Source organism: Astyanax mexicanus, chromosome 23 (genome assembly GCF_023375975.1).
Source record: "Astyanax mexicanus isolate ESR-SI-001 chromosome 23, AstMex3_surface, whole genome shotgun sequence".
Classification (NCBI taxonomy): Eukaryota; Metazoa; Chordata; class Actinopteri; order Characiformes; family Acestrorhamphidae; genus Astyanax; species Astyanax mexicanus.
Window position 1 is genome coordinate 21,597,307 of NC_064430.1, and position 144,179 is coordinate 21,741,485.

The following is a 144,179-nucleotide window of genomic DNA, read 5'->3' on the forward strand; positions in this document are numbered from 1 at the left end:
TTTCCAGCTACATTCAGATCTAACCGGCAGTTTCTGATAAAACTGAGCAGAGATGGCCAGCGGGAGACACAAACCTGCTCCATACTTGTGGGTGTGATGCAGAAAAACATCCGCAAACAGAAGAAACTTGGACGCAAATTAAGCAACATATGCTTTGCCATCTATCGTGTAAGATATGATGTTAATTCTTCCTAAATCATATGACTATGTTACTAAGTGATAATATTTTTATCTATAAACAGTGTTCTCTGTTTTTTATATGTATTTCAGGTCCCAAAAGAGGTGAGTACAATCCAGTCCAAAGATTGGATCTTCTGTAATGTTTCCTGTGATGTATTCTAACTGTGCTGATTTTCAGTTTCATACTCAGATAGGTTTGCACCATTTATACCCTCATGCAGAATGAGCACACTGTAAGGAACTTCACTGTAAATAAACAGTCAAATGCTGGACGCAGAGATGGGGAAATAGCAGTTAATGCTAACTCTTCTCCAGCCCTTGTGCTGGAGAACTAAACTGAAACTCCTGTATAATGCTGCACTTCAGCACTGGTAAAATCCATACATGAGACTAAGACTAAGGATAAAACGGTGCACTGACTATTTTTTGAAAAATTAAAAGGATTCTAAATGCGCCTTATAGTGTAAAAAATAACAGTACACGTGTGGCATGAATGTTTACCTGACTCAAAATAGTTGGGTATTGTTTGGACAGTATTGTGTATATGTATATTTGACTTAATTCATTTGGGTTCAAACTAATTTGGGTTTAAAGTGTTTACTCAAATACATTTTGCTATACGCATTATCAATTTAATCACTTACTACTGGTGCTCTTGACAATGCTAAAACTCTTGACAATGCTAAAACTAACCTAAATTATGCTGGTGAAGAATATCCCTAAATTCTGAAATTCTATAGATCAGTAACTGTAAGACTAAAGGCACTGTGGAGTTCTGCATTGATTTATACTCCTGTGCGTCTCCTCAGTTCACAGGTCGCAAGAGTGTCCGCTTGAGTCCTACAGCACTGTCCGACATGAGCCCGCTCATCAGATCTGAACAACACTCGATGCGTGAAGTCTGCCAGCGCTTCCAGCTGCCGCCTGGGGAGTACATTATCATTCCCTCCACCTGTGAGCCCAATCAGGAGGGCAGTTTCCTGCTCAGGGTGTTCCATGAGAAGTAGGCTCCCCACTCTAGGTCTCAGATTCACGTTTCTAAATATGATGTAATAAAATAAATCCTGTCTTTTTAAAGTGAGTGTGTTTATCTCTTTAAAGGCATTAAAACTAGTTGTTATCACCTATGGGGAGGTTTGCATCTTTCCTGGTGTTTTCTGAACTGTTTTCTGGAACGGCTCTATCTATTCAATCTTGCTTCCATTTAACAGGTAGACAGATAAGTAGGTAGATATTAAACTTCCATCTCTTCAACCATCCTTCCATATATCTATAAAAAATAATAACAATAATAATTACATAATTACATATTTAAAAAACATACTTGGTATTGAGCGTCGTATTTGTGTATGTAAATGTCCATGCTTTGTCAAATAAATCAACCATAACACATTACAATGTCTCCTGTACAGGACCAGGTTTAGCACTAATGAATCATCTCCATTCTGCTCCCAGCCAGACCCAGAGGAAACCCTCTGAAATATAAGGGCTGTTGGCAGTGAAAGGGCTGTTGTGATTTTATTCAAATGTAACTGCTGCCATCTGCCAGGCAGTGCAGTGTACTACAAGCTTAAAAGAAGCATCTCTTAATAATCTCACCCAAGGTCATACGATTTATCGTTTAGTGGGAAAACACTGTGTTCAACATTACAAGACTATCGTGTCAACTGTGAAGCATGAGGGTGGATGTATCATGCTGTAGAGTTGTGCTGCCAGTGGCAATGACAAAATTTCAAGATACCAAAAATCCTGGGTGCAAATGTGGAACCAGCAGTTAAAAGGCTGTTATGAGAATGGCTTCTACAACAGAACAATAATACAAATTGTACATAGAAATCACAAAAACACTGCACCACTGCAGTCTACAAAACCATGCATCTAACACAGCCAGTGGTGTTTTTATAATCCAATTTTTGTTCCTAAAATAACAAAACAATTAGGATCTATTTACTCTAATTATTGATTTGACTAATTTGACATGAATTAAATACAAGAAAAGTTCATGCTCACTTACTAATAAAGTATAACTAATCCGCAAAGGGATAGTAAGGATAGTCTTTATATTTTTTGGGGGCAAAACCAACTGGCACAATCTGTTTAAACCGGGTGTGTCCGACAATTCTGACACTCACAGTGTAATTCAAAATAGTTGAATAGTAGTGGAAATATGCGTTGTTATTAAATGACTATGTTTTAGGAGAAGGAACATGCCTAAAGCACCTTCCCTTCCCAAGGTAACATCCTATACATACCCTGGATTCTCTTAGGTGTCATAATGGGTTTTTGAAACCCTCCACCTCCCAATTTCCTCCCTCTAAATCTAACTAAATGTTATGTTCTTTACTTGACGCTGACCTTTTTAATGTAATACTGACCCAATTTATTTTAGTTTAAACTAATTGTGGGTTTATCAGCGGCAGGTGTATCCAGTTTTGCTTACAACAGAGTTTACAATGTGGGTTAATGGACCATTAATGTATCTTTAGCTCAGACAGGAAAATACCAGTAAACAGAACATGATTAACACTGGAACTATGACTATAATAATAGTCAGGAGTATTTAGTTTTACTCACACTATTGTTGAGTTTACAGTGTGAGGTTAGACTAAACCATTAGCGTATTTTTACCTAGGAAAATTTTAGGAAAATACTAGTAGTATGGCTATAATGATTAAAATAACTCCAAATAGTGGAGCAATGTTTGGAAATATCCTTTTTTACTGGCTCAAATTATTGTTGTAGTTTACAGCATATGGTTAGTCTGGACCATTATTATATCTTTACCCAGTGTACTCAAGTTTCACGCTTTGAGCGTGTGACACACGCACTTCAGCTAGTTCACACGCTCACACGCCACACATGGTCTCACGCTTGTCAATCCATCGGCTGTAAATTATAATACTACCAGTAAGAGTAAGAGTACTCTCCTTGAGCCAATCAGAATATAGTTCGCTCTGTTGTTAGGCAGACCTAGTCAAAGAGGGTGGAGTTTCAGCCAGAGTGTCAGGCCCCACCCCATACATTTTGTATGTAAAAAAAAAACATGGTAATTAATAATTAGCGTTTACTAATGTTCAAATGTTCAAAAGTAGTTGAGTAAAGCCAGGCGGACACTGTGCGATTTTAGCCCGATTTTAAGCCTGATCTGGTCGGATGCGACTGAATTTCATGATCGGGCGAATTTTAGCTTGATCGTGCGTGTTTGTCATGCAGTGTGAGAGGGGAAGCGATGTCCGATTAATTGCCCATACAAGCTGCTAATGGGCAGTCGGACATGACCAGGGATTTCTGACATGCCAGAAATTTTGGTCGCTTGTCTCACAGTGTGAGCTGTTTTGCAGCGATTTCTTAATGTCACGACCTGTTTTCCCAAAAATCTGCACAGTAACTATAAATTATTATTAGTCATATTTATTTCTGTCAGTTATAAGGATTTATATTTATGTTCGGTACACAGACTTATAGCTTAATATAGCAGACACAGGCATTCTGCTGTTTAAGAATTTCAACAGATGCTTATTCTCAGTCAATAGCTGGAGTTTTTGAAAAGAAAAGCTAAAAGAGAAAATAACTTTGACAAACATAAATTTATTTTATTTCACTTTGCTATTATATCTGAAAAATAAAGCACATTGTCAACATCTGGTGCTGCCTGTCAATTATATAAAACTTAAAACATGCACAGAAATTAGGGGTGTCACGATTCTCTAAATCCTCGATTCGATTTCATTTTCGATTTGAGGGTCACGATTCGATTCTCGATTTTCTTGTTTTATTTTCTTGTTATTATTTTATGCCTCATAAAATTTAAATAATATATTTATTATTATTATTATTATTATTATTATTATTATTATAAATATTATTATTATTATTTATTAAGATATATATGGTAATGCCATCTAGTGACTTTTTTTGGTAGCAACAGTGTGCACTATTAAAACAAGCAGTTTATCAGAGCTGTGTGTGGATGGCTGGTGAAACTGCTCATTACATGAAGCTGCAGTTCTTCATCCAACCACTAGCAGCAGCAGCACAAGCCCCGCTCTCTTCACTCAGTCACTACTTCAGTACAGCCCAGCCACGGGCTACAGAGCTCAGCCAGTCCGTTTTTACTGTTTCTGTAAACAAATAAAGGTTTTAACCCCACTAACCGGATAATACAGCTCACTACAGTTCATCTTTCAGCCCAAGCAGCTAACAGCAGCAGGTTAGAACAGCCGACACGGAGGCACTGCTCGGATTACATTATAAACAGGTCAGTTAGCGCGCTGCTAACCTCAGGATGTTTATAACTACGGAGTTTAGTGGACACACCACGGCCGCCAGGTAAGTCTTTTAAAGGCTACTGAAGACTATTAAAGGCTATTAGAGTGTAACCCCTGGCTCCCAGGGGTTACAAGAGGTTATTGAAAGCATTATTGGGGGGCAGAAATCAGTACAGGCTGGTTAGATAAGTGATGTGGGTATTGTCTTATAAATATTTACACATAACTTATATCTCTCCTGAAAAGCTTTTATTTTAGTCAGAAACACGCTTGTGTTTACTTTATCTGAGAGAAAGATGTTTTTTTAATTCAATGGAAAGCAACAGGTGTAGTCAATTATAAGTTTAAGATTTTTAATCCACCTCACTGTGATCTATAGTCAGTGTTCTCAAGTCACACTGACACACGCATTTCAGCGAGTTCACACGCTCTCACCTGCGCGCACCCACCCCTCCGTTAGATACAGATACAAAACCTGCGTGCCCAACCCCCGCCCCCCCTCCCCCGTTGGACAGATAAAAACAGTGATCACACTCCCGCCGACTGCGCTCATGCAGTGGCTATCTCTATTTAAATGAATAGGATGCGCTGTGTTGGTGCCGCGCCATTTGCGTAGCGCGCTGCGCTATTTGCGTAGCGCGCGCGGGAGGGATCGTCGATCCTCTTTTTGACTTCGATACTCGAGATCGTGACCTCATTTCGATTCGATTTCGATAAAATATCGAGATCGTGACACCCCTAACAGAAATATAAAGCTATATTTTATAATTCGTTTCTTTTCGCCAGTGCAAATTTATTAAAATTATAAATATATTAATTTATTAATTAAAATCTCCTCCAGTGCTCCAGAATATTAGCCACGCAAAGCCAACTTAGCGCAGCGCGTGGCATTGCGCGCGGCATTGCGCGCAGAATAACCTCTGTCTTCTAAAATAAACGTTTAATAAATAAGGTCGGAGAAGTGTAGTAAAATGAATGCTATTAAACTTACTAAAGCTAATAAATGTACTGATAATTAATAAAGATAAATCGGACAAAATGCGCTGCGCCTCTCTCTCGCTCTCTTTTGCAGCGCGGAGCTGAATTCAGCGCGAGGCTACAGATAATATGAAACTCAGTTCAGTTGAATAAAAATAAGTAAGGGCCTGTAAGTACAAGCAAAGGACCTGTAAGTATATTGTCAAATATAAAGAATAGTTTGAGGTTTTGGTGAGCTGTTTTCATGATTTGAAACTGAAACTAACTGAAACTTTGAATATTCTGCAGAAAGCCTGGGTTATTTTAAACGAATTTTTAATGAGTTTATATTTTATATTTATTCATTTTATTTTTTTCTTCTTTTATTAATCAAATCATTAAATATATATATATTCATAAGATATAATTTTTTTACCTTTTATGTCAATTTTTATGATCTTTTTAAAAGGTCCTATTTTTCCTTTTTTACGTATATATTTTATTCGTCTATAATAAATGTCAGTTTTTATTTCTATTTTTTATATATATTTTCTAATCCCTTTTAAACTGTTAATGCTCAGCGGCACTGTAAATGAGGGTCCCTATCCAGTGTGAATAACCGATTGCTTGTTTAATATTCAGTGTTGCAAAACCAGTTTTTACATAAACAATAAACAGAATAAAAAATAAAATCATTTTATTTTATTTAAGCTGCTGGTGTTTCTTTCGCAGCCTGACGCGCAGTCATTTTTCTATGCGCTCTCCTTCTGTAAAACGGACCACGTAGAGTCCACGTCGCCTCAGCCACCTGCGAGTCCATGTACGTCTCTTCCGTGGACTTTCAGCGCACAACAGGGCACAAATAAGCGCTTTCTTTTGCAAGGCGACATGTTGTGTTGAAGCGAGAGTTTGTACGCAAAGAAAGCTCCGCCTACGGGCTGCGTTTAGACGTGCAGTGCTCCCCCGTCGCAGCAGGTCAGTCGGACCGTACAGTGTGTGCAGATGAATCGCAGGCGTTGTTCATACACGACAAACGATTCAAACGTGCAGCGTGAGCTGTCCAGAACGCATCCGATTAAAAAAATCGCAGTGTCCACCTGGCTTAACGTTTGGAAATATCCTTTTTATGTAAAACAGACTTAAACTACTGTTGAGTTCACAGTGTTGGGTTAGATGGAACCATTAGCAAGTTTTTACCTCAGACAAACTACTACAAATATTAAAACACTCAAAATAGTTGAGTAATACACAGACTTAACCATTATTATATCTTTACCTCAGACACACTCCCACAAACGTACATAAAATACTTAAGTAATGTTTGGAAATACCCATTTTTCATGTAAAACCCACTCAAACTTTATTTGAGCTAAAACCATGGTTGAGTTTAAAGTGTGGGGTTTGACTGAAGCGCGTCTTTACCTCAGACAAACTCAGTACAGTGTTTGGAGGAAAATACAGCAGCTCACTGGGTGACAGATCACAGCAGTGAAGCTCAGACTGTGGTGGTGAACACATCCTGAGTCTGTCGCTTCCTCCAGCCTCTTCCTGCCTCTGAGAGAGAGAGAGAGAGAGAGAGAGAGAGAGACTCTGAGGGGCGGAGAGATTTAAACTCACTTCTGAAAGTCTGAGGAGCAGTGTGTGTGTGTATTTGTGTGTGTGAGTGTTTCAGTGTTTTTAGAGTTTTGAAGAGTTGTGAGGAGAAACATGGCGGGGGTGGCTTTAACTCTGGCTAAGAAGCGAGCCATGGCCGCGGGGTTCGGTACCAACGCCAAGGCCAACAAGTACCTGAACCAGGACTTCGAGGTGCTGCGCAGTCAGTGCCTGGGCTCCGGCCAGCTGTTCTGCGACCCCATGTTCCCCGCCGCCCCCGAGTCTCTGGGCTTTAAGGAGCTCGGACCTGGATCCTACAAAACCAGGGGAGTGCAGTGGAAAAGACCCGGGGTAAGAGCTGCTCCACACGGCCTGAACTCGCCGCACATTTACCCTTAAATCAAGTTTAAAACACTGTTTAATGCGTTAGATTCTGGCTTATAACCGGTTAGTTTAGCTGGAGACTGGGTGTGACCTGTGGTTAATCTGCAGCTCAGTAAATGGGCCACAGAGATGTTGTGACTTGTTTAGTTGAATAAAACTGCATTTCTGAGCAATAACGTGTGGAGGATTTCCTCCTCAGAAACTGCTCTGAGTCACATGAGACCAAAATAGTGCTATTTTTACTTTTTTTAAAAGAAGTAGCTTGAGAGTCATATGTATTCATGTTTACACAAACGCTACATTGAGTCAGCTGAGATCTTTAAAAAAAAAAGTTTTCCAGCATAATTGAGAACAACCTGGGTTTGAACAACTTTAACATTTTTATTTTATAGTCCTTTACATGTTTTTTCAGCATAAAAAGTCCAAGTCCACATTCTAGTACTCCAAATGTACTGAATTGATCATGTGTAAAACTAGATTTAGCCCTGAATTGGTTTAGGGCACAATAGTAAGCACTTTTTAGACGAGTTTGATTTTGACATTTGAGTTATATAGGCGGTAACAAGGGTTTACAGCATAATTAAGGACAGTCTTCAGAATAGGATTAGAATTCAATCCTCATTATAACCAAAATGTTCTAAAACGATCATGTATAAGACTGTATATAGCTCAAAATTGATTTAGTGCAGATTTACTGAGGATATAATGATGATAATAAGGCCATTTTGGACAACTTTGACTTTTGGCATTTGGATTTTATAGTCCCTAACAAGGTTTTGCAGTATAATTAGGAACAGCATTTGAAATGAGTATCCAGAACAAGTTTCCTCATTCTAAACAGTATGTGCTGAAATAACCATGCTTAAGGCTCGGTTTTTGAATTTACTTAAGGCACAGTAAAAGCACTTTTGTGACAACTTTGAAATTCGGATTTTATAGCTCTTAACAAGGTTTTGCAGTGTATTTAAGAACAGTCTTTGAATTTAGTCTGCAAAACAAGTTAAATTTGGCTGAGATAGTCATGTTTAAGACTAGATTTGGCCCAGAATTGGTTTAATTTGTTTATTGCAGCATTATTGAGGATATAATAATAAGGCCCTTTTTTAAACAACTTTGATTTAAATGCTTGGACTTGGACAACTGTCTTAGAACAAGTTTAGGTCACACCTAGTCCTCCTCATTGTAATCCAAACGTAACGAGTTAAATGTAACTGAAACGATCTTTGGAAAGACTAGATTTTAGATTTATAGATAACTAGATTTTAACTTGTTGAAGCCACATTTATCAATGTTATAATTATAATAATAATAAGCCACTTTTTTTGTAAAACTTTGATTTTTTGGTCCTCAGCAACAAAGTGTTACAGGATAATTGAGGACTGTATTTAGAACAAGTTTAGGTTTAGTTAAGACTAGATTTAGCCCAGAATTGGTATATGGTAGCTTTATTGAGGATGTTACAATTATAAGGCCCTGTTTTGTCGATATATTTTTAGAATTTGCTGGGATTTTATAGTCCTCAACAACAAGTTGTACACATAATTAAGAACAGTCTCCAGAATAAGTTTAAAATCCAATCCTTGTAACCAAAATGTGCTGAAAGGTGGGGTAGATCACTATCTAAGGTAGTGATAATAAGGAAAGTTTGCTGTGTTAAGCTTGGAGCTCAGCTGTCTGTGTTCTGTGTTGTGCAGGAGCTGTGTTCCAAACCCCAGTTCATTGTTGGTGGTGCCACAAGGACCGACATCTGCCAAGGAGCCCTGGGTAAGTGGAGGAAAAGCTGAATCCATTTGATCCGTGTTGGTTGGACCTCAGTTAGCCTCTGGTAAAGTCAGGAAGTGGAATATCCCTCCAACCCCCCACCTCACACACCCACTGCTAACACTGAGACTGTAAGACACTGGTCAGGTTGTTGCCGCCCTGTTTAAGCTGCTCATAGAAACAGCCAGAACCTGTTGAACAGCCTGTTTTGTGAGGCCTGCAGGTAATTAGTCGGGCGTAACAGAAAGTCTGAGTGTTTATTCCCTCTGTAGGTGTTTTGTTATTTGCGTCTGTTTGTGGTATCCAGGTTGCTTTTCGCACTCTAACAAGAAGACTGATTGTTGGTTTCAGGTGACGCAGGAAAAGACCATAAGATCAGGGGTCTACCATGTAAGCCAGTATAACTGAGCATATAAAAAATACCTTATTGGAGCCTTATTGATTTTGCCAGCTGGTTGTTGTCTGCACCAAGGGGTTGCAGTATAACTGAGGGTATTCTAATGGTGCTTTTTCACTGCATAGTACCTATACTTGGTATATGGACATATCATATTGTAAGGAATAATATTGCAGAAACTTTTAACACAATAAAAAAACTTGTGAAATATCATGATAATAGCGCTAATCTTGATAGCGGCCTATTTTGTATTTGTTTTGGAATTTATTGTATTTACTTTTTTGTATTTAATTGTTTGTTTGCAGTTTATACTGTATTCATGCAGCAAATATGCATATACAGGTGCTGGTCAACGAATTAGAATAATTTGAAATAGTGCAATCATGAAATTCTTTGAATGCATTTTTTGTGCAGAAAGCAAATCAGGTGTTCACCGCACCTGTCCTACTCGTTAGACTACCACACACTATCACAGAACTCGTTACCTGGAAAAAAATTTGCTCAGCTGAGCTTTACAAAAGGCCCATTTAGGCCATTTAACTGTGACACTGTTGTTTTATTGAATTAGAATAATGGAGAAACCGTTTCATTGAATTAGAATAATTTTTATTATAATTACCATCATCACTTTCTCAGTATGTTGTGGCTGCCCCCTTGGCTTGTATGACTGCCTGAAGTCTCCGCGGCATCGATTTGACCAGCTTGTCGCAAGTTTCCGCACTCACAGCTTCCCAGGCAGTGGCGATGTTCTGCTTCAGTTGGTCCAGCGTAGTAGGCTTTCTGTCGCGAATTTTCCGCTTGACGATGGCCCAAAGGTTTTCAATGACATTGAGGTCAGGCGAGTTGGCCGGCCATGCCAAAACTTCAAGCTGTTTTTTAGTGAACCAATCTTTGGTCGACTTTGCCGCATGAGCCGGTGCAAGATCCTGTTGAAATATGAAGTCTTCTTCGCCGAACTGTTCCTCAACAGTCGGAATCAGGAACGTTTCCAGAACATCTTGATATATGGCAGCATTGACAGTCTTCTTGAGGAACCAGAGTTTCCCTACACCTCGAGCGGACATGCATCCCCAGACCATAACGCTCTGGGGAAACTTGACGGATCTTTTCACCCACTCGTGGTTGTAGGTTTCACCACCACGACACCAGACACGAGGACCTTGGTCACCGAAGGAGATGCAGAAGCGTGATTCGTCACTGAAGACCACTTTCTGCCAGTCTTCAGCAGTCCACTCGCCGTGTTCTTTGGCCCAACCGTTTCTCCATTTGTTTCTTGTTCAGCATCGGTTTTACTGCTGGAACGCGAGATTTGAAGCCGACTTCGCGCAGACGACGGTAAGTGGTTGATCTGGAGATGTCAGCGCCGGTCTGCTTGTTCCACAAGTCGGTGAGCTCGGAAGTGGACTTGAACCGGTTGCTGACTGCGATCTTTCTCAGCTGCTTGTTGTCGCGAGCAGAAGTTTTTCGGACGCCGGAACAGTTGGTGCGCTTGCTGCAGTTTTTCTTGAGAGCTTTGCAGACGGAAGACTGGCTGATGCCGAGCTGTTCAGCAATTTTAGTTTGGGTCAAGCCTTGTTGGCGAAGGGCTTGAATTTGAGCCACTATTCCGGTTGAGAGGTCGCGCTGCTTACCCATGATTGATTTTACAACTTAGAAATTCTACTCAACCCTGACTTTATACTGCACAGTGAACACTCTTCACAGAAAACAAAAATTCGAGCATTTATTCTAATTCAATGAAACAGTTTCTCCATTATTCTAATTCAATAAAACAACAGTGTCACAGTTAAATGGCCTAAATGGGCCTTTTGGAAAGCTCAGCTGAGCAAATTTTTTTCCAGGTAACGAGTTCTGTGATTAGTCTAACGAGTAGGACCGGTGCGGTGAACACCTGATTTGCTTTCTGCACAAAAAATGCATTCAAAGAATTTCATGATTGCACTATTTCAAATTATTCTAATTCGTTGACCAGCACCTGTACACTAGTTCTGTAGTGAATTTGCAGCTCTAGAGGCTGCATAATAAAAAACAGCCTGCCGAGTGACCTAGTAAGCCCTTAGCAATACCATATAAACCACTAGCAACCACGAAATAACTTGGTTGCAACTACCATAGCAACACCATAGCATCTACTTAGAAACATAGCAACTACTAAGCAACACCATAGCAACCACCTAGCAAAAACACTCCCCCTAGAGACTGCATAGCAAAAACAGTCACCCTAGTGACTACATAGCAACACCATATCAACCACTATACAACTACTTAGCAAACAGCAGCCATTGCTTCATGGATACATCTTGAAGTATTGCACTGTTCCAGGTTTTAGCCACATCATCCACCCCTATATACAAGCACCAGCATGCAGCGTGTCCGTGTGGGAGGTGGTGAATTATCAGTCGGCATGTTTATGCTGCAGTACCAGTTCCAGAGAGGTGTAGGGAGAACTCCTCTGAACATATTTTGCATGGTAATCTGGAGCTCCTCCTCCTCTTAGCCAACACCAGATAGTGGTTTTACAGATGGAACTAAATTGTACACACATATACACCCACATTAAAATCAAGCTCATGCATCACGGTTAGTTCAGGCTCACCCTGAAATTTGTCAGGTTTTGTCTTTCTCTGTTTTCAGCGCAAATACAGCAGAAGAATAAGGGAGATTAGCTGCAGGGCTGGGCGTGTGTGCAGTGTGTACAGTGTGTCATAGGTAAAGCATTAAGGTTTGTCACACTGGGGACACTGACCTGTCTCATAGTAAAGACTTGCTGCATGTTGAGATGTGTTTTTATCTAGCCACCACAGTGTTTTAGATGCTTAAAGGAGAATCTGGTGTGAAATGGTCTTTGGGTGTAGTAAACCATGATAAAACGTACTTACCTTTGTTGAATAGCCCACCTCCGCTTTCCTACAGCTTTCTGAGATTCGGTAATTTTGTGCTTTTTGCCACTGTTTACATTCCGTGCCGCTAGCTTCCAGCTCTGTGTGCCGCCATCATTGTACTGATAATGACAGACCTATACATACATGCATAGAATCCGCATAGCCGGCCTCCTGGCGCCGGCTGCTACGCTATGCAGAGTCTATGTATATATGTCTGTCATTGTCAGTACAGTGATGGCGGCGCACAAAGCTTACGATCATTGTATTGTGCTGGGCAAATGTACAAAATTACTGGATCTCAGAAAGCTGCATGAGAGCCAAGGTGGGCTATTCAACAAAGTTAGGTACTTTTTATTATGTTTACTACACCCAAAGTCAATTGTACACCAGAGTTTTTGATGCCATCTTTCCTGTTTTAACATGTTGCTCAAAGTATTAACTTACCTATTTGAACAATTGAACGCAGGTTAAAATCACTTCCATGGAAACAGATGTATGAAACCAAGCACCTAGGCATGCAGACTACTTTCACAAACAATAGTGAAAGAATGGTTCTCTCTCAGGAGTGAATTCCAGCATGGTAGCATGATAGGATGCAGCACCTGTGCAACAAGTCCAGTCTAAAATTTCCTCATTACTAAATATTCCACAGTCAACTGTCAGTGATCAGTCTATCAACGTAAAAAAAATAATGGAGCAGGGTCAACGGATGCCAAGGTCAACCATGGTCATAGGGGCGAGTCCTGCCATACATGCAATAGTAACGCCTGTATTGTGTGTCGTATCGTATCATTACATCCTTACAAACACACAGCCCTAGATGCAATGATTTGGAAACTTCATAGATTCATATTTTGTTCACAGTAGGACACAGGTCTTGAAAAACATGAGCTCATTTAGAACTTGATGGCAGCAACATCTCAAAAAAACGTTTTATATTTTTTCTTTATTTAGTTAAGTATTTCTTGCCATAATATGGATTAGATCATTACTCAAATAGCTATTCACTGTATACCTGTAAATCTACCTCTTCACTACTTTACAACTGATGCTTTCAAACACATTAAGAGGCAAGAAATTCAAGTAATTAACTCTTGACAAGTTCTGTACAGCTGTTAACTGAAAGCCATTCCAAGTGACTCTACCTCATAAAACTGCCTGAGAAAACCTACAATACATAACATGTTAAAATAATGAAGCAGCATTCAATTTAAAGCTCCACTGGGTAGGATTGAGATTTTGTGTTCGTGGGCTCCCCCTACAGTTGTAGAGTGTAATAAATGTTTCAGGCAGATTAGTTTCTCTTTCTCGTTTTCTGGCTTTCTCAGACATATTCGGTCTCTTTCCAGCTTCTGCCAGAGTGTCTGAATGTTAGTTTGTAAAGAATAAACCAGTAGTCCTTGTAGAACTGTTAGAACTAAAGGTTGGAAAGCAGGTCGCAGTTCTCGCGAGCGTTGGCCGAAGCCGCCTCAGAAAACTTACAGAGTCTGGTTTGAGCTCAGAGGAGCTCCGGCACAGACACGAGAGCACCGCTATTCCTCCTATTACACCTCAATGCAGCGCTGCAGTGAGTTTCAAGCTATAATTTTACTTATTTAAAAAATTAAAAATGAAGGAAATCCTACCTAGTGCTGCTTTAAGGTGTGTTCAAACTTTTTGACTGGTAGTGTATGTGGCCAGTGTTGACACATGTTTATGATGTGGTAGTGTCCAAATTCACTTGTCATTACCACTCCTTATAAACTAAGTCTCTGCCTCTAAAGCACAAAGCTAAAGTGGGAGTAGGGAGCCATTTAAGTTACAGTCCTGGAAATTCCACTTTTTAGTTGAAATAAAAAAACAGCAAAAGACCAGGACTTCTAGAACTCTGGATGTGACCTATAGAATCTTATACTGATGTGTTTTTTAATCGTGAAATCTCTTTTTCAGAAACACAGGGACACTCCCTTTTTCACTCTCATGGATGGCTTTAGTTTAGCAGAGATGTGGCCACTGGGTGTGTCCCTAACCAGATCAGCCCTATTCAATGCAAATACACAGCAGGTACAGAGAGAAAGCGAGAAGAGGAGAGAGAGAATGAAAGAGAGAGAGAAAAAGAGAGAGAGAGAGAGAGAGAGAGAGGGTAGAGCGTCACTGAGCGCTCACTCACAGCAGACCTCTAACAAAGCTGAACTGTGGCTGAGATCGTCTTTTATAATCTGCCGTTCGCACGAACATCCCCCTAAAGCACTGCTGAAATCTGATCCGTGTGGCAGACAAAAGGAGGAGGACCCTTTCACTGTTTTAATACAAAACACACACACACACACATACACACACACAAACAAACAGCTCCTATAGCTACAAGGAAGAGGAACTGCAGCTCTGAGCTTGTGTGACTTTGTGACCACAGACTGGCTGAGCAGACGATTTGCATGTATAGCCCTGTTCCTGCATACTTGTGTGTGATGTTATGTTGTTTATTAAGCAATACTGGCATTGCATTATATATTTATTTACTAGATTTTGGAGCATTTCTTTAAGTATGGTATAGTATTCAGTGACATGAGCATTAGGAAGGTTAGGATGTTTCCTGGAGCTTGTCCACTGCTCAGTATTGGGGGAGTTAGAATTTTACATGGTGCCAATAGGTTTATGTGTGTCTGCTCCTAAAAGACCCTAATAAAGAAACCTGCATAGCACCACCCTTGCCCCACCCCACCCCTCACTTTTTCACCCCTATCAGAGCTCCAACCTCTAGTTGAAAAAAAATGCCATTTTGGTTGAGAACCTCAGTACGCAGCAGGATTAGCCAGCAGACTTTGTTTAAAGGAGGGATCTGTGGCAAGTTAGGAAGGATCTGTGGCAAGTCAGCAGATGAGGGAGATTTATTGGGAGTTTTATTGTAATTCTTTTGCCTAATATGTTTCTTTAAAAGGGCCTTTTTTCATCTGTGTATTTCTGCGTATTTAGTATATTTGAAGAGTAATAACCTAAGTCTTATCACAAGCATTTCAATGCACTAATGTCTAAACATGTTGTGTAAATAACAAACATTGAAACTTAAAACATGATGTAGGGACCAAAGATGTTTTTTCTGTGGAGGGTATAAAACAGTGCCCACGTGCTGTCTGATGCCAAAATCTGCTTTTGCCCATTACAATAGTAGTAAACTGCTGGATGTCCAAGTGATGTGCAGATAAACATGTTAGATTTATAGATAAATGGTTCGTGTTTGAGGGCAACCCTGGTCTTTAGAGTAGTGATGGTGTAACCAAGCATCGTGATGGAAAAATCTGATGATGTGCATTGTGGGAACAGATGAATCCACATTCTGATTATTATGTCAGTTTATATCATTTATATCAGACAGCTGCATTGTTTGAACACCAGTGGACATAAGCAAAGGGAGGAGGAATTTGCTTTTTGATGTCAGTCACTTTATATTAAGCTAATTAGCATCCACATTTACACAATTAACCATAATCAACTCTCAGGTGTGGGTAGTTGGTCCTCTCTCTATAACACTCTTAATACAGGCATTTGTTGGTATCACTATATTGCCAAAGAGCACTGAGAGAGCGCTAAATACAAAAAGGGGCAGTTTCCATGTTGTTGCTGCAATACAATTATTCAAAATCTCTTGGTATGCTGAAGCTAAGGGCCAAGTCAAACTCCTGAAACACAAGCCCACACCATAATCCCCCCTCCACCAAACTTTTTCTTGTTTTGTTGGCGTAGCAACAAAAGATGGTGCAGTGACACATTCAACCAACAGATGCCACTCTTCTTTTTAGCAGTAGTTAAGGCGTGGTCATTTCTTACCAAGGTGGCCACCCTTAACTGCAAAGCACTGTGGGAAACCCTGGTGGCATGCTCTGCATGATTAAGTGTGGGAGTTGGGTACATGTTTAAACATGCAGTAATTGCACATACCACAACACCTATCTCCCTCTCTCAGCAATAAATTCACATCCTGATGTTTCTGTGACACTGAGGCATTTTGGCAACCGTAGCTTAATTACCTCCCAAAGTCTCTGCAGGCCGGTAGATAAAACTGAGGCTCTAGTGGTTTCAGGGCAAGGTGCAATAATATTGATTGCTTTTTGACCACAATTGCCATCCCAAATCTGTGTGCAAATATATGCTAGATACTATGCAAAAATAGCCCTAAAAAGCTTATATGATAGCACAAGATCATTGGGGGGGGGGCTAGCACCTCATATATTAGATAAACAAATGTAGATAAATTACATAAACAAACTAGTTCCACTGTTCTTTAATGCTCCTTACTAAACCTGAGCGCACTCTGTTCGAACACAGAGGTAAAAACAAAGGATTATCAGTAGATAAAGCAAATAATAGCTGATACCTCTGAAGGATATCATCCAAAATTAGAGCTAGGCAGTGTTTTGTCATCTTAAATTGGGATTCTTATAGTTTAAGATATTTCTTAATTCACTTCTTAGCCTTAGAAACATATACATGATTAAAAACAGAATTTACAAAACTAATAGTGAAAATTGGGTTCTGAAGATTTTTCTGTTTTAAAATGTACACAAAACAGCAATAGAACGCTTTATAATTTAACACTTAATAATTGAACACTTTTTATAATTGAACATTTTATAATTTAATGATTCCTAAAGAGGCAAGCGTAACAGCCTAAATTGACCCAAATACAGACATGAGCAATACAGGCATTTACCTATCGTTTTGGCTGCTCAAACCTTAGCTGGAAAGCTATTACGAATCCATTAGATGAACACTGTTAGCAGTTCAGTTATGGAGGGGTGATAATGCAACACCCATCACTTAAATTTGAGCAACAAAATGCAGTGGTGTGATCTTAGGTTTTTGGATGCAAGACTGTGACTAGATTGGTACTTCCAGTGTGCACGTTGTACAGTAGGGGTGGGCGATATTTCATATGGTATTTTCACGATAACTATACTTTTGCCGATATGACAAAACGCTGAATTAGAAAAAATATTTAGAATTTTATTGTTGCATGCAATATGATATGGCTAACTGAGATATTAAAAAAAAAGAATTTTATTAGATTTGTAACAGAAGTCAATGATCCAGAATGTCATAATACTAATAATGCACTCCAAATATCTCCATATATCCAGGATTAAAGTAAAATAAATGATTCTGGACAGATATAATCTGTATCTAGTAGATATATAATGGGTATTTAGAACAGTGTGAATTTTTCTTTTTCTAAAAGCTGCAAAAAAAGTAGAACCCTGATGTGATAATTTGGTAATTAGGGGTGGGTGATATGGCACGATATTTCAGGATATAATATTGTTCACGATATTCTAAATTTTTGGCAGAATTATCACGAACGATACGATATGGCACACCCCTATTGTACAGTATCTAGAAACTGGTTCTAAAGTTCATTAATAATTACTTTTTTCAATCCTTCTTATCACTGCTCTTGACTTTTAGCAGACACTGGACTTGGCTTTCTTCATTCTAAAGAGAAAGACTTAGTTTAGGGGTTTTCTTCTGCTGCAGTAGAAGTGTAGAAGACTAAATGCCTGCATTGAGAATATCTTTCTCTGTTTGTGTTTAGGGGACTGCTGGCTCCTGGCAGCCATTGCATCTCTTACTCTGAATGAGGATGTGATGGCCAGGGTGGTCCCGAGTGGCCAGGATTTCGGTTCCAGCTACGCCGGCATCTTCCACTTTCAGGTACTGGTCTTTAGTGGTAAATGCTTTCTCTTAAATTTCAAAATTGTGTTTGTTTCAGTTTCAGATTAGACGTGGGCAGTATGACCAGTTTAGTGTTTTCATGGATAAACTGCAGCAAATGTTTTATAGTAAATGTCTACTTCAGGTCAATCAATTGGGGTAATGAGCTTTCCAAATTAATTTAAATTAAATGTTAAAGATGTTGTTTAACCACAATAATCGGATCATCCTGAATAGTATATGCATTATTATGGGATATCTATAGTAATGTATCATTTATTTTTAGTTTTTTATATCTTTTTAGTTTTTAATATCTTAATAAAGTTAAGATTTTGTATTTTACATTGATCCTAAAAAAGTGAAAAAAGTGAAAAATGAATAAGAAAAAAAAAGGAAGGCTTATGATGATCATGTCCTGAGGGGACATAAGCCCTATTAGTTTCTCAGGGGGATGTCTTTGAAAAATATTTTATACTTACACTACTCAGTGATAAAACTCTTGCAACTGGACTGTTTTTTGGCTTTCTCGGACACATGACATCGCATTTAGTAACTCCTCCATTTCCACTTGCTGTTGTTCTTATGTGGATCTCCGCACCCAAAACGCGCACCCAAAGTGTAATTGCGGTGCGTGGGGGTGGACAAATAGATATTATATTAAACAAGAGTAGAAGAAACTCAGAGATGTGGATCCGGACTGGACTAAAATTACTGGAGGACCACAGAGTTCGGTGAAAAACAGTAGATAATTCAACCTGTACGTCTTAGAAGAACAAATACATGGTTGTTCTGGATGGGAATAAAATCACAGAGGACCCCTATAAAGGAGAAAAATACCCCAGGACCCCCGAGAAACTTATTCCGTCCGGATAGGGTTAATGACTCCTCTGGGCATAAAGGCATCTTGGATGGGCCACCACAGAGTAGAAATGTATTGTGGTCAGAAGAATCAATATTCCAGGAGTTTTTACATAGCATTTTAAGGAAACTGTGTACTCCAAATCAAAAATAAAAAGGACCATCCAGACTGGTATCAGTAACAAATCCAAACCTAAAAAAATATCACCAAAAATACATTCAACATATGCTTCCTTCAAGACAACACCTTTTTCTGGGTTGTCCATGAGCTGTTGTGTGTTTTTATAAAGATCACATGCTGCACACCATACTACATTATAAAGTCATGACTGTGACAGAAGAGAGTGTGAATACAGGCCTGTCTGCACTCCTGACCTGTCCCCAGGAGAACATTTTTAAACCACGACTATCCTGTAATGTTACACACCTCAAGACATGTTTGCAGGAAGAATATATAGCACAACATAACACCTGAAAACATCATCGTTCTGTATCTTTAGTAAGACATCTTTTACATGCCATGAAAAAAAAATGGAAAAGCTTCACTTTTATAACTATTGTGGAATATGTCCTAGGGCTGAAATACACAAATGTGTGTATATTAATACATGAAATTAAGCAGTAAAATTAAGCAGAACTTTTAAGCAGTAAATAACTGACAGTTAAATAAGTATTTTGAATGTTTGGCTTCAGGGTTATATAATATTTTTAGATGTTTTATTCAAAAGTTAACAGTAGTTTTGTAATTTTAAGTTATTGCTGTTTTGAATGTAACAAAAATGCTATTAGGTCAGCAAGTAAGAGCTCAGATTACGATGATTTAAGGTTATGATTGATGATGACGCTTTTTTTGCCTTTGCTCTTTTTAGTTCTGGCAGTTTGGCGAGTGGGTGGACGTCGTCATTGATGATCGGCTGCCGGTGAAGGATGGAAAGCTGCTGTTTGTTCACTCAGAGGAGGGTAACGAGTTCTGGAGTGCCCTGATAGAGAAGGCCTACGCCAAGTAAGAACTGTGTCCTCTTTACAGATCAGCCTCGGGGACATTCCTGACCACAGACAGCTCTTTATAGCTTAATGAAACTGGTTTAAGGAGGCTGGGTTAGAACCTCTCTGTTTGAAGTTTAGTCATGTTATGGTCTTTTGCCAAAGTGCGTGTGCAAAGTGTGCAGTAGGACTGGGATTAAGGATTTCTGAAGGTCCAGCATTCATGTTAGGGTTAGTGAGTCCAGCAAAAAGTAATAATTTCCCTGTTTAAACGGTCCTACAGTTAACTGATGAGGTGAGCAGGTGTGTTTAATTAGTAAAATTAATTGTGGTTTGTAGGGTAGAATGTATAAAGCAACTACAGGGCACCATCAAAGTACTGAAGTGGCTCATGGTTATTTTATATTGTTGGGTTTCACAGAGGGGCGTCTCTGCCCTGGGCTTCCAATGCTGTAACTTTGGACAAGCTCATCCGATAATGTATACAGTTTCTCTATCCACCTGCTCACTCAGTGCTCTTAACCCAGTGCTCAGCGCTGTAGGGTTGAGAGCCTTACAGTATTGGGCTTTGGTTTAAACAGGCACAGTTTTTGGGACACTACCCGTTTCTCCACCTCTAGCACACGATGCACTGCCTGCTGCCAGTACCAATATGGAGAAAATTAAACATTTTGGGGAAAATGTCAGCCACAGTACTTTAGTATTTATAGTAATAAAGCTGAAGATGTGAATATTATGCTGTTATTGAGTTACTATTTTAGACTAATCTTAGCTTGTTAGCCAGCTAGCAGTTCAGCTATTTAACTAAAAAATAATGTTACTGCCAAAATCGTGGTCCATCGTGTTGGTAAATAGTCAGCAATTCTGTACATCAGAATATCAGTAGGATATTCTTTCTCGTCTGTATAAAGGGGATGTATATGGGACTTGAAATTTTAAGTTTGAAGTGAATCTGGAATCACTGACTAATAACTGGACCTGTGTTATGTTCTGTCAGAGGAGGTTCTTTCAGTCAATTGTTTAAAATAGCAATAAATTACATTGTTACTAAAAAGGCTGAGGAAACTAAGGGTCGTGCCCATGGTGAAAGCTAGTGATGAATGTTTTTTAATGTTTCTGTTAAAAAATTGTTTCCAGGGCGCTGAGTGAGGGAGCAAAATTGGCCCTCAGCAGCAGCTCGAAAAGAAGCGGTGGCTGGCTTCACATGTATCGGAGGAGGCATGTGTTAGCCTTCACCCTCCTGGTGTGCTGGGGCATTACTAGTGTTTTCTAGTTATTGTTTTCGATGTTTTTTTAATCAAACTGCAACAATTAACAATGCTGAATTCCAACACCCCTTTAAATCCCATCAAAAAAACTATACAGTACAGGACAAAAAAATTTACACACCTTCTCTTTTTCAATGTGTTTCCTTTATTTAAGCTAAGCTAATAAAAAAGCCCTAAACCAAGCCGTTTAATAAAATGTTTGTCATTTTTAAGCTTTATGTATAATTCTCCACTGATGGAAAGGGCACTAATGTGTTAACTAGGTAGCTAGCTAGGACATTCTGTAAAATTGTGTTGATTGTAAGTTGCACCAGAGAAAACATAACTATCACGAAAAACACATAAATACATTAAAAAATATAAACTGGGTGTGTGAATGCATAGAGCCACCAAGTAGCACACATCATAGAATTTGACAGAGCATCCTGTCTAGGCTAATTTAAACTAAAGCTAACGATAAACTAAGCTTTAGTTAGTGCAAGGTAAATATGAGGCTTTTTGATTAGTCAGAATGATGATATTTAGAATATCTACAAACACAAGGTGTCTATGGACATTTATTTCATAGATTTTTCACTGTCGACCATCAAAGATGCCAAAATGTAGGTCCCACATACAGAAACAAAAATCTGTAGTATCTGGCTCAGTCACAGTAATAGAGCATCAGCATTCCTGTGCTCTGCTGAGCGTCCTCTGCTGTCTCTCTCAGGGTGAACGGCTGCTACGAGGCTCTGTCTGGAGGCTCCACCACTGAGGGTTTTGAGGACTTCACTGGAGGCATCGCTGAGAGCTACGAGCTGAGGAAAGCTCCGCCTGACCTGTTCCAGATCATCCAGAAAGCCCTGGAGGCAGGAGCTCTGCTGGGCTGCTCTATAGATGTGAGACGTCCTGTTGAATCTGCTGGTTACCGACAGTCTTTAAACTGGCCTGATCCATCTGCTCACATGCCACGTTTCTGTTTCAGATCACCAGTGCTGCTGATTCAGAGGCGATCACCAGTCAGAAGCTGGTGAAGGGACACGCCTACTCTCTCACTGGGGCTACCGAGGTATTAACAGAAATCACAGCTTCTGACACTGAAGGGCAAAGATCTGAATAAAAATATAAAATCTGCCCATTATAAGGACCAAGAGACAGAGTTTGGGATGGAACGGATCCTACCTTGAGTACTATTTTCATTTTGACTTGATACTTTCTTATACCATACCAGAAGAATATTGTCGATGGGCTTAACTGCTGGTTTCAAGATTTCACAAAATTGGGGTGAATACAGTTCAAAATCAGCATCAGAAATTCAACCAGTCCAGAACTTTACAAAAATATTCTTGATTTCAAAATTTCTCCACTTGTCTTGATTAGAAGAAAAGGAGTCCAAAAAGGTGCGGCGTGCACCTTCACTGTTAAAGCACATCTCATATTACTTTTTGTTGGGTAATCCGCTGTGAGTCCAGTATCATTTCTCCCACCATGATCCAATCTGGAGGGTTGTCTTGGCCAATGTATTTAATTTTGACCCAGTACTTGGTAGTAATTATGTGCAGAAATGTGATTCACAAGAAAGATGATCATAAAAAGTTAAGATAGAAAATCATCTGCAGATTGTTTTTCTGTATTTACTTGAATTTACTCATATTTTCTAAGGGAAAAGGAACAGATAAAAAAAAACTGCACTAGATGTATGGTTGGCAATATGGTAAATTTAACACCTGAACTGTACACTAGGGGTGGGCGATACGGCTCTAAAATAATATCACGATATTTCAGGGTATTTTTGCGATAACGATATTCTTGGAAATCAGAAAAATAATTTATTAATTTCAGGAATATAGTATAATAGTATAACAGTATAATCATAATGTGGCAAAATAAATAATATAGCATAAAATAATATAATGCAGCAAAAAATATTGCAGAATATTTCCATGAATATAAACTGCAAACTGCAAACTATAAACTGAAACAATTATACAGTAAATACACGTAAAGCTTCACAGTAAATAATGGACTACTTTTAAGACAAACCATCCCCATTATCACGATATGGATTTTTGATATCATGATTTTTCACGATATATTGTATACAATATAATATTGCACACCCATACTGTAAACTTTTCACTTTTACATTCAAATTAAAGATGAAGTAAATATAGGATAATGTCAATTACATTTGTACAATTTTACGTAATCATAGGTATTCTTTATATAATTATATTTATATGATAATCAGTTTTATAATACAATAAATACAAAATGTATCATATACACTGTGTGAGTTAGAGTGTTTTTATGTTTTTAGACTCTACCTTGTGTTGCTTGTAAAGTTAATTCTTGTAAGGATACGCTGTGTTTTGCCTGTTTCAGGTGCATTATCGTGGTGGGCTGGAAAAGCTGGTGCGGATGCGGAACCCCTGGGGCCAGGTGGAGTGGACTGGAGCATGGAGTGACAAGTACAGTACAACATTATCCTGCTAATTCACCAACACAATATACCAAGATATACCTTTACTGAAAAAAATAGGCAATAAATAATGAACTGTTTAACAGGGGTGTCCAGTCTAAACTGCTGCAGGTTGTGTAGTGTAGCCAAGGCTTTAGATTCCAATTCTGCCGTTTCCAAAATATACAGTAGCCAACCTAAATTAACAAAGACAGTGTGTTCTTAATAATAACAGAGAAAGTTTATCCACAAATAGATCTATTGTAGGAACTTTTATAGCGCAGTTAAATATCACAATTAAGATTCTTCCCCCTTTTTTCCATTTATTTCAAATTCAGTTGTCCCACCCGTTCAGATGCTAGTCATCTTTATCTCTAGTGATGCCGCAACACAAGGAGCACGAGGCCACATATGTTGGCCTCCTCCAACACATATGAAGTCAGCCACCGTCTCTCTTCAAACTGCTGCTGATGCAGCATTACCGAGTAGCATCACAGCGCACTCGGAGGAAAGCGCAGCGACTCGGTTCTGATACATCAGCTCACAGATGCTGACTGACATTACCCTAAGAGTGATGAGGGGGAAAACAGCGCCATCCACCCACCCAGAGAGAACACAGCCAATTGTGCTCTCTCGGGCTCCAGCAGCTGATGGCGAGCTAGCCCACACTGCCCGCTAGCCTGCCAATTCTGTGATACTCCTCAAACTATTAAACATATCTTAGTAGACTGCCCTGCACTTTTAACCATCAGAAATGACTTTTATAGGGTAACAAACGTGAAAGAACTGTTTGAAAAGATTCCACCAGCTAAAATACATAATTTTCTGGAAGTCCTTCATATGAAGACACTGATTTAAGTCTGTGATGCTCAAGATATGAACATTGTTGATGCCATAAAATAGCCAACATGTTGCTGATATGGCGCAAAACCCAAACAAACAAACAAACACTGCCCGCTTTAATAAAGGAGCTGTATTATCTCTGAGATTTCTAGAAATAATAAAACATTTCTTCCCCTATCTTTGCAGCTCGTCTGAGTGGAAATCTGTGGATCCTTCAGAACGGCCGAACGCTAGTGCAGAAGATGGAGAATTCTGGTAATTTAATTTTGTCACACACGCACATACATATATACACACACATACACAGTGGTGTGGAAGTAGTATTGTGTCCAGGCCTGTTGCAGTAAGGCAAGCAAACTAACAAACTGTGTGAGTGACACTTTAAATTCTGTAACTCTTAATGCAGGAAGGTACAAAGACACTTATTAAAATCCTTCTCAAGTGATCCCTTTGCTCTAGTCACTGACAGTAGCCAGCCAGCCAGTCAGGTTCGTGATTCCTGCAGCCGGCAAAATATGAAAATTCTGCAATCATGAAGCCAGAAAAGAAGGGAGAGAAAAGGAACAGAAAGAAAATTTTAAAATAAGACCGCAGTAAGTGATAATTTACACTGAAAAAAATTAGACCTACATGTCTTGTACAAATGGTGTAATATAGGAGCAGGTAGTTTAGCAGCAATATCTATAGGAAATGTTTATGTTCGCTAGTAGTTACTTGCCTGGCAGTCAATGCTAGTAACAAACTACAACAGTTAGGTAGTGCATGGGGGGCCGTTTTGCTTGGGGCACCCAAACGACTTGAAACAGCACTGATTATGTGACATGACTGGCCATGGCCATGGAAGCTAAGGAGCGATGCACTGACCTGTGGGATATGCATGTGGTGTTTCCTACATAGAATGTGGATGTAATTTCCCACCGAAAATTCTATCTAGACACCACCATTACAACCTAGTGCTCTGTCTCCACTGTGGGTGCTAATGCTTTCAGTGACAGGTTTCCGATATGACACTGATGTCGGATGTTGTTGTCACACAAAATACACAATGTATTTATTGTATTAAATGTATTATACTATTTTTTAAAATATTTTGATTGTGTGTTTGTGTGTGTGTTTGTGTGTGTGTTTGTTTGTGTGTGTGCATTTGTGTGCATGTGTTTGTGTGTGTTTGTGTGCGTTTGTGTATGTTTGTTTGTGTGTGCGTGTGTTTATGCATGCGTGTGTGTGTGTGTGTTTGTGCGTGTGTTTGTGCATGCGTGTGTTTGTGTGTGCGTTTGTGTGTTTGTGCGTGCGTTTGTGCGTTTGTGTGTTTGTGCGTGTGTGTTTGTGCGTGTGTGTTTGTGCGTGTGTGTTTGTGCGTGTGTGTTTGTGCGTGTGTGTTTGTTTGTGTGTGTGTTTGTTTGTGTGTGTGTTTGTTTGTGTGTTCTTTTGTGTGTGTGTGTGTGTGTGTGTGTGTGATTAGGATGTCGTTTCAGGAGTTTATGCGGCAGTACTGCCGTATAGAAATCTGCACGCTGACCCCAGACGCTATCACTAGTGGTGCAGTCAAGCCCTGGAGTGTGAGCAACTACAACGGCAACTGGAGGAGAGGCTCCACTGCAGGAGGCTGCAGAAACAATCCTCGTAAGAGTGCTAATTTTATCATTCATTATTTAGAACTTAGGCTACATCCGCATAGTTTATTTTTCTGTTGGATATGTAGAACCACAAACAGTATAAAGGTGGATCTGATTTGAAAAGATTGCAGTTTTGTGTCTAAGCATCTCTAAAAGAATCAGATCTTTTCTCTCAAAATTTGATTTGTGCCACTTCAGGAAAGTAATGTGAATATATCTGTCTGTCTATGTATTTCTACATGTTGTCTATCTGTCTTATTTATATTTACATGCAGTATCCAAACAAAAGTGAGAACACTGCACATTTCAGCAAATATTTTATTACTGTATTTTTTTTTTGCACTTAAAATTGTTAAATTTTTGCCAAAAATCGTCAGTGCACATTATAATCCAGAGCGCCTTATGTATGAATTTTACCAGACAGGTTGTAAGGAGCAGTAAAGCTACTCTGCAGAAGTACAGCGTTATACAGGAGTTTTAGTTTAGTTTTATTTCAGCACTAAGCAGTATTAGCATTAGCCGCTAACCACAGCGGTAGTTCTTTCAGCGTTCAGTGGCAAGTATATTGTAGTGTAGCCTGTGTGTTTACAGTGTTGAAACAAGCTACATGGGATGAACTACTGCTAGCTAACGATTTAGCGGCATTTACTAGCGCTAAGGGCTGCTAACCGTGGCTAGCGCTGCTGCTAACTGTGGCTAGTGCTGCTGCTAACTGCACTGTTAAAAATATTGGAAATCTAAGCTTACTGTAAATAACTGGAAGCGCTTTACTCACCCAAATAAACAGTTTTTAAGGAGAGAAATCTGTGTAGATTAACAAGATGGCGACACCCTTGTTCCTTACTATTGTCACTTAAAATACACCTTATGCAGGAAAACAGGCCAGAAAATAGATGTTCATTGATAGTGCACCTTATAAAAACAGTCGGTAACACGTTATATCTTTTTTTTTTATGGAACACCACTATAGAAATGATACTTGGATATAACATAAAGCTTAAAGTATAGCAGTATAGATTTTTACTGTCTGCTGAAAACAGTAAACATATCCAAATTGTGCCCCAAGTGACAATTCACTTATATCCAAGTTATCTCCAATGAATATTAAAATATTCTGAGAAATGTGAAGGAGTACCAGACTTTAAAATGCTGTAAAGGTTCTTTTGGAAAGTGTACTTTGTTGGCAAGACTACCCTGAATGTGACTACTGACAACAGACTGCACTTGTCTAGAACCAGACAAGTTACAATCAGTCAACTGACTTCTGAATACATATTTGCCAACATCTTCCCAAAGGTTAACAGAAACTGTAACACATCCTAGTGCTGCCTCTTTACACACGACAGCCATTAAACTTTATTCATTACGTTGCTTTCTTAGCTTGTTGCTGCAGTAAAAAAAGCAGTTCTTCCAGATTAGCCGGTTCTCCTGCCAACATTTCATGCTGGCGTCTGGCAAGTGGAAGCTAGAGCAAATAAAGCACCAGTGATGGCTGTTATAGATGTTGTAGGCCTGCTTTTCTAGAGAATATGTTTAATGCTGGTTCTTCTGGAAAAAACATAAAAGTACAGTGCATGATAAAAGAAAACGTGTCTGTACAGACTTATCTCAGTCTGGATCAGGGATGGGCACCTTCCATGATGGAGAGGGCCACATTTTTTTCAGCATGACCATTGGAGGGCCACATGACCTCGCACTTCAAATAATTGAATATGAAAAACGCTACAAATGATTTTCAATAAGAACAAATTTTATATGAATTTATATCTGTATGTTTACAGCACCAACATTTATCAACAACTATTTTCTGCATATTAATGCATTTTAATACGGCAAAAGACAAACCGTTTGCTTAAAAAAAGTGCAAAAAGGAAGTCCTTCATATCAAAGAACAAAAAGTTTGCTTAAAAAACTGATTGCAAATACAGTAGTTCCTCTGTGTAAAATAAGTTCATTATAACAAGTCCTTCATAAGCAACAAGGACAAAACATTTGCTTATAAAAGTGCAAAAGGCATTTGAACTCATTTATAACAAAGAACAAAAAAGATTTAAAAACTGATTGCAAATAGCTCATTCAATAATAGCAGAAAACTAGACCACAGAGGCCCAACATTTATTGAAGCTAATGAGAGAGCTGTGGTTTGGCCTGCTGGCTCACAATGGACTGGATGTCAATGTCAATTTTCGTGGTTGTTTGGCAGCGCCCTCTAGCGGTCAAAAGTAGAATTACGTTTTTTTTTTTTTTTTTTTTTAATTATGAAATTATGAAATTATTTTTGATCTATTCGCGGGCCGCACTGAGTGATGACGAGGGCCGTGTGCGGCCCCCGGGCCGCCAGTTGCCCATCCCTGGTCTGGATGCTCCAGCAGTTTAAAACTGATTTCAGTACAGCACTGTGAGTGTCTAGACAGATGAGACTTGGCCCTAAAAGGCCAGAGTCTGTCAAATGTTCACCTTTATGTTCTTAGATTGGCACGCCACCTATCATCATCAAAGGTCTTAAAGACAAGACAACAAGACAAGACTAGACTTAAGCAATAGAACACGAGAGGGAGTGTGTTATCACGAATAACGCCACGGCTGTGATGTTATTTGTGATAACACACGACCTCGAGTGTTCTATTGATTTTATACAACAGTTTTTTTTTTTTTTTACAAAATGAATGAAGAAAATAAATCGAAGAACAGTTCTTCAGTTCAGTTTAAATATGCTTTAATATGGACTTTGCCTTCCGCCAAAAAGTAGTTCCACAACAACTGTCACAGAACTGAAACTTAACTACAAAACGGTGTATGGTTCAGGCAGACTAACACCACAAACGTTCGAACGCTTGAAATCAAAATTGGGAGTAAACGAAGATGGTAACGTTAGGATCGTGAAATAACGCTAATACTCTCCTCTCCTGCTCCGTGGAGTTGTCTTCAGGTGAATGCTGCGCATTTTTTGAGTATTTCTGCTTGTTTTGCTGGGTGGTGTTGGTTTTAGCTAGCCGGCTGGACTGTGGTTAGGTTAGCGTAGCTTGCTTTAGCTCAGCATTAGCTTAGCGTAGCTTAGTCTAGCCTAGCTGGTTAGCACTCTGTCTGTCAGACGGCAGTAACCGAGCGATTTTCCTTCCCTTTTTTCCACAAAGACGGAGTGATACAAGTTTAGTGTGAGAAGGCCGTGATGTTATCACATATATCAGCACGGCTAGAACACTTCTCAACCAATCAGATTGTGAGGTCGGAACTAACTGTTGTAAAAAAAACGTATACACCATACACGTGTTGAGCTTCCACTTTTAACCCATGTGCAGTGAAAACAAACACACACACATCAGTTAGCACACACACAGGGAAATTGTAAGCTCAATTGCCTGAAATGGTTTGGCACTAGGGGTGTAACGGTACATGTATTGTTGACAAGAGTGTTTCACCCGGAAAGTGTAGCTGTAGCATTGTTGCTATTAGCAACTCGCTTTTGACTTAACTCCCATTTGGAGGCATCATTCAGATCTACCAATAACCAGAACTAATAAAAAAATAACTTCTACCTAACTCCTTATCCCCACTGCTTTTAGATGTAAATTAGGACAGGTCCCAGACCATTACTGAAGTATTTTCAAAGCACATTGTTTTTTCAGTTTGGAGCCTACTGTTAACTTTTAGAAACTTACAGAGGAGTGTAAAACAAAACATGTTATATTGAAGATTTATTGTTATTATGAAGTTAATAAAGGTGAGGCTTTACAGAATTCCCAGCCTCTTTATTTTTTCCACCAACCGCTGTAAAACATACCGAAAAAGTACTGAACCATGGGTTTATCCTGGAAGTGTGAACCAAACCGTCAATATTCTGTACTGTTACACCCCAATGTGGCACCCAGGGAGCAATAAGGGTTAAGGGTGCCTTGTTTAAGGACCCAAAATGGCACCCACAACCTTGTCATCAAATACCCTCAATAGCCCTGAGCTATAACCACTGAGCCTATCTGTCTATACAGTGCCTATACAGTGCCCCCCCCCCCCCAGGTTTTTTTATTTTTATATCATACTTACATTTTTCAGATTATCAATACATATTAATATCAAAGATAATAAAAAGTAAATATAAATAGTAAATAATATAAATAGCAGTTTTTAACCTGTGTGAAAAAGAATTTGCTCCCTAAAGCTAATAACTTGGTTTTTCCACCCTTGTTGGCACCAACTACAATCAAGCGTTTGTGAAAAAAAAAAAAAAAAAAACCTTACTAAAATTACCAAAACATATTTCAATTTCACAAACATAATTTAACATTTAAAACACAAAAATAAATCTCTCTTTTATTTCGCATTAAAATAAACTAAGAAAATGAATCTATAATATATAGAAACTCCATGAAATACAGAAATTCTGTGTTTAGACATAATTTACTCTACTTCATGCCTAATAATGAATTCACTCTCGATTTACAGAAACGTTCTGGATGAACCCTCAGTTTGTGATAAAGCTGGAAGAACAGGATGATGACCCCAATGACAACCAGACCGGCTGCAGCATGGTGGTGGGCTTGATTCAGAAAAACCGGCGGCGGCTGAGGAAAGAGGGGGAGGACATGCACACCATTGGCTATGCCATCTATGAGGTCAGAGAGCAGAAAAAGCCTCTTTCACTTGCTATTAGCTAAATTAGCTACTTTACACTAGCCTCGTAGTTCCAGGGCTAAAAACTAGGGGGGACAAATTAACATCATACACATATCATATCAGATAACAGAACTTACTCTATCTAACCCACACAGTGGCATTATGCTAATATCATGCCCAACTGTCAGCATCAGAGCAAACACACTCCAATCTTTACTGCTTAGTTCAGCAGTTAAAGTTACTTAACTTTGAGCCGCTGCTTTCTGGTGTTCTGAGGTTTTATACTAAAACAAATAAAAACCTTATTCAGTAAATTTTTGATTAAAATTTGGTCAAAAGGGTGCCGAGTGGTCCAGCGGTCTAAGGCGCTGCCACTATGAGCAGGAGGTCGCAGGTTCGAACCCCCGCTCATGCAGCTTTGCCATTATTATTGCAGAGCAACATATTTCAGCTGCTAATGTAAAATGTTATATTCTGGCAAAGCTCAGACTAACTCAGATGTGAAATATAAACTTCAATAAATAAAGGAGTGATACAATGAGTAGTAACCTGGAGCATTAGGGGTGTCATGATTCTCTACATCCTCAATTCGATTTTATTTCCGGTTTTAGGGTCACGATTCGCTTCGAATCGATTCTCGATTTTCTTTCTTTTTTTTTTTTTACAGCAGAGAGGCCTATGCCAATTTTAGATTAATCTATGGTCAGTCATTGGTTTGATTTATCAAATTTACAATGTCTTATTTTAAAAGGGGGGCTTGATATTAGTGATGCAAAGTGATACAAGTGATCTGTAATGCCATCTAGTGGCTTTGTTTAGGTAGCAGCAGTGTGCACTATTAAAACAGCAATGTGCAACATAATAAAATAAATAATAAAAGATGTAAAATATAATTTAAAAAAATACAGGAACTGTCATGTACAAAATAATAGAACAGTTAGAGCCTTAACAAACTGAACTCTATCCTACTATAACAGTTTAACATAAAAAATAAGACTTTAAGACTTTTTCGATCCCTGAGAATGACACGTTTTTTTCTTTAACAAAGATATATTATTAACTTTATCTGAGAGAAAGATGCTCCTTAAGGTACCAAAACTATGAACATATTTGAGGCTAGACTAAACAACTGTTATTTTTATATTTTCTTTAAGTTTTTCTTTAAGAAGACGAGAATAATCCACTTTCTCTGGAGAAAGGGCTGCTCTTACAGCAGTCACAATGTCCGCGGCGTCAGCTACAGTGTGCTGCCCTATTTGCGTAGCGCGCGGGTGCTGTCGTAGTTTAGAGGGAGGGATCATCAATCCTCTTTTTGACTTCAAGGCTCAAGACCTCGAGACATAATTTTGATCGATTTCGATTAAATATCGAAATTGTGACACCCCTATGGATCATCCAGGGGTAAACACGCACACCAGGGTCGAATAAACTGTCCAGAGGTCAGTACATCAGTACTCAGACGAGCAACTTCCTGAAGGCATCACTGAGTGGTGCGTTCTGGGTAGTGTAGTCTTGTGTCTGAAAATTGCCAGTAGAGCTGTAGGCTTGTTTTCAGTGCCAGGTGTAACAATGTCTTAGAGTGTAGTTACTCATTAAGACATATTTGTGTAGTCTACATCCTCATAATCTCAAAATAACCTCTGGCATGTGAGACTGTCTACTACAATTGTTTTGGAATTTTGCGTCTATATAAACTGGTGTAGTGTTGTAATTATTTACAGCATCTGGCGCTGAATGATGTTCATTACAGGGAGCTTTAAGCCTATATCAGTTATTCATTCATTTATTTATTTGTACCTCAGCTAAAATTAATTTAAATTGTACAGTATAAAATCCTTTCTTAGCTAAATGTGATGAATTTGATTCATTTAGATTAGGTTAATGACTAATCTAGTTTAGATTAACTAATTTAAATCTAAAACTAAAGCTAAATAATTTAGATTAATCACAGCATTTCATTAATTAGATATTTTTAGAGAACTTAATACACACATTTTTATTGAGTACATTACAGCTCAGTGGGTTGTTTGTAGCTTTTTTGTGCTGAACTGCTCCTTTAAACTGCAGTGTCAGGCAGGGTAGCCTCAGGGTAGAATCTGAGAACCTCTGGTTATAAGAACTGAGAGAAGAGGAGGAGGAGAGAGGGAGGGAGGGAGCAGAGGAGAAGAAGAGGAAAAATACCATGTGGAAAGTTTTGCTCTGGAATCCTCCTGTGTTTGTTTTTACTCTCCTGTGTAAGGTACATTCATAAGTTTGGACCTACCTTACTGAATGCACATTTTCTTGGCTTTAATTTGACAGTGAACCAGTGAGGCATGTAGATTTTCATGTAGAAATTATCTGAGATTTTTCTTGTTCGGCCTTAACTAGAACTGTGCCTATAGTCCTTTACTTCTTCACTGTTCCTCACAGTGGAAACAGACAGCTGAATTATTGCACACTTTCTGTAAACCCTATGAACTTAATTTCACTTCTTAAATATCACTGTGTTCTTTTGCTGTATGAGATTTAACTGAAAATGCTGATCCTAACAACCAATGATTTATAAAGGAATAACCTGAAAATTGTCAAATGTACTTTTTCATACCACTGTATGTGCGGCTGTGTTGGTCTATCACTCAATAAAATACAATTAAGTTGCAAAATGTGAATATGTTCAAGGGGTATTAATATTTTTGCAATCCACTGTATGAATAGCTATGGTATGGTACCTAGGGTACTTGTACCATCATATTCTTAAGTAGGGTGCACAAACATTTGCACAATGTTAATTACTATGCAACAAAATCCTGTAAACACTTTTTTTTATGTCTGTGAAATTGACACTTCTGCATTGTTTCTGCTCCCACAGGTGCCTCCACAGGTAAGATCTCATGCAACGTTCATCCTCTTTTGAGTTTATCATATTAGATCACTTCAGTTTTTTTCTTTTCTGCTGTCTTAATGTCTGCTGTTTTCCAGTTTAAAGGACAGAGGGATGTTCATCTGGATAAGAATTACTTCCTGACGCACGCTCAGAAAGCTCGCTCAGAGACCTTCATCAACCTGAGGGAGGTCAGCACCAGGTTCACGCTGCCTCCTGGAGAGTACCTGGTCGTGCCCTCCACCTTTGAACCCAACAAGGATGGAGACTTCTGTCTGCGCGTGTTCTCAGAGAAGCAGACCGAGACACAGTAACTGCTCTAAATCTCTAATGAAAACATAAAGGCTACGTCCACACAACGGGCAAAAGTGTCTTAAATCTGATTTTCTGACCAAATCCAATGTTTATTTTAGGCTTTTTACATCTTTTTAACCCATATCTATTACATCTTTCTGAGCGGTTCATGCAGTGTAACTGATGTGCTTGCTCAAAAACTACATCGCTTCATGTTAAGTTTCGGTTTCATCCTTGCCAAAATCTCAGGATCTATGAGGAGATGGCGTTTGACCTCATGCACTTGAACACAGCCACGGTTTTAGATTGTAATTTGTCTGTGACACTGAAGCCAAAATCTGCCAGTTAATTAGAAACAATTAAAAAATTCCTTCAAAAACAATCCAATCAAATACGTTCTTAAATATTTTTAGTATATGATATTCACTAATATTTTCTTATCTGGAATTTGTTCTTAACTAAAAAATCTAGGAACACTCCAGAACAGTCATACGTACACTAAAACCATCAGTAATAGCAGTTTTCTTCATTAAAGTCAATAAAAGGAGAGTATTTTGAATGTAATGTATTGTATAATTTACAAATCATTCATGGTTGATAAAATCCAGCTTTGTATAGTGATTGATCACTGTATTTAAGGCCCTTATTTTCATGTGTGTTAGGCTTCTTATCAAAATGGCATATTTGTTACTTATTAAAGAAGTGCATGTTTAAAGACCATTAGATTTATTTGCGGAAAATTATGAAGACCTAATATCATGTTTAAGGCTACGGGGACATACCCGAAGGTCAAATCCAGCACCCCCACATGTGCAGGTATTTTCCACCTTAAGCTTTTTAACCAGCGATCGATCACAAGTTTTAAATAAAATAATACATTTAGACACACAATATGTTGCTTTTTCTTATAGGAAGGAAGAGCAGCAGCCCTTTATTGGCAAATTGCAGAAAATTATTCTATTCTATTCTATTATTAAAAAAGGGGGCACAATACAGATGTAGACTTTTAGAAAGTTTCTTAAGAAGAAATTTATAAAACATCTTTCAAAGATATTTGTGAATGAGGCCAATTGAGCGGTTAGGATACATGCCTTCTAATATTGTTCTACTGTTTTTTTTTTTTTTTTAAATCTACCCACAGACTTTTTTTTTCTTTAGCTTAAATCCACATTTGTGTTTTTTTTGCTGTTAACACCTTACAAAGACACAACTGTGTCACATATGCCATAAAAGATTGGATTTTGGACACTTTTTCCTTGTGTGTGAACTCTTATTTTGAGTATTTAGAAGATATCTGGTGTGAAATGGGCATGTGCTGTTGTAAAACATGATAACGAGTTGGAACTTTTGTGGAATAGCTCATCTCCATTCACCCCCAGCTTTCTGAAATACAGCACTTTTAGCCGATGCTCCCAGCAGGCTTATAATGCTAGTGATGGGGGCACAGCAATACCCATGCAAAGAAATCCCTATTTTTACTGCATTTACAAACTTAAAGTAGCTCCACACTTCACTAGTGGAATTCTGAGGCCCCTGATGTTTAAAATGAGGCACTGAGAACTTTCAAAGTCATGATAAGTGTAAGTCGACTGACGAGCAAGAATGAATAGGTAGGACAGGGAAACATATTGCAAAATTAATTCAGAGGAAACCACTGGAATTCATGCATTTTCATTGACTGTGTGTCTACCAGTGTAGTGTGGAGCTACTTTGAGCTTGTTTGTGGTGTAAAAATAGTGATTTCTTTGCATGAGTAATGCTATGCCCCCATCTCTAGCATTGTGAGCCTGTTGGAAGCATTGTATTAAAGCGCTGTATTTGGGAATGCTGGAGGTGAACAGAGGTGGTCTATTCAACAAAAGTTTGTACTCATTATAATGTTTTATAACACCTCAAATCCATTTCACACCATAGTTCTCCTTTAAGTTGTTGTTTATTGTATGAATAGCAGATGTGGAGCAGTATGTCTGCAGCTTTACAACTCGTTTACTGTCCTGTTATTTTAACTCAGAATTAGATGCTGCTTAGAAGACAAATGAAAAAATGCTATTGCAAAGCATAGTTTAGAACTGTAACAATAGAAATTTAAAAAACATATTTTTTGCATTTAGTCTTGTTGGATAGTGTTGCTGTTCTCTCTGGCTGCCACATTAGAGGTTTAGCTGGTCAGACTGAAATTTTGTGGCAGCTACAGTACTCCAGTACGCCAGATAAGAGCAGTGGTCTTTCTAGTAGGATAAGCCAATAGTATAAGTGTCCATGTTTTTAATTATGCTCTGTGGTCTAATATATTATTTTACAATGAGTAATTTGTGATGTTTTGTGATCTTTTTCTTTTTGTTTAGGATTTGTGACGATCCTGTTGATGCTGTATTAGATAATGTAAGTGTGCTGTTTTGCTCTTTTCTTTTTTGGCTCTTTTATTGAAGTGACCTCATGATCTTGTGATCTTGGTTTTCTGAAATCAACACATGGTCTACAAGTATACATTTTTACCAAATGCTTTTTTGTAGCCATCTGCTACTTCTGGTTGGATGTTTAACTGCTCTTCTTTGCAGAGTTAACAGACTTTTGGCAGTCTAACACAGTCCACATATTTTCAGGTTGATTACTACAGGAAGACCATTCTCTGACAAATTAATGTTGTGTTTTTCTGTTCCACAACAGCCAGGGCTATTGCCTGTATTTTTAACACTGTGTTTTAAGGTTATGCTGAAGAATTCTGAACTAGTCCTCCTTTTTAACTGTATCATTCACTTGTGCAATGTTCCAGTTTCACTGGTAACAAAACAGATCCAGCACATGAGGCTACCACCACCATGTTTACTGTGTGTAATGTGACGAGTTTAAAACGGCACAGTATTTCTCATCAGGGGCTAAATGTGTTGACATCATTGCAATCAAGATGATTACTAACATTTATATTTTTATATAAATAAAAAACATATATATACTTAAAATCTTTTGTGTTCTCATAAACCCAATATTGTGTCTCATCTCATCTCGTCTCGTCTCATGAGATGAGTGTCTCGTCACAATCACAGATAATAGTATTCATGAGAATTCCTCACCTTCACTCCTCTCTGTTCTTTGTTAATCATTGTCTTTTTAATAAACATTTAGGAACGTTTATCAGACTAAATTAATAATCTACTTTAAACTTTCATTTTCAGGACACTGTATCAGACAGTGAAGTTGAAGGCAGCTTCAGGGCTATGTTTGTGAAGCTTGCGGGAGCTGTAAGTACAGAGCTTCAGTCAGGAAATTTTAAATGTTTTTTTTTTTCAATGTCCTACATTGTGTTGGATCCATGCCACGCCATTTTCCTTTTTTTTTTTTTTTTTTTTTTTTTTTAAGAAAATAGCATGGGGTAAATGCAATGCAAGCAGACCAGTAATACACAAAACAGGGGCTATGAGGAACCTATTTAACGTTGATATATGGCCAATATTAACAAGATCTTACTGTTAAATAAATAGTTCTGCAGGAAAATAAATGAACATGATTGATAAGTGACCCCAGATTCAGTTCATCTGCTAAAACATTGATATCTGATACGGTACATTGCCAAAAGTATCCATTCGCCTGCATTGCGTTTGATAAGGTGAGGCTTGGCTGTAGCTGCTCAACCATGGAAACTCATTCCATGAGTCTCTCTACAATCCACCCTTCTTAAGCTAATCTGAAGCTATGGGAAGTTTGAAGGTGTCTGCAGAAAGTTGGTTCCACTGTGCACTGTGCTCCTCAGCATCTGCTGACCCCCCCTCTATTTTACACTCTGTTGTTCCCACTGTATTATAATATCACTGACAGTTGACTGTGGAATATTTAGTAGTAAGAAAATTTCTGTCACGGTACCACCCTGGATTTCACTGAGCTCCTGAGAGCGACCCATTCTTTCACTAATGTTGTAGAAGCAGTCTGCATGACTAGTGCTTGGTTTTATACCCCTGTGGCCATGGAAGTGATTGGAACCTAAGTTTAATGATTTGCATGGCTGATCAAATACTTTTGGCAGTAAAGTGTATATAGTATACTCTTTAGTTTACTCTTTAGTACAGAACATTCTAGAGTAAGAATGCTAACAAACACAGGACAACGATGGACAATGTCAGAGCTATGTGGGCTTTCATCTCCCTATATGTCAAATAAATTGGTTTGTAGAATGTAGTTCTGCAAGTTCCTTTTCCAGGTGTTGTGCTAAATTGTACCTCTCCGCTAAAATTCGACTCCCCTACATGGGCACTAGAGGTTAGATCGGGCCCAAAAAAATCCGACCCAACCCAACCCAGCCCGAGCCCGTGCAGGTTCTGCCCGAGCCCGACCCGACCCATAAACAGCCTGTTTTCGGGCTGTTAGAATGAGCGAAATATAATCAGACATTGCAGCATAGAAGCATAGAACTATTATTTAATTAAAATGATTTTTAAGAACAGCTACACACAGTGCTGCAAGTCAAACACGGAGTAGTTCACGTGCGAGAGAGAGAGAGAGAGAGAGAGAGAGAGAGAGATTTGCGTGTTCTGGTGTATGAGCTACTCACAGGTAAATGTTCTCTCATACTGTATCTCCTGTTTCTCTTTTATCTCCTCGTGCTCATATTCTAGTCCCATGCATAATTCTGCAGCTCCTTCAGTGTTTTCTGTCGTATTTTGCGGCTAGCGTGAGCGCCTACAACTAACACGGTGGACCGCGAGGTGCCGTCGCGCTGCCCCTGTTGTGTCGAATCAGACTCCCTGCTGAATTCGACTCCCGCTTCGCGGACAGAATTGGCACAAATAAACGGCGATTATAAATAAATTAGTTTTTTCACTTTCAGTTTTCGTTATTTGGTTCATTTTCATTAACAATAATAATTGGTTACTTAGCAACACTGTGATCATCACACCAGAGCTTTATTTAAAAATAAAAATATAATTAAAAAAACAGATGCCTACATCTCAGACTATTTTCTGGAGCCCACAGCAGAAAGAACCTAATAGATTATCATTCAATTGCTTTTACTTTTGGTTATAAATACGGTTTAGTCTACAGCTACAGTAGATACAGGACACACCTGCACAGCAATGCAGTCAGTTTTCAGCACAACACCGCCTCTTTTTTTACCAGTTGTTTTAATGTTGAGGACGGCCTGCCTCAACTTCCTGTAATTAGTCTGAAGCTTTAAATGATCTACAAAAGATTTCTGCCCCCTCTCATACCTGCTATGTTGATTTGGACCAAACGAGATACAGTCATTGTAAGAGGACCATTAAGAAGCAGCAGATATCAATAAACTATTCTCACAAAATTCCCTGTGCTGGCTCACATCAGCACTATAATTATTGTCAGATGTCAGCTGTTAAAATGTCTCCCCTACAGGACATGCAGATCTCTGCGGTAGAGCTCAAAACCATCCTAAATAAAGTGATTGCGAAACGTATGTATGCTTCTTTTACTACCTTTACCAGAACATGGAAGCAAGTATTCAGTTTTATTAATGGTTAACTTTTTGTTTTCTTACCAATTCCCAAATATATTCAGGAACTGATATCAAGACAGATGGCTTCAGCCTTGATACATGCCGGATCATGGTCAACCTCATGGACGTATCCTACTTGCTGATGTTTTTTTAATTAACTTAGTTTTATGTGTCCACTCAAAGTGTGCTGATCTAAACCTGTTAAGGGGCACCAACAGCCTGCACACAGTATATTGTCTTCTATATACTGTGTACTTTATATTGTCTTGACCCCCAAAAGGGTCCTGATATAGTTCTTTGTGTATGTGACTGAAAGGAGCTCCACGATTCATGTGTATTTGTATTTTATACTTGATTTGACATCACAAGGTCACATTTTGAGAAAGCTTAAATAGTTTTTTTCATTAAACATTTCATATTTTTTAACGTACCCCTAAAGTACAAGGAACTCACTGTTTTCACATCTGAAATCAACCTAGCACCTCAACCTACGCCCCAAAACATTGTTAACTTTATTCATATTATCACATCATTAATCTTTTTTTGCTTGTATCAGATTTAGCTTCTGCTACTGTGGCAAATGTGAACTTAAACACTAATTAGGAAACCTAAGGGATCACTGGATGTAGTATTACCTGTACCTGGACATATTGAATGTTATCTTTGACTGATACTCAGGATGATGGCACTGGAAAGCTGGGTCTGGGCGAGTTTGCATCACTGTGGAAGAAAGTGCAGAAATACATGGTAAGACCTTTTAATTGATAAGAATTAAGTGAGAGAAAATCTGAATCTGTCAGATCTTTCCAAATGTTTTTATTACAAAGTGCTGACCTTAAATCAGCTTTACATACATTCAACTCGACTTGATTTTGGCGTAAAAAAATATATTTTGATTATGGGCTTTTGAGTGGTGCAGCATTGACACCTATTAACATGAAACTGCAGGTGGGATCCCCAGCGAATCGCCAGGAAGATTATTCAGATTTCAGATCCTTTTCCTGTGTCCTCCTTACAAAACTTCACAAGCACATCAAGATTGGTTCCGTTTAAAAAATGAGTTCTGTAGACTGATGAGTTTTAAATGTAACCTTTTGACCAGAACAGGCACACATACATTTTAAGAGACCACTTAAAATGATTAGTTTCTTTGATTTTACCATATTGAAAACCACTGAAACATAAATAAGAGAAAGATGGATGATCACAAGCCATCAAACCAAGCTGAACTGCTTGAATTTGGAACAGTACCACATTACACAAAGTGCTGAGAACAGAAGCACAATGGATAATGGGTACACAAATCACTCACACAGGTTACACTAAACTTATTCTGTGTCTCTTAAAGTGCCCAAATATGACAGATCACGTATTTACTCACTAAATATCAGTAATTTCCGTGTTCGAACAACATCTAGACATTTAAATGCTTTTTAAATCCCATGTTTAGCTGTTTATATTGTTTTTAGAGATGGATGACGGACAGAAATAATCATTGACTAATTGACTAATCGAAAAAATAATTGTCAGATTAGTCGACTACCAAAATAATCATTAGTTGCAGCCATATTGGATACAGAAAAAGTGGGATAGATTAATCTGCAAATTCTGGGATCCAGCGTCACACAATATATATATATATATATATATATATATACAGGTGCTGGTCAACGAATTAGAATAATTTGAAATAGTGCAATCATGAAATTCTTTGAATGCATTTTTTGTGCAGAAAGCAAATCAGGTGTTCACCGCACCTGTCCTACTCGTTAGACTAATCACAGAACTCGTTACCTGGAAAAAAAATTTGCTCAGCTGAGCTTTCCAAAAGGCCCATTTAGGCCATTTAATTGTGACACTGTTGTTTTATTGAATTTGAATAATGGAGAAACCGTTTCATTGAATTAGAATAAATGCTCGAATTTTTGTTTTCTGTGAAGAGTGTTCACTGTGCAGTATAAAGTCAGGGTTGAGTAGAATTTCTAAGTTGTAAAATCAATCATGGGTAAGCAGCGCGACCTCTCAACCGGAATAGTGGCTCAAATTCAAGCCCTTCGCCAACAAGGCTTGACCCAAACTAAAATTGCTGAGCAGCTCGGCATCAGCCAGTCTTCCGTCTGCAAAGCTCTCAAGAAAAACTGCAGCAAGCGCACCAACTGTTCTGGCGTCCGAAAAACTTCTGCTCACGACAACAAGCAGCTGAGAAAGATCGCAGTCAGCAACCGGTTCAAGTCCACTTCCGAGCTCAGACTTGTAAAACAAGCAGACCGGCGCTGACGTCTCCAGATCAACCACTTACCGTCGCCTGCGCGAACTCGGCTTCAAATCTCGCGTTCCAGCAGTAAAACCGATGCTGAACAAGAAACAAATGGAGAAACGGCTGAAGTGGGCCAAAGAACACGGCGAGTGGACTGCTGAAGACTGGCAGAAAGTGGTCTTCAGTGACGAATCACGCTTCTGCATCTCCTTCGGTGACCAAGGTCCTCGTGTCTGGCGTTGTGGTGGCGAAACCTACAACCACGAGTGCGTGAAAAGATCCGTCAAGTTTCCCCAGAGCGTTATGGTCTGGGGATGCATGTCCGCTCGAGGTGTAGGGAAACTCTGCTTCCTCAAGAAGACTGTCAATGCTGCCGTATATCAAGATGTTCTGGAAACGTTCCTGATTCCGACTGTTGAGGAACAGTTCGGCGAAGAAGACTTCATATTTCAACAGGATCTTGCACCGGCTCATGCGGCAAAGTCGACCAAAGATTGGTTCACTAAAAAACAGCTTGAAGTTTTGGCATGGCCGGCCAACTCGCCTGACCTCAATGTCATTGAAAACCTTTGGGCCATCGTCAAGTGGAAAATTCGCGACAGAAAGCCTACTACGCTGGACCAACTGAAGCAGAACATCGCCACTGCCTGGGAAGCTGTGAAACTTGCAACAAGCTGGTCAAATCGATGCCGCGGAGACATCAGGCAGTCATACAAGCCAAGGGGGCAGCCACAAAATACTGAGAAAGTGATGATTGTAATTATAATAAAAATTATTCTAATTCAATGAAACGGTTTCTCCATTATTCTAATTCAATAAAACAACAGTGTCACAGTTAAATGGCCTAAATGGGCCTTTTGGAAAGCTCAGCTGAGCAAATTTTTTTCCAGGTAACGAGTTCTGTGATTAGTCTAACGAGTAGGACAGGTGCGGTGAACACCTGATTTGCTTTCTGCACAAAAAATGCATTCAAAGAATTTCATGATTGCACTATTTCAAATTATTCTAATTCGTTGACCAGCACCTGTATATATATATATATATATATATATATATATATATATATATATATATATATATATATATATATATATATATATATATATATATTTATTTTATTTTTTTTTTAAGCTAAAAAGGAAAAGAAGTGGAGCTTCTACAGCACGATTATGATCCTAAATATAAACATTCCTACATTAAAAATTCTGAAGTGGACTAACTCAGGAGGTGCCAGCTGCAGCCCTCCCCCCACCTGAACATCACTGAAAATCTCTGTCAGACCTTTTGTAGAAGAATGTAGAAGAATAGGTGAAAGTCACCCAAATAAGAGCTGAAAAACTAAAAGCTGTTACAGAAAGTCTTTACAAGCTTGTGACAAAAGCCAAAGAGATTGTTACTAAGATCTGACCATGCAGAATGCCTAATCTTTTATGTGATATAATGTGAAATAAGAATTGTAAATTTTTATGGTCATTTTATGTTTTTTGGTAATCTGGTCAGTTTCTATTCACTTTTAGTATTCATAGTAGCAGAACTGTGTTTTTAGATTCTAATTAATACATTTTGGATATTGGTTAGAATTTTATCTGGTTTGCTCCAGTTCACTTTCAATACAATGACTAATGACTGGGGGTGTAGTTAACCTATTTCTTGTTTGTTGTAGAACATCTATAAGAAGAACGACTTGGATAATTCAGGGAATATCAGCACACCGGAGTTGCGCTTGGCACTGAAGGAATCAGGTGAGCAAAACAATTGGCCCCAATCAGTCACATGATCACTGTTCTCACTGAGAACAACGGGAAAAGTACGCCTTATGCAGCTCGAAACGTACAAGTATGGAGAGGAATTAGTGCCAAATTAAAAAGTACTACCGTGAAAAATGGTATCTGCAGTCCACCAAACGCATTGCTGTTCCTCAATAATATGCAGAATATGTGCCAAACGCACGAGGCGTCTGTGAGTGGATGTATCGGAACCTAGCCGCTGTGCTTTCCTCCGAGTGCGCTGTGATGCTGCTCAGGCAATGATTCATCCGCAGCAGCTCGAAAAAAGGGCTGATTGACTTCATACGCTTCGGAGGACGCGTGTGCTCGTCCGCATCCTCCAAGAGTCGCAGGTACCACCAGTGATGGGGACGCGCAAAAGGGGTGGGACAATTGGATAACCAAATTGGGAGAAAATCAGAAATAAAAAAAAATTATAAAAAAAAAAAAAAAAAAAAAAGAATTGCACACAAAACACAAACTCCTTAAAATGCAATCAACTTAAATGCACTGTATTCCAAAATGCTGCAAATGTTCAAAAGCAAAATACAATGCAGAGAATTGTATTGCAGCGCAGTATTCGTGCCAAAATAAAATGTAATTCTTGTCCAATCAGAACCCACTACTGAAATTGGGCTAGAGCTGAGAAATGTACTTCCACACCACGCCCATCAGCGTATATATATATATATATATATATATATATATATATATATATATATATACACAGTGAGTCCAAGAAGTATTTGATCCCTTGCTGATTTTCTTTGTTTGCCCACTAATAAAGACACTATCCTTCTGCACTTTTAATGGTAGATATATTCTAACATGGAGAGACAGAATATCAAGACAAAAATCCAGAATATAATTTTAAAGAATATATTTTAATTAATTTGTATTTCAATGAGGAAAATAAGAATTTGATCCCTCTTGCCAAACACACTCAATACTTAGTGGCAAAGCCTTTGTTTGCAAGCACAGCGGTGAGACGTTTGTTGTAGTTAACCACAAGTTTAGCACACACACCAGGGGGAATTTTGGCCCACTCTTCTTTGCAGATCCTCTCTAAATCATGAAGGTTGGTGGGCTGTTGCTTGGCAACTCTGACCTTCAGCTCCCTCCATAGATTTTCGATCGGATTGAGGTCTGGCGACTGGCTGGGCCACTCCATGACCTTAATGTGATTTTTCTTGAGCCAATCCTTTGCTGTATGTTTAGGGTCGTTATCATGTTGGAAGACCCAACCACGGCCCATTTTCAGATCCCTGGCAGAAGGGAGGAGGTTGTCCCTCAGGATTGTGTTTTGGTCAGTTTTGAATGTTGGTGGTGCTTTCACACTCGTGGTAGCATGAGACGGACTCTACAACCCACAGTGGCTCAGGTAGTGCAGCTCATCCAGGATGGCACATCAATGCGAGCTGTGGCAAGAAGGTTTGCTGTGTCTGTCAGCGTAGTGTCCAGAGGCTGGAGGCGCTACCAGGGGACAGGCCAGTACACCAGGAGACGTGGAGGAGGCCGTAGGAGGGCAACAACCCAGCAGCAGGACCGCTACCTCCGCCTTTGTGCAAGAAGTAACAGGAGGAGCACTGCCAGAGCCCTGCAAAATGACCTCCAGCAGGCCACAAATGTGCATGTGTCTGCACAAACGGTTAGAAACCGACTCCATGAGGATGGTATGAGGGCCCGACGTCCACAGATGGGGGTTGTGCTCACAGCCCAACACCGTGCAGGACGCTTGGCATTTGCCAGAGAACACCAGGATTGGCAAATTCGCCACTGGCGCCTTGTGCTCTTCACAGATGAAAGCAGGTTCACACTGAGCACATGACAGACGTGACAGAGTCTGGAGACGCCGTGGAGAGCGGTCTGCTGCCTGCAACATCCTTCAGCATGACCGGTTTGGCAGTGGGTCAGTAATGGTGTGGGGTGGCATTTCTTTGGAGGGCCGCACAGCCCTCCATGTGCTCACCAGAGGTAGCCTGACTGCCATTAGGTACCGAGATGAGATCCTCAGACCCCTTGTGAGACCATATGCTGGTGCGGTTGGCCCTGGGTTCCTCCTAATGCAGGACAATGCTAGACCTCATGTGGCTGGAGTGTGTCAGCAGTTCCTGCAAGATGAAGGCATTGAAGCTATGGACTGGCCCGCCCGTTCCCCAGACCTGAATCCGATTGAGCACATCTGGGACATCATGTCTCGCTCCATCCACCAACGTCACGTTGCACCACAGACTGTCTAGGAGTTGGCGGATGCTTTAGTCCAGGTCTGGGAGGAGATCCCTCAGGAGACCATCCGCCACCTCATCAGGAGCATGCCCAGGCGTTGTAGGGAGGTCATACAGGCACGTGTAGGCCACACACAATACTGAGCCTCATTTTGACTTGTTTTAAGGACATTACATTAAAGTTGGATCAGCCTGTAGTGTGTTTTTTCACTTTAATTTTGTGTGTGGCTCCAAATCCAGGCCTCCATTGGTTAATAAATTTGATTTCCATTGATGATTTTTGTGTGATTTTGTTGTCAGCACATTCAACTTTGTACAGAACAAAGTATTCAATGAGAATATTTCATTCATTCAGATCTAGGATGTGTTATTTGAGTGTTCCCTTTATTTTTTTGAGCAGTGTATATTCCTTAGATTTATTTTCTGGATTTTCTTTTTAATATTCTGTCTCTCCATGTAAGAATACATCTACCATTAAAAGTATAGAATGATCATGTCTTTATTAGTGGGCCAACGAAGAAAATCAACAAGGGATCAAATACTTCTTGGACTCACTGTATATAAATATATATATATATATATATATATATATATATATATATATATATATATATATATATATATATGTATATATATATATATATATATATATATATATATATATATATATATATATATATTCACAAGCACCTTTGCATTTTAAACGACGCACTCACACACTAAGAAAAGTAAGTACAGATTTGTACTTAAAAGAGTACAAAGCTTGTCGCTGGGGCTGTACTTTATATAGAGGTACAAAAAAGTACCTTTCAGTGAAAGTCCTTTTTTGTACCCATGTTTTTTATGTCAGTATAGATTATAAAGATTATAAACATTAGCATCAACTAAATATGCGTCAAGAACTTCATGATGCAAAATTGTCTCACTTTCAAATAAAAAAATGTGCAATTAAAATATATATTGTATATTAGTACAGTGGTACAGAATACTGAATGTACCTTTTGGCTGGTTAAATGGTACAAATTTGTACTTATTGCTGTTAGAAATTACTTTGTACTTCAGGGGGCACAAATCTGACCCTGTAAAGACCAATATTGTACCTTTGAGGGTACAATTATGAAGAGTGTACCTTTTAGTACAAAAAAGTACTCATATCAAACCTCTGTTTTTTAGAGTGCACAAGGTCTAAAAATGCATTGTGACACACCTTGCGCATGATGTAAGATAGGGCCCTAATTAGTTGTTTGAAGATGTAAATCACTCGAAGTGGCATTTCTGTTTTCCACACTTGTACAGAGTTTCTTATTTGTTACTGTTGCAGTTACTGTATCCTGTAATCAGCTCTATTCCTCTCTGCTGACCTCTCTCTTCTACAAGGGGTTTCTGAGACTGTTGTACTGAAAGTCTTAGAGATCATCACTTCTGACTCCAGCAGTGAAGTCAATATGAAGTGTTGTTACCACTAATAGGAATTTTACATTGTAACATCATTTTAAATCAGTTTTTGGCTGTCTGTAGGATTCAGAGTGAATGACGCCATCTTCCAGCTGCTAGTGGCGCGCTACGCTGCTCCAGACCTCACCGTCGACTTTGACGACTTTGTGGCATGTCTCATGCGTCTGGAGATGATGTTCCGTGAGTACAGTCCCACCCAAACTCTCAGTAGACACAATAATCACAGGGTGTAACTAGAGATGGTGCAGATCCAATATCGAGTATAATATCGATGTTTTTGATATTTATCGAATTAGGCCGGTTCCTTTAGCAGTCCAGATTCCAGTCCGCAGCTTGCACTGGACCACAAACTCTAGATTCCAGTTTCCACCAAATACCATGAACCCAACGCAGCTTAAAACTCAGTGAGGAAATGTTGGTTTATTTAAAAAAGTGTTTGTTTGGAGATATTTTAGTGTAGAAACACAAAATAGCAACACAGCTACTTGTCCTGTAAGTAATAAAGCCAACATGCTGAGGACTGGAGGTAAAGCTCCATCTACACTTCAGCTAATTTAATCAGCTCCTGCAGAGCTTTTATGTGGAGATCATGTTCAAGTAGGGTTATGCTAATGAAGCTACAGTAGCTCCAGCCTGTAACAGTGTAAGTTAGTGATTTTAGCTGTTGTTTTGAGTGAAATGTTGTTTGTTTGGAGATATTTTAATTCAATGATTCAGAGAATGTTTTTATTGTATGCCGGAAAATAACCAAGCGATGCTGGCCACGCTACTACAATGGGTCGACATTGTTTTTTTTTAATTTCAGTGAAAAATAATAATAGTATTTGTTTTCATTGTAAATGAATACTGAATTCATACAGACTATGACGGAACACATAAGAAATCATGAAGTAATCTAAAAGTGTTAAATATAGCAAAATACTAGCAAAATATAGCATTTAGATGCTCTTATCTGGGGAGCTGTTAACTTGCAGTTTCTGTAGGAGGCAACTCTTGCTCTTCCTTTCTTGGGCCAGTCCTGATGAGAGCCAGTTTCATCCTAATGTTTTTGTTTGTATTTGAGACTGCACTTTGTTAATTTACTGGCCTTCACTTCTTAAAGTATCTTTCTTTATTAAGTTGAGTAGATCTATTCACTGTATACCTGTAACTCTACCTCTTCACAACTTTACAACTGATGCTCTCAAACACATTATGAGGCAAGAAATACAAGTAATTAACTCTTGACTGGTTCAGCACAGCTGTTAACTGAAAGCCTAAATTCCAGGTGACTCTATCCCATAAAGCTGACTGGAAAAATCCAGCAGAGATGTGCAAAACTGATCATCTAAGCGAGACATGCTGCTTTGAAGAATCAAAAATATAGAACATATTCTGGTTTAACGCTTTTTTTTGTATTAAACTACAGTGCAGAATATTTTAAATAATGGAAAAACACATTTAAGCTGTATATTAATATGAAAAGAGCTCTTTTATTGGAATTGTATTGGTATTAGCAGTTCTGTATCAAAATCGTATTGAAACTGAAAAATTTGGGATCTGCCATCATTAGCTGTGACAGTCGCTTACCTGCTAAAAGCAAACCTCGTGGAAACCTCAACACAAATATGTTTTTTCTTGTTTTTTCAAATTCAGGAATGTTTAAGAAGATAGACGCACACAACACTGGCTTCATAGAGGTGGACTTCACTCAGGTTAGTAATTATTTGAAATTCAGATGCTTTACACTAAAATGCAATGGAAGAATCTTTTGTTTCTGTGGATTATTATTATTATTATTAATGGATGATTTTTTATTTTATTTTGCAGTGGCTGTGCCTAACCATGATCTAACTGACATCCTCCTGAACACAGTGAAGACAAGTTAAGACATGATTCTCAATTGCTTGAACACACCTTGCATTTAAATTGGTGTAACAGCTAACATAGACTCCAGAATGCTGTCATTTTCATTCGTTATACGTCCATACTTATTTTACCATGATGTTCCAGTGTGTTTTCTGTGCCAATATCCTGTAAGATTTGATAATAGTTGATGCTACTAGGATAACATTGCTAAAACGCTAAACTAAGAATGTCAGAAATGTCTCCTCATTTTTGTGAATACACACCTAAAAAGCACTTAAAATCTGTTCCTCAAAACGGATTCAGACCTTTATTTAGTAATATACTGTATTGGTGCAGACAAGTCAACATGGTTTAGAACACAATATAACTTATTTTAGTCTGTACACACTAGAATGAAATAAGTGTCACTCCTTAAATGATTAAAAGATCCAAACACTCTTTTATGTAGCTTGTCATTAGAGGTGGGCAATATAATTATATTTTATTGTATTGCAATAAAATAGTTTTATATTGATTGACAATATACTTTAATAAGCATATTGAGAGTATCATGAGTGCTTAAAGGAAACTGACCCAGCTGATATCGTTGATATCGGTTTATATCGTATCAACCGAAAAAATGGGGACTGATGATGAAAATGGGGACTGCTCAAGTCCAGTGTTTTTTAGCAATGTTAGCTTAGCATCTCCTGTTGTACACTACAGGTTATGTAAGATACTGTTGCTGTTAACTACACCTGCAGGCAGTGATCACTCATGTTTATTAGATTCCTTTATTTTTTTCTTCACATTTCTTATTGGATAAGTATATTTTGTGTATGCTGTAGTCTGCTGTTCTAACTGTTACCCAAAGCAAATAATGTGCTGAGACTTGTGCCAAAGCAATTGAGAACCGACGCAACTACATTTATGTTGTAACTTTTTTTTTTTTTTTTTTTTTACATATTTTGTAATAGATTTGTTTAAAACATTCTTTATTGTAATGTTAGCTATTGTGATTCTGTTTTTTTTTTTATGATCATATCTCATTGTTGTTATGAAATGATTATGGGAGAAACCCCCGTAACTGACACTGGCCTTCTAAGAATTAAGGTGCAATAGTTATGATCACTGCAGTAAATTTAGAAATAAGGCATAATTGAATGGGAGTGTGGCTGTAGCTGCTATAGAAAGCTCTGGGGTGAAGGAAACAATATGAAACTATTCATTGAAACGAGTCTAAAGCCTGAAGCTCAGATTCACATTACATAGAATTCGCATATTAATCGGAAACAAATTCCAGATATGAATGCCCCCTAAAGATTGTTCAGCCTCGCAACAGTTGCTACAAAAAGAACACAAATGTTGGCGGAGCATAAATAGCACCATCATTACGGTGAATTTACACTGCTCCGACGCGACAACGCACAGCGACGGATCCCATTCATTTTCAATGGGAAGCGCCGCCTCCGTCAGACGCAGTCGCGCGGTGCATCATGGGTCCGACGCGTCGAGAGCGGGGGATGCGATGCGGTGAAAAGTTGAGCCGAGCTGAACTTTATGCAAATGAGTCCGTCCAACGCAATGCGTCTATCCAATCAGAGAGCAGGTGTTGGCCCGTAACGCGTCCTCAGCGCAGCGCATGAAAACATTTTAGTTCCGCTTTCAAGCGTCCAGAGAAGCCTGGAAGAGGAGTTTCAGGCTTCCCTGTTCTTTATAAAATCCCTGCTGATTCACAGGGACTCTGTCAGCGAGGAGAAAGGCTGCTGTGATTGTTGGAGTCTCTGGTGGGTTTTTAAAATATTAATATGTAATTTGATTGGAAAAGTTTGCTTTTTTCAGCTTATATACTGCTCACTAGACAGTGTAATGAAGCTCATTCAAACATTTATATCTATAAAGACACATTCATATTTATTAAGTATTGGAAATAATAATAGCTTATATAAAAAGCATTTCCCATTTATTAAAACGATTTAATTGGACGACGCAGGGAAAGCCTTTGTAACGCCCACATGCGACCGGTTGGAGGGGGGTAGTGCGACCATGTGCGTTTTCGCGTCGGAGCAGTGTAAATTCACCGTTACACCATCAGAAAAATGAATTAAATAATGTGTATTTATAGGAGGCCAATTCTGCCGTTTTTAATTAGAAGTCCTTGGATTGTTGGAATTGAAATGGTGTGTGGGGGGGTTATTGGGTACAGCGGTTGTTTTTATTGGTGGAAGAATGTCTAAATGTACCTTAACCACTATGTAATGTAATAAATATAATTCTATATTAATTTTCTTTGATTTAATAAGAATTAAACACTGTTTTGACAGTTCACTCTGCTTCTTAGAACTTTCATTGCTGAGTTTGTGTCAAGCAAAGGCTAAACCCCGCCTTCAGTGTGAATGTGTGTTTGACTTAGGTCTTGTAAAACTGTCACTCTGTTATTCTGTAGACCCGCTCCCAAGGGCTGGGCTGCGTGGGCCACTTATGTTGAGTCATTTTCAGGAATGGATGAACTTTGTGAAGAAAAAAAACATACAAACATTTTACAAAGGTGACCGTAACGGGTTTAAATGTTCTGTTCTCATTAGGTTTATCTGTAGTTGACATTATTTCATATATTTGTGACAGAAATTGTAATTTAATAATTTAAAACTTTTTTTTTGTTTTACTGTCACAGCGGGCCCCCAACCCCACCATGGGGTAAAAAACAAAAACTGCAAGAGTTGCAAAGTGTTTTTTTTTTTTTTTTATCAGGCGCTAGTTTTGAAAAAAAAAGGACAGCTCAGATAATGATAAATGGACATAACTCAAAAGTAACACAAAAGTATATATTAAAAGATATAACATAAAACTTTGTGCGAAACCCCACTACACCACAGAGACACATGCAGACACATTACACCAGGGAAGGAAAATGAGAGTGGGCACAATTTGGCCATTTTACTTACCGTACTTACGGTGTACAGTATTTTTGGCACTATAAGGCCCACTCTCAATAAACATAGATTTTCTGGTCTATTTTCTTATATTTAAGGCGCATTATTAGATACTAGTAAGGAACAGGGGTGTCGCCATGTTTTTCTTCTAATTCAGCAGGTCTCCCCGCTGGGTGGCAAGACCTGAAAAGTTAAGTTCTTTAAAAAAAAAAAAAAAATTTTAAAGCCAAACGAAGACTGGTTGTTAATACACTCTGATTTTTCATTTTGTTTATTGGGTGAGTAAAGTGCTCCTATGTATTTACAGTAAGCTTAGACTTCCAGATTTCCTCTAAGGCTGGGTGCAGCAGCTTTAGCTTTAGTGGCTAACTGCAAGCCCGGTTAGTGGCTAATGCTAACACTGCTCCAGCAGTGCTAGCCGGAGTCAGCAGTGGCGTCCAGGCTGACAATACTCACCTCTGAACTGTGAAAGAGCTAGCGCTTAGCACGGTTAGTGGCTAATGCTGATGCTGCTCCAGCAGTGCTAGCCGGGGTTAGCAGCAGGCTACAGGCCTATAATATTCACCTCTGAACGATGAAAGAGCTAGCGATTAGCACAGTTAGCGGCTAATACCGCTCCATCCTCAGTATTGGAGAAACTGCTTACTTTTGTTGCTAGCGGTTTAGACATTAATAGCTGTGTGTACGTTAGAGCTATTTTGAGAGCACAGTAATTTTACACTTCTATACTGTAGCTGTACAATAACTACTTAACAATATGTCAAAGTGTCATATCTTCAGTGTTGCCCCGTAAAAAGATATAATACAATATTTATAACGATGTCAGGGATGATGCTTTGTATGCACTAAATGTGACTAGTAAAACCATGATACGTATAAATAGTGTGGTGTTGTTATGTTTAGAGTTATTTTCGTATTTTTCATATTTATAAAAAATATATAAAATATTATTTAGAAGTAAAAATTCTGAGAATCACTAATTTTATTAGCGATTTTTAGCTCCGCCCACACCGGCTGAGGTCTGTGTGCATGTGACGATGTCAGTCATTGTGTAGCTCCGCCCCCAGGGCAGGGCAGTGCACTGCAGGCCGGTGATTTCTGTGTTTTGATGACTTCACCTCCTCCTCCTCCTGCTCCTCCATCCTCCTCCTGCTGCTCCTCACCGCCGGTCTCCAGCCCCGTCCGAGTCCCGGAGCTGTGTGGGTTTGGGACAGAGGGCAGAGCGGGGTAAACAGCGGCAAGTCTGAGTCATTTCACCGCTTTAGTGAGTATTTCTCTCCTCAGCTTTACAGAAAGCAGCGCTGGTGAGCGGTAATCTGCAGCATTAGCAGAGCTGGGTTAGGTTAGCTAGCCCCCTAACTAGCTGTTATCTCTGGAGGTTTATGGGTTCTCTAGATTATCTTCACCTTTCTGGTTCTGCTGGTTCTGTGGTTATCATATGTAACCTTATATCTGTTCCTGACTGAGCCCCTGACACACCCTCGCCTCAGCAGTCCGGTCGGAGTATAGTAGAATACACATTAATTAATTATTCATCAGTGCTATAAGCTGCCTAATTCTCCGGTCCACCTTAAATATCGCCGCTCTTATCGTTAATGCTGCACAATTTAAGGTGGACTGAAAAAATGTCAATAAAAAAGTTAAGACACAGATACAAATGGAAGGGTATTACAGCTGCTATGATTGAGATATCATTTGTATTTTGTCTGTTAATCTGAGGTTGAGCTGCACATCACTTAAGGCCAGGAAAAAGGCCAGGAAATCCAGCAGTACTGTAGCTACTCAGGAGTCCAGGAGTGTGACCATATTTTCATTATCATAACTTAAACAAGACTTAAGATCATACGGGTTAATGTTGTTCAAATTCATTACCCTGTAAGTAGAAGTATAGATACTAGGGTTTAAAATACTTTTGTAGAAGTTAAAGTATCAACTCAAGCTTTTTACTCAAGTAAAAGTGCAAGAGTTACGCATGGCTCTAAAATAATATCACAATATTTCATTGTATTTTCGTGATAACGATACTCTTGGCGATATGACAAAACACTGAATTAAAAAAAAAATTAAGAATACACTACTGCAACAAAATGAAAATTTAATTTTACTATTGCATATGATAAATATGTGGCACGTCCCTAACTGATATATTAAAATATACAAGAATTTTATCAGATTTGTAACAGAAGTCAATGATCCAGCATGTCATGAAACTAATAATGCACTTCAAATATCTGTATATATCCAGGATTAAAGTAAAATAAATTATACTGGACAGATAATCTGTCTCTAGTAGATATATAATGGGAAATGAGTACAGTGTGAATTTTTCTTTTGCTAAAAACAGCAAAAAACCTGCCTGATGTGATGATTAAGGGTTGGGCGATATGGCACTATTTTTCAGGGTACAATATCATTCAATATATTCAAAAATGTTGCTGATATTATTGCACACGATGGGATATGGCACAATCCTGATGAAAGTACTGGTTTTAAAATTTGTATAGGTATAAGAATAAAAGTAATGTAAGGGGAAGCTTTACATAGGCTTTGGCTCTGTCACAGGAGCCTATAGTGCACTTACTAGCAAAACAAAAAGTAGAAGTAAGAAGGCAGCAGAAGAACAGTTAATCCAGTAAAGTAAAAGATTACCAACATTTCTACTTAAGTAAGGTGACTGAGTATTTGTACTTTGTTACATGACGCCTCTGGTAAAGAGATGCTTAGCCAGGAGCTGCTGAACAGATGGATACACTGAGGAGAGTGTGTAACTGCTTATTAGGGTGTGTGTGTGTGTGTGTGTTAGGGGTGTCACGATTCTCTAAATCCTCGATTCGATTTCATTTTCGATTTGAGGGTCACGATTCGATTCGATTCTCGATTTTCTTGTTTTTTTTCTTGTTATTATTTTATGCCTCATAAAATTTAAATAATATATTTATTATTATTATTATTATTATAAATATTATTATTATTATTTATTAAGATATATATGGTAATGCCATCTAGTGACTTTTTTTGGTAGCAACAGTGTGCACTATTAAAACAAGCAGTTTATCAGAGCTGTGTGAGCTGTGTGTGGATGGCTGGTGAAACTGCTCATTACATGAAGCTGCAGTTCTTCATCCAACCACTAGCAGCAGCAGCACAAGCCCCGCTCTCTTCACTCAGTCACTACTTCAGTACAGCCCAGCCACGGGCTACAGAGCTCAGCCAGTCCGTTTTTACTGTTTCTGTAAACAAATAAAGGTTTTAACCCCACTAACCGGATAATACAGCTCACTACAGTTCATCTTTCAGCCCAAGCAGCTAACAGCAGCAGGTTAGAACAGCCGACACGGAGGCACTGCTCGGATTACATTATAAACAGGTCAGTTAGCGCGCTGCTAACCTCAGGATGTTTATAACTACGGAGTTTAGTGAACACACCACGGCCGCCAGGTAAGTCTTTTAAAGGCTACTGAAGACTATTAAAGGCTATTAGAGTTATAGAAAGCCTTATTGGGGGGCAGAAATCAGTACAGGCTGGTTAGATAAGTGATGTGGGTATTGTCTTATAAATATTTACACATAACTTATATCTCTCCTGAAAAGCTTTTATTTTAGTCAGAAACACGCTTGTGTTTACTTTATCTGAGAGAAAGATGTTTTTTTAATTCAATGGAAAGCAACAGGTGTAGTCAATTATAAGTTTAAGATTTTTAATCCACCTCACTGTGATCTATAGTCAGTGTTCTCAAGTCACACTGACACACGCATTTCAGCGAGTTCACACGCTCTCACCTGCGCGCACCCACCCCTCCGTTAGATACAGATACAAAACCTGCGCGCCCAACCCCCGTCCCCCCTCCCCCGTTGGACAGATAAAAACAGTGATCACACTCCCGCCGACTGCGCTCATGCAGTGGCTCTCTCTATTTAAATGAATAGGATGCGCTGTGTTGGTGCCGCGCCATTTGCGTAGCGCGCTGCGCTATTTGCGTAGCGCGCGCGGGAGGGATCGTCGATCCTCTTTTTGACTTCGATACTCGAGATCGTGACCTCATTTCGATTCGATTTCGATAAAATATCGAGATCGTGACACCCCTAGTGTGTGTGATCTGATCTCTTAGGCAACATGGCCTGTGTGTATAAAAGCAGCCTCTCTCTTAGAGACTAACACACACACACACACACATCAGCATGCACTGAAGTGCTGATTCACATTGCCCTGCATTGATTTCACAAGCCTTGATCAATAAGTAAAGGCCCTATCTGTGAGACTATGACTTGATGAAATCAGATTGGCCATTCACTTCTCTTATCCTGGTCCAAACTCGCTGACTGTACTCACTGGAAATCAGCAAGCAACACTAGAAACTGATTTGGAAGAGTGCCTACCATAATTAAAATAAAAAAGGAGGACAGTGTTAATTTACTCATTAATCAGTCACTAATATTAGAATAAATACAAGTGGTTTTAAATCACAGAGTTAATTAAACCATTTCCCATTAAGAACCTAATATTATGTATAGTTCTTTCTTTAAAAAGAATATATCGTTTAAGCATTGTCATCGCTATGTGCACAATTAAATCAAACCTGTCATGTTGCAGTGTTTTGATTCTTGTCACAAGTAGCAGATACACAGTGCTGTCTCTGTGTCTGTGTAAGTGACAGGCTGCTGCTGCCTGAGAAGCGAGACGGGGAGGGGGAGTGTGAGGGGGGCCAGGAGTAAACATGAGGTAACCGCATGGCCTCCATCCACATGGTTGGGCACGTGCTTGTAAATGCACGTGTCGAAAGCTGTGCACCTCAGTCCAGCACAGTTTTGCACAGATATTTCCAGTTACAGCTGAATACGCTTTTAAAAATGTGCCTTTTTACCTATTTACCTTTAAAAAAGTCTTTTAAATTACTGATTACTGCTGTTTTTCTCGGGTTTTGAGCATTTGCAATGTACATTTTTTCCAATATTGTGTAGCCCTACTGAGAACTTTAAAAAAATGCACAGGTAGGTCATTAAAAAACACTTTTTTTTCAAAGGCTCCAGTATTGTCAGCACTTGTTATGGTATAATTTAAAGCAACAGTAGGTTATTCATATACACAACAATGCATTGTGATGGGCTGGTAGGTAAGACCTGAGGGATGCAAAAAAAAAAAAAAAACAAAAACAAAAAAAAAACATTTTTTACCCAAAATAATATTTATATTTTACAGAAACAGATGCACAAACACTAGAATAATATTGTAGATCATGTTAAGAAAAACACTTTAGTTAAGAGCTTTAAGCTTTAAAAACATATTTGTAAATATTTCTATTATAAATATTAATTAATCTTATCAGATATTGAGGATGTGAGTAGCTGCATTATATTGTGATCTATATTTTATTGTGTTTTTGTGCTCCATGAACGGAACCCTCCCCAGGCCCCCTGTAGTTTGTTACTAAAGCACACACTAGCACATGCTGGGAAAACACTGGAAATCTCCAGCCAAACACACACACACACACACAGAAGCAACATCCTGTCAGGTATGAGTGAGTGGTCAGCTGCTTCAGTGATGTTTAATGTATGAATTTGTTGTTGACTTCGGACCTGGTGGTGTTCCGTGGCTCCCCTGAGTTCTACTGAACTTTCTGTCCCTTCAAGTCTACAGCTGAGACGAGGAACTGCAGGTACACACACACACACACACACACACACACACACACCTCTCCTCTGCTCTGGGGCTGTGGTTTGGAGCTTCCTGTTAACAGTGAGGCTGGCTGGGCTGTACACTCTCTGATCTCACTGACTCTCTTTACCTGCTTTGAGCTGAACTAACATGCTGAACAGCAGGTCACTTTATCAGGTACAGAAACATTTCCAAAAAAGTTTGGACACGTCGTTTTTTGCATTATTTTAAAATGTTCTGCACTGTAGTTTAATAAATAAAATCATCCAAACTATGAAGAAACATAATAGAACATAACTATTTAATAAAAAAAGGGATTAAACTAACCAGAATATAGTTTATATTTTACATTCTTTAAAGTAGCACGTCCTGTTTAGAAGACAGTTTTGCACATCTTGGCTGGATTTTCTTAGTCAGTTTTATGAGGTAGAGTTACCTTGAATGGCTTTTAGTTAACAGCTGTGCTGTTTACCCATACCCATTAGTTCAGAAATGACTCTACTATAAAAGGAGCTAACTCTTCCTCCAGCCGATCTGAGCGTAGATCATTTCCTTGGTTATAAAAGCATCTTTTCCGGCCTGGGAATCGCATTCGTCCCTGGGGACAAAATAATCTGAATCAGTAACAGCGCTTCATAGAGAACTCGATCATAATTCCACTATTTACACATTAAATCACTCAGTTACAAGTTAACCTGCAGTTATTCCATCTAACAGTTTAACCTGTTAGACTGTACGAGCACCTGAAGCTGCTAGCATACCAGCAGATTTAGCTTAGCATGCTAAACTCGGAAATCCAGCTAGCGCGTTTAGGTTAACCGTAATTTTGGCTAATGTGCCAAGCTAACGGTAGCATCACCCGGTCGGGTCTTACTTTAAATAAAGAACAGGCGAAAACAACACTGGAAAACCACTTAAAACAGTCTAAAATATACTAGTTTGATAAACACACACAGCAGTGAGTGGAAATACAGGAGAATATTACTTACGTTTGTAGAGAAACTCCCCGCAGTGCTGGCTCTATCCAACGTTTTTAAATCTGAGCGCTGGAGCACTGAGTTTGTGAAATGCATCATGGATTTGCCTTCGCTGAGAAGGATACGTCTCACGCTGCCTTCAAAACTGGGCTCAAATAAGTTAGCTGCTCATGAAGGACCATATGCTGCCTACCGAATGGGTCAGTCCTTTTCTCAGGAGCGTGAACATGCTGCCTGAAAATGCTGCACAGTTGGGCAGCTGCCTTTAGAATGGAAAGAAGCCATACTTTGAAACCCCAAAACAGTTATGCAACAATCTTGATGTACTTTTTATTTTATTTTTTTACGTCTCCAAATTAACACAAAAAAAGAAAGCCCTAGGCAATGTTGGGAATTAGTAGAACATTACAGGCAACTTCAGGAGAATATGGTCACCTCCAGAATCTGCTGGTTTTGGGAATATGGAAATGGGGTTGCTGCATGACCATGGATTTCTCTGCGCTAATGTCCACAGAATTTGGAACTCTAACTCAAGGAAACAAAACCAGGGAGGGTAAACTGGGATCTGTGCTAGACTAAAAGCTAATGCTAGCGAACGCTGGCTATCCCTTCTCTCCACCCTCTGCTCCCTCATAAACAAACTGGACTACTTTTTTATGAACCAAGCTGGAGCTAAAGGGTGCACACATCAGAGAGGAAGCACTTTTAGTTATTTTGTGCTGTTTTTATTTATATCAGGATATTCTAGGCTAATGTTGCTGACAAACACCATACTATTGCTGTGTTTGAAATGCTGACTTTCTCCCTCAGAAGAAAGTGTATTGATGTATTGTCTCTGTATCCAAATCAAAAGTAAGCAATACGTCCTGACGTTGCCAAGTCATCAACAGATCACTGCCGAATGTGAGTGTTTAGTTGTGTTCTCAATATCTTTTTGCTGTTAGCATTTTTTCACAATAAATGAGAAAGATAGATGACTGAACTTTAAAAATTATTGCCTTGTCAGAATACTGTACAACATTACTGTATAGATCAGTGTCTGTGTCTGCTGATCTCTTTTATTCCTCAGGGCTGTAAAGTGCATGGCTGGACTGAGTGCTGCTGCTGTATGTCTGTAATGACTCACTACTCTGCACCGTGTCATAAACTGTCTATCTGATAGGTTCCTATTAGCATCAGGATGTTTCAAGTGCTACTGATTATGTTCTCTGTTCTGGTAACTCCAGTCTTCATGCACTCTCTCTTTGTCTCATTCAAATTCATGTTTTTTCAGCATTGTTTTCTCTCTTTTTAAAACACCTCTGGTCTCATCTCTGTGTGTTTACCTATTACTGTCATATTCCTTTAACTGTACTCTACATATGACCTCTAGCATACAGTGTTTTGAAAAAGTATTTCTATCCCTTTAACATTCCCAGATTTTTTCATGTTACACTCGTAAACCTAAATGTATGTTGGTGAGATTTTATGTGTTGGACCAACAAAAAAGTAGCAAGTAACTGTGAAGTGAAAAGGACCTACAATTTATTATATTGACCCAGGGTGGCTACTTACAAAAGCACTGCACACTTTTCATATTTTTATATATTAGAACTTGAAAACTACGTATTGTTTTTTTTTTTTTTTTGCTTACTTGTTACTTTGCAACCTATTTTAGAGATAGGCAACAGTGCCTTTATCAGCTTGATATTGGACATGTCAGTGTGTCTTTGCTATCGTAACGATGGGAAAAGTACGCCTTGCATGGCTCAAAACATGCAAAAGGCAATAACTAATTTCTTTTTATAAATCATGAGTGTGTTGTGGACGTGAAACATGAAATTAACTAATTAGCGTGCCACTTACCGTTCCCTTTAAGAGCCAGGTGTGCTCTGGCTTTGGCGGATTGGTATTTTAACAGCGCTGTGCTTTTCAGCAAAGGGAACTGACCTAAACTTTTACGCTGTGAAGGTGCGCAAGAAGGTCATTTACAGGAACAGCAATATTATTTAATTTTTATTCTGTTTATTATTGATAAAAAAGTTAGATATGTGCACTGCTGTGTGTCCTTGTGTGTGTGTGATGAGCAGGGGTGTGCGTGGTGCACCTGCGTTGCGAAGTTAGCAATGAACGTCTGACGATTGATTGTTGTCTAGGTTGTTTTCAGTTAGTGGTGCACCTGTGGTTTCCTTTGCTAAGATAGCAGACAGCACTTCCAGACCTCCATGCCCATTGGTGTAGATATAGTCATAAGTGTCTTTGCTATTTTAACGGTGCAACATAAGAGTCTAAGATAGAAGGTGTATCACATAAAATTCCAATAATTAAAAAAATAATTTTTGGAAGTAACATGAAATAATTAGGAAATGTTTAAGGGGGTATAAATCCTAATGGTAATACATTTATGTATATTGTTTGTTTGTGTGTGTTGCTGCAGTATGGATGTGTTTGGTGGGATGTCGGCCAGAATCCAACGTGAGCGGCTGCAGGCGGAGGGCGTGGGCTCTAATGAGCAAGCGCTGCGTTTCCTCAACCAGGACTATGAGGCTCTGAAGCAGGAGAGCCTGGAGAGCGGCCGGTTGTTCGAGGACCCCAGCTTCCCTGCCCAGCCTCAGTCTCTGGGCTTTAAAGAGCTCGCCCCACACTCCTCCAAAACCCGCGGCGTCACCTGGAAGAGACCCACTGTGAGTTCAGCACCAACACTAACAGTAATAGCAGCTACAGTGGAAATGTTCTGCCATCAGGCCTGCATGACATATCACCAACTAGAGCTACAATGATTAATCAACATAATTGGAAATGAAATTCTCAAATTGTTAATTTCAGCCTTGACTAATTTTTCATTAAATGTCTTCTAGGCATTTTGAGAGCATTTGTTCCCAGGTTCTGCTGTTTCTATCATTTTGAAGAGATAGCCAAAGCTCCAAACAGGAGCCGTCCCCTTAAGAAGCAGAGATGAAAGATATGGCAGAATAATCGTTGACTAAAAAATAACCGTAAGATTAGCCTACTACTCTGTCACTCTCACGCTATCCGTACATCCATGCTGTGAACACTACACATTCACAGAAAGCTAGTCACGTCATTAAGACTCTGTAGCGCAGATTACGTGTAAACGAGTAGTAACGAGGCTTCTGTTAGGCACGGGATTGAGATTGAGGTACATCTTGTCTTATATTACCCACTGAACATCTCTGTACAGTACAATTATCCACAGGGAGTTGCGTGCGCCTTTCTTAATTAGGTCCCACCGGTAAATTGGTACATAGGAACACATATTAGAGTAATATTATTCCACTTTGTGGCCATTACTTTAAGAATTCACATGGAATATGCACCACCTCCCATTTTAAGCTATACATAATTTAAAACATTGTTTAAAATGATAAAAATTATTTAACTATATTTTTTTAACTAAATTTAGTAAAATGCAACTCAACATTTTATATTTCATTTGCCTCTATGTACTCAAATAAAATTGTGATGAGGTAATTCTGTCTAATATTTGATTTTATAGACATGTTTTAGTTTTCTAAGAAAAGATGCATATTTGTTATAAATAAAGTAAGTTTCAATACCATTGTTTCAATTATACTTAAAGATAAAAAAAAACAATTTGAATGTTTATTTTACTGCATTTCCAAAGTATCAGATTAGGGCTTGGTATCAAATGACTCGAACTCTTAAGAAAAAAATGTGAACGAGATTTGTATTACTTTGAAATAATAGAGAAAACATGAAGAAGGAGAGCACAACAGAAATAACCATTAACTAATTAATATACATATTAGTCGACTTCCAAAATAATCTTTAGTTGCAGCTTTATTACAAACACAACACTCAGGCCTCAGTTTTGGCGGCAGTGCTGCACAGATTCCCCCCTATCAATCAAATGATGAGCAGTAGGAACATCAGAGCACAGGCATGTTAAAGGTCTCACCCAGATCCACCCAGAATGACTAGATACTGATTACCTCACACTTTTCAGGTTTCTGTCAGTTTGGGACTGTCCTTCATTAAAGCACCGTCTCATAACTCATCCTAAATCAGCTAAATATGGTGCAGTGCAGTGAGCTGGGAGTGTCCACTTTATAGATACAGTTCATCAGATACAGATACAGATTCACATACTAATGAGCTAAAATTAAAATTAGCTTTTTCATTTTACATAATTGGCTTTGTGTTTTGCAACATTGGTACCATTTCTGACATGAGTGTCATTAAGTTGCTATGGTAATTCCAGGGTGATCTGACACGCCCTTGCAGCACTAGGCATGTTGCCCTTTGTATATATATTTTGAATATTAAGATCATTTAGTCTTATAAATATCTCGGACTGCATCTTGATAATAAACTGGACTGGTCGGGGCACACAAGGGGGGCGTATATATATATATATAATAACAGACAGAGCAGACTCTACTTTAACAGGAGACTTAAATCTTTCAATGTATGTAAGGACTTCCTGCTGATTTTTTTTCATTCTGTTGTGGTTGTTCGTTGGGGAAACAGCATAACCTTGAGAGACTGTAACAGAATCAATAAGCTGATCAGAAAGTGTGTGCGTGTGATGGGTGAGAGAGTGGAGGATATGGGGGAGATGGTGCTGAAAAGGGTGAGGCGTCTGATGCAGTCCATCCTGAACACCTGCAGACACCCTCTGCATGAGACTTTGGCAGATCAGAGAAGCAGCCGAAGTGGCAGACTCCTCTCACTGCGGTGTAGAACTGAAAGCTTCAAAAGATCCTTCATTCCTGCTGCTATAAGACAGTGTATTCTGTTAATACTGTGTGTGTTAGTGTTATTAGTAGTTGTCTTGTGTTCTGTGATGTACACTTGTGTGCAGTTTGTCTTTTGTACATGTTTGCTGGTGGACAAAAGAATTTCCCCGTTGGGGATTAATAAAGTGAAGTCATAGTCAAAGTCATAACATGTAAATGTTTGTTCTGTGGCAAATCTTTAATATTAAAATATGTTAAATATTTAAAGTTTACATGAACTCTTAACTAGGTATTTTCTGATTGCTTCCATTGCCGTTGAGGTCATTTATTTTAATATATTAGATTTATGTGGATGTTTAATGAATTTCATCATTAATGTATAAGTAGTCTAACCAGACTGATTCCTCCTAACGTTTCTTCCTTCAGCTCTTCCATGGTCATTCACCATGTCATTGCCCCTTTACAGATTTCTTTTGTTTTTGCTTTTTTGTCATACTTTCAGATTATCAAGCAAGCTTTAAAATCACACAAAGATTCAAGAAGTAATATTAAAATGTTGATTTAAAAATTGAAATTATTCTATTTCAAACCTGGCTTTCTGAGTTTAAATTTTACTAGCTACAAACATGCCTGATTACTGCCAGATCTGTAGAATCAAGAAATCACTTTTAATAGTACCTGTCTGAAAACATGAAGCAAATAAAATATCTCAAAAAGCAACACATTATGCCCGGATCTGAAGAATATCAAAAACAAGATGAGAAAGCAAAGTCACTGATCATCTATCAGTCTGGAAAAGGTTACAAAAATATTCTAAGGGTTTGGGACTCAAGCGGACCACAGTGACAGCTATTATTCACAAATAGAGAAAACATAAAAAAAAACACTGTTGAACCTTTCCAAGAGTGACCGGCCTACCAAAATTACTCCAAAAGGGCATGGGCAACTCATCCAGGAGATCACAAAAGAACCAACACAGTTTTTCAGGTTTTTATTAATTTGACCACTTTACTCATTATTCTATAAATTAAATAGCCAACATTTTTTTGTCTTTCTTTTTTAAGGATAATTCATTACTAAACTATAGTTTAAAAATGTGTTGGTCACTAAATATTTTGAATGTCCAGTAAATAACTTAAATTATTGTTCTCTTTGAAACAACAATTTATTTTGTGCTATTATTAGGCAATCAGTTTTGGTTGCCAAATATTCTGTGCATTCATAATAGTTTTTAACAGTTCTCCATGAACTAAATACATTTAAAAAATCACTTTTTAGGCTGAGCATAGCCTAGGAGGGCTGTTTAACCAGTGACAGAAATGACACGCATCACACAGTTATAAAACCTTAAAAATAATGCAGCAGTGTGTGAAAGGTTTTAGAGTATTTGATTCTGATTGGATGGGTCATTTTTAAGACTTGTTCTCCATTTCCCTTCTGATTTGTGTTTTCACAGGAGCTGACTGAGAATCCTCAGTTCATAGTCGGTGGTGCAACGAGGACAGACATCTGCCAAGGAGCTCTTGGTGAGTTCTGTGTGTGAACATATTTAAACAGTGCAGGAATGCCTGAGCTGTTGCATAGAACGGGGGTTGCCACCTTTTGCAACTAATGGCCCACTTAGCTAACCAAACACAAAATGTGCTGTGGCAATCGGCCGATATTTCTCTGGTCAGATCATATTCACAGGGTGACAATAACAGTATCTTTTAACTTTTAACACCACTAACTGGATACCCCTTTCCAGGGTGCATCTTTCAGCCCATAAAGTAAGTAGCAGAGCCAACTAACTCCTCAAACACTGCAGAACAAAATTAACCATTGCCAAAAACAGTCAAAAAGCTAATTTAACTTTAAAGTTCAAAATAATGGCATTTTTAGCACTGGATAAGCAGCTCTTTTTAGTTGTGTTTCCACTTTGAGCTCCACATTGCAGACTTTTTCACAACATTATAAATGAGGATGATTTCAAGTTTTAAGTAAAGTATATGTAATCTTGAGAGACGGTACATGGCACTTAAGGTACACAGCACAAACAGTGTTGTAGCCTGTCAAATGTATTTATTGGTTTGATCTGCCTCAGAATACTTAGTTTTTTTTTTTAATTATCAACAGTGGGTGAAACTTCTACAATAAAATTTTTACTTCTTTTGTTGCTAAACCACCAGCTAGCTTTGTCAGTCAATTCTAAAAATCTGGTTTAAGTATCTAATCTTTTATAATTTTTGCACCATTGACAGGCTATTATGAGCTTTTTCAAATTATTACTAATAATTATTATTTTTCATTTGTTTTAATAAATTTTATCTAATGATAGGGTCTTATTTCTTTGGCAGAAATTTTAGCTTCAAGCTGATGTATAGTTATTTAGACTTCTAATGGAAAACAAGTCATTTTTCGCACCATAAGGCACACTTAAAATCCTTTAATTTTCCAAAAATCATCAGTCCGCCTTAAAATCTGTGGCACATTATGTACTGTATGTACTAGTCAGGTATTAAGGAGCTGTAAATCCACTCTGCTGAAGTGCAGAGTTATATAGAAGTTTCAGTTTAGTTCTCCAGCACCAAGACTAAAGCAATTTCAGCATTATCCGCTAACCCTCGCTAAGCGCTAGCTCTTTAGCTGATCAGAGGTGAGTATATCAGACTGTAACCTGCGCATTTACCACATTAAACAAGCTATGCAGGATGAACTGAACCGCTAGCTAATATCGCCCAGGCTTACTGAAACACTCAGAGTTCTTCAGTGTATTGCTGTCTGTCGGCATTAGCCGCTAACCGTGGCTAGCCTTAGTGGAAATCTGCAAATCTAAATTTACTGTAAATAAACGGAAGCGCTTTACTCACCCAAATAAACAGTTTTTTTTTTTAGGAGAGAAATTTGTGTAGAGTAATATTCAGCGCTCATTTGACTTTAAAATATATATTTTTTAAGAATTAAAGGTGTGTTTACTTTACTTTACTCACCACACAGCGGCAAGACCTGCTGAATTAGATGGAAACATGGCGACACCCCGGTTCCTTACTAGTGTCAAATAATGCGCCTTATAATCCAGTGTGCCTTAAAAATATGATAAAAAGTTAACTAGAATTAAATTAATTATTTTTATAATATTACTGTAATAATCTCAAATTAAGGCAATTTAGACATAGCGAAGCGATATTTTAGCAAACCACACTTGCTAAGATATCATTTTTTGCAATATAAGCATCACAGCAACAATGATAGCAACAAAATGTGGGACAGTAAATGTAGTTTTGAGTGCAAGCAACCAAGCCAGCAGCACTGATACAGACAGGGCAGAGCCGGAGACGGCACGCCAGGAATCAATGTATTTCACTTCCCTCACTGGGGTGAATTAAGCACTACAACATTGGGCAATAAGATGCAGCTGAGAGCTTTGTGCTGAGATCTACAGTAATATGGTGATGTTGTTCTGGGAAAGATCACAATATAAGGATCAAAACTCTTTTGTTTCCTGAAAGAAAGCTTGTAAGATCAGGTCTGCACTGTGGAGTGGCGTGACATGCTGTTTACTGAGGGCAGAAAACTTCTGAGAATGCTGTGGGTGTGTGGCAGCAAAAAGATCAAGTGTGTGTGTGTATGCGTGTGTATGTGCATGTGGTTCCTGGGGGTGGGGTGTGTAGAGCTTGATGCCTGAGCGATGAGTCACAGACGGGGTGGTTTAGTGCAAGAGGGCTTTGGGAAATATGGCAGACTTCCATCATTTTCTGTGTGTGTGTTCAGATGGCTCAGACAGTGTGTACTGGTAAAACTGGGTGGAGGAGGATCTTATTGAGAATGCTTTATAGTCACACAAATCTGTAGAAGATCAGTCCTCTTGAGGAGTGGTTTTACGGAAGCCTGTGTATTAGTATTGTTTTGTTTTTTTATTCATTGTCATTGTTATGCTCTCTCTCTCTCTCTCTCTCTCTCTCTCTCTCTCTCTCTCTCAATCTCTCTCTCTTTCATGCACATCCAGCTATTTCCCCTCGCTCATCCAGCCCCATACTGGTGCTCAGTGGTACTGCAGTTGATAAATCTGCAGTTAGCATCATATACAAACCATAGCACATAAATCTCTGGAACATATTAAGAGGTTACTTTAAAATGATCAGTTTTTTGTCTAATTTTACTATTTATAGATATACAGCTCTGAAACAAAACAAGACACCAACCTAAAAATGAGGAGTTTCTTTGATTTTACCAAATTTGAAAACTATATATCCAATATATATATATATATAATCAAGAGGAAGATGGATGTTCACAAGCCATCAAACCAAGCTGAACTGCTTGAATTTTTGCATCAGTAGTGAGCAGCATAAAGTTATCCAAAAGCAGTGTATAAGACTGGTGGAGGAAAACATGCCAAGATGCATGAAAACTGATTAAAAAACAGGGTTATTCCACCAAATATTGATTTCTGATCTCTGTGTCTTTGCATTATGTGAGGTTTGAAAGCTTTGCATCTTTTTCATTAATTTGACCATTTCTCATTTTATGCAAATAAATGCTCTAAATGACAATATTTTTATTTGGAATTTGGGAGAAGTTATGTCCGTAATTTATAGAATAAACAAAAATGTTAATTTTACTCAAACATAAACCTATAAATAGCTAATTCAGAGAAACTGATTCAGAAACTGAAACTGGTCTCTTCATTTTTTCCAGAGCTGTTTGAGTAAAATGAACATTGTTGTTTTATTCTATAAACTACGGACTACAATGAAAACATATTGTCATTTAGATCATTTATTTGCATACAATGAGAAATGGTCAAAATAACAAAATAAGTATATGTGCTTCTATCAGACCTCAAATAACAAAAAAGCAACTTAATAATTATTCTGCGGTTGCTGACTGATATTCAAATAAGTTGACGGTCAGTCTCCAGATCCAAACCCCATTAAAAACCATTGGAATAAAATCAAGAAGAACACTGAAGGTCACAAGCCATTACACAAAGCTGAGCTGCTTGAATTGTGCAGCTGCAGTGACATAAGGTCACCCAAAAGCAGTGTGAAAGACTGGTGGAGGAGAGCATGCCAAGACAAATGATAGCTGTAAAATAGGACCAGGGTTATTCCACCAAATAATAATTTTTGGACAATAAAATGAAAATAAATATAAAAATGTTTTCTTTGCATAATTTGAGATCTGGAAGCACTGTACGTTTTTTCATTATTTTGAGTATTGCAGAAATAAATGCTCTAAATGACAATATTTTTATTTGGAATTTGGGAGAAATGTCAGTAATTATAGAATAAAGCAACAATGTTCATTTAACAGGGCTCAGGAGGGTTAAATCTGCAATGCTAACAGACAGAGCAGCTGGTGTCAGACGGTTTGGGGCAGGTTTGCTGTGATGAAAACAGCTTTTCTCACAGACACAATGGCTGTGCTTGGCAGGATTAAAGCAGGTTAGCTGGAATGGTAACAGCCAGGCTTAACATGGTTGGAGCTGGTTATTCGCAATGCTAACAGCAGGACACTTCAGGGTAGTAGCTGTGAGGCTAACAGACAAAGCAAATGGGATCAGAAGGTTTGGAACAGGTTACTCACAATGCTAAGAGTCTGTCTGGGCAGGGCTCTATCCACAATGCTAAAAGACACAGCAGCTTGGTTCAAAGGTTTGGAGCAGGACAGCGGTGATGCTAACAGCCAGCCTCAGCAGGGTTGGAGCTGTGATTCTAGCAACTGGGCATAAAATGTTTTGAGCATGTTTGCAGAGATGCTAACAGCCTCCAGCCTCAACTTGGAGATGCGTTGCTAACAAACGCAGCATCTTGGCTCAGAAGGTTTCGAAAAAGTAAGCTGCAATGCTAACAGCCAGCCTCTGCAGGGTAGGAGCTGTGAGGATAACAAACACAAACAAAGTCACAATGCTAACAGTTGGGCTCAGTGGGGTTTGGTTCACAGAAGTTTGGTTCGGCTGGCCTCTGCAGGGTTGTAGCCATGATACTAGTAGACACATCATCTGGACCTAAAAGGTTGGGAGCTGGTTAGCAGCGATGCTAACAGCCAGTCTTGGCAGGGTAGGGGCCAAGATGCTTATAGACACAGCAGCTTGACTCGAAAGGTTTGGAACCCTGTAGACTACTGTGCATTTTAAAAACAAGCTACTCTGTGGAATGGTGGAATTAAAATGTTGGGATAAAAATAGTACAAATATTGATCAAGAAGAACACATCTTCAACTGTTAAGCACGGGGGTGGATGGATCATGCTTTAACATTGTTTTGCAGCCAGTGATACTGAGACAGTTTTACTGGTAAAAGGAAGAATATGTTTAGTTAGATAGCAGTACAATTTTTAAGCAAACATCACAGCATCTGTAAAAAAGCTAAAGATAAAAATGAGGATGAGCTTCTACAGCAGGATGCTGTCATTCATTGTTCTTGTGTTTTTTCTTTGTCTTTTGGTTGTTCTGGAGTTAAAGGGGTAATTGGGTGGGCAGTTGTAGAGCTGAATGGGTTGTCATACTGTAATTGAATTTGTGACGTGTGTTAATCAAACCAGATGTAGGAAAATGAGCTTGAAAATCAGATCAGCTCTACTGTAATCTGTGTAACTGCCTCCTGTTTGCAGCTCGGTGATTGATTATTTGGTGTGTGTGTGTGTACAGTGTATGGACTTGGCTAATGGACACTGACAGTAATGCAAACTCTGCAGGTCAGCATAATGGATAGAGCAGACTGAGAGCTGCTGTCTGCTGCTGTGTTACTGGCAGAGGTCTGATCATGGATGGGCTGGTGGTTCTCCATTCATCATCATTCTCACTTAGCTTACTCATTCCTTTCCTGAAGGAGGTTCTGTGGTCTCTTGCACAAAGACATTAGCTGCAGATACGTAATGTTAGTTGTAAGGTGGGACCTACAATAATCTCATTGATGAGCTTTGAGTATCCATGCGGGTGGGAATCACATGTCACAATACATCATTATAACTATATGTTGCCCATTATAACAATGATATTGCGCTACTTGTCATATTCCAAGGTGATTTTCTGCAATACTTTACAGCAACTGTGTTACTGAAGAAGATACAACACTTCTAAATAAGCAAATGCCAGGAATTATGGATTTATTGTTGTCAGTTTTACAGAATTTCACAATCAGCAATCAGTGTTCTTCATCGCAGGTTTACTCTGTTCATTTGATTAGCGCCACCACATGAATTAATAAAGTAATAAAGCAGTAACTTTATTTGGGGGATGAATCTGAGGGAGTTTAGTACGCCTGTGTTTCAAAAAAAATATCAATATTTGATACCACGAGGCAATAATGTATTGCATGTGAATATAGTATGTTATATATATATATATATATATATATATATATATATATATATATATATATATATATATATATATATATATATAGTGTGATAAATCGTGATATCGATATTTGGGCCCATCCCTATCTATGTCCATGTCACTGGTTCACCGATTGTCCTTCCTTGGTACACAGTTCACTTTTCTTTTTAAGGTACTGACCACTAGGGGTGTGCCATATCGTATCGTACGTGATGGTATCGTCAAAGATTTTGAATATCGTGAGCAATATTATACCCTGAAATAATGTGACATATCACCCATAACTGATTATCACATCAAAGTACTACTTTTTTGCCATTTTTAGCAAAAGAAAAATTCACACTGTTGTCATTTCCTATTATATATCTACTAGAGACTAGAGATATATCTACTCGAGTGCATTACTGATAAAAAATCTGATATTAATTAATAATCTGAAAATTAATATTTCTTACAATATCTCAGTTAGCCATATCATATTGCATGCAATAATACAATTCTAATACATTTTTCGAATTCAGTGTTTTGTCATATCGCCAAAAGTATCGTTATCATGAAAATGGCATGAAATATCGTGATATTATTTTAGAGCCATATCGCCCACCCCTACTGACCACTGCATACTGGAAACACAAGTACCGTATTGTTCCATTTCAGTATGGACCTGTTAGCCCATTTATAGTTTCTTTTTCTATTTGCAACATTGTTTAGCTACCAGCCTTGCCCAAAATTACTACTGGCATTGTCAAAGTCACTAACTTAGCATTACCAATGTCTGCGGCCAAGCTCACCCAACACTACATCACATTAGCAATGTTAGCAGCTGGGTTCAGCCAGTGTCACTAACCTAGGAGATCTGGCTTATCCAACGGCACTAACACTGCGCTAGTAATGTCGACTGCTGGGCTCACCCAAGGTCACTAACCCCACCTTAGAAATGTCGGCAACTGGGTTCATTTAACGTCAACAACACTGTGTTAGCAATATCGGCAAGCAGGCTCATGAAATGCCGCTAACTCTGTCGGTAGCCGGGCTCACCCAACATCACTAATGTTGCATTAGCAATGTTAGTAGCAGGGCTCATCTGACATTACAAACTCCACCTTAGTAAAGTTGCCAGCTGAGCTCATTTAATGTCACTAACACTGTGTTAGAAACAGCTTAGTGAGCAGGCTTATCCAACGCCACTAACTCTGCGTTAGCAATGTTGGCTGCCGGGCTCACCCAGCATCACTAACGTTGCATTTGCAGTGTTAGCAGCTGGGCTCATCTAACTTCGCTAACACTCTGTAAGCAACATCAGCAGCTGTGCTCATTCAATGTCACTAATACCATGTACTAGTAGTGGAAAACTGGCCCTAGTCCACTTTGTAAGCGCTCCATTCCAAAGAGTGTCGATGTGAAAAGTATCTCAGATTTGCATGTTTGCCCATTTTTCTGCTGTAAAAACCATCACATTCAAAAAACGTCTGTTCACTTGCTGCCTAATAAATCAGTTAGACGAGAAGAATAAATGGAATCTGTGTTATTTACTTTCCTCTCTCTCTCTTTCTTTGTGTCTCAGGTGACTGCTGGCTCCTGGCTGCTATAGGGTCTCTTACTCTAAATGACCGGCTGCTGCACAGAGTGGTCCCTCACGGTCAGAGCTTTACAGATGACTATGCCGGCATATTCCACTTCCAGGTAAGCAAAAAAAATAAAATAAATACATGTATACAATTACAATACATGCTAATTAACATTAGCCTACACTCAGGTAGCAGATTCTAACCTCTACAACATGGGCATGAACAAAGAGCTTTCTAAGAATGTCAGGGAAAAGATCATAGAACTGCACAAGGCTGGAATGGGCTACAAAACCATAAGTAAGACACTGGGTGAGAAGGAGAAGACCATTTTTTGTGTAATAGTAAGAAAATGGAAGAAATACAAGACTCAGATCAGCCTAAAACTACACGAGGGAACTTGTTAATGATCTCAAGGCAGCTGGGATCAAAGTCTCTAAGAACACCATTGTTAACACATTATGCTGTAATGGATTAAAATCCTCCAGTGCCCTTATGGTCCCTCTGCTTAAAAATGGACATGTGCAGGGCCGTCTGAAGTTTACCAAAGAACACCTGGATGATTCTAAAGGTGATTGGGTGAAGGTGTTGTGAACACATGAGACAAAATTGAGCTCTTTGGCATTAACTCAACTTGCCGTGTTCAGAGGAAAATAAATGCTGACTTTGACCCTGCTGTCAAGCATGGAGGAGGGTACATTATGTTTTGGGAGTGTTTCTCTGCTAAGAGCACAGGATAATTCACGACATCAATGGGAAAATGGATGGATCCATGTACCATAAAATCCCGAGTCACAACCTCCTTTTACTCAGCACATTAAAAGATTCTCATTTAATCAAATCTACCCTGAGAAATTAGAGTAAAACAAAAAAAAAGGTACAAAACTACACCTGTACTACACTGTAGTCTAGAGTGTTTCCTTTAGAAAAAAAATACCAGGGAATACCAGCATTTACTTTTTTTTATAATGCATTTTTGACTGTTATACTCTGATTGTTGATGTGTTTGTTTTTTTAATGTGCAGTTTTGGCAGTTTGGTGATTGGGTGGATGTGGTTATTGACGATCGTCTGCCGGTGAAGGAGGGAGAGCTGATGTTCGTGCACTCGGCTGAGGGGAGCGAGTTCTGGAGCGCCCTGCTGGAGAAGGCCTATGCAAAGTGAGTGCGTACACGTGTGTGTGAGTGTCTGTGAGTATGACCGTGAACTTAACAAATTTTATAAAAATACTGAAAGAAAAGAGCAAATAACACCATGAGAATTATTGAGCTTCTAGAAGCTGATTGGATCATTAGCCACATTAATAAGGATGAACATTTCATTAATCAGCTTTAAAGAGACACACCACAGTCAGGCACCTTTAACCACATCTAAAGAGCTGCTATAACATAGTGATTAACAGCAAACACAAACTGCATTACCCACATGCACAACAGCTCACAACTAGAGTATTCGCAACTACAGTAAAGCAGATTATTTCATATCTAAACCCCCAAACCAGTGAACTTTCATTTGTCTGTTGAGTTGTATATGATATAGATGACATAGATATCTTTTTAAATAAAATTTTAGGCCAGAACTTTCTAAATCTGGTTTGAAACAATGTCTTAGGCAGTGTATTTATAAACAAATCCTGCTGATTATCTTTACACTGATTTATACAAGGCATTAAAATCTGTATTTTTTAAATATTTATTCAAATAGATTTTTTTAAAACTCATTAAAGCATAATATTATTTACACTGTCACGTCCAGGCTGAATGGATCATACGAGGCCCTGTCTGGTGGCTCCACCACTGAGGGCTTTGAGGATTTCACCGGCGGAGTTTCTGAGATGTACGAGCTGCGCAGCGCCCCCAAGGACCTGCATCGCATCATTGCTAAAGCCCTGGATAGAGGCTCGTTACTGGGCTGCTCCATAGATGTACGTTCCAACAGTGAGAGTGTCCTTAAGATTGTAAAAAACAGACCTTTATTTAGGTGATAACGGATGAACTGATTCTGCACAAATTTAAAACTGGGATTTTTTACATTAAAAGTCCTAAAAGTGAAGAAAGAAAACAAAATTAAACTAATATATTAGACTTGCTTCTTTTTTCAGTAGTAAAAAGAATCAATTACGTTTCTGTGAGTGGAAATAAAAGTATGGGAAACATGTGCAGCAATAACTTACCGGCCTAGAGGAATTTTACCCCATTCCTCCGTACAGAACAGCTTCAACTCGCTTACTTTGGTGGATTTCCCTCCATTAAACTTCATCCATTACATTTCTAATGGATTAAGGTCAGAAATTTGACTTAACCATTCCAAAAGCATAAAGTTGTACTGCTTTATCCATTTTTGGTAGATCAGTCTGTAGTGGGTCATGCACCAGACAATGACAATGACAATGATAAGCAATGTTCATGGAGGACTATTAACATAAGCCAATATAAGAAAGGCCTTTAGTTTAGCTTAGAAGAGCCTTTGTGACCTTGTGTTGGCATGACTTCCATAGAAATCTCTTATGTTTGTGCTTCAATACACTTCCCAAAATGTGTTGTGAAGTAATTATACTTTGATAGACTCTTAAATTTAATTTATTTATTTTATTTATTTTAAATTTTTACTTTTTTATACAATTTTGTCCCCAATTTACAAGGCCAATTAACCAACCCACTCGTTAGGACACCCCCTATCACTAGTGATACCCCAAAACCTGGAGGGTGAAGACCAGCACATGCCTCCTCTGATACATGTGAAGTCAGCCACCACCTTTTTTCCAACTACTGCTGATGCAGCATTTTTGAGTAGCATCACAGCACACTCTGAGGAAAGCACAGCGACTCGGTACTGATACATCAGCTCACAGATGCCTTGTGCTGAGCGACATCACCCTAAGAGTGATGAGGGAAAAGAGAATCATCAACTGTACCCACCCAGAGAGAGCAAGACCAATTATGCTCTCTCAGGGCTCCGGCAGCTGATGGCAAGCTACAGAAACAGGATTCGAACCAGTAATCTTTTTTTTTTTTTTTTCACTCCACAGATTACCAGTGCCTTTGACATGGAGGCAATCACTTTCAAGAAGCTTGTGAAAGGCCACGCCTACTCTGTCACAGCTCTGAAGGAGGTCAGTAAGAAACTTTACTTTTATTCATATGCAGGTGCACGTCAAAACGTGAATCTTATATATTATATACATTTACTACACACAGAGAGACAGAGTGATCAGTTTCAAGTGTTAATTCATTTTAATGTTGATGATCAAGGCTGTTCAACTATATGGGGATAATTCACAAGGAGTGGACTGCTGCTGGAGTCAGTGCTTCAAGAGCCACACAGAGACGTACAGGATATACAGGGCTATAACTGTATAACTCGTTTCTAAAGTCGAGCCAGTCATGACCAAGAGACAACATCAGAAGCGTATTGCCTGAGAGAGAAAGGACTGGACTGTTTATTTTTATGTTTTATTTTTCCCCATTTTCTCCCCAATTTACACTGCCAATTACCCAACCCACTCATCAGGACTCCCCCTATCACTAGTGATGCCCCAACACACCAGGAGGGTGAAGACTAGCACATGCTTCCTCTGATAGATGTGAAGCCATCCACCACTTCTGTTCGAGCTCCTGCTGATGCAGCATTGCCGAGCAGCATCACAGCGCACTCTGAGGAAAGCTCAGCGACTTGGCTCCGATACATCAGCTCACAGACGCCCTGTGCTGCAGACATCACCCCCACTTGGGGGTGAACTCACTTCTGTTGCTAGCGGTTTAGACATTAGTGGCTGTGTGTTGGGTTATTTTGAGGGCACAGCAAAATTTACACTGTTATACTGTAGCTGCACACTTACTACTTTACATTGCATCAAAGTGTCATTCTATCAGTGCTCTTCCATTAAAAGATATAATAAAATATTATTTAGAAAATAATATATATTTTCACTAGACCAACATTTCTGTATTAAAGATTTTTCCTAATAGTATTCTAATTTCTCACTTTCTGAAATACTGACTTTTCGATTTGTAATAGTTGTAAGCCACAATCATCAACATAGAAAGAAATAGAAAAGAAATCAAATCTTGACTTAGATAACTCTTGTGTCTAATACATCTATATATGTTTTTTTACTTTACTTTACAATTTTTAATTGATATAAAAATAAAGTCTACAAATAGACTAAATCTCTGTATGGGAAATAGAGCCATAAAGTATAATATACAGAGCTACAGCACCATCTGCTGGATAAAATCTCAACTCTACACAGTTTACTCTCCTGTACTACATGATTTTTTTTTTTTTATCTTAGGTGAATTTCCGAGGTAACAGAGAACAGCTGATCCGTATCAGGAACCCCTGGGGGCAGGTTGAGTGGACCGGAGCCTGGAGTGACAAGTGAGTTTTCTAGTGAACATTTGTTCAAAAGACAGAAAGTTACAGATCCAATAATTCTTTAATAAATTAAGTAAAGTATCTGCTATTTTAAGATCTTTGCTAAAAGCATCATAAATGTTTAACATCACAACAGTTAAAAACAGAAAGAAAAATACTCTCTAACAGCCACTCAAACAGCAGTCACAAATGCCATCAAAAATGTTATGATGAAACTGGCTCTCATCAGGGCCGCTCCAGGAAAGGAAGAGTAGGAGTTTTCTCTGTTGCACATGATAAGTTCATCAGAGATTCCAGCCTCAGACACCATAAGTTAACAGCTCCCCAGATTAGAGCACCTAAATGCTTCATTAATGACTTCGAAGTTATTCGATAGTCTGGAGGACTTCAGTATTTATTTACAATGTAGGAAAAAAAATAATAATAAAAACACTAAATGAGAAAGTGTATCCAAACTTTTGACTGGAACTGTGTATAGATAATTTTATTAGTTGGCATCATCTTACCTCAATTATGTGACAATTATCTATGAAAGATCAGACATTGAAATGGATCTGTAGAGCAAACAACTGAAATATTAGTTTTTTTTCCATGCTATTATATGTTAAAAACTTCAATAATTAAGAGGTGACTAGAATCCGGAGTTTCCACCAGCATTATATAACAATATTTCATGTGTTCATCTGGATCCCAGTGCTTGTACACAATTTACTCTGATCCTGGAAATGAAATTATTCAGAAATGACCCTGAAACCACATTGCTTACAATTCAATTCTGTGATTATTTTTAGTTCCTCTGAATGGAATTCAATCGATCCCAATGAAAAAGAAGAGATGAATGCCAAAATGGAGGATGGAGAGTTCTGGTGAGTACACATGTTTAGTGAGCTTGGTCTCTTCACTGTATATACCAGTTTTTAATGCTTCCTCCTGTCTCTGCTTCTCCACACTGATCCTTACACAGCATCCAGTTTCTTATTGTAGTGTGGTCCCAATTTGTCCTTCTGTTATTCCATTTTCTCTCTCTGTCTCTCTCTCTCTCTCTCTCTCAAATCAATTCAATTCAATTCAAGGTGCTTTATTGGCATGACAAATAGCAGTACATTTGTGTTGCCAAAGCCTGAGTTAAACAGTTTTACAGTATAGTAAAAGTAGAGAACTGATTCAGAGTTTCTAGAATTTCTAGAACAGTACAGAACAGATTTTACATTTTAAAACAATGCAAAAATTAAATAAATATATACAATTAAAAAATAATAATAAAAAATAAATAATATTAAAGCATAATATAATTAGTGTAAGTGTAAGTAATGAGACAAATTAACTAAAAGTTTGTGTGTGTGTGTGTGTGTGTATAGTCTGTGAAAGTGTGTAATGTGTGTATATGTACTGTGTGTGTGTGATATTTAGTGTGTTATGGTCACTCTCTCTCTCAGGATGTCGTTTCAGGAGTTTAAGCGTCAGTTCTCTCGGCTGGAGATCTGTAATCTGACGCCTGATGCTCTGAGTGAGGACACACTGAGTTTCTGGAACACTATCAAGTTTGAGGGAGGCTGGAGGAGAGGAAGCACAGCAGGAGGCTGCAGGAACCATGCCAGTGAGAAACACACATCACACACTCACAGACCCACAATATCACCTGCTTATACTCACTTGATTACTAGAGCTGTCAACGTCATACAGACCTGCCAACATGTACACATTTTACCTCCTACTACACTTGTATGTTTCTGTGCTCTAAAGTACAAATATCGTTTGTTCTTCTTTGTCCCAAGTGTGTGTGTTGAGTGTGTTCACCGCCGATTGTTTTATAACGCTGTCCGGTTAACATGGACACTAATTTAGCAAGCTACCTTTAGAGCGCCATCTGCTGTTTCAGACAGACCTAAACCAAAATTTTTTTTAAAGATTTTAATTCATTTTTAAGTGTTAAACACCACTAATATAAAATATATGTTTTCCATTTATATATTATTATACAGTATAACCAATTATTATCCTTAACGGCTAATACGATATAATTTTACAAACACATATTTCAATAATGCAAAATATTATTTATTATTGTTTTCGTCAATTATCATTTTTGTGATTAGTCTCTGGTGGAGAGGGGGTGATTTTGCACTTATTTTGTAAATTATTTTAAGGTTGGCAGGTCTGTTAACGTGTTTACATATACGATTAATCTGGAAACTTCATAACGTTATTACCTACTCCACTGTTATAAAGTGAGCAGTCAATTTTATCTGCAGCCGTGGAGGTCCAGTCATCAGTACACAATTTTAATTAGATTAATCGCATTCATGTTAAAGTGCGATTTTCTAAATGGGATAAGGGAGATTGTACATATTTACATATATAAGCTGTACATATATAAGCAGAGGGTTATATCACAGTAGATAGACATTTGCATCGGTCAGAAACCTGTAAAAAATCATTGTATGTGCCAGAGATTTACATATTTTACACTTTCCCTAAACTGAAATACAAGGAGGTTATGTTTGCACTGTGTTTCACATAAGATCTGTATGTAAGGTTGATGAGGTAAGCTTACTATTAAAAAAAATAATAAAAAAATTACATGTAAAGGAAACAATAGCTGTAGCTCTCCACTTTTCTCCCCAATTTAGCTATGCTGATTATCCCTCCCAATCAGCTGTATTCCCCCCATCACTAGTGATTCCCCAACACCAGGAGGGTAAAGACTAGCGCATGCCTTCTCTGATACATGTGAAGTCAGAATCCACCTCTTTTCCAACAACTGCTTTTGATGTAGCATCACCGAGTAGCATCACAGCGCACTGTGAAAAAAGCACAGCGATTCGGTTTTGATACATCAGCTCACAGACGCCCTGTGCTGATTGACATCACCCTTTGGAGTGATGTGGGAAGAGAGCGCCATCTACCCACCCAGAAAGATGCAAAACGCAAAGCACCAAAACCTATTACTACTAATTGCTCACCATATAGAGAATCTTCACCCTTGTTATAAACCAGGATAAATGAGCTGCTTCTTATATAAAAATACTAGGCAATACATAAATATGTCTTTGAATCTCTCTATCAGACACATTCTGGATAAACCCGCAGTATAAGATCACCCTGCTGGAGGAGGATGATGATCCTGAGGATAATGAAGAGGCCTGCAGCTTTCTGGTGGCTCTAATGCAGAAGGACCGGCGGCGCTACCGCAAACAAGGCCAGGACATGCACACTATTGGCTTTGCCATCTATGAGGTGAGCAACATGTGGGGTAGGAAAAGCTTTATAAAGATTTATAAAGATACTGTTATCTAAATATTAGGGCTATACACATATAGTTCGATTCATTAAGTTAAAATAAAGTTCGTGCTGCTCTGATCAATTTAATGATTTTCCTTTATCACCTAAATCATTAGTTGTCCCAACAGCAATTTCAGTTAAATATATTATATAATAGATGAAAAAAAGTGAAATTAAGTTTATGGGATTTATACTTCAACAAGACAACCACCCTAAACACTGCTCAAAATCTACTAAAGCATTCATGCAGAGGAAAAAATACAATATTCTGGAATGATCATCTCAGTCCCCAGACCTGAATATTATTATAAATCTGTGGTGTGATTTAAAGCAGCTGTTCATGATCAGAAACCATCAAACCTGACTGAACTGAAGATGTTTTGTAAAGAAAATCCAAAATACCTTCAATCAGAAGCCAGACTCTCATTGGAAGCTATATGAAGAGTTTAGATGCTGTTATTTCTGTAAAAGTAGGATCTACTAAATACTGATGTAATCTTTTTGGGGTACCCAAATTTATGCACCTGCTTAATTTAGTTTAAAGAATTATTACACACTTTCTGTGAATCCTATAAACTTCATTTCACTTTTCAAATATCACCGTGTTCATCTGATATATGATATATTTAACTGAAACTGCTGATCTGAACAGGGGTGCCCAAACATTTTCATACTACTGTACACCCATAATCTACATATCATATCAAACCAGAGCCATTAATTCAGCCATTAGCCACTATGGTTAATAAAACTGGTAAAATTCTATGTTTTAAGAAATTCATAATTTTACATCTTTGACTCTTGATTTTCTCTCTCTTTTTTTTTTTTTTTTTCCCCTCAGGTCCCAGATGAGGTAAACATGCTGATACATTACAGTCTGATACACAGTCATGCTGCCACCATGTGCTTTCCAGTGTTGTTCTGAGAAAACTCCTGACCAGTAATAACCAATGATGAATGCAGGGCTGTTAAACATACCATAAACAACATCCTGACCCTACTTTAGCCTAACCCGGTCCACCCCATAAACAGTTTTCTTTAGCCTGAGCCTATTTTAACATTGTTATAGTAAGTGTAGTAAGTAAGCGTTAAAATCTGAGTTGTTTGAATGAGTAAAATCTGTTCAGAATGATGTTAATAGACCCATTATTTAAGAATGGAACTGCAAATGTAAGGCGAATAAGTGGAGGAGCTGGCAGGAGGCACCGTGCAGGCTGTTTAATTTGTTACTTTGCTATATTGTGATTATCACACCATAGTTGGGAAATAGGTGGGAAACCTCGGCCAGACCAGACCTGAGTTCAGGTTGAGCATCAGGTCGGGCACAGGCTCGAGCACTGAATCTAGACTCTAAACTGTACACCTATATAATAATGGAACTGTAAAGTAGATGAACCTTATTTAGATAATTTTGTAATATCCTGCCACTAACAATAGAAAAAGCTTTTGACAAGTTGGGACCACTATTCTGCTCCTTGTTAGCACTATAGATAAGTCAGTGATGTGTATTCAAGGATTCAAGGAGATTTTATTGTCATTCGTATCACATGTGGTACATGAGGTGGAGCGAAATTGTGATCAGTTTACACCCAAGAGCTGTTATTAAAATAGATATAAAGATAAAATAAAGAATACAATAAAAAATAGAATATACAAAATAGATAGATAGATAGATAGATAGATAGATAGATAGATAGATAGATAGATAGATAGATAGATAGATAGATAGATAGATAGATAGATAGATAAGTATGCAGTCATGCAAACATACAACCATAGCATACATAGCATAGCAAACATAGCATACATATATAATTTAGGCCTAATCCCGTTTCACCCCTTGCTCCTACCATTTAACCCTACCTTTCTATTTTGAATGGTTATGCCTAGTGGTAGAATGTCCTGATTCTGCACAAGCGACCGAAGAAACCCACAAATATAGTATTTTATTTCTTACAAATGACAATAAATCTCAGTTTAACATGGTTTCAATGTATTTTTGATATTTTCTTCATAACAAGCCTTAAAATGCCAGTAGTACATCTCAGTAACTAGCTAGCTAACTAGCTAAATTGCACAAATTATACCACATACACCTGAATGTCCAAAGGTTTGTGGTCACCCATTAGGGTTTGTACGGTCATGAAAAAACTGGAAAAGTTATGGAATTTGAAAATAGCAATTTCCAGGCCTTGATAAGTTTTGGAAAAATTAAAATATCCTTGTGTTTTTGTTTATCAATGGATAAAATCTATTTTAGCTAACAAATACATCAGCTAACTCCGTTAATTCAGTACTTTAGCTCTACATTCTCAGGATCTGACACATGTTATTACTATTATTTAAGTTATTTAAGTATTATTGTGTTTCAAATTCGTCTTAGGCTTATTATAATCAATTTTGATTATAGTTTTAGTTGATTTTTGGTTTTATTGGCCATGTCTGTACTGATTTTTTCAAATTGCATGGTCCTAAAAATTTGGCTTGAAAAAAATAAAAGAAATGTATTGGTTAAAAAGTGTATGAACCCTGCCCTTTCTATTAAACACATTGAATGCAATAAATACATACATTTATATGTTCAAATGCACATAAACACAGCTCTTCTTATCCCTGTAGAGAAGTTCTGCCAATAGAATAGGACTCTTCTGGAGTCCCATTAGCATGATTCTGTTGGATCCATGACTCCTATGTTTTATTGTTGCATAGTTCCGTGGTTGCCAGAGTGTCCATCTGAAGAAGGACTTTTTCCTGCGCCACTCCTCCTGTGCTCGCTCCGAGACCTTCATCAACCTGCGGGAGGTGAGCACAAGACTCCGCCTTCCTCCAGGAGAGTATCTAATCGTCCCCTCCACGTTCGAACCTGGAAAAGAAGCTGATTTCGTCCTCAGAGTCTTCACTGAGAAACAGTCCGAGACACAGTCAGTGACATTTTCATGTTGTTAACAGTTTATCATTATTTGAATAATTGAGTAACAGTTGATCTGTTGATCTGTCTGATCTGAATGTGGATTTGAGGCTGAAGTGTCTGACAAGTAATGGGATTTTTTTAAATATATAAAAATGTATCACAGAATGCCGACAACCAGTCGCAGCAGTCCCCCTCTAGCCTGAATTTTGCAGATAACTGTATGTTTTATACAGTATTATCAGCCATGTGACCTTTTCAGGGTTGTTGAACACAGTATGGTGATTTGACAGGATGATGTGTTTTTGGTCATGTCTAATGTCCAGTTTTTCATGTACTGTATGACTCCACCAGAGCTTGAAGGGTAAAGGCTAGTTTATCCTTCCTCAGTGCTGCATGAAGCTCATCTGCATCTGATTAACCCTTTAATGTGCAACATAGGTACACCCCCTCTAATGCACCACATTAGTCAAAATGACCCGCATTCATTTTCCATGTTGTTTCATAATGGCTGAGTTGTCTTTTGAAATCAATATATTTTATTTAATTAAATTGAATATTCCAAGTTTTCTTTAAATATCTTGTTTTTGATCACCACTGATCATTATTTTCATTTTTACTTTAATATATTTTGAACAAAAATAGTTTTTATATTACTTTAGTTTTATTATGTCTTTGAAGCATTCTATTTTATATTTACTTTATTAGTGCTGGGCGGTATAACCAAAAGTTTCTGAAGGTTTCATGGTATATAAATGTATTTTTTATTATTAGTATTAAGTATTTATATTTATTTGCACGACTGGGCTTAAATATATGTTTGTGACTTAGTGTACTGTTAGGAGTACATATCATATAAAACATTAAGGCTTTAAATTAAGGCTTTGATTAGTATAGGGTTTACTTTGTCCCTTATATGAAGGAATCATAAAAAAGAGATATTTCTCAAATGTTGTACTGCACAAGTAAAACACAAGTTTAATATCAATTTACAATATATTTTTATTGAAAACATTAGAGGCATTAGAGTATTTAAGCAGATGTTTATCAGTTTATCATTCATTTCCATTGGTTCTCCAGTTAACAAATACATTCAGTTCAGTATGCATTAATATTATCCTTTTAGGTTACAGTATTAAAATATTTATAAGGGCTATAGTTACTTGTATTGCAAGGAGCAGCAGCAGAAACTCCAGGTGTTGTGTTCTCATGTTTCTCTATTCAGGACAGTGTGAGACTCCACCGAGCTGAGCTCCCGTTACTACAGTGTATTAGCTTGTTATGCTAACTGGCTAGCATTAGCTAGCAAGCTCTGCTACTGTGCTTTTTTGGCAGACATGTTCTACATGGCGCTTTGGAGCGCCTTTAGGGGTATGGCGGTATGTGAACAATGCATACCAGTTTTAAATTCCTCTCCGGTATATCGCCCAGTACGCCCAACTAAAGACACAGTAAATGTTGTAAATGTTTTTTTGACATTTGGAATTTGGGGAAATGGCGTTTCCCTCTATACTATTTCTCATGATGTGTACGATCTGAAACACCAAGTGAGCAGAATGATAATGGGATGTTTTTGTGTGTATTTTAGAGAGATGGATGATGACGTGTCCTTTATTCTGGATGAAGAGGTAAGGAAATAAATATCATTCCTCATGAAGTAGCTATGATCCCAATTTTTCCAGTATGTTTGCCCAGAAGATAGCCTATTAGAAACCTCTGTAAGAGGAATTAGCTTCTGCTGTTCTCGATTCATTTTTTTTTTTTTTTTTTATGAAACAACACATTTAGGAGTGTCTACGTATTGCAGTGTTTTAAGCTTTGTTTCTTTTTGTTTTTAAGGGGGAGATTAGAGAGGAAGACATTGACGCTTCATTCAGGAAAATGTTCACTCAGCTGGCTGGAGAGGTAAGAGTGTTTTATGAACCCCAGTGAAGGCGACTGTTGTGGAGTTTCTGTGGTACAGGTAGTTGCTGGAATGTCTCCGATAGTCTATGAGGTTGTTTAAGGTTTTTTCTCAGCGCAGTGATTTTTTTGAGTACGTTCTTCTCTAGCAAATGTTCCACAGTCAACAGTGGAAGTGGTTTTTGATGGAGGGGGGGATTATTATTATTATGTTGGGTTGTTTTTCAGGAGTTGGGCTCAGACTCTTTTCTCTGTTCCAGAGAAAGGAACATAAAGCTTCTTCATACCAAGAGTTTTTAACCAATTTCATGCTCCCTACTGTGCAACAACAGTTTGGGAACAGCCCCTTCCTGTTCCAACACCAAGAGTTTGGTGTGAACAAACTTGATTGGCCTGCACCTTAACCTGATAAAACACTTTTATGATTTAGAGAATTAGAGTATAGACAGCGAGATAGGCCTTCCTATCCAACATCATTATCTGACCTCACAAATGCGCCTCTGGAAAAAAAGAGAAAAATTCCCATTAACTCAATCCTAAACCTTGTGGAAAGCTTTCACAGAAGAGTTAAATCTGTTATATTATATTAAATATTATACTAATAATATTAAATCCTATTAATTAAGAATGGGCTGTCACTCAAGTTCACAAGTTTCAAGTTCACATTACAGGCCACATTGCTCAAATCTGCAGATTTTTTTGTTCAGATCGGATTTGGCTATCTTGTCAGTTCACATTTACAAATGTAAGTGATCTGTATCTGTGTGTAATGTGAACTAATCTGTCCCTGAAACGTCTCACATGCTGCACATTAATACGTGTATAAACCTCTCCTTCTTTACCAACTCCTCGCTTTATAAAGGGAAATGGATACATTCGTTAGCAGCTCATATGTGGAGCATCTTTTGCTGGAGTGGAGAGTAAACAGCTGGTCTGAAGTTTTATGCTCAGGTCAAGGAGGTAAAAAAAGGCCAGGCGGTTTACTTTTGCAGTTTTTGCAGCTATAGCTGCACCAAGAGATGTGTGGGTCTGAGAGAGAAGCATGTAAATGACGTATGAATTCTGATTCCTATTAATTTCCCATGTTCATGGATTGGATTTAGGACTACATATGTATGTGGCTCGGATCTGATTTAAAAAAATCAAAGTTGGCACATTCACACATCCATGACAACAATCTGATCTGAGCCACACTGTGCAAAAAAAATAGATTGCAGTCACTTCAGCCTGGTAATGGTATTTTGCAAGACTCTGACATTTTCATGTTCATATCACTTTTTTTTTATTAGTATTATTTATTTATATTTATTTGCACGACTAGGCTTTAAAATAGGTTTGTGACTTACTGTACTGTTAGGAGTGCCTATAACATTAAGACTTTATATTAAGGCTTTGAATACTATTGGGTTTACTTTGTTTACGCAAAATTACACAATTATGAAGGAATCATAAAATATATTGAGGTATTTGAGATATTTCTCAAATGTTCTACTGCACAAGTAAGACACAAGTTTAATATCAATTTACAATATATTATTATTAAAAACGTTAGAGGCATTAAAGTATTTAAGCAGATGTTTATCAGTTTATCACAAAAAATCTAAATAAAAAAAATTGGATTTGAGTCACTTCAGCCTGGTAATGTAAACGTAGCCTAATACATCATAGTATAAAATTAACTGTCTTTGCCTGTGTACGAAAGTTCCTCATCTCTCTGTTTATTTCCCTCTCTTTAGGATATGGAGATATCAGTTCATGAGCTGAGGACCATCCTGAACCGAGTGGTGTCCAAACGTAAGGCAGTGTGAATGTTGTGTGTAGAGATCACTCAGGTTGAGTGATAGTGATGGGTAAAGTGAGTGAGGTGAGGAACAGGTGGGGAAGCAGTTGATGGAGTGAGTGTTTGTGTTTCTGCATTTTGCAGACAGAGATCTGACCACAGACGGCTTCAGTCTGGAGGCATGCAGGTGTATGGTGGCCCTCATGGATGTATCCTTCCTCACCATCTAAACCAACCAATCATCTCTCACTGTAACAGGGATGACGTATTACTAACCCGTGTTTATTGGATACAAATCTCTGCTTACTATTAAACTCTCCTTGACTGAGATGAACCTCAGAAAGATGGCAGTGCTCGTCTGGGCATCTTGGAGTTCCAGATTCTGTGGAATAAGATCAGAAAGTGGCTGGTGAGATATTATATAATTGACTAATGAATTTTTACAGTTAACTGTGGTGAAATACAAACTGAAATATATGTGAATAGCTATATCTGTAATCTTTATTTGAATGTTTTGACTTCATTTTTTTTAATTGGATGTTTTAATTTGTTTTGCAAATACTGTATTTTCATCATGTTAAATGTTTTAATAATCTGAAATGGGTGTGTTTACATACAGCAGCATGCAACAGTATTCATATCCCTTGAGTTTTTTTAACATTTTGTCACTCAAATGTATTTTATGAGATTTTAAAGGAGAACTCCAGTGTAAAATGGATTTCGGGTGAAGTAAAACATGATTAAGAGTACTAATCTTTGTTGAATAGCCCACCTCTCTTCTCCCACAGCTTTTTCAAGATCCAACAATTTTATTCTGTTTGTTCAAACACCCTTTACACACCCTTTAGGGCTCGTCACTCTACTGATCGTGACTTTACTTTAAGTTGGCGGCGCCCGGAGATTTAGCTTATGCTACGGGTTGTAAACAGTGGTTTTTAATAAACTACTTCTGCACTTTTAAAGTTCCTTATACCTCGTTTTAAATGTCAGGGCTCTCTGGATTCTACCAATGAGGGGTGTAGCTACTTTGAGCCTGGATAACAGTGTAAAAAGCTATTTATCTGAAGGGGCAAGAATCTGCCCCGTATCACCCAGTCTAATGGGTGTTTGGACAAACTGAATAGAATTCCTGGATCTCTGAAAGCTGTGGGAGAGTGGAGTTGGGCTATTCAACAAAGGTTAGTACTCCTTATCAAGTTTTACTACACTCAAAGTTAATAAACCAACCCAAAGTAGCACATAACTGTGAAGTGGAATGAAAATGATACATAGTTTTCAAAATAATCAAATACAAACCTGAAAAGTATGACATGTAAAAGTATTTGGAGTAAATGACACCCATCCCTGAGTGGATTGATAGTAAAAAAAAAAAAAAAAAGTCCTCTTTCTTCTTGTTTGTAGGGAATTTTCCGGCAGTTTGATCTGGACAAGTCAGGAACGATGAGCTCTTATGAAATGCGCCTGGCCTTGGAATCAGGTGGTAAGTGTGTGAGAAGGTTTATGGTGCATTAGATTCATTAAATCATCTTAACCTGAAGCTAGTGGTAGTGTTAGTGTTAGGATTGGGCGTAAGTGGTCTTTATATGTTGCTGTACCGTAAGCAAGCTGATATATTGCAATTGTTTCAATTATATTTTAAAACAATCTAAATATAAATGCTATCACGTTTATAAAATCTGAATAAAATAACTTTACTTTTATCTGATTAGATCTGTGGGATGACAGAGTACATTACAGAGTAATCTAAATTAACCTCTTCTGACACTAATCATTACATACAGTGCTATAAAAAAGATTTGATTTTTTTTGTTTGTTTTTTTAAGCACATTTTAATATCAGACTAAGTTTACCTGAGTAAATACAAATAGCAGTTTTTAAATGATGATTTCATTTATTAAAGTAAAAAAAACTCTGTACAAACCGACCTGGCCCTGTGTAAAAAAGTATTTGCCCCAAACCTAATAACTTGGTTGTGGCACCCTTGCCATCCCTGTGGAGAAATTGTGGCCCACTCTTCTTTAAAGAATTGCTTTAATTCAGCCCAAATGGAGAGTTTTGAAGCATACACAGCCTGTTTTAAGATCATGGTACAGCATGTCAGTCAGACTATGACTAGTCCACTCCACAATCTTCATTTTTTTTTTTATTTGATCCATTCAGAGGTTGACCTGCTGGTGAGCTTCAGATCATTGTCGAACTTGAGGTCACAAACTGTTGGCCAGACATTCTCCTTCGGTATTCTCTGGTAGAGACCAGAATTACTGGTTCCATCAATTACAGCATGTTGTCCAGACAATCACACTACCACCACCATGTTTGACAGTATGATGTTCTTTTTTTCTCAAATTCTGTGTTCGTTTTACGCCGAATGTAATGGAACACACACCTTACAAAAACATCCACTTTTGTCTCATCAGCCAATACAGTATTTTCCCAAAGTCCTGGGGATCATCAGGATGTTTGTTGGCAAATATAAGATTGGCCTTTGTGGGGTTTTTTTTGGGTCAGCAGTGGTTTTCGTCTCGGAACTCTCTCATTGAGAACATTTTCACCAATTTTTCTTATTATTGAATCATTAACACTGAACTTAACTGAGGCGGATGAAACCTGCAGTTCTTTAAATGTTGTTCTGCATTCATTGGGACCTCCTGGATGGGTTGTCCATGCCCTTTTGAAGTAATTTCGGTAGGCTGTTCACTCCTAGGAAGGTTCACCACTGTTCCATTTCTTTAGATTGGCTCACAATGTGTTGCTTTTTGAGACAGGCCTGATTACTGCCAGACCTGTAGACTCAAGAAATCACTTAAATAGCACGTGTGTCTAGTGAATTTAAAACCAAGGGTAATCCAGTTAATTCATGGGGGGGCAGTTGCTTTTTCAAATATGATCAGGTTGGTTTGGATTGCTTTTTTTCCCTTCATAAAAGGAAAATCTTACTAAAACTGCTTTTTATATTTACTCAGGTAATCTTTGTCTGATATTAAAGTTTGTTTTGCCTTGCTGGAGCTTGCAGCAACTTTGGCCCTTGTGTATGTGCCCAGTATAATCCAGTGAATAATCCAAGGCTGTCAATGAGAGTGAACTTTACCCCACAACCCCTAAACCCCTGGTCACATTGGGGTATACAGACCCGCAGGGTCAGCGGTTTAGTTTAATATACCTGCTGTTCTTCTCTTGCAGGATTTAAGCTCAACAACAAGCTGAACCAGGTGCTTGTGGCACGATACGCTGAAAAAGAGATGATCGACTTTGATAACTTTATCTGCTGCCTGGTTAAACTGGAGGCCATGTTCAGTACGTACCCTCTCCTACTAACTTCATACATTAACACAGTCTCACAGCAGATTATTAAACATGACCTTCTCCAAATAGGAACCTTCCAGCAACTGGACAGAGACGGCTCTGGAGCGATTGAACTTAACTTATCTGAGGTGAGAAATGCAGATTTTTCTGTTTCAGCACAGACCTGCTGATCATTACTCACAACATTTAACATTGTAATGTTTATTTCTGTCTTAACTAGTGTCAATTAATAATGAGTTGAGACATTACTCAATGTTACTGTTCTTTCTTTACCAGTCTTTCACACTGCTTTGGGGTGAACTTATTCCACTCCTGGCACAGAAATTCAAGCAGTTCAGCTTTGTTTGATGGCTTGTGTTCATTCATCTTCTTCTTGATTTACATTCCAGACGTTTTCAATAGGGGTTCAGGTCTGGAGATTGACTGACTGGCAGATTCACCTTTGTGAATGACGCATGAATCAATGTTCCCCAACTCTATGAACTGTTTTTTGCTCCATGCCACACAGCTAGAGCAATCAATGTGTGGATAAAGGACCACCAGATTAAGACAGTGTCATGGCCAGCCCAATCTCCAGACCTGAACCCCATTAAAAACCTCTGGAATGTAATCATGGGGAAGATGGATGATGGCAAACCATCAAACAAAGCTGAACTGCTTGAATTTTTGCACCAGGAGTGGCATAAAGTCAGCCAAAAGCAGCGTGAACGACTGGTGGAGAGCATGCCATGTTTATTTCACAAGATCATGTTTTCTAAGTAGCAGAATAAGAGAAACTAATCATTTTGAAGTGGTCTCTTTTCAAATGCTGTATTGATTTAAAAAACAGGGTCCTGGTTGGTCCAGGGACCTTGTTCTGACAATAACGGTCCTGCTAATTGTGCTGATACACAAACTACTGCAGACATGGAAATATCAGAACTGCAAACTAAGTCTTTATCTGCTCATTTATGCAATGTAGTTAAACCAAAGAAATGCAGAATTAGAACTGAAGAAAGAGTTGGCGAGATAATAAGAGAGTGCAGCAGAAGAGACTGCATCATAATGCACATTTTAAAAGGACTTTACAGACTCTTGCTTTAACTTTCTCTGTTTGCACACAGTGGCTGTACCTGACCATGTGCGGCTGACCACTGGATCTCCAGAGGAAGGGACGTCCATCCTGATATGATACCTGGAGCAGAACACACACCAGTAGCATTGTCAAAGCTTTAGTCTTCCTCACCATGCAATCCCAAAGAAGTCTGTTTCACCCAGAACAGCCTGCCTTACTCACTTTAGTGACATGAAAAAAACATCTCAAACACTGTAGGCTAGAGATACACCTGCTGTTTGGTCATGCGTTCGTTTAGACTGACGGCTGCATCACGAACATTACATCACGTTACACAATCCCATAGTTCACAACAGCAAGTGTATCCCTAGCTTTACTATGATTTTGCTTTGGGCACGAAGGAAGGAGTACCTTATCTATGCAAGATTAAAGATTGCAGTCCTTTAAAGCCATTATAAATACTATGATCATAAAGATTATACTCTTAATATTTAATGCTGCATGACTGAGAACAACTAACCTCATTTTTAATCTCAAAAATGGATCTCAATATCTGAGAAACATTCCCTATCATTTAGAATGAACTGTATCTGATAAGTTTGACTTGCTAGTAGAGAGACTCGACATAGGCCTTGTTGTTAGAAACTAATAGGTAAATAGGTGGACTTTTGTGTTAAGACTGACATTAAAAATACTAATACTGAGAAGATTATGAAAATCCAGATTTAGGAAAAATTTAGAGAATGTAGAGCTGTGCCTTTAGAAATGTTGTTTTAGGTGAATCCTGAAATCTTAACAAGAACTAACAAGAAGCAGGTGGTTAATGTATTGATGATGTACTGACTGGAATGATACTTTGCCTTGCCCCTCTCCCCCTCTTTACTGCATATCTAAAATGTATTTAATATAATTCATAATTCCAGAAATATGAAACTACATATATTGCTTGACTGCTTGGCACTGATTAAGATTAGTGTTCGTGCTCTAAAGATAGGAAACCAACTGGAAATTCATATTTATTGACCAAATAAAATACCAAAACAGATCTGCCACTCTGCCAATTATTTTTAATTTAATTCAAATTGCTGCTTAATAAAGTTATGAATACTTTAAGTCTCCCTCTTTTTTTGCAAGTCAACTGAACATATTAAGATTTCTGACAAACATTTGTCCATTTGTGCTCTCATACATGCCCTACCACGCCCTGTGTAGGAGTTAAATGTACAGGCACAGAAACACATGCATACACACATACATGCATGCATAGGCATTCTCAGGAATGTGTGTGTATATGTATATATGTATGTATGTATGTATGTATGTATGTATATATATACACACACACAAACAAGTGCGCACGTGCACACACACACATTTCTACTGTTCAACAGTGCAATACTGAGGGGGCATTTTATGCTCTTGGTATTAGACATAGTACCAAAAGGTTTTGGTCATGTTGTTCTATTATATACATTCATATTGTATTGGAAATACTTCTAGACAGGGACTAGACAAACTATGTCTGTCTCAGTCTGATCAGCTGCCCCATCCTCCCCTACATCTCCACACTTGAAGATCTTGAATCAGAAACTTGTTTTTAAAATCAAACTGAATTAAATTAGTGATAGTCCCTAACAGCAAGGTATTTGTTCAGGCCCTGACCACACATATGCATATATTTTAAACAAAAGCAGTAAAGTCTGCAGTGCTAAATACAAGTTATATTTTATTATTACAGCAGCTTATCTTACTGTTAGGACAGGTGGACTATTTTGTTTTGATGCTTCAGCTGAAATGGAAAAGAAGTTTGGGGGTTTTCTGAAGCCACGTTTCAGAAGAGTTTGCAGGTGTAAACACTTTTGCTGTAATTTAATGAGATAATATCTGTAATGTGATGTGGTTTGAAGCAACGAAATAAGTATTTCATCTTGTTCAGGTTATATTTAATCCGTGTTGCATGGGTCGTTGACAGTCCTGTGTATTACAGTTGTCATTACTACGTGTAACGTCACCAAAGCGCCATGTTTTATGTACAGTTACTGTGAGCTATGCAGTAATCTTTGAAAAGCAAAAGCACTGGAAAAACAGAAGAAAGGTGAGGAAACAGAGCCTCCAGCTGAGTGAGAATACCAGAGACTCTACATTAGATTAATTATCAACTGTTTATTACAAGCTGACTACAACAAGCTGAAATGCTATTTTTGTTGCCTCCAGCCTATTAACATTATCTCGATATAATACGTGTTTACACATGTGAACATTTCTGGAACTAGGCTATAAATCCCACATTTAATGAGTGCCGTTATTTTTTCCATTTTAACTGAAGCCCCAAAACACAGTCTTACTGTCTAACAGTTACCACACTAGGGTGCAGTAATCAAGTAAACTTGTGCTTAGCACTGCGGACTTTACTGATTTTAATAATATATCGATAAGTGTGGACGGGCCGGGCCTTCAATACAGGTTTCAGACTTTAAAGATTGTGGATGTGATGCTAGCATTAGCATTAGCTACTTTAGAATAAATCAGCAAAATACCAAACATAAGGTTTATAAAGGAAAGAGAACAGCTGACTGCAGAACAGCCTTAATAAACACTGGACACTTTTATCATGGCGCTTAACAAAAAAAGAACCTGACTGTTACATCACCTGTTAGGGCATTTTCACACGGTAGGGTTGCCACCTTTAAGAAAAGAAAATAATGGACGCCCACCAAATAAATATTTACAAATATATGTATATGCGCATATATTTATTATTTCTATGGACATTTTTAGAAATAAAGAACAAATCACTTTGCATATTGGTTCAATACAGGACGCAACATTTAATTGTCCAATAAAGGATGTGCTGTATTTTACAGGACAGGTGGCAACCAGTCTTTGGTTTAAAATTCGTTTACTTGGAGCGTTGTCTCCCGCTGTTTGGTTTGATTTCACTCAGGCATAAAACTGAACGCACCAAAATGTGCACCAATAAACTGTGATTGGTCAGAGCTGTCTGGTGCGGGAGCAAGAAAGTAAATATAGCAAGAAGATTTGGAGCAGAGACAGCGTTTGTTCATAGCTGTGATAGTTAGAGTTATCTTGCTAACAAATCAGGTTAAACTGCGCCTTATCAGCAGTTTAGCTCAAATAAAAGAGTATATTTAATATCTGGGTCGGATTGCTCGTGGGCGGTCCTGAGCCAAGGTGGGCGAGGCCATGAATTCATTGATTGATGTAGACACCCAACATCTGTCTAATCTCGTTTTTCTTAGGATTTTCATTTACTAGCTACTGCAGACAATGGAGGTTTCATGTGCTGCATGCAGATACTCCTCAGAGACCTATAGTATTTCACAAAGGACAAGAAAAAGTGGATTTTAGCGGAAGGAAACCTTTAAGTGTAGTAAACACATTTGACTGTCGAGGACCGATGGCCGGTTATAGAGTAATTATAAAGCTCATAAAATGGAAAACTTGATTTGATTAATTATACTGAGCAGCTTTAATATCTTAGAAAATACACAAACACAAATCCATATCTCAGTTCCACTGCACAGTATTATAAATATGTCCACAGCGCTTGGGCCCCGGCGGCGCTACTCCTTCGTCTTGCCCTTCCGGCCCTCCAGCAGTCCCAGCAGCTCAGCGTCCGCCTCCAGCAGCGTGGTGTCGGTATTAGCGCCCAGAAAGCGGGAGGTGAGCTCCAGGTCCTCCAGCCTCAGCCGCACCCAGGTGCCCTTGTGGTACCGCTCCGCCTCCACCTTGGGCCGCTTACACACGCAGTGAAACTTCCCCCCGAAGTCGATGTACAGGTCGTCCTGCACCACGTGGAAGATCCGGCCGATCACACGCTTGTCCTTGGCCGGACCCATCTGCATCAGCGGCGAGCGGCGGAGCAGCGAGGCGAAGGAAGCGTCCTGCCGGGAGGAGCGTAAAAAGTCCGGCTGCCCCTCGCCGCCGCCTCCGCCCTCCTCCTCCTGCTGGACCTTCAGGTCAGAGTGGAGCTCGTAAGCCGCAGCGAAGCCTCCCTTCGGCTTGTCCTCTGGTTGTTCCTCAGTGCTGGATCCGGTTTCGGAGCTGTAGAGCCTCCCGACAGTCAAAGCCCGGGGCCTGGTGAAGTTACTGAGCGTTTTTAATAATCCCACACTCCGCACGACCTTGTTGTTCACACACGCCATGCTGAGATAAACACGCCGGAGCTGGAGCTGTTTCTTTCAGGCTCTCCTCAGACAGTGCACTGCTGTACTGCTACCGCTACTGCCACCCTCAGGACTGAAGAGAAGATCTATTAATAGTAGGGCTGTCAACGTTAAAGCGTTAACGCGCGCCGTTAATTAATTTGTAATCAGTAACGCGTTAATATTTTTTTATAGTTATATAGTTAATTAAGACACCAAGTTTGACCACTACTTCCGCTGTAATCTGCCCCACCCCCGACCAACGCACTGATTAGTTTTCTGGCTGATTGATTACAAGGCGGCGCTCTTACAGTGTCCAGCTGTAACACCCCGGTTCAGACTTTCAGTTTCGACCCACTGCCCTGCTCCTATTTTTTACTCATCGAATTAAATTCGAATTTAGAAATCCTCACAACCAATTTATCATGCATTCTTTATTCCAGCACCATGTGTTGATTTTATCTCCCCTCAAACAAGTATATAGTAGTACATACTAGTATTTTAATTGATACCACTAATATATATATATATAATTGCAGTTTACATTTCTTCCATTCATTCTTTTCTTTACATTTAAATATCCACTATAATAATTTACGTCTGAAGAAAAACAAATGCGATTAATCGATTAATTGAATTGGATTCAATTTTTTAATCGATTGACATCACTAATTTATACCTATTTATATTATAAACATTAAGAAGCTGCATTAAGACATATATAGCACATACAAAAAAAAACAAACATAAAAAAGTAATACTATAATTAAATGCTTATTTCTTTTTTAAATACACTATATACATTACCAGTCAAAGGACTAAACACACATTCTCATGTAATGTTTTTCTTTATATATTCATTTAATTTATTTTCTTCATTGTGGATTTTTTTTAACACCCCAATGTGATCACACCTCAGTCCAGTAGATGGCGGTAATGCACCAGGATTGCAAGCTGCCATAAAACAACCACAAAAGATAAAGAATTGCGCTGGTCTCTCTCGTCTGCCGTAGTGACGCAGGTAAGCCAGGTCTACAGCTTCTGGTGTTGGTGAGTGTGAGTACAGCGGGGGATCAGGATGGATGTGTCGGTGGTTTCTCCCGCTTTTCGCTGTGTTAATCTGAGCGTAGGAGCCGAGGCGACCGTCCGGGAGCTCAGAGACCTACTCGCCTCCAGAGAGGTGAGTTAAACGAGATTAGCTGAGCCCTGCGCTCCGCTAAATTCATCTATTCTTATAGGACTGTTATCTAAGCTAAGCTAACAAAATGGCTAGGCTAACGGTTAGCTAGTTAGCTAACCGAGCAAACACAGTTTCTTTGAAGTTCGGTTGTTATAGTGCTTTAAAATACGGCACGTGTTAAAGTGTATGATAGATAATGGATTTTATATATAAGATATATAACGGGGAATCGAGAGGCAGTTAAATTAGTTAGTTCTAGCTAGCGTTAGCTTATGTGAAGAACTACGTTAGCTGTTAGCTAATAAAACAAACAGTGAAACTTTTAGTCAGCGTCAGGCTGAGACAGCTTTGTGTCTTTGCTTGGTAAGGCAGCGTTTCTGTAGCAAACCTAAATGCATATGTTTTTTTCTCTCTTTTATCAGATGCGCTTTAATGGAAATAACATTTCCAGTGCTTTTAAAAAAGTATTCATACTCTTAGAGCGTTTCTACAAAAGCTCAACCCACACACTGGTATTTGTATAGTCGTTATGCCCCTCTGAGTAACTTAACTATTAACTTTGTAGGACAACTCTTTACTGCAGGAACAGCTGCAAGTACACACACTCTTATTCAACGTGTTTTCTTTCTTTTTATGATTTTAAATGTAAATGTAATATTACTGTTTAATATTAAAGAGTATATTAAAGCTATTCAGGAACACTGAACTTACAATTATTTTGTAAACATTAAAAAAGTGTTAAAACGGAATCCTTTTATATTTAAGATTCTATTAAGTAGTACATTTATCTCTGAGGACAGATCTGACCACTTGTGGTATTTTAATATCAGTGTCTTTATGAGGGAGAGTCACCTGAAATATTTTTCTCAGCATCTTGAAGGAGTTTCTAGAGGTGCTGAACAATAGTTGCTGCCTTCACTTCATGCTGCGACGCTCCAGTTCATCCCAAATCACCTCAGATCAACATCTCAGTCAGGCTAGGTCAGGGGAGTGTGGAGGACAAATACTGTTTTACTGTTTACTAAGTTGAAAACTGTGTATTAGGCCTGTCACTATAATTACATTGTCAACTTTTGTACAATACATGAACTTGACCTTTATTATGTTTTATAAACATGATATTGTCTAGTGTGTGTCCTATATGTGAACAAACATAAAAACAGTGAACAGTATTTTAGGTATTTGTTCAATACATTACATCAGTGGCATTTAAATGGTCTTAATATGAAAATGATTAAAATAACTTATTGTTGTAGACCTACCTTGTATCACTTTTTGTTTCACTTTACAATTACTTGCTACTTGCTAACCACATCTAATAGAAGTGTGGATAATGGCCACTATTTATATAGAGGTTGCTGCTATGCTAAGCTAATCAGATTTTTCATATGTTTCTAATTGGCTGCTTAAACTGATATTGATTGTAGTCCTCTTTTACCATTTAGGGAATCCCATCTGAAGATTGCTACGTGAGCAGCAATGGGCGAATTTCAGATCAGGACCACAAACTCCAGGCTGGAGCTGTGTATCGCCTGGAGCTTCGTCTGTGTGGTGGCAAAGGGGGTAATGCACCTTACTAGCATGTCATTATTTACCACAATAACCTTGGCATCTCCTAAATGCCTTCAGTACAGGAGAAGGAAAAAAACTTCTTGGAGAGTATTGGCTTCATTCATTGGATCCATGTTGGAGCATTTTTATTGGCCTTTTTTTCATCATGAAATGTTGACACAGTGTTAAGAACCATCAGACACATTGTGTGAACATTTAATTAAAAAAATTATATTTTATAAAACATACAAAAATGTTTTTTTTTTTAATTCCTGTTTCTAATAAGACATTGTGTTGATGTTTGTGTATTTACCTTTGTGCTGTTCTGTCTCTGTGTCAGGCTTTGGCTCCATGCTAAGGGCGCTTGGTGCGCAGATTGAGAAGACCACCAACCGCGAAGCATGTAGGGATCTAAGCGGCCGGAGACTCAGAGACGTCAATCATGAAAAAGAGTAAATACAAACGATCTTTGTCTTTATGTACTTCTGCAAAAAGTTATTTTAGTCTACTTGTGCAACATTTTAAAATCCTTTTGGAATAATGGTTAAAGGTGGTGAATTCATTTAAATTTGCTGCAAGTTTAACTCAAAATTCTACAGTTACATAATTGTGCATTACATAAAAATAAATAAAAATACCTACAGTAAAACGTGGTGGTGGTAGTATGTTGATGTAAAGATGCTTTAAAGTGACCTAGTCAAAGTTGTGACTTGAGCTCCATTAACACACTGTGGCAGAGCCATAAATAAGCTATTCATGCTCAAAAACCCTGTAGTGTGGCTGAGTTGAAGCAAATAAACCTTTTTATTTTCCTTGTGTTTGTACATTTTAAATAAGTATTATAATGTCTTGTTTGTGCGTTGTTGTTTAGGATGGCTGACTGGTTGAAGAAACAGGCAGATCGTGAAGCAGAGAAGGAGCAGCGACGTTTGGAGAGGATTCAGAGGAAATTGGCTGAACCGAAGCACTATTTCACAGACATTGATTACGAACAGCAGTGTCATGACCTCTCAGAGAGGCTGGAGGACTCTGTACTGAAAGGTTAGTTTCATTATTAGTGTACATTAGTGTAACTAAGTGGGTGGTCCTGGTTAGTTTTATGTTAAACCAGACATTAAACACTGTACGATTTAGGAAATCGTGGGGGTGTGGTGAAAACTCACACCACACGTTTATAGTGGTTGTAATGTTCACACAATGCCTACACTGTAAGAATGCAGTCAGTCTCTGCTGAAATGTGGGTGTTTATAAATGATGTGTAAACTCGTAGCTCTTAAAAAATTGGGCCGTGCTGTGCGCTGAAAGTCAGCAGAAAGTAAAGAAGACACATATGGATACATGGGAAGTTGGTTGGTAAGATTTGTTTTGCACAGGGAATTGGAGGTGACAAATTAAATGTGCAGATGATGTGATACAATATGTTGACATCGTTTTGCTTAACACCAAAAATGTCAGAAATAGAGGTCGGACAATATCTCGCAATATATAATTCAAGTATCTTATATTGACACTCGCATCCCCAATTTATCTTACTGAAGTTGCTGCTTAATTACTGCTTGTGGTGGTGCTATAATCAAATGAATAGGGTAAACCTGCGGTAAAGAATACTGGATATTAAATTCTGTGAAACTGACGCCAATAAATCCATAATTCCTGATATTGGCTTATTTAGGAGTATTTTATCCTCTTTAGTAATACAGATTCTGTGGAGCATCATAGAGAATTGTCCTGTGAACAGGGTAAAATGCTTAAATTTTAATGTTCTGTTTTCCAAAGTGCTTGAATTTTGGAGAAAGTGCTTGAAAATGAACTTACTACATTTACTTTTCAATAAATAACCGTCTGACTAAATAAGTTCGCTTAAAAAAACATTGCAGAGCGTAAAATAAAAAAGGCTTTAATTTCTTCTCCTTCTGCTATTACCAAACACAATTCTGGTCTCTTGCAGTGTAACAAAAAGCGAATCAATAATTTTGAGTATATGTATGTATGAATGCTCAACTCACCCCCGAATTTGACATATTACAGTAACTGCTCAGTCAAATGAATAGGGTAAACATGCGGTGAAAAACATTTTGTGAAACGGACACAAATAAATCCATAATTCCTGCTGTTTACTTACATAGAAGCATTTTTTTGTCTCAGTAGCTTAGTGGCTGTGAAGTGTGGAGAATAGTTTTGTGATATATTGAATATTGCTGAATCACAGTATTGAGATATCACCGTGATCATTAATTTACCACAGCTGAAAGGTGCTGGAAAAACTTGCAAATGGGCCTTGAAAATGCTTGAAAAGTGCTTGAATTTTACCTTGTAAAAGGTGTATGAACCCTGTGTGGAATATGGAGTATTGAGGTGCCCTGTTAGTCTCACCCATAGTCATAAATCCATCTGATAGCTTGCTTGCTCAGTCAGGGCTGGTTTGGGCAGTTAATTGCATGTCAAGCATCAACCAAGCCTGAACTCCATTTGGCTACTAATATAGCTGATATAATTTCTTAGCCAAGTTCAAACAGATGTTGTTAAAACTGAGCTTCTTGTTTCTCTGGTTCAGGCATGCAGGCTTCATCCAGTGGCGTAGTGCAGGCTGATGAAGGACCAAGTCGCAAAAGACCTGCAGCAAAAGATGGAAATGTAGCTACAAAGAAGAAATGCTTCTGGTAAGTACCTTTACAATTTGAGGTTCCTTAAGAGATTGGAGGCTCCTTTGTGGCTAGTGCTGGGTGATATGGATACATAATGTCCATTGTTATTGTCTGAATGGCGATAAATAACGTATCTAAAGTGATTTAAAAAGTAAATAAGCAAATAAAAAGTTCAGTTTGAGTGTTACTTTTCATTTTCTATAATTCTGGGCTGAAACGGTGTCGGGTATATTTTCATACCTGTGTGAAGGAGCTGATTGGTGATCAAGTCAGTTCATGTTAGTGGTGATGCTTCACGCTACTGCTTTTAATAGTGCTATGGTTTCAGAATATTAGTCACGTTTGTTTTAAACTGAAAAGCCAGGTTTCGCCATTACTGTTTGTTTGTAGAGAACGCCATCTGAATGATCTCCGACTCCTCTCCTGTGTACACCAAACTCCTGAATCTGCACAGATCTGAAATGTCTATCTTCTTTAATATTTATATGCATGTAATGGATCTGTGAGTTTTCTGCACTGCAAAGCTCCCACTCTAAAGGCAAGAAAAGTTATACTGATTAAAATAACCCCTGAGGAAATTAAATAGATTTCAATAGTTCACTAGTCCTGCTCTGCATAAGGCAGCCTACCTTATTAAGTACTTACTTTTTTCCTTAAAATGCTGTTTCTTGGCAATAAATACCCAATACATCATAGTGCATGGGGTCTATTTGCTACTGGATTTGAAAAAGCTCTGTTGTCGACCTCAGAGCCAGCATGAATTAGACTCCAGCATGTTTATTTAAGGTTCTGAAAGTATACAGTGCAAGAAACTAAATCTTAACAAATGATATCTTAATTCAAGGCAGTAAATCTTTTTTTTTTTTCTCTCTCAAATATTGTATCCTAAGCCCTATCCGGATGGGATTAGTTTCTCAGGGGTCCTTGGGTAATTTTCTCTTTTATGGGGTCCTCTGTGATTTTATTCCCGTCCAGAACGACCATGTATGTGTTTTTCTCAGACGTCCTTCAAAAAAAAATAACAGGCTGAATTACCTACAGTTTTTGCTAAACACTCTCGGGTCCTTCGGTAATTTTAGTACCGTCTTTTTAGTCCCGTTTTTGTCTCCTCGCGTTTGTCCACTCCCACGTACCGTAATTACACTTTGGGCATGTGTTTCCACGGAGATCCACAAAACACAACAGCGAATCAAAACAGGGGACTACTTATGTTATGTCATGTGACCGAGAAAGCCAAAAAAAAAAAACTCACTGGTCCTTCTGTTTTTTTTTTTGTTTGTATTTTTTAATTGCAGTCCAAATGCAGGAGTTTAATCACAGAGTAGTATTTTTCACACACGTCCCCCTGAGAAATGAATCCTATCCAGATAGGGCTTAACTCAGCTTTTTTAGTGTTGGATAATTTTTTATTAATTTTAGGGACATCAAGATTAAGCGCTATATATGCATAAATAAATTCAGCAGTTAAATAACTCATGATACAAAAAAAAAAAAAAGGTATGCTATTAAATAATAAAAGACAAAGCCTTTCACTCAAAGAGAAAAAGAGCAATTTGGTGAAATGATTATAATAAATAATTAATTACAATAAAATTAAAAAAAAAAATTAAGCTGTCATGTTAGTTAAATGCATGGATAATATAAATGTTTTAAGGTGTTGTTTAACAATGTCCACTGAACCTCTTTCTCTAATACGTTTTGGATGAGTGATGAGACTCAGTGAAATCTGAGCCTGACGTGACTCTAGCAATTGTATATAAAATCTAGCTCTGATGTAATGTTCTGAATCCTCCAGGACTGGTGTTGGTGGTCTGGACGACATGGACAGTTCCGAAGGAGACAGTGATGAGGGTGATGAGGCTGAAGATTCTCCCTCCACTTCTGCTTCAGTCTCTGGAGCTTCCTGCATCTCTGAGACACCTGGAAAACCAGCAGCTAGCAGCAGAGGGAGTGAGAAGCCTGAGGTCCAGCAGGAGCAGCCCAGCAGCAGCTGCAGTAGTAGTTCCAGCAGCAGCCCAGCACCCTCCACTCCTTCACAGGAGAACGAGGCAGAGGAGATCACAGAAGAACCAAAGAAACAGAACAGCAGTGATGGACAGGAAGTGGAGGACACTGTGACCACAAATGCAGAGGGAGAGAGCTGTAGCTGCCCAGCTGACAGTATCGAAACACCAGCAGTGCAACCAGTGGTGAGGTTTTACAGCGTTTGATAAACTTTTTATAAACAACTGTACATCTTTTTAGTGCTTGGGCCCCCACATTTAGCTACAAAATAAACACAATAAAACTTCTACTTTTAATGCAAAATGTCTATTATAACTAAAAACTAATGGAACCCAGCGCCCCATCAGTTTTGTCTTTACAAAGCATTGTGTATACTATTAAATTACCAAGAAATTGTTATTAATATACTACAAAAAAAGATGCAGATGCTTTGGTGAAAATGACTGGATTGAACGTAACTGATGGTGCCCTGTGTTTGTCTCTCAGCAGTCAGAAGGTCCGCTGGATTTGCTCTGTGTGAGCGGTGTGGAGGATCTGGTGGCTCTGGGGTTGGAGCGGCTGAAGGAGGAGCTTTTGCAGCGAGGGATGAAGTGTGGGGGGACTCTGCAGGAGCGTGCTGCACGCCTCTTCTCTGTTAAAGGACTGAGCCCAGATCAGATCGACCCTGCACTCTTGGCCAAGCCCAGCAAGGGGAAGAAGAAATAGCTGGGCTGGACTTTTTTTTATTACTATTATTGTTTCCTGTATCAGATGTAATTAAGATGTGCTGGGGCATTTTTGTTTAATTAGTTCATCATTATAATGTACAGACAGTCTGTAATGAGAGGCAGGGAGGTCCAGGGATGATTTCACTTGAACTCACTTTATAAGGCCTATTTAAACTGGGATATTTTTTACAGGAGGATTTGACTGTCTGAATCATGCAGAAAAAAGGTCTCCTGGCTGCTTTGACTGCAGCGTTTGGAGTTTAGCCAGTTAATAAGTGTCGTTTGTTCTGTTCAATGATCAGTTCGAGCTCAAATAAAACTTTGATATCAAACCTAATTGGTTTAGTGTAAGAGTCATTTGTGGCTGTGATTTCAGATTTGCAATTGATTTTCATTTTTATTCAGAATATTTTATTATAACCAAATGTATAAGTGAACAAATATGTTTTCTATGTTGACTAAAGAGGATCTAATCTGATTTACCGTATGTCCAGCAGGTTAATGCAACCTAAGTAATACATCACTAAATGGCCTGTATGGGTTGCCCAACTGGGAACCAGAAAGTGTTCTATGTTGGTCTGCCTTATGAATGCCCACCTGGGTCAGTAATGGGACAGGAGGAGTTAGCCATGTTCTCCATCTAGAGATCAGTAATGATGGTGCCCATTGGGAAGCCCAACTGGCTCACAGTAACAACATGCATATAAAACCCACTCATAGTCCATGGTAAACTGGAGCTCATCTAACTTCTGTTCCACCACTGTGATCTCCTCTTTAGCACATTAACTGCTGGGCTGTCATTTTGTTTAGCAATGCTTTCATTTTCTGTTTCTTTCTGTGTAAAAGCGATACAATTAAAATGTTTTAAAAATCTTATTACATAATTGTTTGTAGTTAAACTTTTTCTTTTCTTTTTTTTACTCCTGTGGATATGCTTATTAACATTTGTGGCCTGTTATGAGCAATTTCCATACCTGCATCTAATGCTGACCATACGTTATACGGCTTTGAAAAGAATCTAAAAAGATTTTAATTAGTCTCACATCCTCTCACATCTGAAGACAAGTCAAAGACTTTTTAGTCACACAAGCTAAGATTTTTCAAAGATTGGGGTCAAAGATCTTGCACTAGATTATATATGAGATTATTTCCAATCATGCTTCTGGTGGAGTTTAACAGTAAGAGAAGCTCTTTGCAACAGTGAAACTGTAGGTATAGTACTGTTTGAGGATAGCTTAACTTAACTGATGCTCATCTGCCATTCGCCCCAATGTTCTACTGCAGTTGCCAGATAATTTGAGCTCAACGATGAAGGCTGTCCAGTAGGAATGTGCCTCATCTGTTCTCTGTTGCACAAACTATGTTAGAAATCCTTCATTGAGAAATAGCCCCTGTAATTTTACTGCTCTGACTGGTATTCTGCTCCTTTGCTCTAATGAACCCAGGTTAACTCAGGAATGGCTATAGAGCTCTGTGGATACAATAAGATAAATATGCATGTGGTAAAACTGGCTCTTACTATAAAAAATGTGATGCCAAGCATTCAAATAATTGATTTCCACAAATTATAAAAAAAGTTCTGGGTTTAGAAATAAAAAAATAAAATGAAAATGGCAACATTTACATTTACTACTGAAATCAATCAGCTAACTATAACCATCAATAAGCTTCTTGTACTTCTCAACTGGAATTTTGGACCACTCTTTTGCAAACTGCTCCAGCTCTGTCCAATTTGAAGGGTGCTTTCCCTCAACAGCAATTTTAAGATCTCTCCACAGGTGTTCAATGGGATTTAGATCCAGACTCATTGCTGCCACTTCAGAACTCTCCATCGCTTTGTTTCCGTCCATTTCTGTGTGCTTTTTGAAGTATGTTTGGGGTCATTGTCCTGCTGGAAGACCCATGACCAAGACACAGCTTTCTGACACTGGGCTCTATATTGTGACCCAAAATCTATTGGTAATCTTTAGATTTCATGATGTCTTGCACCCAGTTCCAGAGGCAGTAAAACTTTGAATCATTTTTTTGTCTGTTGTTCCAGTACACACAAAGGAAATACTGTAAATGTGTATGACAAAATGTGTAATTACAATAATTTCCTAGGAGAAGTGAGAATTCTGAAGAAAATTGCAGGTATGCCAATTTCAGTCATGACTGTACATATGAATGTTCTGTGTTTTGTTTGAAAGAGGTTAAGGCTAAAAGTTCCTCCAAGGAAGTATGTAGGTGTTCACTTTATGGATGGGTTAAAAGTGGAGTCCAAGGCCCAGTAGGGATTTCCCCCTTTACATGTGCATGCCTAGGGATAGGGTTCCCTGATTCTAGTTAGATTGGAGGTGTAGGGGGAGTGTGAGGACTATGTGGCCCATTAAACTGAATTTTTTTAAAGGCACACTCGAAACATAGCGCTGAGTATCACTGGCAAGATGGCGACAAAATAACCACTCTATTACCACAGTTTAATTTGTCATTTTAATATATTATGGTCATTTTCTCAATAATAAGCATACGAAAATTGCAAGTAGTTCATCTTGGTAGCTAGCCAGCTAACTTTTCTGTTCCACCTTAAATGGTGAACCATTTGAAACTCATGGCAGAGGATGCAGCAATTTAAGGTGGATCAGACTTTAGTCTATTTAAAGTCTTTTCAATTTCGTGTAGTGTATGGACAGCATAAGTAATTTAAACATGTCTGCATACTGTCTGCATCTGAGCCTATGAGTTTTTAGGAAAATAATTGTCTTTTATTTAGAATTATGCCTTATCTCACTGCAAGAGACTCCAAAATATCACCATAATTCAATCAGAGAAGAAAATAAAAAGAAACAAGTTCACTCCCCATTTTCTTACAAAATATTACCTTGGATTTGAAGCTTTGATGTAATATTCAGTTTCTTCATACAAATTAATTTACAGAAAAGCAAACTTTATTATTCTCTGGCTGCGACTTAATTGTCTCGTTCCCACGCCTTAATAAATCGTGGCCACGACTTAACTATCTTGTTATTTTAACATGACGTCACCTTAAGGACTCTGTAAAATTAAATTAAAGCCTTTATATTCTTTATACCGCTGGAAGCAGAGTTCGGACAGAAGGCAGGTCTGCTGCAGCTCCGGGTCAGCAGGGGCGCTGTAGACAGAGAGAGCCCGGCTCAGTCCTCTCACAGGCGGCAGCGCATAGGACGGTGCTGTACAGGATTTCTCTGTTTTTAATCCGGATCAGACTAACTGAACCCAGGAATTAACCCGGACCCGGGGTAAACAGAGCTAACCGGGTCTTCCGGCGGCTCTGGAGGAGACCGGAGCGGCGGGCTGGTTCACCCGGCATGTCTTTTCCCGCGCCGCGGCCGGAGGCTCCCCGGCTCCCGCAGCACCTCCACCGGAGCCTGGAGTGCCAGCAGGGCGCCGTAAGGGCGGTGCACTTCAACGGTAACCCGGGCAGGGGGCTCCTCAGCGGGCAGCGGCAATGAACACTCTCCTGGTAGTTTACAGCAGATCACAGACAGTGTTAATATGAGAACAGAAGAGAGTGTAGCTTAGGACAGAAAGAACACTGTATATAAACACCCTATCAGAGCATCACCACATCAGCATCACTATCAACACAAACTTTACTGGAGAGTATAAAACTATTAACGTTACACTAACAAACGTTCTCCAGTAATTTGATTCAAAAAGTTTAACATATATGGATTCATTAAACACAGAGTGCTCAATTCCAAGTGTTTATTTCTTTTAATGTTGATGATTGTGGCTTACAGCTAATAATTAAAAAAAAGACAGTGTCTCAGACAATTAAAATATTACATTAAAACAATTAGTACTTTTGGCAGTGTGCCAAGTCCTGCTGGAAAATAAAATCCGCGTCTCCATAAAGCTCGTGAGCAGAGGGAAGCATGAAATGCTGTAAAAATTCTTCCCAAACCATCACTGACCATCAGTTAATTTTGAACTTCATTTATAAATCAAGAGACTAGTGTCTAAAGGAAGAGTGGAGAGACACACAGTCCAAGCTGCTAATGAGGTCTAATGTGAAGTTTCTACAATCAGTGATGGTTAGCACCAATAAATCATCTTCATTGGGGTCCTTTGACCCGGCGCATTAGTTTTGATTACTATAAAGTGATGAGGATTAATGGTACAGCACTGCTTTGCCCCTGAATGGCAGGTTTTCTCATTTGCAGGCAACAAAGTCTAGTAGAAGAGGGTGGCATTGAACTCAGAAAGGATTCTGGTTTTAGAATCAGAGATCACATTATTTTTATATATATGGTGAATCAGGATAGGGCTACAATGTTTGTTTATCATACGCTAACAAGATAATGTTTTTATCAAGACAGAGTCTTAATCAAATTTTGTTCTTTTTTTTAGCTGATGGCAACTATCTGCTGACCTGTGGCAGCGACAAAAGCCTGAAGCTGTGGAGCGTGAGCAGAGGAGCGCTGCTGAAGACCTACACCGGCCACGGCTATGAGGTGCTGGACGCTGATGGGTGAGAGCTTTGTGGTTCGTCTAGTAATTCTTTTTGCCTTATTATTCCCTTACTACCAGATGTCTATTTTATTTTAATGATTTTATGTTGCAGAAGCCTTTGGTTCTACATTACTGATTAGGGGTGTAATGGTACAGAAAATTCACGGTTCGGTTCACACCTCGGTATAAACCCCACGGTTCAGTACGTTTTCGGTACGTTTGGTGAAAAAAATAAAGGCTGGGCATTCTGTATAGCCTCTCCTTTAGCTTCATAATAACAATAAATCATCTTTATAACCATGTTTTGTTTTTTGGGATGGAATGCTTAATGGGGATCGAGCTGTTTTATTAAATGCTTGAAACCAGGGTTCTCCTACTGTCATCATGAGAGGCTCATGAGAGGATCTTGTTGGAACAAACAAACAAACATAGGGCATGATTGTGGAGCTTTATTACAAACAAAAACAGCAATATTACTGTAACTGCTTAAACTATAAATATTTTTTCCTAAGCATATTACTGGATGCATTTCAGTGTTTGAGTTCTTTTTAAGAAATCTCAGCATTTGACTAGATCAAAATTTTATTATGTTAGTGGGGTCAATTACTTTAAAAAAAATTAAAATAAGGATTCATTTTTTTATGCTAAAATTTCCCAGTATTATTGTGAGGGGACAGTAAAATTAGGACTAGATCATTTTGTACTGTATTATAATAAATATCTTGGAGAAAAAAACAGAGCGAGAGACAGTACGAGCGCCTAACCCTGTGTTTACACTAGAAAGCGACAGGCAACCAGTCATTTTCTATGGCAGGGCACAATTTTACTCTCTGCTTGTGTGCTCCAGCCTGCACTCTCCGGTGCACTGTTTCCAGTTGCCATACTCAGCTCATGTGCTCATAGCTTAACTTCTCAGGGCAGAGTAATCGCAACAGTGCTACAGCTACACTACTGTAACATTAGTTTCACATTACGTTCATTGGTTCCGCAAGTCCGCAAGTTTGCACCCGTGTATTCTGCATGCTCTTGCGTTGCATATAACTGAATAACTGATAACTGAATAACTGTTGTTAATAAAAAAAACGTATAGCTTTTATTTTTTTTATATAGTTTAGTTTGAGGGGGTGATAGACTTGCCTCTTTGTTTTTTCATTTCTTGCAGGTCATATGACAACAGCCAACTGTGCTCGTGCAGTTCGGACAAAACGGTGATCCTGTGGGACGTTGCGACTGGGCAGGTCACGCGCAAACTGCGTGGACATGCAGGGGTGGGTAGGAGCAGTTTAATTACTGGCCAGAAAGGAAAGGATTTTTGTTGTATCATCCACACTTAATGCTTTTCCTCCAAAAGAATTCTGGCTCTTGAACCAGTTCCATTTGAGCTTATACAAACTGTGGTGCTTTTCAGCGAACCAGCCCACGTTTCCAGCAATTTTAGTGGAAGTGTCAAAACATCACATCATACATCATCAACAGAGGGCGTTACACAGTGGGAGTGAACAAAAGAAGTCATAGTTTGCATTGAAGAACCAAGTATTCTTCAGTTCCCGCTGCAAATGAATGTTCCTGGTTCCGGAACCTACTTTTGATGGTGGAAACGTGACAAACAGTTCAAAATTTAATTTGAACATAGTTAGTTAGTTAGTTTGTACCACACATACACTTAAACAGAGATATTTAAGTTGAACTGTTTTATGACCACTTTGTTTCTATTGGCTTTTGGCACAATGTATTTGCATACTGTATGTGTCCCTCAGTTTCTGACACTTGTTCAGATTCCCCCTGGACTACCTGAGGTAAACATGTATATCTTATGTAATAATTAATTGCTTGGCCTTAGTGTTGTAAGCAGTAAGAACAAACATCATTTTTTGAGATGCTAACTCTGTGTTGGCTGTGTGCTCTTTACTGTTCACTGTAGCTTTTTTTTCATCTAATTTTCTATTAATAATTAAAACCTATATTTAAGTATTTACCTGGCCATTCAATTCGAATTTAAATAGAATTATTGTGCAAAGCTAAAAGTTAATATCACAACAAAACAATTAAATCAATTAAACTCACTTGCAATGTAGGCAAACTAAAAGTCTGATTAACTCAAAAATTAACAAATTGCCTCAAATTATTGAGGCAGAATCTCTTTATTTCTGTATGTCAGTAACATGTCTGTGTGATCTTTAATAATCACTGTACACTTGTCTTTCTGATTTTAGAAAGTGAACTGTGTGCGGTTTAATGAGGAAGCCACAGTGATGCTGTCAGGTGAGTTTTCCAGGTTTAAATAAGCATCACCTAATCTATCTCTAACATGTAACTGATTTGTCTGCATGGATGTTTGTATTGTTTGTGTCTTTCAGGCTCTATAGATGGCACAGTGCGCTGCTGGGACACTCGATCCAGGAGAATGGAGCCGATTCAGGTTCTGGATGAGGCGCGGGACGGGGTCAGCAGTCTGAAGGTGTCTGAACACGAGCTGCTGACTGGGTGAGCTTTAACCTCATAGCTCATATTGAGTAGTGTTTTAAAATGCATGCAAAGTTATGTTTTACTGTGTCAGCCCTAAGACTGTACCTGTAACTGGAGTCATATTATATGCAGTACATAGACTACTGTGCTTGATATTAAATGATATCAAAATGATTTAAGTATTTGGATATTATGTGTTTGCATGACGTATCCACTGGTATCTCTCTGGTTAACACAGTATGGGTACATCACATCATCACAAATCTTAAAAATATACAGAAAATTACATGTATAAAAAATGTGCACACAAAATAATGTAAAAATACATTTTATTACTAAGCATAGTGTCTTGTACGTTGACCTAATTGCAAAAGTAAGAAATAGAAAAAAAAAAAAGTAAAAACTACTTAGAACACTGAAAAAATAGCATTTGTTATCTCTCCCCATTCTAAAAACTTTACTAGGAAATATAATTATTAAAATCTTTCAAAGATGTAATTTTCTGCATTGCTGTGTGAGTCCAAAATCCAATGCTTCAAAATGACTTATTTCATAATAAATCCATAATATTTAAGTTAAAATACACGTGTTCGCTGTGTTCCTGGGTTTACCCATTCCTGTTTCTGTAACACATTACCCCATCTCAAAAATCCCATCTACAGCAGGAAGTGACATCAGCTGGTTCTTCTGAAGACCATGGGAAGACCAAAATTAAGTTCCCTCATTTGTTTTTCTGTACATTTGATTTTATTGTACCTATGGCTGAGGAGCTCAATCTCAACACTCTCTTCTGTTACCTAAATTAATTCTTACATCTTATTTTTTTATTTTTAAAATACATAGCATCCATGCTAAAAACTCAGTCCTGTTACTTTGATTCCTGTTACTCAAAACATAAAAAGTAACAGGAGGGAGTGCCAGTAACAGGATTTTTTTTATCATAAATATCAATTATTTGAACATGCAGTTAACAATTTCTTTAAAATAAAGACTTCCTTGAGAGAAAATTATTAAGGAATTAAAAGGAATTAGTGGACTTGCTTTAAACATGCTTTTTAAATGTCACATGAGTTTTGTGACCATCTTCAGATTAGAAACCTTGTAAAAAATTAAGTAAAGCTGCCTGAGTTTGACTAGTACGTGTTTTGAATAGTTAAAGGTACATTCTGTAGGAAGAGAGAGCGAGCGTGTGTAATAGCTGGAGCGATCCAATTTTAAAACATCACAGAGAGTAGTCTGCTCCACCCACCCCTCCCCAGACACAGCGCTACATCGGGTTGCCAAGTTGGGTCAGGCTGAATCTACACCATCCAGTGAAAGACGCGTTTAGTAACTTCTACCATGGCAAGAAAGTCATATTATAAACTGGCTCATGTGAACTTTATCCATAGCTAGCTAAACTAGCCTCATGCACCGCTAGCTGCGTTAGCCTAAGCCAAGCCTGTTTATACCTGAAAAATTCCACTGCTCCAAAAATACTACACACCCCAGAGCTGGAGTTACTACTTTACAGCTCCTAGTAATTTACTGCTTAGCTTAACAAAACCAGTTTAGACTGGTAAGAGAGACAGAGAATGGAAAGATACTCTTCTAAAACCTGTATAAAGCGTTATACTGTTTGCTAAATGGCTAGATAGTTGCTAGGGATGACCATAAGTAACGTTTACGATTAATCGTTTTGGACATAACAAATCACTATAACTGAGTCACTATAGAGACTAACTATCAGTTTCTGACGTATATTTTGGAGTATTTTCTAAACACTCCCGAGGTATTAATCAGATCTGACACGGCTGCTTCTCCATTGTGACTGATTACAGTTCAGGTTAGAATGTGTAGCATGACTGCAGTATCCAGCATAATTCAGATCACTGTAGCTAACCTTGCTAACTTATCTAACTTATCTCTCTCAGATACCCTCTGCCTTTTTATCCCAGCTGCACACAGATCACTGATATGAATGTGAACACTCAATTTTTTTAATTAATTTAAACACCAGTCCCTAGTAAGCTAACCTAGTGGTGGTGATAAATTATCTGACTAAATTAGCTAGTCAGTTAGTAAAAGACGCGTTTAGTAGCTTCTACCATGGCAAGAAAGTCATATTATAAACCGGCTCATGTGAACTTTATCCATAGCTAGCTAAACTAGCCTTATGCACTGCTAGCTGCGTTAGCCTTAGCCAAGCCTGTTATACCTGAAAAATTCCACTGCTCCAAAAATACTACACACCCCAAGAGCTGGAGTTACTACTTTACAGGTGCTGGTAATTTACTGCTTAGCTTAACAAAACCAGTTTAAACTGACAGAGAATGGAAAGAGACTCTTCTAAAACCTGTATCTAGCGTTATATTGTTTGCTAAACAGCTAAATAGCTAGATAGTCAGGAAGAGGAGTTTGTGCCTTGTGCCGCCACATTGTTTTTGAGAAGCTGAGTTCATAGCAGCAAAATGTTAGTCAGTGGAGCATCAACTGGATTGTTTAGCTGCACTTTTAAAAGGGAAAATGCTGCATAGCGCTGCTTTAAACAAATTGTTCCAAGTAAACATTCTCTTGTATAAACTGCAGAGAAGGTCAGAATCTTTGTATATCCGGCATCTTACTGAGCATTATGAGTGCTGATGCACTGTAAGATGAATATAATGTGGGACTACAAATACAGGAAGTCAGTGTGTTCTGTGTTTGTGTGTTTGTCAGTTCTGTAGATGGCAGACTCCGGCGATATGACCTGCGAATGGGTCAGCTGCACGTGGACTTCGTCAGCAGTGAGTGTTTAGACCTCAGTGTGTATTAATCGGATGTGAAGAGGTTGGGATGTCTAACTGTGTGTGTGTGTGTGTGTGTGTTTGTGTGTGTGTTTGTTTGTGTGTGTGTGTGTGTGTGTGTGTGTTGCGCAATGCAGGTCCAATCACATGTGTCTGCTTCAGTCAGGATGGTCAGTGCACTTTGAGCTCCAGTCTGGACTCCACTGTACGTCTGCTGGACAAGAGCTCAGGAGAAATGCTGGGAGAGTATGTCAACTAAATATTTACACACACACACACACACACACAGCTGCTGTCATGTTTCCTTTCCAACTTTATGCAGGTGGAATATGGAGCTTGTGTTCATTTCCTTTTAAAAAAACTTAAAAAAGGTACAAGCAATTATTTAAATTATGTTTTTAATCTTTATTAATCACAGAATATTGATCAGAGACCAGAGCAACACATAAAGCTCATACTCTTATCAAACAGCTGAACTTGATCTAATGTTACAACACATTAACATAATTTCTGAAACAAAAAAAAATCAGTAATTAATCCAGCTCAGAAAAACTGTTTGCGCCAGTTATTCATCAGCCAGCTTCACTGTGACTAATCTGCTAATCTGCTGTTGTGGGCTTTATTATAAAAGTCCTCTGGCAAGATCATATTAATCAAAAGTGGATACTAAAACAATAAAGAGCAGTCTTATTTTATTTTATTTTATTTTATTTGGACTAAAAATATATTATTTGATCAAAATAGGGTCAAGTATCTAAATTCTTTTAACATTTGCATTTCATTTGAAGCTGGCCTGTCATATTTGATTACTAGAGAGCAGCATATTTCAGATATTATTGTTCAATAAAATACAATAGTGTGATAATTTGTTTAAGACATGTTTGAGTAGCTTAGAATCTCCTGAAAATAATCTCTGGAATGTGTGAATGTCTTCTATGAATACTTTTTATTTTTAGGCAAATAAAGTGGTCTTGTGTTGTAAGAGATTTAGAGTATTTGCAGCATCTGTTACTATTGTCGAGCACAAATTAAAAATAATGAATAATAATTGACATAAATAAACAAGTCTGAATTTAGACTATTACACTATATCTGAAAAAAGGCAGAATCTACTGGTGCTGTAATTCAGTGTGATGTTTAGATTGATGTACCTTATGGTCCTGGTCTGTATGGTCCTTAATGTTCTGCTGCTGTGCAGGTACACTGGACACCAGAATAAAGACTATAAGCTGGATTGCTGTTTGTCCAACAAAGACACTCATGTGCTGTGTTGCTCTGAGGATGGCCACGTCTACTACTGGGATCTGGTGGAGGTGAGCAGAATTGAAAGCATTGAGTATTATACATAAATGATCACTGGCAAAAAAAACCATGATGTGAATAACTGTGCTTTTTGTTGTCAGAATATTCTATAAAAAATCCATAAAATTTTCGAATTATTTCCTTCCTCTATAATGATGCCAAGATGCACACCAATCCATAAACCATAACCTCCTTGTTTCTACGCTCCTAGTCAATTTAATTTTTTTTGCTGTATTTTTTAAACACTGTCTATTCGCTGTCCACTCTATTACACACTCTTATACCTAGCTGCTCCACCATGTAGATGTAAAATCAGAGACACAGTTTGTGCTGGTCTTCCTGTAGTCCTTCATCAGTCTCCACAAGACGGAAGTCACAGCAGTGACTAATCATGTAAGCACAACACACACTAACACACCAACACCCTGCCAGTGTTACTGCAGTGCTAAGAATGACCCACCACCCAAATAATAACTGCTCTGTGATTTTCCGGTGGTGCTACTGTGAGATCAGTGGAGCTAATATATAAAACATAGATAAGTGGTGCTTGTTATGTAAGTAGTGTATCAGTAAATGAGACCTGACAGATACATTATACAATGTAGATTTAACAATCTCCCATGTAGATTTAAAACACACAGTAGTAAAAGCACCAGCATGTTTGTCGTGTTTTTAAGCTGTAATGGCTGCTCCTGTAACTCTTCATGTTTCTCTTGTGTTTAGGGCTCAGTCACACTGAAGCTGCCTGTTGGGAAGGCCGTTGTCCAGTCTCTGTCCTTTCACCCGACAGAGCCCTGCCTACTGACGGCCATGGAGGGTCGCGTGCAGGTTTGGGGGGCGGAACCTGCAGACGCGGAGTCCGATACCGCCATGACCGACTAGTGACTGGAGAAAAAGTCTTTGTATGAGCTGGACTCGTGTAATTACAGTGTAATTCTATTTTTGCATTGATGTACATTTTGATATGCTGTATTTCTCATTTGTAACTTCACTGATTAAATGAGTTCACATGAGAACTAACACCACAGCACAGCAATAACTTGAGTCACATAAAACATATATAGTTTATTGGAACTGTACAAAAGTTATGTACACAGCATAGAGGAACACACACACACACACACAAAAAACAATAAGTTAAAAAAATAAATAAATAACTTATTTTACATAAATACATTAGTTCAGTCTGGGCTGTCTTAATTCCAACCTAAAGCTGAGCAGTTTATCACAGACTGCATAATGTTACTTAATCTTTTTGCTTATTAACAGTAATGTCACCAGAAATGAAACGCTCCTTGTTGTACTGAAGATGTCAGGGTGGGTGGGGCTTTGGGCAGCAGATTGCGAGTTCTGTACAGTAATCCCAATCTAAAACTGAATAATTTATTTCAGATTGTATACACAATCTGAAGTGAAATGGTGGTTTTGGCAAATATGTATTTTACAGTTATTCCACATATAATAAGCCAGAATCTAATGGTGCTAACAGGTTTATAGCCACCGCACTGCATGCCTATGTCAAATCTATATTATTAATAATTAATAAGTACCTTAAGATGATTTAAATCAGTCTTAAATGAGTAAATTCCTTTTTCTTCATCAAGTGTCGATACAAAAAACAGCTTTACACAACCTGTCCCTTATGAACCATGAACAAGAAATCTGTTATGTACAGCCTGAGCAAGTTTTTTTTTTTTTTTTAGAGTCAAAGAGTCTCTCTTAAAGTTAAAAGTGATCAGCTTATCGCAGATCAGCCCGTTGAGGGTCTTTTCAGCCCTCTAGCCGATGCAGGTGCAGGCGGAGGCAGAGACCTTCTCGAGTTTGTGCCAGCGGTGGGCGTTGTCAAGGAAGGCCATGTCCTCCAGGCGCGTGGGGCGGCAGCAAGGTCCGTGGTGGCGTAACGGGGTGGTGTGTGGCAGTGCGCCACTGTACTGCAGGGTGGCTAGCGTGAGGTCGTGGTTGGAGAGCATGCGAGGGCAGGCACCGCTGCAGTACTTGAACAGCACCATCTCATCAGAGTCGTAGCCCAGACCCAGGTCTCGTACGGGAAGCAGGACGGAATGAAGGCCACATGGCTCCTCAGCACTGCGGCGGGGCCGGACCACAACCTCCTCCTGCTTTCCATCTCTTTTCCTCTGGTCCTCCTGGAGCCCAGGCTCTTGTTTGCCTGATGCTGGAGAAAGCCAAGGAGTTTAAGTGTCAGTTTTTAGGACGATTGAAGAAAAATTCAAATCTCAATAAGAAAAACATCTACAGAATTTAAAGCCTTAAAACTAGGCAACGTTAAGGGTCATCATCCAGAACAGCAAAGCCATTCAATTGTCAAGCCTATTTCACCAAGTTGCTGTTGTACTAGACCTCAGTAATAAATGATGCCCACTGTACTAGACAAAAAGAAACAGCCAGTATCCATTTTCCCAAATTCCCAAAGACATCTTAATAATTGGAATCATCAGTGCTATATATGAAGCTCGCTGAACCATTTAAAAAATCCTCTTGTTTGCTAAGAAGATGCCTTCAAGGAAACCCAACCCCAACTGAAGTTTAAAATCTGCTAGTGATTCTTCTAAAAAGTACCCAGACGCTGCTCCCCATCATCCCTTTTCAACTTACCCAGTAGCGTCCTCAGCCAGTGTCCATCTCCCACTTGAACGCAGAACAACAGCATGGTGAGCTTCAGCAGGGACCTCATCTTCTGCTATATCTCTGTGATCTCTGCTCTGATCCTTTCTTCGGCAGCAGTGAGGCTGAGTAAGTAGATGATGCTGAGCCATACCAGACCCTGGTTCATATATACTTCTCTGAGGGGGCTCGGGGAAGGGGGTATTCCTCCGCCCCTCCCTCTTTCGCCATCCCTCTCACCTGTGCCCGGGGCGGGTGATCCTCTCTTGAGCCAAGGGCCGGTTTGATCTCAGAAAAATGTATATTAAAATGGCATAAATACCATTTTTTGGACAGTCGCAGGTGTTTTCCAACGCCGGGCCTTGAGTGTATGGCAGGCGAGGGTAAATCATTTAAAGCTGCTAGCATGGCGGATGAGAAAGGCATCTGTGATCTAGAGCCATCGACTGTTAACCAGTCACGTACCCTGGCAGGCTAGAAATAGAAGGGATAACGTTCAGAAAGAGTGACGAGCGTGAATGGGCAAGAATTAATGGGTTAATTTAAAAGTAAACTTATAAAGATGGGATAACCAGAGGGGTCAAAATTAAAAGAACAAAGTAGACAGTGGCAGACATCTTTCTGAAAATTCCAAGAACGATGACTGTCTACTGAAATCCGAGCATAAATTTTAGGGATTTTATCAGAAATGCGTTTTTTTCCCCCTAACAACATTCCTTAAATAGCTAACGCTGGAGAAATCATGGAATGTGTCTGACTGTTAGCACTGTCATACGTTTGCCCTATAAGGCCATGCTCAAGATAAGAGAGTTGTAGGGTGTGTACAGAGGCCGGCTTTTGCACAAAACTTTTTAGGTTTCTGAAGATACATGTGGGCGTAACTACTAAATATTCATAGTGCAACTTGGCCTAGCACCAGCACAAGATTACACATGTTGAACAGTGCAGATACTTGACCTATAGGTATAAGAAAACCCTTTTGGAACAACCCGACCGATTCAGGTGTCTTTAGAGAATGTTTCTTCCTGTACCATTTTAAAGATAAATTCTTATTTTTACAGAATATTCCTAAGCCGTTTCTCATTTTTAAAAATTGAAAAGTTGAAAAGTTTGGGCACCCCTGATAACTTTCATGATCTGTCTGTATAAATCAGTGATTTTTGAGAAGTGAAATAAAGTTTATAGGATTTCAGAAAGTGTGCAATAATTCTTTAAACAAAATCAGGCAGGTGCATTATTTTGGGCACCCTTGTCTTTTTATTGATTTGCACACCTTTAGCACTAATTACTGGAACACAAAATTTGTTTGGTAAGCTCACTGACTCTTGACGCACATTGTGAATCCAATTCTGAGAAAGTGTTAAGGTGGCCAATTACAAGTTTTTCTCCTCTTCGCATCTTCTCTAAATAGTGGCAACATGGGAGCCTTAAAACAAGACTCTTAAATCAAATCTTAAATGACCTGAAAACAAACAAAGATTGTTAACTACCATGTTTTAGGGGAAATCTCAAATCTCAGAGATGTCAGCTGTCAGTTTCCACTGTGAGGAACATAGTGAGAAAACGGAAGAACCACAGGCACAGTTCTAGTTAAGGCCTGAAGTGGCAGAACAAGAAAAATTTCAGATAATCAACGGAGAAGGATGGTGAAAACAGTCATAGTCAACCCACAGAGCAGCTCCAAAGACCTACATCATTCTGCTGCAAATGGAGAAACCAAGAAATCACCAGGTGATGAAAAAAAATGTTAAAAAGGAGAGAAGAGAGTTTAGGAGGGGCAAGAACAGAAAAAAGTTAAAAGTTTTTGCTTACTATGTTACTCTTAAATGCTTTTTACTGGGATATAAAACGTATAAAAGAACTAATAAAAGACTAATGTTACAATATTATTGATGAATTTGAGATAAACAGCAATACTGATAATAAATCCCTTATAAACAAAATAAGTCATATACTCAAAGTTGTTTTGCCATTTGCTCAAACATTTTGGGATAGTTTAAGCATCTAAAGGGCAGGTTTAGACTGACTTTGGGCTGGATATTTCTGTTGGACCTGGCAACCCTGGGCTAAAGAGCACTTTTGAGATGTTTAGCCTTGCACTGTGCAGGAACTTCTCCACACAATAAGCAGTTCTTTTGTTAGGCTGACTTGATCTGAAATTGAACTTTCCCACAAGGCGAAATAGACTGAACTGTGGAGCAAATACTCCATAAATACTCCTTAAAATAGCCCAGACCAAATCCATTAACATGTTTCCAGATCGGGGCATGCCTACTTTTCACAATTCTTCAACTGTTCAGTAGGATAATGCTGTTAACTAAAGGTTAAATTTAGAACATTTATTTATTGTAAAGCTAAGACGTTGTGGTGAAGGACAGGAAGCTGTATTAACTCAGCACTGCTGGGAAAGCAGTGCAAGACGATTCTGTGCTGGATTTAAACAAGCCTCAGTTATTTATCATTCATGTTAAATTAACTCCAGATCAGTGGAAAAGGCTTCTGGGTGATTTGGCACACAGCTTCAGTGAGACGGGGGGGCTGTAAAACCATGTGCTTTACAGGGAAACTTCCATACACAAGTCAAGGTCTGTCTGTATTTACTGCCTGAATGCCGTCCATCACCTAAAGGATTAGAGTCATACCTCTTTCCCCCCCCACGCCAAAAAAAAAACAAAAACAAAAAAAAATTTAAACACACACCAAAGGATAACGAAACTTTACTTTTATATTAATTACTTTTTTAAAAATTAAATTTAGAGTTTTCAGAGCTGAAATTAGTTTTATCTTTTTTCTTTTTGGAAGGCCCTGCCTCTGCTTTCCTTCTTTTTTTTTTGGTGAAAAAAAGCCTTTATTTGAAAAAAATGGCAGTTACAATATCACAAAAAATTGCACAACTTAAAAAACATTTCATATCATATTACAACAATTATTAATATTGCCTCCGCCATGATCTGCTTTCTCTCACTCACTGAACAAATCCCGTCCGGGAGGGGGGAAAAACACTGCCCGCCCACACTAAAAACTGACTGGCTGTCTCACAGACTCTCTGTTTTCTCTCTGTCCTTCCCACACACGATTAGAGAAAAAAAGTTATATTATATGTGACTCACAGGCATCAGGGAGCCACTACCGTGTCAAGTGTCAAATGTTGTCACCTGTGTAGTGAGTGCATTATGTACTGCAAAATCTCCAGAAAATTACCTGCCCCTTTGCACATGGGCTTATTCGGACATTATCCAGATTTTGTACTGGGGCTGGCAGAATAATATCTGGTAAAAGTCCAGTAAAACATTTGCACTTATAAGTCAACTCCCATGGGTAACATATGTGTGAAAGGGGCTGTAGTTAACAGGACTCTAAAGTTTTGGTTTCGTGTATATATCTGCTGAGGTGTGGCAGATCTCCTGGCCTACAGCCGGATGGTGGATTTGCTCCAGGAGAACGGACTCTCCAGCTCCATCAGAAAAAGAGTAATGGGCCGTATTCCGTTCCCCTGCCATGCGCTTCCATTATAGATATGTGCTATTTTTGTCTCATTTGGTCATTCCTCTTCCAGTGGAGGGCTGCTTCAGCCTAATCTGAGACCTGCTGGAACATAATAAAGCAAAGCAGAAAAGAGGGACGTTCTTCCTTTATGGTCTCTGTGGAAAATTCTGATGTCTTTTGGATCTACAACCCCAATTCCAATGAAGTTGGGACGTTGTGTAAAACAGAAATTAAAACAGAATATGATGATTTGCTAATTCTTTTCAACCTATATTTAATTCAATTCACTCCAAATACACGATAATTAATGTTCAAACAGATAAACTTTGGTTTTGGTTTAAATTTGATGCCTGCAACACGTTCCAAAGAAGTTGGGACAGAAGCAGCGAAAGATTGCGAAAGTTGAGGAATGCTCCAAAAACACCTGTGTGAAACACTCCACAGGTGAGTGTCATGATTGGGTATAAAGGGAGCATCCCTGATCAGTTCAGTCGTTCACAAGCAAGGATGGGGCAACCTTTACCACTTGTGAACAACTGCGTGATCAAATAATCAAAAAGTTTAAAAACAACGCTTCTTAACGTGCAATTGAAAGAAATGTAAAGATTACATCATCTACAGACCATAATATCATCCAAAAATTAAATATATCAACAACACCTAGAAACCCCGCCAGCTTCATTGAGCCCGAGCTCATCAGAGATGAACTGATGCAAGTTGGAACGACGAGTCCACATTTCAAATAGTTTTTTTTAAATCATGGACATTGGGTCCTCTTGTAACTTGCTCATCTGTGAATGCACCATCAATGCTGAAAGGTACAGGGGTTGGACACTGAAACTGAAACACCTGGTTTTAGACCACAATAATTTATTGTGGTGACGGACAATTCTGGTGGAAACAGGAGAGTTGAGATGCACATTGAATTCTGCCGAGATTAGACAGCCGTGATTTTATGTTTTTTTTTATACAATCCGTGGTAGCACCCGAACATCCCTTTCAGACAGCTTCCTCTTGCGTCCACAGTTAATCCTGTTGGATGTGATTCGTCCTTCTTGGTGGTTAATGCTGACATTAACCTGGATACCGTGGCTCTTGATGCATCACAAAGACTTGCTGTCTTGATCACAGATGGGCCAGTAAGACGTGCACCAACAATTTGTCCTCTTTTGAACTCTGGTATGTCACCCATAATGTTGTGTGCATTGCAATATTTTGAGCAAAACTGTGCTCTTACCCTGCTAATTGAACCTTCACACGCTCTTACTGGTGCAATGTGCAATTAATGAAGATTGGCCACCAGGCTGCTCCAATTTAGCCATGAAACCTCCCACACTAAAATGACAGGTGTTTCAGTTTCATTGTCCAACCCCTGTACATGCAGGTTTTAAAGTAACATATCCAAGCAACATCTTTTTCAATTACATCCTGTTTATGTCAGCAAAACAATGACAAGCCATATTCTGCACGTGTTACAACAGCGTGGCTTTATAGTAAAAGAGTGCAGAGTCTAGACTGAACTGACTGCAGTCCAGACCTGTCTTCCATTGAAAATGTGCGGAGCATTATGAAGCACAAATACGATAACTCAGACCCCGGACTGTTAAGCAGCTGGAGTTGTACATCAAGCATGAATGGGAAATAATATCTATAAAGCTTCAACAATTAAGTGTCCTCAGTTCCCAAAACGGTTATTGAGTGTAGTTAAAAGAAAAAGTGATGTAAGCATGACCGTGTTCCAACTTCTTAGGAACATGTTGCAGGCATTAAATTCAAAATGAGTGATTAATTGCAAAAATGTAATTTAATAAAAATTCAATGTTTATCCTTTTAAACATTAAATATCTTGTCTCTGTAGTGTATTTAATTATATAATATAGGTTGATACGGATTTGCAAATAATTGTATTCTGTTTTATATGTTTTATACAACATCCCACCTTCATTGGAATTGGGGTTGTAATCAAATTCTGAATTTGGGCAATTTCTGAATCTTAGCCCAATCCAGAGGTTACAATTCATCCACGGAACTTGCGGAAGACTGGCCTTAAGTGACCTAAAGAAGGCCAAACAGCTTACAGAGTGTGTCAGAAAGCAAACATCCAATTCTTGCAGCGCAGAGTCAGATAAGAGAAGGAACTTCAGCCAGACCACTCTAATCTGTCTGGGTAGTAAGCCCACTCCTCCCCAGCATGTTAACTACGTGTTTTATAAGGTGAGAGTGAGAGTGGTTTTTCCATTGTGTGACACTAATAGGAGATTCTTGCCATTCTGCTTTCAGACAGGCCCAGATTCCAGAGTGTCTGTGTAAGGGCATACCAGAGGGATTGCTGTATCTTCCACTGTACTCCTCCTCCTCATCATCATCTCTTTCTCTTTGCAGGAACTTGCGGAAGGAATGTTTTCTTCCCCTCTGCCCTTTGCCCCTTCGCTAAGACAGGATTTAGAAAAGATGAATGGCCATATTTCATCTCTCTTTCCTTTTCATTCTGTACCCACCACATCTGTCTATCTTTCTCTTGTGAGTCCATCCACTAGCTTGAATCAAGCTGCCACATCTCATGCAAAAGTGTATTGGGGCATGCAAGGTTTAATGACTCATTATGTCATTACAACTGCATTCTATTATGTGGGAGGTGCTGCTTGTAGATCACCGCTCTTACTCTAAGGAATTCAATACAAATGTGTCAGATGCTCTTGGAATATGATGTGTTCACAAAGTAAATCAGTGTTGTTCATTCAGGGCTTATCACTCATTCCAGTTCCTGTTTATGTTTCACACTTCCCCACTTCCACACATTTCCCAGTGTCATTCCAGAAAACACTACTAAACTGTACAGTTCTCTGGTCCTCCAGGTCTTAAGTCTGGGGTCCCATTCCAACCCAGTTGCTTCCAAAAACCAACACTAAGCATTCCAAGAATCATAAGGCTTAAATGAATGAATGAGGTTAGTATACAACCTAGCCCAGTTTCTGACACTCGAGATGACTCATGGGTTGTGTGTTCGGCTCTCTTTTGGGGGGGGGGTGGGGCAGGGTGGATGGCTTTCTGCGGTCATTATGACATCGTGATGCTGGCCGAAAAAGAGGTTGAAAAAGAGGTGCTGATCGAGTTCAGTTGAGCTATGTATGGTTGAAAGGTTGAGTCTCCAGGAGCATAGTTTTTACACAGATTGGATGAATAGACTTCAAGGCCCAGTTGCCTTGTATTATGTAACTCCTCACTCCCAACTCTACCCTTTGCCCACTCACCTGCTGGCCTGTGCTCACAATTTGCAGAAATACACGTATGTATTTCATCATTGTGTAGCTTTTTGGGATGAAGAAAAGTGATGTGCACAGAAAGGGCAATACCTGGGCACTTTCTCATGTTTTATCAGCTGAAGGAGAACCCTATCGAGCATCGCCGGCATCCTAACTGCATTTTCTTTATTCGTAGAGAATGGAAAACACCTTATAGGTGAGCACTTATTAATAGGGCACACCATCATCATTTTGCATAAAAGGGCACAAAATATTGTTCTTTCCACGAGAAGGACAGCCATTCTTTTATGGCCGCTATAGAAACTTTAGGGCATGGAAACACAAGGGCAGGGGCAGAAAAAAACGAGGCCTTGGAGCGAAAAACATGCTTGGGGATGGTATATATTGCCTAGTTGAAGTGCACCCTTATCCTATGATCCCACCCTAGCAGGCTGGTAGACCATGAGCAAACAACAAATATGCTGGAACTTGAAACTTTATGCAAACAGTTAATGATGCATGAACAGTCTAAACTGCCCAGTCTAAACTGCCTTGTTAGATTAGTCAGCAACAGTGGTGACACAAGACCTTCAGGGCAACATTTGCCAGTTAGGCACTTTGAATCTGTGTGTAATTCTGCTGGTGCTGAATGTGGACACCAGACTGGATACCAGATTGCTAAAGCTGCTGTCCTGGAAGACCGAACTGCAAATATTAAATGATCCACACTGATAGTTAATAAAGAATTTGAGATCAACAGATTTAGATAGTTTAGTCTGTAGTCTGTATAGTGACCCAGACCACAAGGCCTGAGACTGGTGAACTCTGCTTCACACATATCACAGAGCATATAGACGAGGCTATCACTGAGGCTCAGGCCTTCGCCGGTTGGCGGAGCATTCCGAAGGGCGCAGGTCTTCTTTCTGGTCCATATAGGGTTCGTCTGTGTTGGGCAGGAATGCAGGAGCCGTAATAAGAAGCATTTTGTGGGAATTAGTGCGGAATCTCAAACACGCCGCACGGCTGCTGTTTACACCGTAAATTCGACCAAGCACACCTGAGGCAAAGGACAGCGCCCGGCCTCCTCCACCAGCCCAGCAGATCCCTAATTCGCCTCCCATCACTCCATCCAGCATCACTTGTCTTCAATGGCTCGACTGGACTTTTGGAAGAGGACAAACCCAATTCTCAATTCTGCGCACTGATTGGTCTAGAGGGTCACAAGACAGACTGTTATGACCGGGTGCTCATTGCCTTATAACTCCCTGTAAAATCAAATATTTCTCTTATCATTTATCACTCAATCTATCTCTCTTTTCCTCATAAGAAAACACTATGGCCTTAAGTTTACTCCTCTCCCTTACTCCTTCACATTCTCTATGCCTGTACAAGTTCTTTCATCACGCACTCTTTAGACAAAAACATTCTGAGACTGCTCATCTTTACTAGAACCATTTTATATATAGATTATGTATAGATCACCCGGGACATGGCTTTCAACTTGTTCCAAGGAGGGATCTGAGCCTGCCCTTATAGGCCTAACAAAGGTCATACTATATTTTTTAGAATAGGGATGGTATACCATTTACCCCCATTCAATTGTTTTAAAAAACATTTATATTGCATTAAGTAAAAAGTTTAATCACTTAAGACAACAACAGCGAAGGAAAATAAACTAACATAAAATGATCAAATAATGATTAAAAATAATAAAAATAGATAAACAGTTAAAGTGTAAAACAAAGATAAAACATGAGGATGTTAAGTACAAAAACTATTAATATTAGATTTATCAAGAAAATGATTGATTTCGGATTTAATAACAGTAAATTTAAAAAAATCAAAATTATTTGTTTTTTTACATTTTCCAACACAAGTTTGATAGACATTTCTGTGTTTTTAAAAACATCTGATAATGATTTCTGTTACTTGAAAGTTCTTAAAAAATGAAGTGGGAAGGGTTTTTTTTGTTGCATTTTTGAGAATTTAGTTTTTTTTTGGGGAGGTTGCGTAGGGTTACATGCAATAAACAAATGGATAAAATGTTCCACATTTTCATCTTTCTGTATCACAAATGATTCTTGTCAAAGCTCCCTATTTGCTTATTTTCCTCGTCTGCCGAAATGAAGCTAAGTGTAGAAATAGTTTAATAGTTTTTATAATAGTTTTTATATGTGAACTAATGTCATCTAAATACCCAGTGGTGTTGTGTGTGTAATTTAAAAGACCTTACAGGGTTCCAGGATTATGTCATTTTGACTGTTAGATATTTTACATGGTTCTTCTGAATTCTGAAACCTGATGAAAAGCTTCTGGATGCTAAAGGTACACTTGCAATGGACCAGAGGGACGTCTGAAGTCCGCAGGCCACTTCACAGCAAACGCAGAATACCAAGACAATCAGTACTCATTCAGAGTCTTTGTTATTGAAGATGAGAGCATAAATAACCTACTTGGCAGATCAGTAGCCCAGGCAATTGGACAAGTGAAAAGAATTCCCCATGGGAGCAATTCTGGGGAAGAGTTTGGCCTGCTTAAGACATAGCCAGTGAAAATTAGAGTATGCCCAACCCTGTGAAGTTCACACAGCTTAAAAAATTATCATAGCACTCCTAAAGCCTGTAAAGAAGGTACTAGAGAGAATGGAGGCTAATGACATCGTACAAAAGGTGACCAAATCAACAGAGTGCTGTGCACCCATGGTGCCAGCTTTAAAGAAATCAGGAAAAGTATATATCGGGACAGACCACAAAAGACAAAACAAAGCAGTTAAGGGAGAGAGATGTGTTCTTTTAACAGCAGAGAAAATCATTGCTGACCTAAGTAGCTTCATAGTTTTTATTCTTTATTAGACGCAGCAGCAGGGTTCTGTCAAATTTTGCTCAACAAAGCCAGCCAAAAACTCACAACAATTATAACAGCCTTTGGCAGATACTACTTTACACGTCTGCCTTTTGGGCTTACAAGTGCCCCTGTCATCTTTCAGAGAAAGATGGTAGAAACACTGGAAGGGGAGTGTCTTTTTTAATGGATGACAAAATTACTTGTAGAAAGGAGGTGACAAAACACAATTAGCACTTACTAAGTGTGTTAGAAAGGTTGGAGTCAGCCAGTCTCAAACGGAATGCTGAGGCAGAGAAAGTTGAACTTCCTAGGCCAAGTGATCAATGCAATTAACAATTTCTCTACCAGAACTGTCAAGGAGTTCAAAAGGGACTGGTCTGGTCAGCAATCTGGAAAAGTACATCTCAAGACTAGCCTCAGTCTGTTAACCATTGTACGAGATAAAGAACAGCTCACAATGTCTCCATCTGTCACACATTATGACATCCACAGGCAGTTTCTGTCAATGCAAGTAGTTATGAAGTTGGAGCTGTGCTGATGCAGCTTGATGGACAAGGTTGGAGAGCAGTGGCATATTGTTCAAGAGGTTTAAGTGATGCCGAAACCAGATATGCCTAGATAGAGAACTTGGCAGGTGTTTGCTTGGGAGCTTGACTTCACACATATAACCTCTAGTCCACAGACTCCACAAGGAAAAGTGCATGCAGAAAGAGTCGTTTAAACAGGTCGTTTATATCAAAAAGATCTTCTACTAGCTCTTACGTGCTACTGAGCCACACCATGCCAACACTACAGGTGCTACAGGAGCCCAGCTGAACTACTAATGGATCGCAAGATCAGTACCACCTTAAGAGAAAAAAAAACAAGCCTACTACTACAACAGACACCACGGAGCGAGATGTTTACCTCCATTGCGACCAGGTGACAATGTCTTGACTAAGCTTGATGATCATAAGTTATGGCCAACACCCCCAAGAGTGACCAAAGAAAGAATCACACCAAGGTCCTATATCATTGAGAGACAGAGCACGGTGCTACATTCAGACGTAACCTTTAAACTGTGCCATCAGCACCACCAAAAGTCACTACTTCCACTCCTAGGCCTGCCTCGGACAATGTCTCTGACCAATCAGCAGACACACCAACAAGCTCAGAGGAGAACCCTTCTGTCCCGAGGTGAAATAGAAGTCAGTCTGGGACGACCCAGACTAGATCTGGCAGAATTAGTAGACCTGTAGTAGTAGTCCTTGCTTAGTGGGAAGGAAGAGAAAAATATATTTGTTAAAAAGGAGAGTTTCTAGGACAGGTTACATATGTTTCTGTGAGTTTTAAGTAGACATTCTTTACCAGTGACCTAAATTGTATTTGATGTCATAGAAGGTATTGTTCAGACAAAGCTTGTGAGTGTTTTGTGAATATGCGTGTTGCAGTAGGAAAGTATTGGGATGCAGAACTGAGAGCATGTGAAGAAGTAGTGCAGCTGGGATTTTCTTTGAGATAAAACTAATATAAAGAATATAAAGAAGCATCTGCAAGTGTCCTCAGTTTATTACAATTCTTTCTTATTTTCCTCACAACACACTCAAAGACATTGTTGGCTGGTGTAAAGTCTGCATCTTTCAAACTTCATCCAAGGCTGTGAATACTATCTGTAGATAAGTAGCTAAAACTACACGCCTTACACTCTCTCTCCCCCTCTCTCTCTCTCTTTCTCTCTCTCTATTTTCTACACCACCAACGTTTTACCAGAAACACATTTGCTAACTAGCTGAATGGGGGCCATTTGCATGGTGTAACTCTTCCAAATTAAACTATGTTTTAAAAATCTATTTTTCAACTCTAAGCCGAAGATGGTTACAAAATTCATGTAACATTTAATAATCATGTTTAAAAGCAATTCCACTAAGCACTTTGACTTTCAAAAAAGTGTTTATTTTAAAGAATTGGTTGACTGCATGTTTAAATAATTGATATTTATGACAAAAGAATCACTCCTGTTACTGTCACTCATTCCAGTTACTTTTTATGCTTTGAGTAACAGGAATTAGTTTTTAGCAAAGAATTAGCAAAAAAACGAAAAATAGCAAAATGGTGGCTATGGTAATAGCATGAGGACACGAAGCACATTCTAGTGGTTTTCAAAAAAATATAAAGTTGAAATATGAAGAAAGTTGCTTCATTGTGCCAAGTGTAAAGTTTAGGGCAGTGGTGTTTATGGTCTGAGTTGTTTTTCAGGAGTTAGGCTCAGCCCCTTAGTTCCACTCTAATACTTCAGGATACCAAGTACATTACATACAATTTCATGCTCTCAAATTTGGGGACTACCCCTTCCTGTTCCCAAAAGATTCTGCACAAGAGCAGAAAACAAGGTCACAAATGCATTTCTAGAAGAATGTTTAAAAAGTCCCATAAACATACTACTAAAATTTGTTGAAAGAGTTGTAGTTCCAATGCTACAAAGTGTGGGCCAACACAATATTAAACCCTATGGATTAACATTGGGATGTCACTCAAGTTTACATGTGTACAAAAAAAAAAATATATATATAGTGTATCTGCAGGTCACAATCAGAGAACTTTAAAATAATGTAATTGTTTCTTGGCCTGTGTTTAATCTCAGCATTTGCCCACAACATTGGCTAATATAAATTTAGCAAAAGATGGAAAAAGACTCTGGATTCCAGACCTCCAGTCTGAGCATCTGGACACACACTCAGCAAATGAATTCCAGAGATGTTCCATTAGAAAGTGATGAGCAGAAGGAAAATGCCTATGTGCTGCCTCACACTGTAATATCTCAATTGGTAGCCATGGCACAGCTGTTCAGAGTAAATCAGTTCCATATTTGAAAAAATAAGAGGGTATTTTTTACTCTACCTTTGTGCCAAACGGTGATCCTGTGTCTTAGTGGGCTTCCCCTGACCCGAGGACTGTCACACATCAGCTCTGATGGAAAGAGACATTTTAAGTTAGATGTATGAAGTGAATACAACAGTCAGATAGGAACAAAATTGTACCATCCTACTGCCCTACATCTGTTTCTGAAACAGCTCTATAATTCAGCTCAAGGCCATGCCACTCTTTATTGTTATAGATAGATTGATATCTGCTTTGTGCTAGGAGCCAATCGGGTTAGAATGTCGCTTCACCGCGTCATAACTCATTTGCATAGAGTTGAGAAAAATTCATCTCCGTGTCGCTTGTTGCTCTGTCGCTCTGTCGCCTCTCGCGTGTCGCGGCGAAAAATCGCGCCCTGCCATAGGAAATGAATGGTCGCCTGTTGCTTTGTCGCTTTCCAGTGTGAACGCAGGGTAAGTGTTATATGGTGGTAACGGGCCATAGAAAAAAGCAATTGTTTGTAGACTAAATCAAAGAAATGGTATGAAGTGGAGGTGGAGTGGAGCTATAGCAGAGTGGAGGTGTGGAGTGTATGTAGTGTAGGTGGAGGTGTGGAGTGGATATTGAGGTGTGGTTGTGAAGGTGGAGCAAAGGTTGTGTGGAGGTGTGGAGATAGAGGTGCAGTGGAGCAAGGTTATAATAGTTTTGATTTTCTTATTATAGTTTAATTTTATTTCGTTTTCACTTTTTCTCCTTCAATTCAATTTTAGTTAGTTTTAGGGTGGGTTTGCTAGTTTTAATTATTTTTTTTATTAGTGCTTAGGTTTAGATAGTTTTTATTAATTCCAGTATTAGTTTTAGTTTTTTTGCGAGGTGCAGGCAGAGGCGGTTCTTTAATTAGGCAAACCTAGGCATTTGTCTAGGGCCTCGACCAAATCTGTCCTCCATAGGGGCAACCAAATCTGATCATCCCAGCTACAGTAAATACACCAAAAACAATGCTAATTTGTTACTTATGTTAAGTAAAGAAAAACATATTTCTATAAAAAAACAACAGAAATATCAGTAGAATACCAAATGAATGTCTAAATACTAATTGTCCAAACACACATGTCCCCCTCCGTTGCTTGCATTGAGCTAGTCCATAATATGATGACGTGGCAATGTGCCACACAACGTGTTTAGCAAACACTGGTAATTTACACTGATAGTAAATGAACACAAGAGTGTTACTGACCAAAATAAACGCTTTTTAGGAGAGATACAAGTTAATATTTATGAGACAATAGCTGACAACATCTGTTTTAATGATGTTAATAAACATCACTGTGACAGCGCTAGTCGCAGTTTCACCGCAGCAAAGGACGAGGACGTGAATCACTTATCTAACCAGCCTTTACTGATTTCTGCTCCAATAACCCTTTCAATAACCTCCAATAGCCTTTAATAGTCTTCAGCAGCCTTTAACAGTCTAACCTTGCAGCCGTGGTGTGTTTTAAACTCCGTAGTTATAAACATCATGAGGTTAGCAGCGCGCTAACTGACCTGTTTATAATGTAATCCGAGCAGTGACTCCGTGACAGCTGCTCTAAACTGCTGCTGTTAGATGAACTGTAGAGAGCTGTATTATCCGGTTAGTGGGGTTAAAACCTTTATTACACAGAGAAATTTAAGAAAAATGTAAAAAAAAATACGTATTTTGGCTAAAAATCGGCCGATACCGATACAATGCCGATCGATCGTTCCATCTCTAGTTATTTGGTTTATGTGTGTGTTTCAAGAATGAGGGCCCTTTGTTTATATTTTGCCTAGGGCCCCAAAATGGCTAGATCCGCCCCTGGGTGCAGAATTTAAAAAGGTGTTATGTAATAAAACCATAAAAAATCAGTTACTGTGAAACAACCAACTGTCCACAAAAAACTTTAACAGTCTACAAGCTAGTAGCCTTAAGTGCAAAATATATGTAAAACTGCTGCTTAAAATAGCCTATAGAACACACATGAACATGACACAACATCACATCAAAGAGCTCAATCTGATAAAACACATAAACAAACTCAGAAACCCAATAAACTCCACAGGTTTCTTTCTTTTTTTTTTTTTTTTTACCAAAATTATTAACTCAAATATAAAGTACAAAATGTACACCCGGCACTAGATACAGATACACAGATACAGCTTTATACCATATTAGGGCAGAACTAACTATGCTGTACCTCACATATATAACTTCAAAAAGTAAACACAGCTGCCTGAAATACAGTTTGTTTAGAATGTGTGAGTGAGAAAGTGAATATATGTATGTGTTTGGGGTGTTTTGTTCTAGTTCAGTTCCGGTTAGTTACCGTTTTTATTTCTTTTAATTACTGTTTTCATTAGTTTCAGTTAACAAAAATGTTTTCTCACTTTCAGTTTTTGTTATTTTGTTTGTTTTCGTTAACAATAATGACTTTTCTCTGAACAATACATCAAAGACTCCAATTCCCAGCATGCATTCACAGTGGACTTCCATGGCTCTGCTTAGCACGTGATGCTACAGCGTTCCCGTTCCCCAGATACAGATTCAGTTTGCTCTGTTCACTGCGGACTATTGAATCTAGTTATTTATCTCTTCTTCAACGCGTTTCGTTTATTTATTGCCTTTGTTACCTACTTGTTTTTGTTTTTGACTACTGATTTTTTCTGTTGCTGAACTTAAAATTATTTTTATCTGGTTTCAGGTGTGATTTTTCAATTGCACACTCCTTTTACTTATCACAGGTGAGTTTGAATGAGCATTACATGTTTGAAACAAAGTTATTTACCCTCAGTTTTGAAAAGGTGCCAATAATTTTGTCCGGCCCATTTTTGTGTAAAATTATGTCAAATTTGCCTTTTTTCCTCTGTTTTTTTGTGTTGTTCCAATACACACAAAGAAAATAAACATGTGTATAACCAAACATGTGTAATTGCAATAAGTGGAGAAGTGGAGGTGGTAGTGTGGAAGTCTAGAAGTGTAGATGAAGGTTTGGAGATGGTAATGTGGAAGTGAAGAAGTGGAAGTGAAGGTGTGGAAGTGTAGAAGTGGGGGTGGAGGTGGTGGTGTGGAAGTGTAGTAGTGGAGGTGGAGGTGTAGAAGTGGAGGTGAAGGTGTGGAGGTGGTAATGTGGAAGTGTAGAAGTGGAGGTGAAGGTGTGGAGGTGGTAATGTGGAAGGGTAGAAGTGGAGGTTAAAGGTTTGGAGGTGGTGGTGTGGAAGTGTAGAAGTGGAGATGAAGGTGTGGAGGTGTAGAAGTGGCGATGAAGGTGTTGAGGTGGTAATGTGGAAGTGTAGAAGTGGAGATGAAGGTGTGGAGGTGGTGGTGTGAGGTGTAGAAGTGGATGTGGTGGTGTGAAAGTGTAGAAGTGGAGATGAAGGTGTGGAGGTGGTGGTGTGAGGTGTAGAAGTGGAGATGAAGGTGTGGAGGTGGTGGTGTGAGGTGTAGAAGTGGAGGTGGTGGTGTGAAAGTGTAGAAGTGGAGATGAAGGTGTGGAGGTGGTGGTGTGAGGTGTAGAAGTGGAGGTGGTGGTGTGAAAGTGTAGAAGTGGAGATGAAGGTGTGGAGGTGGTGGTGTGAAAGTGTAGAAGTGGAGATGAAGGTGTGGAGGTGGTGGTGTGAGGTGTAGAAGTGGAGGTGGTGGTGTGGAAGTGTAGAAGTGGAGATGAAGGTTGTAATGTGGAAGTTTAGAAGTGGAGGTGTATCCTCCGTCCACCTCCCCACTTTTTGTCCTTTGGTAGGAAATTGTCGGGTGATCTATCAGTGTTTACGACTGAAATTATGGCAATTTTATTGGCACTACAATGGGCTGAGGAGGTCTGCCCTATGCGTCTGGTAGTTTGCTCAGATACTTTATCTGCTCTCCAGAGTGTTCAAACCGGTAGATCTTCTTGTAGACCTGATTACTGGAATTGTTTCAAACATTGTTCCGGCTTCAAATGCAGCGATTCTGTGTAAATTTTCTATGGGTCCCAGCCCATGTTGGAGTGGAAGGGAACGACATAGTGGGCTTGCAGCCAAGCAGTGTTTGAAGCGGCAGATATTGGCATCCCTCTGAGTAAAGCAGAGGTTAAAGCTTTTAAACGCCTTCAGGCTCTGTGGCAGATAAACTGGGAGCAAAGACATCTGTTTTTTGAAGGGGTTGCTTTGCTATGGGCTGGGCATGGAGTTGGTACATAAACAAGTTCTGTTGCTTTTGAAAGATATTGGGTTTATTAATTTAATCTAAATCTCTCTTTTCCCTATCTTAATGTATTTATGTATATGTTTATTATCATTATAATTAGTATTATTGTTCACTATCCTGAAGTCTCCCTTTGCGCCACAGCTCAGTAGGTGGCGGTAATGCGCCTGTAGTTGGTACGCCATCCGCTAATAATACGAAAGAAGAAGAAGAAAGAAGCTGGTGATCCGGACTAGCTTCAGACTCCAGACTCCGGGGCTCGGTGAGTTTCTGTGGGGTTTATTGTGGTTACTCTGGGGTTGACAGCGCTGCAGTGTGAGCTCTATACTGAAACATGGAGCTACACAAAGCCCTGCTGCCCTTTTCTTCACCTCAGAACCAGGAGAAACGCGGGCTGCGCTGTTAGCTTAGCTGCTAACAGGCTAACGGCCTGTGAACAGAAACACGGCGGATTCAGATAGACAAGTTACTGCTGCAGTATTTCACACTGATCCATGATTAGTTTAGTTATGTGGTTTAATTATCTGTGTAAGAGTTCTGGTAGAGGAGCTCCTGTGGGCTGCCCGGGTTTACTGTACTGGAAGCATCCATACATACATCTATTTAGCAGTTTATAAGAAACAGTTGTATATATAACTTACAGTACCAGTCATCGCTTCTCATTATTTTTCACATTATAGATTAATAACGAAAACAATAAAAAACTATGAAGAAACGCATATGCAATATTTAAGTAAACAAAATAATTGTTGAAGTGAAAATGTTTTATACTGCAGATTCTTCAGTATACCTCTTACTTTGATTCCACTTTTACCCACTGCCGGGATAATTCTCTCAAGTCACTTCATGAGATAGAACCTGGAGTGGTTTGAAACTCTGGTTTGAAATGGAATTTGAGTGTAATAAAACATAATAACAAGTACAACGTTTTGTGGAATAATACATTCACATGTACTATGCATTCAGTGGGGAAAATACATTTTGGTAAACTCCCAGTTTTCCCCCTACAAAGAATGTAATTTTTCTGTAGTTTTTTTATTTAGGTTCACTTCAATTATGAGAGACAGAATCTAAATAAAATCCAGAAAGTCACATTGCATGATTATAAACAATTAATTAGCATTTTATTGCATGAAACAAGTATTTGGTATGATAGGAAAATAGAACTTAATGTTTGGTAAAGAAACCTTTGCTTGCCATTACAGAGGTCAGATGTTCCCTATATTTCTTGACCATGTGTGCACACACTGCAGCAGGGCCCACTCCTCCATACAGATCTTCTCCAGATCTTTCAGGTTTTGAGGCTGACGCTGGGTAACATAAAGTTTCAGCTCCCTCCAAAAAATGTCTGTTGTGTTCAAGCCGGAAGACTGGCTAGGCCACTCCAGGGCCTTAAAATGCTTCTTACGGAGCCACTCTGTGCTTTGGCTGTATGTTTTCAGATCATTGTCGTGCTGAAAGAGCCAGCAATGACCCATCTTCAATGCTTTTACTGAGAGAAGGTTATTAAACAAAGTCTTGAGTTATGTGTATGTATATTCATCCTCCCTTTAATACAGTTCAGTCTTCCTGTCCCCTGTGCAGGAAAACCCCTCTAAATTTTGATGTTTCCATCCCCATGCTTTAAGGTTGGGACGGCGTTCTTCGGGTTGTACTCATCCTTCTTCTTCTTCCTCCTCCTCCAAACACGGCTTCCCTCCTTTTGGATCATCCAAATAGTCACTGGAGAACTTCAAACAGGCCTGGATATGTGCTGGCATGATCAGGGGATCTTGCATGCCCTGCAGAATTTTAATTCATGAAGGCGTAGTGTGTTATTGTTGTTAATCTTTGAGACTGTGACTAGGTCATTGACCAGGTCCTACCTTGTTGTTCCAATCATCGATCCCACAAGATGAGATCTTTCATGGAGCCCCAGGCCGAGGAAGATTTACAGTCATCTTGTGTTTCTTCCATTTTTTAAATAATTGCACCAACAGTTGTTGCCTTCTTGCCAAGCTGCTTGTCTTTTGTCCTGTAGTCCTTCCCAGCCATGTCTACAGTTTTATCCCTGGTGTCCTTAGACAGCTCTTTGTTCTTGGTCCTGGTGGAAAGTTTGGAGTGTTGATTAAGTGTATGGGCAGATGTCTTTTATACAGATAACAAGTTCAAACAGGTGCAGTTAATACAGCCACCATAAAATTAAATTGAATTGACTACAGGTAATGAGTGCAGAATAGGAACTTATTAATGAAACAATAACAGGTATGTGGGAGCCCAGAATTCTTGCTGATGGTAGATGATCAAACACTTATTATAAGCAATAAAATGCTAATGAATTATTTAAAAAATAATACAATGTGATTTTATGTATTTTCTTCAGATTATGTCTATCACAGTTGAAGTGTACCCTCAATAAAATTACAGAGCTTTCCATTTTTTGTAGGTGGGAAAACTTGCGATATCAGCAGTGTATCAAATACATTTTTTTCCCCGCTGTATATATCTCAGTATATCGTAATGAAATGATCATAAATGTATCGATCATATTGTATTGTGTCAACATATGGTGTTTTTTTAGGCCCTCTAAACTCCCAAATTCAGATGTCAAAAAATACATGCAATTACGTCATATTGTGGATTACTGAGTAAGAATTACTCTCAGTGGTGGTAAATGGAAGCAGACCTCCAAAAGCTTCCCCATAGTTAGTACATTTGATTGCATTTGCTTTTGATATCTTTTCTTTATTAATTGTTAACGTCACTATTTCACAGGTGTGTTGACTGACAGCTTGCAGAGAGCAGAGTGAACCTCACCCTGCAACATGGTTTGTAAATTTTATATATATTATATATATTTATATATATATATATATATTTTTTTTTTTCCTATCATATCATCCCTGTCATATCACTGTAACTAACTGCGTTCTACATGCATGTATCATTGTCTTTAGGGAGAGAGAAAAGGAGTCAACAAATACTACCCGCCGGACTTTGACCCTGCTAAGGTGAGGATGGCCTTAATTCTTCAAGTTCACTCCGTACATGAATTAAAGAAACAAAAGATCAAATTGGGTATAATCTGTAATCTGCTGTCTGATTCTCTCACTCTGCAGCATGGCTCCATCAACGGTTACTGGAACACTCACCCCCTGCGGGAGAGAGCCAGGAAACTCTCACAGGGCATCCTCATCATCAGGTAACGCAGAAAACTGGGGCTAAATGCAACCTGTAACAGATATTAATTGGCCATTTACAGAGGTGTCAAGTAACAAAGTTCAAATAATTTGCTACGTTACTTAAGTAGAAATGTTGGTTATCTATACTTTACTGGAGTAACTATTTTTCAGCCGACTTTTTACTTCTACTCATTACAATTTTACACATTTTATCTGAACTTTTTATTAATTGCTTTTTAACAATAGCATTGTTTTCATTTCAGCTTCTAATAGAAAAAAACCTATCCAGATAAATATTTCCATCCAGATAGAGTGAATGTGATTGTGGTTGGATACACACTATTTGTTTATACTTGATCCATCTCACCTGCCGACGTCACGCACCACACTCCAGCAAGAACATAGCAGACGTATGTAGCCTAGTATGAAGATGATTCTTGCAGAGACTCGAGAACTCAAACATTCACACTAAGCTACTTTAATATATTTACATTGTACTAAAGTACAATTATTTTCATTGGGCATGTATGCAGCTGAAACAGAGAGTCTAGTGCATCCAAAATTGATCAACATTACCATTTTAATATAACATTTATAGTCTATTATGACTTATGATTATGATTATGATTAGAAAAATGTGTTATGGGGAGGGGGCTAGTCTTTTGTCCTTAACGTCATTTTTCCTATTAGGCTTGAGTTGGTACTTTAACTTCTACAGAAGTATTTTAAACTCTACTTTTTATACTTCTACTTGAGTAATGAATGTGAAAACATTTTACACCTTTGGCCATTAACAAGAATTAGACATTGGCAACAGTGTGCTGCATCACGGAACTAATATGTAACTGAAGATAGCTAAAATAAAGAGCCATTCATTTCTCTGACTAGACTGCAGTGCTAGCATAAACAATGTAGGCTCATAAACACACTGGTAAATATGGTAAAAAATATATTTAAAGAAATGTTTGAGATACACAATATGTATCATACTTTGTGTCCAGGTTTGAGATGCCCTATAACATCTGGTGTGATGGCTGTAAGAATCACATAGGCATGGGTAAGCATCTAGACCTTCAACACAGGCAGGAAAATGATCCAAAAGTAACACTCTTAATATCTCTAAAATGTATGTTTATCTTTTTGGAATGTGTTTTAGGGGTCCGATATAATGCAGAAAAAAAAAAGGTGGGGAATTACTACACTACACCCATATATAGGTAAGTCAGACCCATGGCATATTCAGACAGGATGAATAAATCGTTGTTTTAATTTAGCAAATACAGTTAATGCTGTTGGCTGAAGGCCTGAGCTGCATCATTTTCCTCCAAACTCAGGGCTGCTAATGCTGCTAGTCTGCTTGTCCACTTTGGATAACAAAATATATCCATTTAATACCTAGATATAAATGAGCTGAATTGCCCCTTATTTGTTATTAGCATAAACAGATTATCATAAAGCATACAAAAGGATGTAAACCACAGAATGCAAGTATACAACTGTTTATATTTGGATGTTTAATAAACTCTCCTGACCCTGCTATCCACTCACTGCACTGAGGCGGAGACTGGTGGACTTATAGTCATGGCAAAAAAAAAAGTTTCTTTTTTTTTGACGAGAAGAGAACTGGTTTGAGAAATAAAATAATTCATTTTCTGGAATAAATTGGTGGTGGGGGTGGACTACAACACCATAAAGTAGCATTATGACTAGCTATGGCAAGCTAGATTAGATTGTGCAACACAGCAAAACACCTGTGTCAGACAACAAAATAAAATATTATGTTCAAGTCCAACAAGAAGCTGGTCAGCTTACTGCTTGTTTGGTAACTACCCTTTACCCTCTCATAGCTCACGCCAACAAGTAAAAGCCACATATATTTATTCTCGTCCGGTCCCTCTAGCTGTAACTGTAATTAAATAATAAATCCGCAGGAAAGCGCTACATCTGAACTGAGAATCACTGAGCAGCTAAAGCTTACTATCTTATTATTTGCCTTTTGAAGCGCTAACACTGCTTAACATCACTAGACTGAAAGTGTTTTCACCCCTCTGAACACTTTATTGATCCACTGTGAAGAAGAATAATGATACAATTGTCTGTTGGTTGCGCACGGCACACATACATTAAATAGCCTGATTTCAGCTCAGTGTAGCTGGATCATGCATAAGGGACATGCTGTTCTGTCTATTACACCTCAGTGGAGTGGTGCAGTGATTGTGAAACTTAATTTTTGTTCCTTAAAAATTATGAATTATCAAGTAAGCCCACCTTATGTCCTTTTAATTCCTGGAAACAAGTGGATTTTATTTTTAGCTTTTTCTGAGCAGGATTACTCGCTAGTAGTTAATGACAGGTCAAGTGCACACTGGTAAGATAGCTAACCAGGTATTATAAGTTCCTATAAGTAGCCTATAGATCTATATTTAGGCTTTATGCACATGAGTAATGAAGCCTAGAATGACAAGTTAGCTTCAGTGTGGTAGATCAAAAACCAAATATGTTTTTCAGAGCATCCATTTAATGTAAAGTACAGGATGATACAGCTCATGTAGGTCACGATGACATGTTCCTTGGTGTGCTCACTAAACTGCAGTCTGAAACCACTCTGAAATCAAAACTGAACATATGAACTTTGTTTCAGACTGTGGTCCAGACTTTCAGGTGTGAGAACGATCTATGTCATAAGTAAATGTTTCTTGCATGTCGTGTGTGTGACCCTAGGTTCAGAATGAAGTGCCACCTATGTGTGAACTACATAGAGATGCAGACAGATCCAGCCACCTGTGACTATGTGATCGTGAGTGGAGCCAGCAGGAAGGAGGAGAGATGGAACATGGCTGAGAATGAACAGATTCTCACCACTGGTACAGACACACTGACACTCAAACGCAGAGAGTTTGGATAATACTGTAGCTATGGCTGACATCTTCTGTTTTTTGCCTTTGTGTCTCTGTTTCAGAGCACAGTGAGAAGGAGAAACTGGAGACAGATGCAATGTTTAAGCTGGATCATGGTGGAAAAGACAAAGAGAAGCTGCGTGCAGCTATACCTTCCCTCACTGATCTCCAGGAGCACCAGGCTGGATGGAAGGATGACTTTCGGCTCAACAGCTCCCTCCGCAGGAAGTTTAGGGTAGGTTAAACCCCACCAAGCACAATATAATAGCCGCTAATCACAGCTATCACAGTGCCGTAAACATATTTGCCCCTCTTTAGATTTCTTTTTTTAAATGTGTTTATTTATTTTTTTATTTTTCATATTTACATTTTTTTAGATTAACAAACAAATTTTAATATCAGACAAAGATAACCTGAGTAAATATACAAAGCAGTTTTCAAATGATGATTTCATTAATTAGAGGAAAAAGCCTATTTAAACCAACCTGGCCCTATGTAAAAAAAAAAAAAAGAAAATTGCCCTCTAAACCTAATCACTTGGTTGTGAAACCTTGGCAGCAAAAACTGTAGTCAAGGGTGATAACTGGCAATGAGTCTTTCACAATTTTCAGAATTTTGGTTCTGTTCTGTCACTTTGGAGGGTTTTTTCGATCATGAACAGCCTGTTTAAAATCATGACACAGCATCTCAATCAGCCTTTGACTTGCCACTTTAAAACCTTTATTTTGTTTTTTATGAGCCATTGTGATGTGGTAAAGTTTACCCAATTACCGTAACCCATAGGACATTAGGGAGTGTTTTTAGTTGTGTGTTCTTAACTCTTGGTCCTTCCTCTAAGAAGGTTGGGGGTCCAAATGGTTCTGAGCTAAAGGAGCTGCCTGTTTTAAGGATCCACTGTGTTGGGGAGAGAAGGGGGTTCCCTTCTTATTCTTTAAACCAGGGGTGTCCAAACGTTTTTGTTGGCGGCCAGAAGGAGAAATATACTTGAAGTCTCTGGCCACACTCTGTAATAAAACAATTAATGAAATATACCACTTTAAATAATACTTTTTTCCTGATTATTTCATTTACACACCATTTTACTTGACTAACTGTCTTTATCTTTAACAGTGTTGTGTAAACTAAGATTTTTTAAATTGATGTTTAATTTCATGATGTCTCTTAATATTAAACTTCTTAATTATGGCAACATTTAGACTCTTTGCCCCGTTTTTTGCGCTAGAAATGCGCACCCTCTCCGCTTTTAGACTCTTTGCCCCGTTTTTCTGTGCTAGAAATGCGCACCCTCTCCGATTCTTTGGCCCGTTTCTGACACCTAGCGTTCAAACTTTGAATCTCACATTATAAAAACCTGCTTAACAGCGGGCCAACTTTCATCTCTAAAATACCTCGCGGGCCACTCCAAAAAAGGAAACGGGTCGCAGTTTGGACACCACTGCCTTAAGCTTTCATTTGGAATCTTCATTTATGTGGTATGAATTAATGCGCTAAGGATAGTTTGCGCGTTTACTTGCAATTCCATACTTTACCACATGGTCTCCCTAATTCCCGTTCTCTCCACTGTCTTTTGAAGGAATACGGGCGCCTCAAACTTTGCTTTAATGTACGCTCATTCTTGCACACCGTGAGTGAAAAAACGAGCAGTTTTTATTCATTTGCCACTACTGATGTCTTTTGTCTGTGTCAAAATAACGGTCAATTCTGTGTTTCAGACAATTGTCTTTAAATCATTTTATATAGTATCTTTACCATATTGCTCTAACCTAACTACCCACTCTTAAATGTTTTTGCTGCACTCTTCTCAGCCTTAATCTAATATCTTTTTGTTACCTGCCTTTGAACTTAGGACGAAAAGAAAGCAATATCTGAAGAAGAGGAGAAAGACAATGCTGTGAGAAAGAGGTTGGGTTTGTCTATCCCTCTGGTACCTGAGAAAGAAGAGGACAAAAAGCTTGCATCTCTTCTCACCTTCCAGAGCCCTGACTGTGAGTACTGGATGTCTTTTATTTATTATATATTTTGTATATTAACTGGGTTGCTTTTTGTGTTGTTTTCCTTTTAACCACAAATTAATTTAAGCAGCCAAGATAATTGGCTTAAATTCGTATATTGTTTTCAGATTTTTGATTTTCTGTGGTTAAATATAAAGCTGTTTGAAATTGGACTTTGTCCCCGTTTTAATTTAGGCCATATCTGTTTGTTATTTTTAGAACTTGTTCACAAGTTTATAGTAAAGCTTTAAAAAAAATATTAAACCTCATATGAAGACAGACTCTTTCTCTTTCTGCAGGTCTGACTTTTTTACTCATCTTTTGGTCTGCTCTTGGGTTGAACTCACTAGCAACAGTCTGGCATTTGTTTTATTTCTCAATATGTGTCTGGAAAGTGGAAATCACGATTGATTTGTAATACATTTGAGATCTTTTTCAATCTCTTTAGACTGTGCCTCTACACCTTCCTTTCTGAAGGCTTTGAATCTGGTCATGGAAATCCATTGCACTTAAGCCATATAGCAATAAGAGCAAACCAAACTAATGGCTGAAGTTTAAATAAGACAGACTTCTTTTGTATCCTCTCTGAACATGGTCTAACTGTCTACAGTTTAATGTGCTCAAGCTCATTTGAAATAATAATACTTAAGATTTCAAAAAATAAGTTTTTTTTTTTTTACACAAGAAAAGTACATTTCTTCAGTTTAATGGTTTTGGTTTCTACTTCTCTCTTAGTATGACTTTTATAAAGATGAAATGTACAGATGTTTGAATATGTTCAAAAAGACAAAGATTTTAATGAAAAACCAAGCATGTATTTGTGAGGCTTATAAGTGACTTTACAAAAAAAAGTCTCATTCACACCTTTTCTCCTCTCGCTCTCTCTGTCTCTCTCTCTATCTCTCTCTCTCCCTTTATCTTGCACTCTCAGCATATGAAGACAGACAGCAGTCCAAGAGGCAGCAGATCTCATCTCGTTCCTGGTTTGGCTCATCCTCCGCAGCACCGGGGGGCACTGTGGGAAATCTTCTGCAGAAACTTGGCCAGCAGGGCAGAGACGCCGCTGCTGCCAAAGCACTGAGCTACGCCCCAGCCAGCCCACTAAACCTGGTCCGCAGGAAGTCAGATGGCAGCAGCACAACGTCCAGCAGCCCCAGCCAGACCCCGTGTTCTACCTCCAGCTCCAGCGATTCCCATTCCCTGCCTCTATCAAGCCCAAACACAAACACTCCTGACACAGATGACCCAGAGAGAGAGAACACACACAAGCAGAGCAGCTCCTCTCCACCACAGCCCACAGAGGAGAGGCAGGACACTTGTTCAGAGAACATTCAGCCCCGAGTATCGGACAATAGCAACAAAGCCAGCACTGGAATATCGTTAGTAGCAGACTACAGCGATTCAGACTCAGACCCAGGGCAGTGAGCACAAAACTCATTTGTGACTGGACTCACCAATTAAACACAGATCAGCATGAGCACTGTGTATTCATGTCGTGTGTCACTGGACAGTACACAGTCTTGAATGTCTGCCTTATTTTTATAAGCGTGCATGTTTTTCTGACTCCCTACTGAACAGTTGAAGCTATAAATGTGTGTTCAAGCTTGATCCCTCTTTTCCCTACTAAATAAACAACAAAAAAATAATCTAAGCACTGTATGATGTACTAAATATTTGGCGACCAAAAATATTTGTTCCAAAACCCGTTGGTTCTGCTGTCTCAGCTAAATATGGAATTATGACTACTGTTGAGAAATGCAGCCCTGTCACATTGGGAAGGTCCAGAGGTGTGAGGGCAGTGTGGTGTGAGCGTTTTTTTTTTTTTTTTTGAGAGATAATCCTTGTAAATGTTTATTGAAGGGAATAAATTGACAAAGGGCCCTGTTAACTTAGGTACAGTCAGTTGTGAGTATTCTCTAATAAAATAATATATGTGGAATAAGTGATCAAGAGCAATGTACATCTCATTATTAAGGTTGTACAGGAGTTTAGTGGAATGTCTTTTTAAATCATCATTCAAAAAGTATGACCCAAAGGCACCCATCTCAGAGAATCACTCAATTATCTTCGAAACCATGCAACCATATTAATGAGCATTAATACATAAACATTTTGTTTCAAACTTATAGCGCCCGCCATAATTATTGGCACTCCTGCTTAAGAAGTGTTTTTTGGCTTCTAATTTATCATTATTATTTTTTGTTTTATTACTATTTATATTTTTAAATAATATAGGACAACAATGCAAATCTAAGATTTAAATCAATTGCCTTTATTTGGTGGGGAAAAAAATCACACATTAAAAAAAAAATAATCTTTTAATTGAAATCATATGTGCCACAATTACTGGCACCCCTGGTGTCAGTACTTTGTAAAACATCCTTTTGCCAACAAGACAGCACTTAATCTTCTCTTATAACTCTTCACAAAAAAAGAGAAACCAGAAGGAGGGATATTCCATTATTCCTTTTTACACAACCTCTCTAAATCATCCTGGGTCTTCTCCTATAGACTCTCCTTTTCAGCTCACCCCACAGCTTTTCTACTGGGTTGAGGTCTGGGGACTGAGAAGGCCATGAAAGGAGCTTGATTTTGTGCCTTGTGAACCATTTTTGAGTAGATTTGGCCACATGTTTTGGGTCCTTATCTTGCTGAAAGACCCAGTGATGACCCATCTTCAGCTTTCAGGCAGAGGCCATCAGATTCTGATTTAAAATTTCCTGATATATCTCTCCTACTCTCCCCTCTCTACTCTTCTCTCTCCACCCACTTAGCTCCCCCTTGTGGTTCTCTACACACCACAGTATGGTAGCTTTACTGTAAGAAATAAAACTTTTTGTTTCTAGGGCTGTCAACATTAAAGCGTTAACGCATGCTGTTAATTTGGAATCAGTAATGCCTTACAGCAGTACAGCTGTTTACAAACGTAAATATACAATGTCATTACAATATGTAATTTTATATACACGATCTTCCATCACTTAATTTCTCCAGTTTTACTTACAACATG

The 144,179-nt window shown here is 38.7% G+C and overlaps 7 protein-coding genes across 12 annotated transcripts; 5 read left to right on the plus strand and 2 right to left on the minus strand.

Annotated features, from left to right (window-relative positions):
- The first annotated feature begins 6,954 nt into the window (after window positions 1-6,954).
- Window positions 6,955-51,203, plus strand: capn2b (calpain 2, (m/II) large subunit b). The gene is made up of 21 exons (XM_022665365.2): window positions 6,955-7,349; window positions 9,077-9,146; window positions 17,989-18,107; window positions 19,835-19,968; window positions 21,927-22,095; window positions 22,182-22,265; window positions 23,582-23,667; window positions 24,687-24,755; window positions 25,963-26,123; window positions 30,557-30,726; window positions 33,579-33,590; window positions 33,689-33,900; window positions 36,230-36,266; window positions 37,058-37,123; window positions 39,246-39,303; window positions 39,408-39,472; window positions 40,024-40,092; window positions 43,266-43,344; window positions 47,112-47,228; window positions 48,684-48,742; window positions 48,858-51,203. The coding sequence occupies exons 1-21, from the start codon at window positions 7,113-7,115 to the stop codon at window positions 48,879-48,881; spliced, it is 2,097 nt and encodes a 698-aa protein (XP_022521086.2). The 5' UTR covers window positions 6,955-7,112; the 3' UTR covers window positions 48,882-51,203.
- A 1,680-nt stretch (window positions 51,204-52,883) lies between these two features.
- On the plus strand, window positions 52,884-91,676 carry LOC103023637 (calpain-1 catalytic subunit). Of its 5 annotated transcripts, none has more exons than XM_049471108.1 (23): window positions 52,884-53,045; window positions 57,440-57,465; window positions 60,858-61,104; window positions 64,598-64,667; window positions 72,026-72,144; window positions 73,052-73,185; window positions 73,781-73,949; window positions 75,054-75,137; window positions 76,320-76,405; window positions 77,194-77,268; window positions 77,839-77,999; window positions 79,470-79,639; window positions 80,526-80,537; window positions 82,394-82,605; window positions 84,181-84,220; window positions 84,432-84,497; window positions 86,231-86,288; window positions 86,419-86,483; window positions 86,615-86,683; window positions 87,676-87,754; window positions 89,455-89,568; window positions 89,647-89,705; window positions 90,681-91,676. In XM_049471108.1, exons 3-23 carry the CDS (start codon window positions 60,859-60,861, stop codon window positions 90,705-90,707), a joined length of 2,115 nt encoding a protein of 704 aa, XP_049327065.1. In that variant the 5' UTR covers window positions 52,884-53,045; window positions 57,440-57,465; window position 60,858; the 3' UTR covers window positions 90,708-91,676. The 5 variants fall into 5 exon arrangements, with proteins under 5 accessions (XP_049327065.1, XP_049327066.1, XP_049327067.1 ...); XM_049471109.1 differs by having other exon boundaries at window positions 57,447-57,465; XM_049471110.1 differs by lacking the exon at window positions 57,440-57,465 and having other exon boundaries at window positions 52,884-53,072.
- Window positions 91,677-94,097: 2,421 nt separating this feature from the next.
- On the minus strand, window positions 94,098-94,926 carry mrps28 (mitochondrial ribosomal protein S28). Its single transcript, XM_007236031.4, has one exon. It carries the CDS (start codon window positions 94,795-94,797, stop codon window positions 94,216-94,218), a length of 582 nt encoding a protein of 193 aa, XP_007236093.3. The 5' UTR covers window positions 94,798-94,926; the 3' UTR covers window positions 94,098-94,215.
- Window positions 94,927-95,749: 823 nt separating this feature from the next.
- sde2 (SDE2 telomere maintenance homolog (S. pombe)) lies at window positions 95,750-103,221 on the plus strand. Its single transcript, XM_007236029.4, has 7 exons — window positions 95,750-95,977; window positions 97,423-97,540; window positions 97,869-97,980; window positions 98,400-98,569; window positions 100,083-100,188; window positions 101,969-102,362; window positions 102,664-103,221. The coding sequence occupies exons 1-7, from the start codon at window positions 95,876-95,878 to the stop codon at window positions 102,880-102,882; spliced, it is 1,221 nt and encodes a 406-aa protein (XP_007236091.3). The 5' UTR covers window positions 95,750-95,875; the 3' UTR covers window positions 102,883-103,221.
- Window positions 103,222-106,010: 2,789 nt separating this feature from the next.
- On the plus strand, window positions 106,011-115,069 carry wdr83 (WD repeat domain containing 83). The gene is made up of 9 exons (XM_007236028.4): window positions 106,011-106,313; window positions 107,256-107,376; window positions 108,520-108,625; window positions 109,571-109,619; window positions 109,715-109,841; window positions 112,521-112,588; window positions 112,726-112,834; window positions 113,787-113,901; window positions 114,614-115,069. The coding sequence occupies exons 1-9, from the start codon at window positions 106,211-106,213 to the stop codon at window positions 114,770-114,772; spliced, it is 957 nt and encodes a 318-aa protein (XP_007236090.2). The 5' UTR covers window positions 106,011-106,210; the 3' UTR covers window positions 114,773-115,069.
- Window positions 115,070-115,668: 599 nt separating this feature from the next.
- LOC103025839 (persephin) lies at window positions 115,669-116,582 on the minus strand. The gene is made up of 2 exons (XM_049470885.1): window positions 116,504-116,582; window positions 115,669-116,063 (listed from the first exon to the last, which is right to left on the minus strand). The coding sequence occupies exons 1-2, from the start codon at window positions 116,580-116,582 to the stop codon at window positions 115,669-115,671; spliced, it is 474 nt and encodes a 157-aa protein (XP_049326842.1).
- A 16,691-nt stretch (window positions 116,583-133,273) lies between these two features.
- On the plus strand, window positions 133,274-143,115 carry yju2b (YJU2 splicing factor homolog B). 2 transcript variants are annotated; one of them, XM_007236026.4, is made up of 10 exons: window positions 133,274-133,382; window positions 135,875-135,927; window positions 136,057-136,110; window positions 136,219-136,301; window positions 137,283-137,338; window positions 137,438-137,498; window positions 139,003-139,145; window positions 139,241-139,413; window positions 141,025-141,163; window positions 142,101-143,115. In XM_007236026.4, exons 2-10 carry the CDS (start codon window positions 135,925-135,927, stop codon window positions 142,592-142,594), a joined length of 1,206 nt encoding a protein of 401 aa, XP_007236088.2. In that variant the 5' UTR covers window positions 133,274-133,382; window positions 135,875-135,924; the 3' UTR covers window positions 142,595-143,115. The 2 variants fall into 2 exon arrangements, with proteins under 2 accessions (XP_007236088.2, XP_022521119.2); XM_022665398.2 differs by lacking the exon at window positions 133,274-133,382 and adding an exon at window positions 135,726-135,747.
- The last annotated feature ends 1,064 nt before the right edge of the window (window positions 143,116-144,179 follow it).

Excerpts from the sequence above, each read along its gene's own strand:
- LOC103025839 (XM_049470885.1), bottom strand. The coding sequence starts at position 116,582 with ATGAGGTCCCTGCTGAAGCTCACCATGCTGTTGTTCTGCGTTCAAGTG. Across the intron at positions 116,064-116,503 it reads CTGGCTGAGGACGCTACTGG|CATCAGGCAAACAAGAGCCT; the intron begins GTAAGTTGAAAA and ends GGCTTTCTCCAG.
- sde2 (XM_007236029.4), top strand. The coding sequence starts at position 95,876 with ATGGATGTGTCGGTGGTTTCTCCCGCTTTTCGCTGTGTTAATCTGAGC. Across the intron at positions 95,978-97,422 it reads ACCTACTCGCCTCCAGAGAG|GGAATCCCATCTGAAGATTG; the intron begins GTGAGTTAAACG and ends TTTACCATTTAG. Across the intron at positions 100,189-101,968 it reads ACAAAGAAGAAATGCTTCTG|GACTGGTGTTGGTGGTCTGG; the intron begins GTAAGTACCTTT and ends TGAATCCTCCAG.
- yju2b (XM_007236026.4), top strand. Across the intron at positions 136,111-136,218 it reads CGGACTTTGACCCTGCTAAG|CATGGCTCCATCAACGGTTA; the intron begins GTGAGGATGGCC and ends CTCACTCTGCAG. Across the intron at positions 139,414-141,024 it reads CCCTCCGCAGGAAGTTTAGG|GACGAAAAGAAAGCAATATC; the intron begins GTAGGTTAAACC and ends CTTTGAACTTAG.
- capn2b (XM_022665365.2), top strand. The coding sequence starts at position 7,113 with ATGGCGGGGGTGGCTTTAACTCTGGCTAAGAAGCGAGCCATGGCCGCG. Across the intron at positions 22,096-22,181 it reads TGCTGGGCTGCTCTATAGAT|ATCACCAGTGCTGCTGATTC; the intron begins GTGAGACGTCCT and ends TTTCTGTTTCAG. Across the intron at positions 24,756-25,962 it reads GCAGAAGATGGAGAATTCTG|GATGTCGTTTCAGGAGTTTA; the intron begins GTAATTTAATTT and ends GTGTGTGATTAG.
- mrps28 (XM_007236031.4), bottom strand. The coding sequence starts at position 94,797 with ATGGCGTGTGTGAACAACAAGGTCGTGCGGAGTGTGGGATTATTAAAA.
- wdr83 (XM_007236028.4), top strand. The coding sequence starts at position 106,211 with ATGTCTTTTCCCGCGCCGCGGCCGGAGGCTCCCCGGCTCCCGCAGCAC. Across the intron at positions 106,314-107,255 it reads AAGGGCGGTGCACTTCAACG|CTGATGGCAACTATCTGCTG; the intron begins GTAACCCGGGCA and ends TCTTTTTTTTAG. Across the intron at positions 112,589-112,725 it reads GCACGTGGACTTCGTCAGCA|GTCCAATCACATGTGTCTGC; the intron begins GTGAGTGTTTAG and ends TGCGCAATGCAG.
- LOC103023637 (XM_049471110.1), top strand. The coding sequence starts at position 60,859 with ATGGATGTGTTTGGTGGGATGTCGGCCAGAATCCAACGTGAGCGGCTG. Across the intron at positions 82,606-84,180 it reads GAGAAACAGTCCGAGACACA|AGAGATGGATGATGACGTGT; the intron begins GTCAGTGACATT and ends TGTGTATTTTAG. Across the intron at positions 84,221-84,431 it reads CCTTTATTCTGGATGAAGAG|GGGGAGATTAGAGAGGAAGA; the intron begins GTAAGGAAATAA and ends TTTGTTTTTAAG.